Here is a 132,663-nt window from a genome sequence, read left to right as displayed (position 1 = left end):
ACAGTACTATTTGTAAGCAATGTTTCTAGAGATTTACGACATATACCCAAAAAACGTGTCTTTGATGATGGCCTGGTAAATTCCTATTGGTTGCTAGAAAAAAGGGTTCTGAGGCAATCTATGGGTACCTTTTTTCTTTAATTTTGTGTCCTTTGTGAAACCATGCATAGTATGGAAATTACTGAATTCAGAATATAGCAAGGTTAAAGAGGCTGAAAAAAACTTAGAACATTTGATACAAAAAAAAGGAAGCATGCCTAAGAAACCTGGTTTCTTTAAATGAGATTTCGTTCTTATAAAGCAAGTGAATTTCTGTTTTACAAGTTAACCATATACTGTACCTCATCTTTCAAATGAGAAGTTAGCTACCTCACCCAAAAATATATGTGCACATTGCATTTTAGAGAAAGCTCACATTCTGATAGTCCATATTTACTGTATCTTGTTTAACATACCAGGACAAGACTTTTGAATAGGCACTTGGCACCAGAAAAAATAATTTACCTATTATGAAAATGTCATGTTGTTAAAATACCATGCCATGATTTAGCATTACAAGTGCTTTAAACAGCTAAGTAAAACACCCTTTTACTCCTTTTTACTTATGTCCCCTCACCAGTTATATAAAACCATTCTAGAAGAGTTTTAAGTGGCCTTAGTATATTTAAAAGTCTAATTCATTCCTTCATTCATGCCTTTGAATATGCACTCGACAGGCACTATGCTGAATTTGCAAAGATGAAGGAAACTACTGTTTTTAGGAAACTTTATCCCTTAATGGACAAATAAGGCTTAAGGGTCCAACTAAACGTTACAATGGCTCATCACAGAGCTAGAAGAAGCCTATATATAGAACTAGAGGCACAGTGGGTGGCCCTGAATACCTTACAGGAAGCAGACTGATTTTATCATCCAACAGACATGCTACATGATGCAGAACAGTCAGTGGGGCCCCTGCAGTCAGGCCTCTCCCATGGAATCTCTGATCTGCACAATCACTTAGTAAGGAACAGGAAGACTTCTGGGATTCAGAGAGTGACCCCATGTTGCCCATTCCCTAGATGATGGGGATTTCAAGACAAAGCTCTAGAAAGATGAAAGGAAAAAGGAAAAAGTATCTAAGTTCCTAGCTGCTCCAAAAAAAAGGCCTGCAGCTGGCTGTTGACCACTAATCCCTAGAAACGCATCAAGTAGACTGAAGCTAGGTCTGAGAAGAAATCAAGGCAGGTGTATACGGCCTACTGCATCTCTTTTCCCAAATTACATTCAAGAAATACAAAAGTTCTCAGATACTGCTGTTTCCTCATTTTTCTCCTCTTATCTGTTCTTCCTTTGGCCCTTGCACACTTGAGTTACCTGTTGCTCTGTCCAAGTCCTGCTAATTCCACTTCATTTCTTTTATTTTTTTTTGAGACAGAGTCTCACTCTGTCACCAGGCTGGAGTGCAGTGGTGCAATCTCAGCTCACTGCAACCTCTGCCTCCCGGGTTCAAGCGATTCTTCTGGCTCAGCCTCCTGAGTAGCTGGGATTACAGGCGTGCGCCACTAGGCCCAGCTAATTTTGTATATTTAGTAGAGATGGGGTTTCACCATGTTAGCCAGGCTGATCTTGAACTCCCAACCTCAGGTGATCTGCCCGCCTCGGTCTCCCAAAGTGCTGGGATTACAAGTGTAAGCCACCATGCCCAGCCCTAATTCCACTTTCTTACTATTAATATTTCTGGAGTCTGCGTATTTTCACCTTTACTTAATGCAATGCTTTAAAATGGTCTAGGTATATTCCCTACCTAGAAGAACTCATACCTATACACAGTGGGACATATACACAGACTTACATACCACATAAAATTCATTGACAGAACACAGGAATAAACCAATGGTTCATTTATACAATGTAGTATTTTTATACCAAAGGATTTTAAACTTCTTGGTCTTGGGATTCCTTTACACGCTTATTATATTGATCATATCAGAAATTAAAACAATTTTTTTTGAAAATTTAAGTCATTTAGAAAGGATAAATTTATTATGTTAACATTTTTATGGAAACTATATTTTCTAAATAAAAATAATTTAGTGAAAATAATGGCATTGTTTTACATTTTTAAAATATCACATCTACTTTTGCTTATACAGAATCTTTAGTCACAAATCAGTCCATTCCACCTTTGAACTGAAAATAGTATTAATACGATCAGCTGACATTAAGCACTTAGTTTAGTTTATATATCTATCTCATTTAATCCTTGTAATAGCCCAATAAGCTAGCCATTATTATTATTCCCATTATGAAGATGAGGCAAAAGACCTAAGGAAGGATAAATAATTTGCCAAGTGTCACTTAAGCATCTGGTTGGATTGCAAAGATTCTAATGTAGATGCTTTTACCCACCACGCTATGTTAAACTTGATTGCACTGCATCATGCACTTGATAATTCAACAATTAATGATAATAAAGTCAAATTTACATCTACAAATCATGCAAGGTTAAATTGATACTACAAGTTTATTTCAACCTTAATAGCTGGGAAATACTTAGGGGGTGTTATGGGCTGAGTTGTAGTCCCCCCAAAATTCACATGAAGAAATCCTAATCCCAGCACTTCAGAATGTGACTGTATTTGGAGATAGGTTTTTAAAGAGATAATTAAGGAAAAATGTGGTCCTCAGTGTGGGTCCTAATCCAGTATGACTGGTATCCTCCTAAGAAGGAGAAATTTGGGCACAGACAAGTACAGAGGGAAGGCCATTTAAAGACAGGGAGAAGATGGCCATCTACAAATCAAAGAGAAAGGCCTCAAAGGAAACCAAGCCTTCTAACACCTTGATCTTGGACTTTTAGCCTCCAGAACTGTGGGAAAATAAATTTCTTGTTGAAGCCACCCAAGCTGTAGTACTTTGTTATGGCAGCCTAACAAAATAGTACAGTGACGGAATTTGACAAAGTTTCATTGGTTACTGGTACACGGACCTGACACACTGTGTGGACCAACACAAATGAAACCATGAGACAATATTTCCCAAGTATTTTTATTTTGAAATAGATATACTTAATGGCTGATGACCCACTAACTTTGGTGTCCTCTAACCACATTAGCATTGTATAATTTCAAATGAAATCTATACTTTAAAAAACAATTAATGTCAAATTTTGTCATAATATCTGACTTTCAGGCAGACTTTTAATTTTAGTACAATTTAAAATAAAAAGTCATTAACATTTTAATACAATTTTAATATAATACTGAATAATTCTCTGTGGAATTTATCTTTTATATTTTTTTCCTTTTAAATTAGATGAAAATTGCCAAGCAAAGAGAGATTTACAGTTTATAATGGTAAAGACTCTACTACTCTAGAATCAGACAAATCAATATTACTTAATAATTCAGGGAAAATTTAGATAAAATCACTAGACAAAGGTAAACTGATATTCTTATATACTCATAAAATTACTTTTGAATTGCAAACAAACAGCTATGCATGGCTAATTTAGGAAGAAAAACTTTTTTTTTTTTTTTTTTGAGACTGAGTCTCACTTTGTCGCCAGGCTGGAGTGCAGTGGCGTGATCTTGGCTCAACGCAACCTCCATCTCCATCTCCGAGGTTCAAGCGATTCTCTGGCCTCAGCGTCTTGAGTAGCTGGGACTACAGGCACGTGCCACCACACCCAGCTAATTTTTGTATTTTTAGTAGAGATGGGGTTTCACCATGTTGGCCAGGATGGTCTCAACCTCTTGACCTCGTGATCCACCTGCCTTCGTCTCACAAAGTGGTGGGATTAAAGGCGTGAGCCACTGTGCACAGCCAGAAAAGCATTTTTAATAGAATTTTTGATAGCTCTTAACTGAGATCCTAAATCAAGGATTTAGAAATGAGGTATCATAAAGAACAGTAAGATTTTAAAACTCTCAAAATTACATATGATACAAATAAAGATTGTAACAGTATTTAAACATTGTTTCAAACTTTATTACTTAATGAAACAGTTTCTATATACTGCTTCCGATTACTTTTTTAATCCTTTTTTTCTCATTAATTTTTTTGTTGTTGTTGTTCTTCAGTTGAGCTGAGATACTTTTAATTACTTTTTATTAACTGCTTCCAGAAACCGTAACAGGTGCAGGAATAGATTGATGATATCCAAGTAGAGGCTGATGGCAGCTAATACGTACTCTTCAGGTGACAGTTTATGCATCAGTGAGTGTGTGTCATAGATGATGAATCCACAGAAAAGAAGGGCTCCTGCAGCAGCTAAGACCAACTCCATTGTCTCACTATAAAAAAATAACTATAGGGAAGAGATTAAAGAAATATGTTGATATTTGAGAACAGTATTAACAGGACTTAACTTACTTCCTCTAATGATTTACTGCTACATTACACATTTGACAAAGGTGTACAACTTTGAATACAAATGTTAAAAGCAGAAAAAGGCAAGGCAGGTCCAAAGTTGCCTCTGTTGGATGGAAGGATGAATGAGGGGATATATTCCATTAAACTAAATTACCCACTTTGAAAAATAGCATTCCAAATATAAATTATTTAAAAATATATTTCTTTTTTCACAATTAAATGTGCCACTGGAACTTGGCAGTTGTAAGCAAGGGCCTCTTTCTATGTAATTTAATTCATTTATTCATTCATCTTTCTTTCTGTCAATAATAAGGACCAACACAAGACCCTGATTTTCTAAAGGGATAATTCTATAATCATTCTCTATACAAATGTTCTGGATAATTATAACTAAGTGTCCTATCATAAGAGTATCTCTTATAGCTTTTTGAGGTTATTTATATTGACATAGCCAGAATTATATTTCAAGTTAACCATTATAACATAACTTACCTTCAAGAATCCTGACAGGCACAATATCCACAAAAGAGCAAAGAGCCTATAAAAATACAATTTTAGTAATTTACAATATTGTTCCTTACAAAAAAACTTTGTAAACCCATTCAACACTTTCTGAAAAAAAAAGTATCTATCTGGATTTTTTGCTGAAGAATAACTAAAATGTAAGAATTTGTAAACATACAATGAATATAATGCCCATTTTGGATCTTTTTTTAAAAGAAATTGAAAGAACAGCTACTTATTCAACATTTGTCTTTATGGTATACAAACCTAGTTAACAGTATAATTTGTGAAGTTTTGGAACATAAAATATAGATAAAAGCAGAAATATTACAAGTATTTTAATTCAGAGATCTACAAAAAGTTTTAGAAAATATATAAACAAATAAAATATGATTGCACTTTTAAACCAAGTAATAACTTATTCTGTGAACATGTCTATCTATTGAAGTTCACAATGTACTTTCCATTTTATTCTTATGTATTATAGAACTTAATTGATGGACACATCTGACACTGCTATAATTTTATGAGTTACAATTCAATTGTTATATATAGAGAGTATAAAATATATGAGAAAGGACATCTAAAAAGTCAGTCATTTGTTATAAAATATGGGACATATCAGCTGCTTCAGGTCACAGGGAATTACAGAGGCCAAATTTATCCTCGTTCCTTAAATAAAACCAGACAAAATATATGAAACAACAGTTCCTGGACACTGGACAGCAAACAGCACAGGACAGGGATTCCTGAGATAAAGGATACAAAGAAAGTGAAGTCTATATTTGCCCCAGCTACAGAGGGTTTCCAGGCCACCGTGTAGGGATAAGAACCCATACAGACACTTGTGGTCTCCTTGAGTTGAGTAGACAAGAATTCAGAGGTCAGGGAATCCAAGGTAGCTAGAATTTGCAGGGCAGAATACCAGAAAGAAGAGAACTATCCACCGAAAGTGAGCACTCTGGTGTATGCACAGGGTTTCCCTAGAGTCTGTAGCTACGTTCTGATTAATACATGCATGTGAGGAGGTAACCAAGGCTGGAGAAAAAACCACCATAGAGAAGCAGGGAGAACAATCCTCATAGTTCACACAGGACTGGGAACAGTTTGCATTCACACCAGCTGGAGTAGAAAGACCTCTTAAGACATGCACTGAGTAGTATGCTGAAGGATACTGTCTTGGCAGTACCCTTAGGGCCAAATGAGCCCCTAAGCTAAAAGCTGTTCTGGAGCTCCCTAACAGAGCCTCAAAAGGTTTACTTTCCAAGGAACTTAACGGCATCCTAGTCCTAGGAAAACAAAGCCAAATATATTTAAAGTTAATACAACAAAATTCAGCACCCAACCATGTAAAATTTACAGTGACCAACATCCAATAAAAAATTATAAAGGCATGTAAAAGAGTGAAGGAAATATGACCCATAACATGGAGAAGAAACAATCAATAGAAAGAAATCCAGAAATGACACAATGATAGAATGAGTAGACAATGAATGATATTAAAAATATACTCACTCGTTCAAGGAGATCGAGGAAAGAATGATCATGAGGAGGAGAGAAATGGAAGATACTATATTTTTCAAAAGACACAAATTGAACTGAACTTTAACTGATTAAAAATACAATATATGAAATAAAAATACTCTGATTGGAATTCATGGATTAGACACTGAAGAAGATTACTAAATTTGAAAACAGCAATAGAAACTAACCAAAATGAATCACAGAGAGAAAAAGAAAACAAAAAAAAAAAAACCAGGAAAACAGTGAATTAGGGGACAACATCAAGAAGTCTAACATAGATGTAACTGGAATCTCAAGCAAAGGAGAAGGAAGGGGAGACAGATAAATGTTTGAAGAAATAACTGCCAAAAATTTCCCAGATTTGAGCTGGGCAGAAGGAAGGGGAGACAGATAAATGTTTGAAGAAATAACTGCCAAAAATTTCCCAGATTTGAGCTGGGCACAGTGGTGTGTGCCTGTAATCCCAGCTACTCAGGAGGTGGAGGGATCACTTGAGCCCAGGAGTTCAAGTCCAGCCTAGGCAACAGCAAGACCCCATCTCTTAAACAATTTTGTTTTTCCAAATTCAATGAAAACTTTACATTGTCAGATCCAAGAAACAGAATAAAAGTGGAGGGGGAGGGAACCACACCAAGGAATATTGTAATCAAATTACTGCAAACCAGTGATAAAGAAAAAATGATAAAAGTAGCTATGTATGTGTGGGGGAAACATATACAGAGGAATAAATATAAGAAAGATGGTAGACTTCTTGTCAGAAACTACATAAGTCAGAGGACAGTGGAATGACATCTTTAAAATACTGAAAGGAAGAAAAAAAAAACCCAAAACCTAGAATCTTATACCCAGCAAAAATAACTTTCAAAAATAAAGACAAAGGTTTTTTTCAGACACAAAAGATGACCAACAGATGCTAAGAAATTTTAAAAAGAAGTCCCTCAGTCAAATGATATTAGGTGAAAATTTAGATACATGAAGAGATGAAGAAGAGTAGAAATGGCAAATACATTGGTGAACATAAAAGGACTTCTATTTTTAAAATCCCTTTAAAAGATAATATAATTTTTAGTGCAAAAATAATATATTATGGAGTTTATAACATGTAGAACTAAAAGTTATGGCAACAATGGCACAAAGGTAGGGAAAAGGAGATACAAGTATACATGAAATGGTATATTATTTGAGGATAGACTAGTAATTTAAGGTCATATATTATAAAACCTAGAGCAACCTCTAATTAAAAGAACTATAGCTAATAAGCCAATAAACAAGATAAACACAACCACCTTAATAATCACAATAAATGTAAATGGACTAAATACACTAACTAAAAGTAGAGATGGTCAGATTGGATTTTTAAAAACCAAGATCCAACTATGACTTCTAAAAAAAAACCTTTTAAATATAAAGACACAAATACATTAAAAATAACAGGATAGAAAAAGATATATGATGCTAACATGCTAACACAAATTAAGAAGAAAGCTGGGGTTGCTATATTAATAACAAAGTAGACTTTAGGGCAATGATATTACTAGAGCTAAAGAAGGTCACTTCATAATGATAAAGGGGTCAGTTCACCAACAGTACGTAACAATCCTAAATGTAAATAATATGATGCAAAATTATAGAATTTACGTGAGAAAAAGACCAATCCTTACTTGTCACTGGAAATTTCAATATCCCTCTCATTGATAAAACAAGTAGGCAGAAAATTAGTAAGCAAATAGAAGACAACATTATTAACCAACTTTACCTAATTGACATTTATCAAGTCATCCAACAGCAGCAGCAGCAAAATACACATTCTTGTCTAGTGCACAAAGAACATTTACCAAGATACCATTAAAAAATAATAATAATAATAAATGCAAAAGGACTGAACTCATACAAAATAAGTTCTCTCACAATAACAGTTATTTATTGTAATGCTATTTGGTGAACTGAAGGCATGATGAGAATCTAGTCCTCAGCTGTCTCTCTGAAATGGCCCTAAAATTTCTCAAGATACATGTGGCATACCTAAGTGAGAATGAGGTATCATGCTACCTCACAATATAGATCCTTCAGGACTGAAAGGGACTTAGGATTTGCTTTTTCATTCTTAAACCCTAGGGAAACTCCAAAGCTCCTGTACCATGGGGCATGGGGAAGGTGATATTAAGAACTTGAAGCATCCAAGGTATTACCCTACTTGCAGGCTAACAAGTTAGCCTGGCACAGTTTCATGGATGCATCAAGCTCCTAGGTCTGAGATAAAGAACAGTTTACAGTAATAACAGTAGTATCATCATTTTTATGACAGGGCCCAGGTGATACTAAGAGGGCCACGTGACACCTACACACACAGTGGGTTGTGTTACAAGACAGGAGCCTTGAATTTAGGGAAGCAAGTCTTTTTTATAATGGAAAGTAAACATGCTTGCCCTCTGCTCTAGCGAGCACCATCTTCCTAGGCTGTTCACTATTGGAACAAAAAAACCCTTGTCTGGAACAAAGGGCAGTCAGCACATCATTCCCAAGACATTCAGAAACACAAGAGACCCATGAAAAATCCTCTCCCATTCTTGTAGGCTTCTAATAAGACATTAGGATAGGGCTGCCAGAGGTCTTTGGACATTAATTTACTCTTATTCACTAACTGGACAAGATCCTACATTTAAGCCTGATCAGACACTACTGACAATGCATATTAAAACAGATATATTTTCTCCACTGCAACATCCAAGTTGAAATCTGACACACTTAGGCTCCCTGGTTAAGCAGCATGCCCCACCCAGCGACCTAAATGTACACACACTAAAAGGGTTATTTAGGGTCACAGGCTCTATTAAGTTTCTGGTAAGAGATTCAGCCTAAGACTTGTCAGTTTATGACAGCATTCTCTGTAGATACTGTAACAGGTAAAGATTTGAAAGTCATATCCTACAAATATTCTGCCTAAGTTGTTACTTCACTCTACTTTGACTCACATCTCATTAAATATTTAAACATCAGAACAAATTTTCTGAGAATATAGATAAGATATGCCATGGATATAGTACTGATGTTGCTATTCTAACAACTCCATCTAGAGGACTGACGAATCCTACCCTCTTCTCTCTCAACAAGAAGCACAGAATAAAAAATAACTTAAAAACAGTGATGTGCCAGTAAACTTACTTTCTAAGAAAGAAAATGGGCCCTGATTTGTAGTGCTTCTTAATTTCTGTGGTGTACATACATCCTTCATGGCCTATTTTAAGCTTCCAGCAGTTTAACAACTGACTTGCAAGATGCCTCTTACAAGCTGGCACAAGGCAAGTCTAGCACACCAATAACCAGTTGCCATAGTTATCACGTATAGTTCTGAGATTTAATTCCTTTTGTGGCAGAATTACCACAGGAAAATGATGGTGTAAAAACATCACTGCTTTAAGTCAATCTATGAAGTACTGCCACCATTGCCTGATACTACCATACATCCATACATTTAACACATTTCTTCAGTTCCTACAGTGTCCCATAAACAAGTCAGAAGGAACAGCCTATAAACTTTTTGAAGAACATATTTTCTCAGAAAATCTTTTCCCTAAGTCTTTATGGCCATTTTGGCACTTAACTTCCACAACCACTTTGGCTTTGAGGCGTCACAGTAAGTAGTGCCATTAAGTTTTATTTAAAATGCAATAAAGTGCTACTCTTAAGTAGCTGAACCTATGGTATACTGACCAAAGTATAATTATTATTAGGATTTTGCTAGAGAGTCATTACATGGCAGTATCCAGTAACTGATAGCAGTAGATGTGATTCAGTGGAGAACAGGGCTGTATACCAAGAGCAGTAGTGAAGTGTTAAAGTTTTAAATAGGTATACTGTGATCAAGTTTCCATTTTCCTACCACCCAGCTGCTTGGTGGAAAAGAGGCTGGAAACTGGTAAGACTAGAGAATAGAGAAGCTGGTTGTAGTAATATAGGTAGGAGGCAATTTTGAAAGGGTTCTGTTTCCAATATTACAGCAAACAAGAACTATTTCAGACTAATTACTGCCCCTGTCCCACCCCAAAAAACTACTGAAATGATGCATAAAAGAGAAAACAAAGAATACCTTCTTAAAAACATCAAATAACTGTCAAGGTAGAATGGAATTATCAAGTCAAAATCTAGGTAAAAGTGGAAACCCAAAGAAGTAATCATAGTACTGTAGCTGAATTTGCCCAACGACAAGAAAAGTCATCAATGCACTAAGCAGGAGTAAATTGGGGGGTGGGGGCAGAGAAGAACCATCCCTGGGAAATTGTCACCACAAGCTATCCCTTTGCTGATTTTTAGTCTAACTGAATAACACCTGTGTGGTTGGGAAAACATCGTAAGCCATGAATTTAGTTTCAAGTGGACCCAATCCAATAGTTTTCCCAGATGCCAGGGGAAAACCCAAATACTGTATGGAAAAATGCACCTTCAACCAAGGCTTCAAAGAAATTCAACAAACAATTTTTCAAGGACAATTACATAGTCAAAAATAACTGAACACACAAAGAAAGAAAATATAAGAATTATCAGAAACAGCAGACACAGACAGATGCACTTCAGAAATATCTGGTCTCAGATCTATATATGATCATTGTAATATCATTTTTATCAATCAATGTAAATTTATTATGAAGAGGCTGAAATATAAGGCAGGTTTACCAGAAAAGGATTTAGAGAGATGATACTGGAATGAATGAAAGGGAGGGAACCGTTAGAGACTGGGTTGGGAAGAGGAAGTAGAACAAATCTTTCATGATATATGCCACACAAATACATATGAAACATCCTTTCAAAGAAGGAAAAGAAAATAAAAAATGTTACCTCTCCCTAAATCAAACTCCATTCCAATAAAACTATTTAAGCAGCTTGCACAATTGTCAGTGTTGGCTGACCAACTATATTTTATCTCAATAGAGACTTCTGGTGTTCTGGATTACCAGAATAAAAGGGGTGGGGGAGGAAAGAAAGTTTAGCAAGAGCAGACTTTTGTAAATAGTGTTGTAACAGGAAAAAGAAAATGGTTGGGTGACTATGTGCCAACAGGAAGCCACTGTAAGCTTAGAAAAGAGTATGCATTCCTACCAGGTGAGGGCAATGCAGTACCATAATCCTCATATAAAAAGGATCATTCCGTATATTTGTTTGAGGAAGGATACAGGTTAATCTAGATGGATCAAAAGGTTTTAAAGTTCATGCAGACCCTTTCAATACCTGTACTAATTACAGTGCTTTTTCCACAAAGACGTGGATGGTGGTAACATTTATGCTAAGACAAAGACCGAAATAATTTCAGTAAATTCCATAATGTTAATAAAGAAAACAAGCTTAAACTCTCTGGAAAGCTGATTTTTTTTTTTAAATTCACTTCCCTTTCACTATAGGAGAGAAACAAATAAGTCAAAGCAACTTTCCATTTCTTTGTATGTTCTGGGAGTAGGGCCTGGCCCTAGTACTCAAAGAGATGATCTCTTATTACCCTCCATTTTAAAAGACAGTACCCAAAGATAACAGTGTAGCACATTCCTCAAAACCACCTATAATAATTAAAGACATTTATCTATTATATCCAAGAATATATACAACTTACCCAGCGCCAAATTTGCTGAAATCCCTCTTAGATTGTAGAGTATACACAGTCAAACCAAAAAATACTGTAGTAGTCAGTATGAAAGCTTGCAGAATAATATATACATCATAGAAAGTAACTGTAAAATTAAAACACTGATTAACATGCATATAAAAATGCTCAATACAAAACAGCTTTTTCTAGCATTTTACAGAAATGCTTCGTTTTCTCCTGTACTTTATGCCAATAAAAACAATTAGAAAAGATTTCTTATCCATCCTTGACTACAAGGTACAGTGAAACCACACCCATAATGCAATTAACAGTCTCTAAAAAATTCATTCACACAAAATTGGAAGTCACGCTGTTATCAAGTTAATGAAATTACTGGAGAGCTATTACGCCTGTAGCCAGTTTGGAGTTTTAGGGGTATGGCAGAGTGATTCTCACCCATCTCTGTCTCAGTCACAGTTTACCACCATCTGTGGTAATTGTCCATTATAGTTTAAATATCAATAGGGATGATTCTGGGTCTCCTGCCTGGCTGGGAATTCCTGGACAGTAGCAGCAGTTCCAGCAATCATCTGGTTAGTTATACTTGGTTTATCAGCCCAAATCAAGGAAACTGGGAAAGAAAAATACTAGGGCTGGCTGGGGTTGCCTACCATTCACTTACCCTGTAGAGGACAGAAACCAACCACTAACTGCATATCCAAATGTGTATTATCTTGGAGTATGTTATTTTGGGGTTTACTGAATATATTTTAGAATAACCATCCAGTCGATTATGGCTATTGTAATAAAGCTCCTTAACATTTTAATAAATTGCAGTTATAACCTATTGGAGGTTAACTGCTTTGAACCCAAAGCCATTTAAGTAATTTTTAATTTTCGGAGAGTGATTATTCATGTTCTTTCCATCCTTAAATGCTACACAATTGGAATTTCTCTGTTTATGCCGTTACAGGATTAGGAAGGTGAACATGGAAAAGACAAGACATGAAATCCATTTTGCTTCTTGTCAGTAACTTAAGTATACGATTAGGTTGAAAAGACATTGCAATTACTGAGGAAAATAATGTTCTCAGATTACCTCATCTATGTTTTTCTACCCCCAGTTCCAATAATCCTGAAATGAATCTCTCTCCTACATTCTTTATACATAATAGGGGCTGGAGAAGGGAGAGATGGATTTGAATACTTTCTTTCTATGTTAAGAAGCTCAATCCTATTTATTATTTATTACTATTTATATAGATTCTTTTAACAAGAGATTACAGAAACATATAGCTTAAACAAAACTGGCATAGAAAGGTTAAAAAACTAATGACAAAATAGGAAGAGTTAAATACATTAACTATAAGGATAAACAACTTGCTGTCTTGGAGAGTAATAATTAACTCTGACCTTTTTGGTACTCAAGGTTAACCATTTTGAGACACTGAGAATTTCTATTCTTAATTTACTGAAATTTTTTCCTTGAGGCATTATATAGGGTACATCAAGTAATTATAACAGACACGGCCTTCAAACACATATTTAAAATGAAATACAGAGCAGAAATTACCACTGTTTCTTGTAGTGCCACTTGATAAAATATGAGGATATAATATTAAAGCACAGTTCGGCACAGGCCAGTTAAAGGAGTTAAGCTCATACATATGATGAAAGTATGTGGCTCAAAACACATGTTCTCAGTTACTTGAGGATACGTTTAAATTATGGAAAAAATTAGCTATAGTTGTCTTATTTTTCTAAATGGGTAAACGAATGAAATACTGCTCTCCATTCCTTTTATTTTTCTTTTCCACTTCTTCTAAGCTCAGCTGAAATATGTAAAGGATAAATATCTGACTTTTGCTTATACTTTAGGAATTCTTCATCCTATGCTATATTTCTGAAATATGATATTCCATGTTAAACTTTAGCCCCAAATAACTTTTTACCTGAAAGATTTATCTACACTGAAAAGTTATTATAACATATAGAAATGCAATTACAGCTTACCAACAACTGCCACAGTCAGAGCTTCCAACAGCGTCTAATGAAAAGAAACTTAAATTAATGACAGTAAAAGGTATACTATCTCATGTACATTTTCTAATTTCTAGCAGCTTAATGTGTTCCCTTATGAATGATCTCATTTTAGCTTCAAAGCAGCCCTGTGAAGTATATGGGACAGTTAGTAAACCCACCATAATGAAAATGAGACCTCAATATATTGAGTGAGAACATTTACATTCTAATTGTGATACTATGACTCTTTAAGTTCTAATCGCATATTTGTAACAGGAAGACTGTAAATATAGAACATTCTATTTTTCTTACTGTGTAATATAAATAAAAATACAATTGCAAATTATGTGCACATTTATAAAACCTCAATACCTCACACAAACATAGGAAGAATAAAATATTTAGGTAGTACTTTGGTGTGGGAGTCTTGAAAGTGTGTCCCAATATTCATTCTTTCTTCCCTAATAACAGAATTTTTACCTGGACACATGGCAGTTCAGATTAAACTGCATTTTTCCAGTCTCCTTTGCAGTTAGGTCTGACTACATAAGGATACTCTAGCCAATTTAATGTGACTAAGATAGGTATACAACTTCTGGATTGTGCTCTAAAAATAAAGAAAGACTTAAGGGCCGGGCGCGGTGGCTCACGCCTGTAATCCCAGCACTTTGGGAGGCCAAGACGGGCGGATCACGAGGTCAGGAGATCGAGACCATCCTGGCTAACACGGTGAAACCCCGTCTCTACTAAAAAATACAAAAAACTAGCCGGGCGAGGTGGCGGGCGCCTATAGTCCCAGCTACTCGGGAGGCTGAGGCAGGAGAATGGCGTGAACCCGGGGGGCGGAGCTTGCAGTGAGCTGAGATCCGGCCACTGCACTCCAGCCTGGGTGACAGAGCGAGACTCCGTCTCAAAAAAAAAAAAAAAAAAAAAAAAAAAAAAAAAAAAAAAAGAAAGACTTGCTCTCCCCTTCCTCTTCTCATTTGCTTGTATTAATAACTGGATGCTTTGTGGCTATAGGAGTGATCTATCTTATACCATGTGATCTGTCTTATACCACTCTAGGAATGCCTGGACCGTAGCAGAAGCGTGGGCCCTTGTCACCTTCACTAAATTGTCATTCAAATTTTTACATGAAGAGAAATAAACTATCTTGTTTAAGCCATTGTTATTTTGTCACTGTTTAAGCCATGTCAGAAGTAGCTGAACTAATATCCTAAATACAAGACCTGGGGATTCCAAGCCTTGTCCTCTAGCCTCTGTTTTCCCTTAATTACAGTATCTTTATTTTGTCTTATATCCTTACTCTAGATAGATCTTATCAACCATCTGATAGACCATATTACAAAGGCAAAGCTAGAAATAAAGGCAGTGGCTATATAATCATACTCCTGGTAGAAGCATCCACCCTACCTGATATCAAGAAACCATCAGCACCCGAGCAAAAATGGTATTAGAAATTGTACATAGACGTGGAGGCAATGGAACTGCTGTTACGTTTTAATGCTTTTAGTAGTGCCAGCAAAATGGTAGCAAAAGATGATAGAAATTTTTTTCTGGGCTGGGCGTGCTGGCTCACAACTGTAATCCCAGTACTGTGGGAGGCCGAGGCAGGTGGATTGCTTGAGTCCAGGAGTTTGAGACCAGCCTAGGTGACACAGCAAAACCCCGTCTCTACTAAAAGTACAAAAAAAATTAGCCAAGGATGGTGACATGTGCCTGTAGTCCCAGCTACTTAGGAGGCTGGGAGGTGGGAGGATCGCTTAACCCCAGGAGGCTGAGGTTGCAGTGAGCCAAGTTTGCGTCACTGCACTCCAGCCTGTGTGACAGAGAGAGACCTTGTCTCAAAAAAAAAGAAAAGAAATTTTGGGGGGGGGGGGCAACATGATTATACTATATTCTTACTATTTGTGACAAGATTTTAGGAAAGAAATCATCCCATACACATTCAAGTATCTGAAGGAAACAGGATGGTATAAATAGGAGTAAAGATAAGACCTAGGAAAACATGATAACGCCCCTTTAAAACATATACACACGTGCTCCTCAAGTTACAATGGGGTTACATGCCAATACACCCCACTGTGAGTTGAAAATATCGTTAAGTCAAAAATGTAGCTCAGAGTGTCTTTGGTTAAAGAATCACAAATGCTTAAAGTCTGAAACCTCGTGGTTGCATATTGCTTTGACACCATCATAAAACTGAAAAATCTTAAGTTGAATGATTCTAAGTCAAGGACTATCTATCTGTCTGCCTGTCTATCTATCTATGTGCATGCATACACACACACGCACTCCTACTAGGGCAAGATAAGCTTCACCTCCTTTCTTACCTCGGTGGATCAGGACCAAAAAAACCCCTAATGTTAAAGGTCCCTGAGTAATTTGAGGAAATGTATTTTACACACTTATTTGTTAAACCACTTTTAGCTATGGGCATGATGAACAGATTTAATAATCAGTGACTATCTTGCCTATAAGCATTTGGTTGATGCTTTTCTAGTGGGACCTCTCCCTGCTGGGCAAAAGTTGACCCATACCATCTTCCCACATAGAAATCAGTCTTTCTGAGAGGAGGCTACATGTAGATGTGAAGAGGAATTCTACATGGCCTTTTTTTTTTTTTTTTAATACTTCCTCTCTCTTGAGACATAGCTGACTAGGCCAGGAGTTGGCTCTGACCCAAGGCCTGGCAACCCATATACTGACTAACAGCCTACAATGTGACCTGTGCCAACAACCAAGTGTACCAATCAGATTCTTTCTCTCTCCTTTCTTCCTTTTCCTTTCTTCCTCCCTCCCTCCTGACCCCCTTCTTTCTTTTTAAGACAGGGTCTCACTCTGTCACTGAGGTTGGAGGGCAGTGGTGCAATCTCAACACGCTGCAACCTCCACCTCCTGGTTTAAGTGATCCTCCTGCCTCAGCCTCCAGAGTAGTGGGACTACAAGCATGTGCCATAACATCTGGCTTATTTTTCTATTTTTTGCAGAGACAAGGTCTCACTATGTTGCCTGGGCTGGTCTCGAACTACTGGACTCAAGCAATACGCCTGCCCCGGCCTCCCAAAGTGTGGCGATCACACAGGCGTGAGCCACCAGGACCAGATTCTTTCTGACCCAGGAATCTGAACTCAGAGATTAAAGCAATGGCAGTGGGAGCTAAAGTTAAATGACTCTATGGGGGCAAACGATGGGTCATATAAAAATTAAAGACAGAAAAAGGGAAAACAATGTATAAGGACAACTGAGGTAGAGAAGAGATGTAATAAAACGAGGGAGAGGAGAACACAAACTCTTGTCACTGAATTTCCTATGATATCATCATTTCTGGAACCTTCCTCCAGTTCTCCAGTTAATCTTCTTGAAGAGGATTTGGGTTGGTGGGTTCTCAAGTTCTTACATCCTTAAACTCCTTGTTACTTGCGATAACTTGAGTTAGGACTGACAATCTTGCAAACAAAAGAGCTTAAGATTTAAAAGAATAATCTTTCCTATTACTGAAACTTTCAAAGTCATCAGCTTTTCTTTATCATTTTAACACAAACTCACCAGAATTCACAAACGTTTTAGTTTAAAGCATTTTAATCTAATCAATAGCTTTTCCCACTCCTATCTGACTACAAGTATTCTTTGTTTGTTTGAGATGGGGTCTCACTCTGTCACCCAGGCTGGAGTTCAGTCACATGATCTCAGCTCACTGCAGCCTCCACCTCCCCCACCCCGTTCAAGTGATCCTCCCACCTCAGCCTCCTGAGTAGCTGGGACTACAGGTGTACACCATCATGCCCAGCTAATTTTTGTATTTTTTTGTAGACATGGGGTCTCACTACATTGTCCAGGCTGGTCTCAGACTCCTGGACTCCAGCAATCTGCCCACCTCAGCCTTCCAGAGTGCTGGGATTACAGGCATGAGCCACTGCGCCCACCCAAGTATTCTTAGTATTAGTTTGGAATGCTTTGAAGTAAATTTTTAAGGTTAGAATCTAGTCATACTAGATGAGAAGAGGCAAAATAATTTTTTAAACACATAACTTGAGGCTTAGCCCCTTATTCTGGTCATATTCTAAACTGAATTTTCATAAGTGGTAGTTTGGGTTTTAATTTTCACAAATATCTCAACACACATGACTTAAAGTTGGGTTCTCCCAACTATAATTTTGAAAGAAGTTACTAAAGCACATCATTTGAGCAAAATGGTTCCTTAAAAGACCAGAGTGGTAAGATAATAACACAGAAGAGTTAATAATAAAGAACTTAAATTTTATTAAATTAAAACCACAACATAATTTTTTTCCAAGAAAATAACAGAATATTAGCGGTAGAAGGTATCACAGGGATTTATCTACTTTAATATTCTCATTTTACATATGAAAAAAGTTAGGCACAGAAAGGCTAAATGCCTTGCCAAGTGTCACATAATCAGATAGCAGCAAAGCCAGGTCATCTGATTCCAATTCAGCATTTTTTCCACTACATAGTAATATTAACAGAAAAACTTTTGAAACTAATAAACTGTTAAAGGTTTTAAAAGACTATACAATTACAAGTAATTTCCTAAAGTACTCTAAAAAAACTCATTAATTTTGTTCTGCCATTGTTATATATGTATTATAAATGCATTTATTTAAAACTCAGGAATAATTGTTAAGGGAATAGAGAAAGTCAAAGTACTCACAAATCCAAAAAGTAGGTACAGGTTAAGGGGATACTTATGTCTGTTTAAAGTCAATGCAAAAATCAAACCCAGAGATCCGAGGGCAAACAGCAAAATTAAGGCAGGACTGAAAGACATAATATTAAGTGTTTCAACTTAAAAAAAATAGCATGAGCAGTATTATCCAATTTAATAAAATTTATCTATTGTATATGTTTATGAAAGTACAGGTAAAAAAAATCTGGAATGATCCACACCAAACTATCAAATTATTTTATATCTGGAAAATTTGAGGAGTACAAGGTAGAAAGGAGCCTCAGGACAAAGAAAAGAGCCCAAAATGAATGAGGGAAACTTTTCCTTTTTACCATATAAACTTCTATAATATTTGAATAATGTTTGCAATTAGTACACTAATATTATACAATAAAGAAATTAAATAATAACTACTTTTTTAGGGTATTTGCCATATGGCTGTAATTTAAATTTAAGAATTATACCTCAAATAGTAAACTAATAGTTCAAGATCCCCCTTTGGTGGGGAGAAGGGACGACAGAAATTCTCTACTTCTATGAAAATATTCATTAGTTCTCCTTTCCTTTAATATAACGAAACTGTATCATGGAAATAATTATGATTCATCCCTGATTAAAGATTAGGGATGAATCATGCGGAGCTCTTTTGAAAACTTCTTGGTGAAATTATCCTAGTCTTGAGCCAAAAGCAAAATGAATGCACATTTATTTTTCAAATACTGTCTTAGGCTTTGAGCACAGGGAATATAGTCTAATAAAGTTTTTTAAAATTAAGATTTTTAAAAATGGCATGCAGAAAAAATTCTTAATACTATTCCAGGGGATGAGGGTTTAACCCTAAGAAACTGAAGCTAAAAAGTTCAGAGGTAAATACCATGTTGTGGAATATTTTTCTTCATCAAAAAAAAACTAATCAGGCTTATAAGAGTTAATGAACCTTTTTTACATTTTAACCTCAAAAGTTAATACAAAAAAAAGTGGATTTTGTTTATAATATGCCTTTTTGATCATATGCAATGTCTGAAAATGATTCATTATCATCTCATTACATTACCTCTCATGTACAAATGTCCGTATAGACTCAAAGTATAAAAAAACTGTTGAAGTCACTGTAGTTAAGAGAACTTGCAGAGAAAGAATGCTGTAGACTTTTCTTAGAAAGGCTAAAAGAGAAAACAAAATACATTACTATTTTCTTAAGCATTTATCATAGAACAGTAAAATCAAATTTCCTCTTTAAAAAATTGTTTCTTACATGTATTCTTTCCTAATTTTCATCCTAATAATGTAATATATAACTAAAACTAGACAAGAATACAAAGCTTCCAAAATAATTTTAAAATTGTATGAGATATCTAAAGCTCCCTACAAAAAGCATGAGCCTAAAAAAATTAGTGGGCCAGAATGTAAATGATTTCATCAAAATGAAAAATGTATTAAATGCCTAGTTGTACACAGCAGGATACAACATAGCAAAAGACTAAAAGCAGAACATTTTAAAAGAATGATTATATTTTGAATCTAAAAAGGAGAAATAGAAAGCATATAAACCTAAGTTATTTTATGTCTTAATTTCAAAAATAGTAAAAATGTTTCCCCCAAATGAAACTTATCCTGAAAAGGCAAGTAATATATAAACTTACTTTCACTCATCTATTATTATTTCTCATTTATAGCACCCCTGCCTCTAGTTTCTATACAATAGAAAATCCTTACTTTCATAATATTTTGTTATCAATACCCAGAAATCACCTCTAAGGCTTAATGATTAAATGCTTATTATTAAAGTCTTCTGATACACAGTGAAACAAATAAATACAATGAACTTCCAAGAACTCACTACTATCTTCAGAAATAAAACATTAATAACAGTTCCCACCTTCTCTCTTCACACTTCCGGCTAACTACAAATCGTCTTTCAAGATCCAGCCTTTCTCAGTTCCCCATTCTGAATTAGATGTTTCTCCTTCATGTTCCTGGGGAACCCTAAACATACCACTAATCACTTTATAATTGATAAATCTACTTGTCCTTCACCCCCCTTACACTGTAAAGACCGAAAGCTCCCTAATAATTGGGAACAAGCCTAATTCATTTCCTTACTCCCACCACTCAGCCTAGTGGATGGCACTGAATAAACAGTCATTACATTTTATTTGCTTTTAAATAAATTTTTACTAAATTAATGAAGGGTGAATTTTACTAGTCAGGGAAGAGAAAAAGTATTATTCTGAAATGAAACAGAATAATGGTACCACTACTTAGAGAACTATGATTAGGCAGGCAATAAAAATCATGTTGAATGACTTTTACCCAACAAAAGAAAATGTGATGTTGTCTCTTGCCTATCATGGCATTGCTGGGTAGATGAGCATTAGATGGTGGATGTTCCTTTTGAAATACATTCCTACTAAAGACCTGGCTTTCCAAGGAAGGGTGAAGTCCTTTGATGGCATGTCAGCCAAATATCAAGTTAAAAATAAATAAATAAAAATGAATCTTTCACAATAATAAGGGAATTTTCATGAATACTAAGTATTTAATCATCAAAATGCCCAAATATTAAATCTTAATTTTTCCCTCTGGCACTCTTTCCAAAATCTAGAATGAGTTTTCCTAACGTCTTAAACAAATTTTACTGGGCATATAATTTAACCAATGATTCATAAGAACACTGAGTGTCCATTGTATTTTGGCTTAGAGATAAACAGTTCTCAACTCCACAACAGATCTACGACTTACTTTCTTAAAAAGGCCCTCATGTCTGAATGCTTTGGGGCTGAATGCTTTGGGAAGTCATTTCTATCTTTTTCATAAAAGCAGGGTAAAGAATATTCTACTGGCATGGACAATATTATTTGGGCTATCTTTCTTCAAATTTAATTATTAAACCAAAGGTCAAGCCATTACACCTGCAAGGGATTTTTCTGGACTATGAGAAAAAAAAAAATTGTATTCTTTACACTATAGCCTCCATGTCCTGGACTCAAACCATCCTCTAGCCTCAGCCTCCCAAGTAGCTGGGAATACAGGCCCACACCACCACACCAGGATGGGGTGTGTGTGTGTGTGTGTGTGTGTGAGAGAGAGAGAGAGAGAGACAGGGTCTCACTCTGTAGAGAGAGAGAGAGACAGGGTCTCACTGTAGAGAGAGAGAGAGAGACAGGGTCTCACTCTGTCGCCTAGGCTTAAGTGCAGTGGTGTGATGATTCGCTGCAGCTCCAGTCTCCAGGGCTCAAGCAATTCTCCTAAACTCAGCCTGCCCAGTAGCTAGTACTACAGGCGCATGCCACTACGCCCAGCTAATTTTTTTGTATTTTTTGTAGAGATGGGGTTTCACCACGTTCCCAGGGTGGTCTTGAACCCCTGGGCTCAAGTGATCCACCCACTTTGGCCTCCCAAAGTGTTGGGATTATAGGCATGAGCCACCATGACTGGCCCTGGAATGTATTCTTTACTTCTCATACCCTATTAGGTACCTCATGTAACTCAAAGCCAATCCATATGATATGTATTCTCAAGCACTGAAAATCAGTGTTATTTCTTACCATTTTGTAAAACTGTTTTACAGTTCAAAACAATGTGCACATTAAGATCTAATGTTTATTTGTATATCTGTGTATGTACTCAAGTGCATACATAATAAAAGACTAGAATAATATACATCCAAGTGCTCGTATACCCTGCGCAGTATTACTGAGGATAATTTGCATATTCAGTTCTTTACTAATCTGTGTTTTTTAGATACTAGCAATATGTATTACTATTGCAATTCAAAACATTTTAAAGAAACTTGTGCTAAGCCTTTAAGTTCATACTAAAAAATTATCCTTAAGCAGATATTGCAGACCACAACTTTTTCTATACTCTAGTATCATAAGCCAAATCCCAGGCAAAAGCAGTATTGACACCCATTGTGAATAATATAAGTAGCAGCAAAGGACATGCATATACAGCTTTCAGGAAAATATAAAAGATTCAACATGAAAAGAATATTACTCAAATTTTCCAATTTTTGTTGAGTCCTCATTTCTTCCCTTCTATTTGACATCTCAAACTTAACATGGCCAAAATTGGAGCTCTTCATTTATCCATATTTGCTGTTCACCCAGTCTTCTCATCAACAACCAGCACCAACATCCTCAAAGCCAAAAACATAGAAGTCATCTTTGATTACCCCCTCCCTGTTCCCAATCTATCATCAACTACCGCAGTTCTACCTTTGAAAGTGCAATGTATCTGCCTCTTTTGGTCTCCTCTGTTACCTCCCTAGTCAAAGTGTGCCTAATCTCTCACCTGGACCACTGGAGGAACCTTCTAATTGGTCCCCATGCTTTCACTCTTGTCCCACCTATTTCTCCACATACTCTGTCAAACTGGTATCTTTGTAAAGTAAACCATATCATGTGACTCTGCTTAAATACTTAAATAATCGTTTCACTTAAAATAAAATACAAAAGATTTTATAGGACCTACAAGATCCTACATGATGTAGAACCTTTCCAATCTCATCTCAGCACTCTCCCTCTTCCTCACCATGCTTTACCCACATTAGTTACCTTCCTGCTTTGGGGCCTTTGCACTTGCTGTTTCCTCTACTCAGAATGCCCTTATCCTTCTTTACATGAAGTGGTGGTTTAAGATAAGTCACAGTTCTCTGACACTCCCTTCAAGTGAGTCCTAACAAAAAGAATGATGCGAAAGTGGCAGGGTGCTACTTCTAAGACCGAGTCATAAAAGGCATTACGGCTTCCTCCTGCTGTTTCTTAGATCATTACCTCTGGGACAGTGTTTCTCAACCTTGTTTTCATTATTCCCCACGTAAGCAGCCTTCCAGGTATTTTTTCCTAATAGCCCCCTCAATAAAATTTTAATGCCACAAATTTATTATATATCTGTTGTACCATCACCCTTTGGAAGGATATATGCCATTATAAAATCTTAAGTTTTTTTAGATCTTCAGATCCCTCTAAAGAACCAACTCTCACCTAATGGGGTCAATAGCACCCCATTAAGAATCCATACTCAGGGAAGGCCAGCTATGTTGTGAGCAAACTCATGGAGCCCTATGGAAAAACACATGTGAGAGGAAAGTAAGGTCTCCTGCCAACAGCCAGTGAGAAACCAGGGACTCCTATAAATAGCCCTGTGAGTAGCCTGTCTGGAAGCACATCCTTCATCCCCAGTCAAGCCTCCAGACGACCAGCACTAGCCAGTATCTTGACCACAACCTAGGACAAACTCTAAACTAAAACCACCCAGATTATTAACTCTCAGAAACTAAGATGATGTTTATTATTTTAAAGCACTAAGGTTTAGGGTAATTTGTGACACAAACAGAATTTATATCTTGGTACTTGGAAGTGGGGTGCTGCCATACCAAACACCTAAAATATGGGAGACAGCCTTTGGAATCAGGTAATAGATGGAAGCTGGCAGATCGGTGAGATGAAGGCTAAAAGAGCCTTGAAGAAACTGTTTGTAGAAAGTTAATGCGTTTGAGGCTGCTGCAGGTGACGGCTTAAAGGAAAGTGGGTAAAATTTTGTGCAAACTGGAGGAAAGAGAATGCTTATTATATATTCAGGAAAAGTTGAGCAACAGTGTTAGCTATGTTAACATCAAAAGTAGAAAATGTGCTTAATCAAGTGGGTGATCAAACTAAGGAGACTTCTAGAGTGTTGAAGGTACCTGCTGGCTTCTTGTTGCTTATACTAAAATGTAAGAGAAGAAATACACAGCTAAAGGAAGAACTGTTAAAACAAAAAGATGGGCCAGGCGCCGTGGCTCACGCCTCTAATCCCAGCACTTTGGGAGGCCGAGGCGGGCGCAACATGAGGTCAGGAGATCAAGACCATCCTGGCTAACACAGTGAAACCCCATCTCTACTAAAAATACAAAAATTAGCCGAGCGTGGTGGCGGGCGCCTGTAGTCCCAGCTACTCAGGAGGCTGAGGCAGGAAAATGGCATCAACCTGGGAGGCGGAGCTTGCAGTGAGCCAAAGAGATTGCACCACTGCACTCTGCACTCCAGCCTGGGCAACAGAGCAAGACTCCGTCTCAAAAAAAAGATGAAAGCCTTCTGACTCTGGGACATCAAAAAAATACATAAAGAGCATAATTGTAAAATCCTTAGTTAAGACCTCACAAATATCCAAAACTGTGCCTCAAAAAAAAAAAAAAACAACAACAACAACAACAAAAAAAAACATGCAGGCCAGGCGCGGTGGCTCACACCTGTAATCCCAGCACTTTGGGAGGCCAAGGCAGGTGGATCACAAGGTCAGGAGTACAAGACCATCCTGGTCAACATGGTGGAACCCTGTCTCTACTAAAAATACAAAAATTAGCTGGGCGTGGTGGCACGTGCCTGTAATCCCAGCTACTCAGGAGGCTAAGGCAGGAGAATCGCTTGAACCAGGGAGACGGAAGGAGTCGGAGGTTGCAGTGAGCCGAGATCACACCACTGCACTGCAGCCTGGTGACACAGCAAGACTGTCTCAAAAAAAAAAAAAAAAAAAAAAAAAAACCAAAAACAAACAAACAAACAAACACCTTCAAACAATAGGACAATAGGGCTTTTGAGAAACTTAAGGAAGTTTTCACTGAGCAGTCTCAGCCAAAGTTCATGCTAAGACATTTTTGGGTGTGGCTTTTATTATTGAATGGAATGAAACCCAGTTAAGAATCACAAGACACCTACAAAGTTTTCTGAAGAATTACATTGGCAAAAATACCACCTCATATTATCCACCACTGGATGTTGAGTATGGCAGTACAGATCATTTGTCTTTTTAGTTTAAAAATATTTGAGGGGAGCTGTACTTAAGGAACTACACCTAGGGAGCTACACCTAGTGAGCTTCATCAACACCTGGGGTTAATTTAGATGATGAGATTCTGGACTTTGAGATGATGCTATACTGGGGTATTATGCAGGATCTTAATTTGCATATGGAAGACAGATAAGTAATTTGTGACCAGAGGGAAGACTGTGGTAGTTTAAAATATGGCTACAGATTATTTGGCACTAGCTTCAAAAGGTGGAACCTAAATCCCCTCCCCTTGAGAATGGACTGGACTTAGTGACTTGCTTCTGATTAATAGAATAAGGAAGATGTAATGATTTGTATGATTCCATGACTAGGTCATAAAAGTCACTGAGGCTTCCTCCTTGCTCTCCCCTGGATTGCTTGCTCCGGAGGAAGTCAGCTGCCATGTCATGAGGACACTCAAGCAGCCCTGTAGGAGAGGTTCATGTGGCAAGGAACTGACGCCTCCAGTCAATAGCTATGGGAATGAAATTTCCCAAAAGCAGATCCTCTAGCCCAGTCAAGCCTTCATGTGACTGCAGTCCTGGCCAATCATCTTGACTGGAGCCTCATGAGAGACCCTTAGTCAGAACTACCTGGGTAAGACCCTCCCAAATTCTTGACACTCAGAAATTGTGTAATAAATACTTGCTATGTTAAGCTACTAAATTTGGGGGCAATTTGTTACAAAGCAATAGATAGCTAATCTGCCTGGCTAGCTCCTTCTCATATAATCCACCCGCCATCTCCCTTAAGAGTTCTTCCTCTGGCCATTCCTTAACTAAAATAGCTGCCACCCTAAACGCTAGTTTCTACTCACACCTGTTTCTTTTCTTCAGCGCTAGGGGGTTATTTGCTTACCTCTTTAGGGTCTGTCTTTCCTACTGCCTCATCCAAATGACAACTCTGGAGGTCTGAGACACTGTCTGTCTGGTCACCACTAGATCCCTAACATCTAAGACAAAGCCTAGTCAAGTTTTGTAAACAAAGGAAAATGCTCACCTTCACTCACATAGCTAAAAGAAATGGAAATTAACACATGATTACATTTTTACCTACCAGAAGAGTCAGCAAAGTACGGCCCATGGGCCAAAGCCAGCCCATTACCTGGGTTTGTAACTGAAGTTTTACTGGGACACAATCGCACTCACTCACTTATGTATCCTCTACAACTGCTTTTGCACAATGGCAGAGTTGAGCTGGAACAGAGATCTTATGGCCCAGAAAGATGAATATATTTCTTATTTGGCCCTTTGTAGACAATGTTCACCATCCTTGATCTACGAGACTGCCAGAGATGAAAAAGTCTGATGATATTCAGTGTGGGTGAGGGTGCAGAAGGTATCCCCATATATTGTTTGCTGAAGGTACAATCTCTCTAGAGAACTGATCAATCAAATTTAAAATACACATACTCTTTTGCCTCATTTCACTTCCAAAAATTTATAGTAAAGTCATAATGGAGAAATTTACAAAGATATAGAAGGATGTTCCCTGAGGCACTATTTGAAGGAATAAAAAAAAGGGTAACAACCATCAAGTGGGGATGGTTACATAAATTATGGTATATACATACTATGAAACTATGAAAGACTACTGCAGAATAAACTAGCTTAACAGACTATATCATACATATATTACAATACACTATATATACTAGTTTAATCAGCACTGTAAAAGTGCTCGAGACTATACTCAGAAATTCATTCTCACATCATTTTTTTTTTAATTAAAAAGTAAACTTTAATGTCGAAAATGCAAACTTGGGGAGGCAGAAAGATCACACACAAGGCTGTCACCTCACACTTGGGTTGCACAGCAGCCGGGCAGAGGTGCTCATCACTTCCCAGACAGGGTGACAGCCGGGCAGAGGCCCACCTCACATCCCAGTCAATTGGGTGGCCAGGCAGAGGAACTCCTCACTTCCCAGACGGGCGGTGGCCGGGCAGAGGCGCTCATCACTTGCCAGACGGGGCGGCAGCCAAGCAGAGGCAGCACCTCACTTCCCAGACGGGCGGTGGCCGGGCAGAGGCGCTCATCACTTCCCAGACAAGGCAGTGGCCGGGCAGAGGCACTCATCACTTTCCAGACGGGGCGGTGGCTGGGGCAGAGGCGCTCATCACTTCCCAGACCGGTGGCAGCCGGGTAGAGGCGCTCATCACTTCCCAGACCGGTGGCAGCCGGGCAGAGGCGCTCGTCACTTCCCAGACGGGGCAGTGGCTGGGGCAGAGGCGCTCCTCACTTCCCAGACAGGGCGGTGGCCGGGCAGAGGCGCTCATCACTTCCCATACCGGTGGCAGCCGGGTAGAGGCGCTCCTCGCTTCCCAGACAGGGCGGTGGCCGGGCAGAGGCGCTCATCACTTCCCAGACCGGTGGCAGTCGGGTAGAGGCGCTCCTCGCTTCCCAGACAGGGCGGTGGCCGGGCAGAGGGGGCAGCAGCTAGGCAGAGGCGCTCCTCACATCCCAGTCAGCTGGGCGGCCAGGCAGAGGAACTCCTCACTTCCCAGACAGGGCCGCCGCCGGAGGGAGGGACTCCTCACTTCCCAGACAAGGCGGCGGCCGGGCAGAGGCGCTCATCACTTCCCAGATGATGCCGGGGCTGGGCAAAGGCGCTCACTTCCCAGACAGGCCGGCGACCGGGCAGAGGCGCTCCTCACATCCCAGTCAGTTGGGCGGCCAGGCAGAGGAACTCTTCACTTCCCAGACAGGGCAGCAGCCAGGCAGATGGGCGCCGCACTTCCCAGAGAGGTCGGCGGCCAGGCAGAGGCCTCCTCACTTCCCAGAGGGGTCTTCTCATAAAATTTTTTTGTAGCCTCATAATTTGTTGTTTTCCACCAGTGAACCTTGACATTTTAGATGTATATTATTCAAAAAGTATCTTTCAGAAAATATACACATTATTATGGGTGCAGCACAGCAACATGGCACAAGTATACATATGTAACAAACCTGCACGTTATGCACATGTACCCTACAACTTAAAGTATAATAATAATAAATAAATTAAAAAAAAAAAAAGAAAATATACACATTACAAGCAGCTAGTTTTTGTTTGTTTGTTTTTTGTTTTTTTGAGTCAGGGACTCGCTCTGTCGCCCAGGGTGGAGTACAGTGGTGTGATCTGGGCTCACTGCAACCTCCGCCTCCCAGGTTCAAGTGATTCTCCTGTCTCAGCCTTCTGAGTAGCTGGGATGACAGGCACACGCCACCACACTTGGCTAATTTTTTGTATTTTAGTAGAGACAGGGTTTCACCGTGTTGCGTAGGCTAGTCTCGAACTCCTGAGCTCAGGCAATCTGCTAGCCTTAGCCTCCCAAAGTGCTAGAATTATAGGCGTGAGCCACTGCACCGAGCCGCTTTATTTATTTATTTATTTATTTTGGCAGAGCATTTTTAACCTTTTAAGTAGTAACGCACCAAAGACAAATGAGAACCACTTATTTAGTACCGGTGTAGTCAGCTTAAGTTACCAACCTAGTGATAAGAACTCCTAAATAAAATGCTCCTGCATAATTTAAATATTTATGGTGAACAAATGCTGAGTATCTGGTATTGCAATCAGCTCTGTTATAGTGACGTGAGGGATGCAGAAGCAAATCAAGAATAAAATTAATTCTTTCCTTAAAACAGTCTATAGGCCAGGTGCATTAGCTCATGCCTGTAATCACAGCACTTTGGGAGGCCAACACAGGAGGAGTATTTAAAATGAAATAATTGCCTGACCCTTAAAACCACTTGGTATAGTTGGAAGAGCAGCAATTATGCCTCTTTTACAGATAAGGAATCTAAGAATCAGAAAGGCAAAGTAACCTGCCTCTCTACATTGCTGTCAACCAGGACTGTGTTTAATTTTCAGACCCTTAAATCCAGGGCTCTTTCTACCACACTGTACTATTCCCCAACATCACTAAAAAAAGGCCATTCTTCTCACTATACCATATGGTATGTCATTCTCACCTTTCCATGCCTCATCACAAATTCTGTCTCCCCCATCTCCACCCCGTGAATTCCCTGCACAAACAGTAGATCTCTCTCATCTGCAGTTTTGCTTTTCAAGGTTTCAGTTACCCATGGTCAACTACAGTCTGGAAATATCACCTACAATAAGATATCTTGAGAGAGAGAGAGACACCACTTCATATAACTTTTATTACAGTATATTGTTATATTTGTTCTATCTTATTAATAGCTATTGTATTAACACAATATGGAATGTATCTGCCACACATAAAGAGGGACTACTGTATGCAAACTCAGTCCTCCACTGGGATTTCACTTCCTCTTATAGCTCTCCTAGATTATTCCAGTTCACACTGTAAAAGTGATTATATGTCATACCCAACTAAATCAGAGCTGAGGAGCTGAGGGAAAACTCATTCAGGGTGAATAGCACAGTTTTACCTAGCAGCTGCTGAAACAACCTGCTGTGACTATCAAAATAGTTGTTTGCCAATTCCCAAATGCTTCTCTAGTGCCAATGAAGGTTCTTGCAAAGCAATACGTAATATTGTTCTTTCTAATAAAATCCCCAACCTTCTCTTTGTTCCTCAGACCACCCCGATCTGTATGTATACCCCAAGTGGCAATTTTGTTATTCCCAAACAAAGTGTTTAATTTATCTCTTTATTTTATTTTGTCTTCAACAACACACTCTTGATTCCTTCCCCAAACACCCTCCAAACTTGGTACTTTAGAATTTAATTAAGCTGCTAGCATAGATTAGTTTGGCTAGTGGCCAACCTAACTAATGCCTTAAGAACAGTAACTGTGACTTCCAAAACTTTTATTTACCTCACTGTCTTTACATACATTAGAAAGGAGTTGTCCAAAAAATATTTTTATTTATTAAATGTTATGTTAATGGTTCAAATGTTTCCTTAATGGCAGTCCCTTGAGTCACCAAGGCCTCTCTAATGAATGCCTTCTATTCACACACCTGATACCACCTCTAGTCATTTAATTTGCTGCAGTGGCTGCCATATTCTATCCCTGTCCTACCCTGAAGTAACCTACTTTGGGTAGATTTAATGCAATCCTTATCAAAATCCCAATGGCATCTTTCACAGAAATAGAAAGTCCATTCTAAAATTTATATGGAATGTCCCAAATTGCCAAAACAATATTTAAAAAGAACAACAAAGCTGGAGATCTCACATTCCTGATTTCAAAACTTATTATTACATAAGCCACAGTAATCAAAACAGTGTGGTAATAGCATAAAGACAGAGACATATAGACCAATGGAATACAACACAGCTCCAAGAATAAATCCTGGTATATATGATCCTTTTTTTTTTTTTTTTTTTGGAGACACGGTCTCACTCTGTTGCCTAGGCTGGAGTGCAGTGGCACAATCACAGCTTGCTGCAGCCTCAACCTCCCACGCTCAGGTGATTCTCCCATCTTGGCCTCCCAAGGTGTTAGGATTACAGGTGTGAGCCACTGCACCCAACCTTGTGAATCTTCTTTAGTAGGGTATGTGTTCAAGTCTTTTGCCTGTATTTTAATCACGCTATTTGTCTTCTTATTGTTGAGTTTTAAGAGTTATTTTGTATATTTTGGGTAACAGTCCTTTATTAGATATTTCTTTTGCAAATATTTTCTCCCAGTATGTAGTCTATCTTATTCTCTTGACTTTCTTCACTTTAAAATCAGGTTGTTTTTTGTTATTGAATGGTAGGATTTCCTTATGTATTCTGGATATTCCCTTATAGGATATATGATTTGCAAATATTTTCACCCATTTTATAGGCCTTTTCACTCTGTTGTGTTCTTTGATAAACAGAAGTCTTAAATTTCAAACGTACCACTCTGGTACAGAATGTTATTAGTGCAGGAGGCTTGGGGAAAAGCAGAAAGGGTACATAAGAACTCTGTTCCTTCTGCTAAATTTTGCTATGAACCTAAAATTGCTTTAAAAAAATTTATTGGGCAAAGGACTTGAATAACATTTCTCTAAGGAAAATGCATAAATGCCCCACAAGCATATTTTTAAAATGTGCAACATCATTACATCATTAGAGAAATGCAAATCAAAACCAAAGGGACATATCACCTCACACTCATCTGATGGCTACTTTCATTTTAAAAAAGAAAGAAAAGAACAGAATGTGTTGGCAAAGATGTAGAAAAAGGTGAACCCTTGTGCACTGTTGCTGAGAATGTAAAATTATGTAGCCCCCATCAAAAACAGTATGGCAGTTCCTTAAATAATTAAAAATAGAACTACCACACAATCCAGCGATTCCACTTCTGGGTATATATTCAAAAGAATTAAAGCAGAGTCTTGAAGAGGTATGTGCACACCTATATTCACGACAACACTATTCAAAACAGTCAAGAGGTAGAAGCAACACAAATATCCATCAATGGATGAATAAACAAACTTTGGTATATACATACAAAGTAATATTATTGTCTTAAAAAGAAAATTGTGCAGCCAGGTGCAGTGGCTCACACAAAGTAATCCCAGCACTTTGTGAGGCTGAGGTGGGAGGATTGCTTGAGTCCAGGAGTTCAAGATTGGCCTGGGCAACATGGAGAAACCTGCCTCTACCAAAAATACAAAACAATTAGCCAGGCATGGTGACCTGCGTTAGTAATGCCAACTACTTGGGAGATTGAAGTGGGAGGATCACCTGAGCCCAGAAGGTAGAGGCTGCAGTGAGCAGTGATCTCGCCACTGCACTCCAGCCTGGGTGGCAAAGTGAGACCCTGTCTCAAAAAAAAAAAAAAGGAAATTCTAACATATGCCACAACATGGATGTATTTGAAGACATTATGATAACTGAAATAAGCCAATCACAAAAAAACAAATACTGATCGTATCAGAGAAGCCAAATTTACAAAGGGAGAAAGTGAAATGGTGGTTCCAGGGACTAGGGGAAGGAAGCAATGGAGAGTTAATAGGTACAGAGTTTCAGTTTTGCAAGATTAAAAAGTTCTGGATATTCGATGGTGTATAAGTTTAGTCTAAAGTTATCCCTTTAAGTTCGGCCTAGGGGTTCTCGGTATATAGTGAACTATAACCTAACTGAATGTGTAAACAAGCTGTAACCTACGCTTGAACCAATCACTGAGTTTCAGCCAACCAAAGACGGCCAAGTGTTCAAACCATGTTCAAATAGGGCAAAAGCCAGGCTGTAACCAATCAACTGTTTCTGTACCTCACTTCCATTTTCTGTACATCACTTTACTTTCTCTCTCCATAAATTTTCTCCCACCAAGGGGCAGCACTGGTCACTCTGAACCTTTTCTGGTTCCGGGACCTGCCCAATTCACAAATCATTCTGTGCTTAAACTCCGTTAGATTTAATGTGTCTAAAGCTTTTCTTTTAACAGTGCACAACCATGTGAATAACTTAACACTACTGAACTGTACACTTAAAAATAGTTAAGATGGTAAATTTTATGTTACCTGTATTTTACCACAATTTTTTTTTAAAAAAGCTGAATTCACTTGCCAAAATAATTTCAAAATTCAATTCCAAAAATATAAATGCTAGGCACCAAGATTCTTGGTGCATCAGAACTATCTTCATCCTTCCTTTTCCAGAACAAGTTCTAGGCACCAAGATTCTTAGCACATCAGAACTATCTTCATCTTTCCTTTTCCAGAACAAGTTCCAGCTGCCTAGACAGGCTGAAAGTCTGGGGCAGTTTCGGTGATCAAATGGCCAAACTAGAGCAGATAATGGCTTCCACGTAGATGAAGCTAAGGATTTTAAATTCAAAAATTTCTGCCCATTGGCTACTACGTAATAACTTAAAACATTGATACTGACTTAGGAAGCTTCTGTGTTCAGCAACTTCCTCAATAATACTCAGAAAGACCTGTTGCATTCTGGGCCCTGCGGACAGGAAATAGTGCCGTCAGGGAGCTTACAGCCTAGCATAGGACGGTAAATATAAACATGTAACGCGGCACCCCACAGAACAAAAGCATTAGGCCGCTGATTCCACTCGTGTGTACGTCACAGTGATCAACTGACTCATTTCCATCACGTTTCTTTTCACTTCAAGATGCCAAATTAAGGCTGCGGCGGTTTCCATCCGTCCCTTCCTACACCGCGGCGCCCGCTGGGGATCCGAGGCGCACAGAGGGGAGCTGCAAGTCTTCTGGGCCTGGGCCCTCCTACACCCGCTAGGAGGGGAGGGAGCGCCTCTCCCGACTCCCGGAGGAGGGCGCCAGTCCTCCGGTTCCCGGAGAAAGAGGGCAGGGAGCTCAGCCCTCTTTCTCCTGAGTCCCGGGAGACGGCCGCTGTCCCTCTGAAGCCGGAAGTCGGCTTCTAAAGACCGAGCATTGCGGACAAGCGGCTGGGAGGCACTGGAGAGGGGACAACGTACCCATTCGGATGTGCACGCTGGCGGAGGCCACGCTGCTGCCATAGTTGAAGTCGTCCTCGATCGAGGAGCAAGGGTACCGGGAGTCGGGGTCAGCCATGACTGCAACAGCACCCCTACCCGCCCTGGCCGAGCAACCGCAACCGCCTCCTATCCTCTTCCGCGAAGAAGAGCCCAGCCCCAACAAGTCGAGCGGCGTCGGCGGGCGAATCCCGAGCGAGTCGATTTTCTCGCCTCAAAAATTCCAGCTGGGCGGAGAAAGCGGGGATGGCTCCGAGTTAGGATGGAAGAGAAAATGGTTTACATTCCCGGCGTCATCTGAAGTGAAACTTTTCTCAGATTGTTCTCAACAAACTTTTTAAGTCCTCTCACCTGGAGAGTTGCTAGTGATAGAACCCATGTCCCAGTCACCCATCCACTCAACAAATACCCATCTCATTCATCCACTCTTTCAATAATCACACCGAGGATGCGTTTTTACCATTATTTTAAAATAATAATATATATTTATTGGGCACTTTCTATAAACTAGGCTTTCTGAATGAAGTAATATTTAATCCTGAAAGGCAAGTAGGGGCCAACCAGAGAAAGAGCAGTAATGTAGGCTGGTCCTCAAGCGACCAACCTCTGCAAAGAGGGAGATGGTGAAGCTCAGCTGGTGTAGGGGACAAGTGGCAAAGAATGAGGCTGGAGAGATAGAGATAAGCAAAGGCCAGATCATCCTATGCCAGAAGTAGAATACATTGAAGAGGGCCGTGACCAAAGGCAGAGAAAAGGGGATAAAGTTTTATTACTCTTAAGAGAGAGATGATGGTGGCAAATACAATGAATTAGAGTGAGTATTCATGATATTGTTGTCATTCCAATATAAATAGGTGTAGACATACCCAGAGTAGTGTCATCCTAGGGTCCCTTGGAATTGTTTTGGTGAGTTTACTTTGAGCTACCCAAATTGCCCAGTCCTCACCTTAACCACAACACCCGAACACTTAGCAAGTGGAATTCAGAACAGTTGTGGAACAGTGTATTCTGAAACTAAATCCTTAAACTTGAAGTCCTCAGAAGGCTTTGCCAAAATAACTAACCTCACTTCCATAATGACAAGAAAAATAAAACAAAAATAAAACTTTATCTTTTATGATTTTACATTTTACAAGCACATCATTTTAATTTGTTTTTGTTGGTTTGTTTTGAGATAGAGTCTCAGTCTGTCACCCAGGCTGGAGTGCAGTGGCGCTATCTAGGCTCACAGCAGCCTGGACCTCCTGAGGTCAGGTGACCACACCCGAGTAATTTTTTGTGTTTTTTGTAGTGACGGAATTTCGCCATGTTGCCCATACTGGTCTCGAACTTGGGATCAGGTGATCCCCCCACCTCGGCCTCCCAAAGTGCTGAGATTATAGGTATGAGCCACTGTGTCCAGCCCCTCATTTTAGTTTGTTGAATGGATAGGTGAGTGGGATATGGCCTCTATCACTTTAGTCACTCTCCAGGTGAGAGGACTTAAAACGCTTGTTGAGAAAAATCTGAGATAAGTTTCACTTCAGATGACACTGGGAATGTAATCCGTTTTCTCTCCCATCCTAACCTGAAGCCATCCCCTCTTTCTCTGCCCTGCCATAATAATGGAATTTTTTTTATAGAAGACAAACTGGAGCTACATTGGGAACTCACCTTTGTATTGACTAAAAACAGCATCAGCAAAGTTTGATCCTCTACCTCTTACCAATTACAAAAAAAATAAATTCCAGATAGATTGTGGATCTAAATGTGAAAGGCAAAACAATAAAACTTAAAGAAAATGATACAGGAGAATATGATTTGGAGGAAGGCAAAGGTTTCTGAAACCAGATACAAAATAGCACTTAACTTCAAAGGAAAAGATTGACAAATTAAATTATATTAAAATTAGGAATTTCTAGTAATCAAAATATACCATAAGAGAGTGAAAAGGAAGCCATAGAGTAGTGGAAGATATCTGCTATACATATAACCTACATAAGGCTTCTTTTCAGAATATGAAAACAATTGTTACAAATCCAGACCAAAAAAAGAGTCAATAGAAAAATAGACAAAAGATTGGAACAGGAACCTAACACACACACACACGCACACACACACATAGCCAAGTGGCTAATAAATATATGAAAGGTTGATCAGAGAAATGTAAATAAATGCCAAAATGAGATATCTCTAAGCACCCACCAAATGATTAAAATTAAGAGGTTGATAATATCAAGCGTTGGCAAGACTGGATTATCTAGAACTCAAATAAGAGCTGACTTAAAAGGTGTGGCAACCTATGCTATTGCACAGAGCCCTGGACTCAGAAGGACCCTGCACTTGGTTTAATGCTCAGCTGTCACCATTTTGAAATACTTAATAATTTTGCCTTCGAACATGTGTTTTGTAAGTGAAGTCTGAAAGTACAATGGAATATGAACATGAATAGAAGAGGTATGCACAATGTGGATGTCCACTGTTTCCTGCCAATCATTTGCATTTAATCATTTATCATGCCCCATGAGCACAGAATTCTGTTAGACCTGCAATGCATGGGAGTTAAGCTAGACTCAAAGCTAGTAAAAGATAAGCATGTCACACCTGCAACTTAGTAAAGGGAAGAGAAGAGAAGGCACTGACAGCCCCAAGAGGCCTAGCTTTCCTTACTGACAAGAACTTACTTTGAATGCAGAAAGAAAGCAATGCCTTTTTTTTTTTTTTTTTTTTTTTTTTTTTTTTTTTTTTTTTTTTGAGACGGAGTCTTGCTCTGTCACCGAGGCCGGAGTGCAGTGGCCAGATCTCAGCTCACTGCAAGCTCCGCCTCCCGGGTTGCCATTCTCCTGCCTCAGCCTCCCCAGTAGCTGGGACTACAGGCGCCCACCACCTCCCCCGGCTAGTTTTTTGTATTTTGTTAGTAGAGACGGGGTTTCACCGCGTTAGCCAGGATGGTCTCGATCTCCTGGCCTAGTGATCCACCCATCTCGGCCTCCCAAAGTGCTGGGATTACAGGCTTGAGCCACCGTGCCCAGCCAGCAATGACGTTTTAAGAAACATGAATGACCAAAGAATCTTTGCACACCTTTTTTTTTCTTTTTCTTTTTTTTTTCTGTAATACGGTCTTGTTCTGTCACCCAAGTTGGAGGGCAGTGGTGCAATCATAGCTCACTGCAGCCTCAAACTCCTGGGCTCAATGGCTCCCCCCATCTTAGCCTCCTACTACAGATGCATGCCACCATGCCCAACTCATTTTTTTTTTTTTTTTTTTTTGAAACGGAGTTTCCCTCTTGTTGCCCAGACTGGAGTGGAATGACGCAGGTCTCAGCTCACTGCGACCTCTGCCTCCTGGGTTCAAGTGATTCTACTACCTCTGCCTCCCGAGTAGCTGGGATTACAGGCATCAACCACTATGCCCAGCTAACTTTTTTGTATTTTTTGTAGAGATGGGGTTTCACCATGTTGGCCAGGCTGGTCTCAAGTTCCTGACCACAGGTGATCCGCCCACCTCGGCCTCCCAAATGCTGGGATTAAAGACGTGAGCGACCGTGCCCTAATTTTTTAAATTTTTTGAGACAGTGTCTTTCTGTGTTTCCCAGGCTGGTCTTGAGCTCCTGGCCTCAAGCAATCCTCCAGCCTTGGCCTCCCAAAGCGCTGGGATTACAGGCTGTCACATTCTTTTTTTATCTTTTTTTTTTTTTTGAGACAGAATCTCACTCTGTTGCCAGGCTGGAGTGCAGTGGCGCGATCTCAGCTCACTGCAACCTCCGCCTCCTGGGTTCAAGCGATTCCTCTGCCTCAGCCTCCCGAATAGCTGGGACTACAGGCACCCGCTACCATGCCCGGCTAATTTTTTTGTATTTTAGTAGAGACGGGGTTTTACCATATTGGCCAGGATGGTCTCAATCTCCTGACCTCGTTATCCACCCGCCTCGGCTCCCAAAGTGCTGGGATTACAGGCGTGAGCCACCGCACCCGGCCCACATCACTTTTTACTTGTGTGCTTTCCCTGTAAATGTCAACCGCTTACACTCAAAATGAAGACACAGAAGGAAAAGGAAAAATATGGCAATCATAGTTCCTTTTCTTTTCAGGCTATCCTTTGCAATAAGCTAAAGTTAGAGAGTGTTGCTATAGTTTGCATGTATCAGGAAGTGAAATAAAAATAATTGATTTAGTTTTGTGTGACTTTTCCACAGTTCTTATAAGAATGAAATAAATACGTACAAGCCATGAAACACAAATTGTGTCATTTTGGTGATTCCACATATGCATTAACCCCCCTTTTAAATTTGTATTTAAAACTAGCATTGCAAAATATAAAGATCAATGGCAAAATTTGTGCTAATAATTTTAAATGATTTTTTATTTACTACATTAAATAGAAAGTAAAAAGCATCATGGCAAGTCAAGAGATTGCAAAAGAAATGAAAAAGCTTTATATTTAAGTATCTTTAATAGGGCTTTTTCCTGCTTTTTAAACAAGAGGTCCAACATTTTTACTTCTTGCTGAGCCCCACAAATTATGCAGATGAAGCAATTCCTTTGGAAAATTGGCAGTATCTACCAAAGTTGAACATACACTGCAAGTTCTATGACTTGGCAGTTCTACTCCTAAATAAAGTATATGTTCAACAGAAATGCATGCACATGTTTACAAAAGACATAACCAAGAATATACATAGCCAAGTTATTCTTAATAGCCAAAAACTAGAAACAACTCAAATTGTCCACTATTGGAAAAAATGAATAAATTATAGTATATTCATATAATCACATACCCTATATAATTAAAATGAACAAATTGACATGTTCATAGGATGTAGCTTACAAACATAGTGCTAAGCAAAAGAAATCAAATGTAAAGAATATGTAGAATAACATAAAGAATAATGTAAAGCTGAAAAGCAAACAAAAGTAATCTGTGGTCTTACACATCAGGAAATTGTTTATCTTTGGGGAGGAGGAAGGGATAATCATAGGGAGAAGGAACTTAGAAGGAATTCCAGGATTCCAGTAATGTTCTGTTTCCTGGCTGATTACATATGTTCACTTATTGATAATGAGGCAAGCTATTTATACTTAGGATTTGTGTGTATTTTATACTTAAATTTGTATATTATACTTAAATTATAAAAATTGTCATAGAAAAGTGAAAAATTATTTGCTCCCTCTCAGTTTAGATAAGAAAGCTATCTTATGACAATAAAGCATTTACTTATAGACATGAAATCCAATAACTCAGTAATCTAATGCTTCTCTATTTATTTTAAAGCTACAATTTCAAGGAAAGTGCTTTGTAAATAAAATCACTAATCTAAAGGAAATTTTATTGATTTTTAAAGACCTATCTGCATGCTTCCTCTTCCCTCTAACCATCTCTTCATCATTCTCACCTCCTTTTCACCTGTGTTTGCTCTACAAACCCCAAGCTAAAACATCTTCTGGACTATTCTCAAACTACAATTCTGTCCTTATTTCTGGATTGCCTAGAAAACACAAAACATTTTTGTTTTTGGCTTTTGGATAATAACCTACATTCAACATTAAAGGTCGTGGAGATATAAGTTGCAATTATCTTTAAAATTGTTTTATCTTTAAAATTGTATTTACAGCTCAACTTTAGTGGCCAGAATAGTGGAGATTTATAAGGCTCTAGGTTACTTAAAAAGAGCAAGGGCTTTTACAGCCAAATAAACTAGAATCTGAATCTTAGCTCACTCACCCATTTTCGGGCATCTAAGTAATATCTCCAGGCCTAGGTTTTCTCTACTATAAACTTAAAATTGGAATACCTAAACTGCAGGGTTGTTGGAATATTAAATGAGTCAGTATGTAAAGCACATACTGATAGTAAGTGCTCAATAAAGTTTACTTTTCTCTTTCACTGAACCTTAAAGGATAGGCAAGATTTGACAGCTATTAAGGAATGAGGAATGATTTAGTTTTGCGTGACTTTTCCCTTTTTCTTTTCTTTTTTCTTTCTTTTCTTTTCTTTTCTTTTTTTTTTTTTTTTTTTTTTTTTTTTGAGATAGGATCTGTCTATATTGCCTAGGCTGGTCTCAAACTCCTGGGCTCAGGCAATCCTCCTGTCTCAGCCTCCCAGAGTGTGCTGGGATTACAGGCATGAGCTACCATGCCCAGCCTCCCACAGTGCTTATAAGAATGAAATAAATATGTTCCTCCCTTAGAAGAAGGGAGGAAAATAATGGAATAGGAATGGCCAGAGGTAGGAATGAACACAACCACCTTGACCTGGACTTTAGAGAGCCTTCAATGATAGGACTCGATTGTGTAATGGAGAGCCACCAAAGATTTTTTTGAGGAAGTAGTATGTTGAAAACTCTGTTTAATGTAGACGAATTTGAAGATAAAATGAATTGAGAGAAAGCTGGGCTAGTGAGATAGCATTATTTTGTGGTTAGGTAGGCCTCAGTTTTCTTATCTGTAAAATGCAGATAGCATTGATACCTACTTCCAGCTGGTGTGTGTGTGGTGTGTGGGTGGTATAATAAAAAATCTATCTGGCCATTGTTCAGGCACAAAGACCAAATACATTTCCTGGCACAGAACTTCAAAAACCTTTGGAATTTCTAGAGCCACAAGAATGTCTTCTATTATTCATAATGAGCCCCTTTCATATTTGAATCTATGCTAACTCAGGAGGTGACCCATGGTGGGCCCTTACATAATTTCAAGGAAGGGGATGGCCATATCAGAAAGACCAAGCACATGACCAGGGGACTGGAGTAACAGCCACTCCATCCTGGAGATTGAGTTTAATCACAATGGTCAATAATTTATTCAATCATGCTTATGTAATGAAACCCCAGATAAAAACTGAAATAATGAGGCTCTGGGAGCTTCGTGGTTGTTGAACACATTGATATTCTGGGAGGGTGGAGCATCTGGAGAGGGAATGGAAGCTGTGTCCTGGGTGCCCTTTCAGACCTTGCCGCCCTATGTATCTCTTTACCTTGCTGTTCATTGGTGTCCTTTATAATAAAATGGTAATAAAAAGCATAGCACTTTCCGGAATCCCGTGAGTTGTTCTGGCAAGTTATCCAACTTGGAGGGAATCATGGGGACTCTCAAATTTGTATTTAGCTAGGCAGAGATGCAGATAGCTTGGAGGTACCTGAGTCTGGCAGCTGGCGTCTGAAGTGGGGGCTGTTTCATGGGACTGAGACCTTGTGGGGACTGCATTAACTCTGGGTAGTTAGTGTTAGAAATTATGGACCTTGTCCTTAACTTGTGGAATCTGTACTAAGTCAGTAGTTAGTGTTAGAATTGGGATGAATTGCAGGACACTCAGTTGGTGTTGGAGAATTGTTGTCAGAACATAGCATGTAAAGTAATAACACTGTGCCTAGCAAACGGTGAGTGCTCGCTAAATGGTAGTTGTAATTATTATTGTCTGAAGGCAAGGTCATCACTTCTTTCATTGATTAGACATTTATTGGGAAGTTACTCTCTGCCAAGCAGCATGCCAGGTACACAAAGATGACTGACTCCTTTGCTACACACCAATCCTTCACAAGCCCACGGGAAAACAATACCCAAAAATGAGTTCCGATGGAAAGGAGTACTGAATGTTACAGAACCTAGAAAGAAATGGTTAACTCTGGGGAGATTATAAATGGTTTCATGGAGATTATAAAGTGTTTCAGTTTTCTAGGGTTGCTGTAACCAGTTACCACAAAGAGTGACTTGAAACAACAGAAGTTTCTTCTCTCACAGTTCTGGAAGCCAGATTTTGAAATCAAGATGTCTGTGTATAGTTTGTTCCTTCTAAAGGCTCTGAGGAAGAATCTATTCCACACCTCTCCCAGCTTCTGGTGGTTGCCAGCAATCTTTGGAGTTCCTTGGCTGTGGCTGCATCATTGCCATCTCTGCCTCAGTTGTTACATGGCCTTTTCCTCCTCTGTGTCTCCAAGTCCAAATTTCTCTCTTCTTATAAAGTCACTAGTCATTGAATTAGGGGCTACCCTAATCCAATATGAGCTTGTCTTAACTTGATTGCATTTGCAACATCCCTATTTCCAATTAAGGTTACAGTCAGAGGTAGTCAGGGTTAGGACTTAAAGATACATTTTGGGGGTACACAATTCAACCTGCAACACAGAAATGGTGACTTTTCAATTGAGTATTAAAGAATAAGTAGGGGTTCACCAAGTAAGAGATATTGCAAAATCTCAAACATGAAGTAATAGACAAATTAGAAAAGACCCAGACACATATCAAAAATACTATAGAAGAACAAGATTTGGTGACTTATTAGATATAGGTACCTAGCACAAGGTGCCCAGTAAATCTTTCTGAATATAGTGTAAATCAGTCAGTAAAAATTACTCAGAGTTACCTTGGCCCATGTGATCAGAAACAAGGAAGTTTATTTTCTAGGAAATAATCAGTTTGGGACATGCTGATTTGATGGAGGCAAGAAATCCAAATGGAATTGTTCAATAAATACAGGAGGTGAGACGAGAATCTTCAGGGCAGGTTAGGGCTGATGACACAAATATCAAAGTAGTCGACTTACAGATTGATAGATGAAGAATGAGAGAGATTATATGAAACCTGTAAGACCCAGAATAAGAGGATCAATAAATTCAGCCTATGGGTACATTATACAGGTCAGAAGAAGAGCTAGTTAAGGAAACAGAAGAAACAGTGTGTAGGAAAAAAATATATTGAGTGTAATCATGGAGGACAAAAAAGGCAAAATTTCAAGAAAGATGGTATGTAATGAGAGGGTAAATGCTATGGAATTGTCAAAATGAGTCTTGAGGACATTTGATCTGAACAATTACTAAGATTTTTAAACCTAAATATGCCGAGTATTTGCACATACGGACCTTTGTTACTGTCTTCTTTATAAAGGCACCAGATTACATCCAAGCTTTACTCTGCTATAAAATTTCAGAACAATGTAATAAATTCTGTACAAGAACAGAAAGAGGAACCATAACTTCTGTGAAAGACCAGAAGATGTGGATAATGTATGACCAAGTGTTGTTAGGATGTATACTCTGAAACTTGATGATGTAACATTATTTCTTGAAATTACGTACAGTTTGTTACCAGCTGAATGTTTCTGACACCCTGCAAGCCCTATCACCTGACCCAAATTCTTATGTGGAAGCCCAAACCCCTGAAGTGGCTGTGTTTGGAGATGGGACACCTATGGAAGTAATTAAGGTTAAATAAGGTCATAAGGATAGGGCCCTGATCCTATAGGATTAGTGTCTTTATATGAAATGTCTTCATAAGAAGAGACATCAGAGTTAGTTCACACTTGCCACATGCATGCATCAAGGAAAGACCTTGTGAGGGTGTAGCAAGAAGGGGGCCATCTACAAGTCAGAAGGAGAGCCCTCCCCAGAAATTGGACCCTGCCAACACCTTGATTTTAGACTTTCAGTCTCCAGAACCATGAGAAAATAAATTTGTATTTTTTAGGCCATGCAGTCTGTGGGATTTTGTTATGGCAGCCTGAGACTAAGATAGGGTTTATTTGGCGGATTTATTCAGTGACAAGGAAAAGAAAGTCAAATACTGTTTTTTTGTTGTTGTTGTTGTTGTTGCTGTTGTTTGTTTGTTTTTGTTTTTGTTTTTTCAGAGGGACTCTGGCTCTGTTCCCCAGGCTGGAGTGCAGTGGCACAAACTTGGCTCACTGCAACCTCCACCTCCCGGGTTCAAGTGATTCTCCTGTCTCAGCCTCCCAAGTAGCTGGGATTACAGGTGCACGCCATCATGCCTGGCCAATGTTTGTATTTTTAGTAGAGACAGGGTTTCACCATATTGGTCAGGCTGGTCTCAAACTCCTGACCTCAGGTGATCCACCTGCCTCAACCTCCCAAAGTGCTGGGATTACAGGTGTGAGCCACCATGCCTGGACAGAAAGTTGGATCCTTCAGAGGAAAAATACACAAGATTTATGTTCATTATATGCCAAAGAAATTTTGGATATCTTAAACAATATTTTTATTGTGTAAACATTTTTGTAAGTCTTTTTCCAATAAATATTGCACCCAGAGTTCTTATGGCCAGCAGCAGTTGTGTCATTTGTAAACTGTAGGAGTTGGACAAGGACCTCTAAGCCCTTTTCCAGTCTCAAATTGTAAGCAATCCGAGTAAATATCTTAACGAAAGAGAAAATGTTTAGCCATAATCTCAGATTTTTTTTTCCCACATGTCTGGGGTTCTTCTAGGGGTAAATAAATGTTTGCTTCAAAAACAAAACTTTAGCTGATATTGAAATTATCATAAAAAGCCCTTGGCTGAAAGTTATTCAAACATGAAAATCAGACTTTTAAAAGTCAGTGGTGACTAGGCAAAAGTTATCACAGCAACATACCTAAACTGAAAAATGCCATGAAAATGGTTTAGAAAGAAAACAATCAAATGGGATTAATCACAAAGTGTTGGAAGAAATTATTTTTTTTAGGCCGGGCGCGGTGGCTCACGCCTGTAATCCCAGCACCTTGGGAGGCCGAGGCGGGCGGATCACAAGGTCAAGAGATCGAGACCACGGTGAAACCCCGTCTCTACTAAAAATACAAAAAATTAGCCGGGCGCGGTTGTGGGCGCCTGTAGTCCCAGCTACTCGGGACGCGCCACTGCACTCCAGCCCGGGCGACAGAGCGAGACTCCGTCTCAAAAAAAAAAAAAAAAAAATTATTTTTTATAGTTGAGGATTTTCTAATCACAGAGATGATACATAATAATTGTAGAAAGTTTTGAAAACACAAAAATCTCAAGTAAGAAAATGAAGTACTGAATACTCCTTTCCACCATCAATCCTAAGAGGATAATTGTTAAAATCTTGGTATATATCATGTTGTGACATAATTGAGTTTTAGAAAAAATGTTTTTTACTTATTAAATGGGAAAAAAATGAGTTATAAGCGAACACAAACCTAATGTTATTTTAAAATATTATATATTTTCTGTGATATACTATGTAAATACATATATACACACACGCATATAGAACTGGAGGAATAACAAGCACATGTTCTTTTCTTTTCTTCCTTTTTTTTAAAACAAGGTCTCTCTCTGTTACCCAAGCTGGAGTGCAGTGGCTTGATCACGGCTCACTGCAGCCTCAAAGTCCTGGGCTCAAGCAATCCTCCCATCTTAACCTCTGAGGTAGTTGGGACTGCAGGCACACATCATCATGCCTGGCCAATTTTTGTATTTTTTTTGGAGAGGCGGGGTTTCGCCATGTGGCCCAGGCTGGTCACGAACTCCTGTGTTCAAGCGATCCTCCCACCTCAGCCTCCCAAATTGCTGGGATTAGAGATGTGAGCCATGGCTCCTGGCTACATGTTATTTTCATGAGGTCATTTTGATGAAAGCCTAAGAAACATTCAATCTTCATTTTTTTTTAATTACTAAGTAGCCAGGTGCAGTGGTTTATGCCTATAATCCCAGCACTTTGTGAGGCTAAGGTAGAAGGATCGCTTGAGCCCAGGAGTTTGAGACCAGCTTGAGCAACATAGCAAGACTCCCATCTCTACCAAAACAATTTTTTAAATAAAATAAAATAACCAAGCAATGTACCACAAATGTCTTCACCCCGTTCCTGATCTTTACTCTATTCCTGAACCCCAACGTGTATATAACTCTCTAGGGTAAGGTCGTAGGTTATAGGTAAGGGATGAAGCTCAAATATGGGATAGGTTCTTGATCTTTGTTTTGAAATTACTTCCCAAACCACAAAATATCATCGGTCCCACAAACTTGAGAGTCTTTTGAACATCCATCTCTAGGGGTGCCTGTATAAATAGCTACTACCAAGATACTTGTCTCATATATATTAAGAGCTGTTGTCTGCCTCACCTCTTTTCTCCCTCACCTGTTTCTAGATTTCTGAGGATTTGTGCCTGTGCTTAGCTGGGGCTTGGTCACTGATATTACTCTGTATCTGTGCCATTGTCACCATGGCCTTCAGGGTTTCCTTGGCATCTCCATTTGTTCGTCTTTGCAGTTCACTGTTATCTTCTTTCCAGCTGGGATAAAAATACTTTATTCTTCTGGTATCCAAAACTTGGGGGCAGGGGGATGTTGGAGAGGATCCCACAGCAAAGAGCTATGTCACACAGTTTTGTGACTTAACCATAGTCCTCTTTTTTCCAGATAATACGTATACTGGCAGTGGGAAGGTAGGATGGGGTTGAAGTGTCTGGGTCTACATGGGTTCTAGTCCAGTTTCATGCACTTCTAGAACTTCAGACTGCTTCTGCCCATGCTGCCAGAATCATTCTTTCCCAACGTTTATTTTGTCTCAGGGTCTCAGCTGCCTCTCTCTGCAATTTGGTTTTCATACACATCTCACATCCCACCAGATACAGTGTACACATTTGAACTCCAGGTTTAGACAGGGATTAGTTTTCTTCCCATAGGTTTTATAGGTGCTCAACAAACCAGAGAGTATTACCAAGTGCCTGCTTAGTGCGTCAGCTAGGATGCGTTTGGCTTCAAATAACAAGATTCCTGGCTTAAAAAGGAAATTTATCTCATATAGTTATAAGACCACAAGTAGGACACGCTCCAGGCCTAGAATGAATGAACTGTTCAATGACATTAGCAAGGACTTGGTTTTTCCTCTCACTAGGTTTTTCCTCTCATTATTCCCAGGACTTGTTTCATTCTAATATTGATGTCTATGTGGTTGCAAGATGGTTCCCGTCCATGACCAGAGCTGCTACATGTTCTTATTCTGATCCAGAAGAGATATAGCTGAATGAAATATGATTCCCCAAGTCATACATTATTGGACCAATTTCAGTCATATCTCAGCCCCAATCTGAGTGCACGAACCATGGCAATTTTAATTATGGGGGTCTGAGTAGACTTTAGCCATGTGGGAAGAGCATACCAGGCAAGGGAGTGGCAAGTGCAAAGCCTCCAATGTGGGGCTCTCCCTTTTGTGTTCAAAGACCAGCAACGAGATATTGTGGCTAAAGCAGAATGAACAATGAACAAGGAAACAAAATCAGAGGGCAAAGCAGCAGAATGGGAAGGGGAGAAAGAATGCAGATTATATAAAGAGTTTGACTTTTATTGACTGAAATTAGGAGCCATTGCTGGCTTCTGAACAAAGGGGAGACACAGTTAGATAGGATTTAAAAGAATCAATCTCACTGCAGTGTTGGAAGCAAGAGTGGAAGCTATCCTTAGTTCAGAGGCTACTATAACAATCCAGACAATATGTGATGGTGGCTCAAACCAGAATGGCAGCAGTGGAGGTGAGGAAAATTGATTAGATTCTAGATTTTGAATAGCCTTGACAGGATTTGCTGGTAGATTGAACATGGGATTACACTGGTAGCTGGGAACTGGTAGAGGAGTCAAGGATGACTCTATAGATTTTAGTTTAAGCAACTGTAAGGATGGAGTTGCCGGGGGAGCGTTGTTTGGGGTGTGTGTGTGTGTGTGTGTGTGTGTGTGTGTGTGTGTGTGTGTTTTGAGACAGGGTCTTACTCTGTCACTTAGGCTGGAGTGCAGCAGCACAATCATGGTTCACTGCAGCTTTGGCTTCCTGGGATCAAGTGATCCTCCCACCTCAGCTTCTCAGGTAGCTGGGACTACGGGTGTGCACCACCACACCCAACTACTAATAATTTTTTATTATTATTATTATTTTGTAGAGACAAGGTTTTGCCATGTTACCCAGGCTGGTCTTGAGCCCCTGGGCTCAAGCAGCTTGCCTGCCTCAGTCTCCCAAAGTGCTGGTATTACAGGCCTGAGCCATTGTGCCCAGCTGGTGGAGTTGCTGTTAATCTAGACATGGAGGAATGCAGGAAGAGTAGGTTTAAGAGGCATAATCAAGAATTCAATTTTGGCCCGGGCGCGGTGGCTGGCCGGGCGCGGTGGCTCAAGCCTGTAATCCCAGCACTTTGGGAGGCCGAGGCGGGCGGATCACAAGGTCAGGAGATCGAGACCACAGTGAAACCCCGTCTCTACTAAAAATACAAAAAATTAGCCGGGCGCGGTGGCGGGCGCCTGTAGTCCTAGCTACTCAGGAGGCTGAGGCAGGAGAATGGCGTGAACCCAGGAGGCGGAGCTTGCAGTGAGCCGAGATCGCGCCACTGCACTCCAGCCTGGGCAACAGCGTGAGACTCCGTCTCAAAAAAAAAAAAAGAATTCAATTTTGGATATGACTCTAGAATTTAAGAGAGACGTCTGGACTAAAAATAAATTTGGTAGTCTGTGGTATATAGATGGTACCTAAAGCCTTGAAACTGATTAAGATCAGCAAGGCAGTGGGTGTAGATAGAGAAGAGCCATGGATTGAGTCATGGGTTGCTCCAACATTTAGAATTTAGGGAGAAGAGGAGGAACAGCAAAGGAAGCTGAGGGGTGACCAATGAGGTAAGTGAAAAATATAAGAGAATGTGGTATCCTAAAAATCAAATGAAGAAAGTTTCCAAGAAGGAGGGGGTGATCAACTGTATCAAAAATACCGATGGGTCAAGTAAGTGAGGACTGAAAATTAATTATTTTACTTAGCAATGATGTGGACATGTGTGACCCTGAAGGCAGTAGTTTTAGTGGAGTAAGGTGGGAGGGGTGTCTCTAATTAGAGTTGGTTTAAGAGAAGATAGGAAGAGGACATCGGACACAATGAGAATATTCGGCTCTACACTGCAAAGGGGAGCAAAGAATTGGGACCAAAGACAGAAGGGGGAAGTGGCATCAAAAATTTTGGTTTAAGTTGATAGAAACAACATCCTATTTGTATGCTGATGGAATTGAGGTGGTAAAGAGTGAAAAACTCACAATGTAACAGGGACCAGGGAAAGCAGGTGCCCTTGATGCCTTTGAATTGGTACTAGAGATAAGATCCAGTGCACAAATGAAGTCTAATGATTTACATAGGCGCCTAGATAATTCATCCATGGAAAACAAGAAGAAAGAGTATGTTGGCACAGATGCTAGTAGATAGTTCGATGTTGTGGTGAGATTCCATGGAAGTTTTTTTTCCTGATGCATCGGTATTCTCAATAAATATTCTCAAGATCATTTGTGGAGGACAGGATGATGGGAGTTGAGAAAAAAGAAAGCATAGCATAGCTTTCAAGGAGACCAGAAGACTGCATTGGCTAAAGGTGCATAGTATGCTTGCCCAGTGACATAAAGGACCCACTTGAGAGTCTTGGCCTTGATTTTAAATTGAGTTCAATTAACAGGATTTTGGTTTTCCACCCTGTTCCCCAGCTACACTCAGGTGCATGGGTGCAGAGCCAACTTAGAAAATTGGATTTAATCAGGATTTTAGACTTGCCAAGAGAGCTCAACAAAGTGGGAGAGGAACAAGGGAATGTAGAGCATATGCAAAGGAGTGAATATATTAATTGACCACAGACCTAATGGAGAAGCAGAAAAGTGAGGACGTCAAGAGGGTGGAGCCAGAAAAGAGGCAGCAAGATTTTGGATTGGATATCTGGTGAAGGGAAAGGATTGTTGGGGTCAGAGTACTAGAGGGAATGCGCTAGAAGGACAGGAGGTATGATCAGAGAGTGGATTCATGAAAGAAAGTATAGATGGGATGCAGCTATTGATAATGACAAATTCTAGGGTAGCTCATGGGATTGAGTGGCTGAAATGGAGCATTGGGTGGAGTACAATGTCACTGGAGGAGAGCAGTCAAGGAAATGAGAGGCCAGGCATTGGAAAGATCACCATCTATTCTACATATATATCTGTGTGTGTGTGTGTGTGTGTGTGTGTGTGTGTGTGTGTGTGTGTATTTAATTTTGTTCCATCAGCTTTTAAGTTCCGGGGTACATGTGCAGGATGTGCAGTTTGTTACATAGGTAAACATGTGCCATTGTGGTTTGCTCCACAGATGATCCCACCACCTAGGTATTAAGCCCAGCATCTATCAGCTATTCCTTCTGATTCACTGCCTCCCCTACCCCTTCGCCTGACAGGCCCCAGTGTGCATTGTTCCCCCTCCATGTGTCCATGTGTTCTCATGGTTCAGCTCCCACTTATAAGTGAGAACATGCAGTGTTTGATTTTCTGTTCCTGTGTTAGTTTGCTGAGGATAACGGCCTCCAGCTCCATTCATGTCCCTGGAAAGGACATGATCTCATTCCTTTTTATGATTGCATAGTATTCCACGGTATATATGTACCACGTTTTCTTTATCCAGTCTGTCGTTGATGGGCATTTGGCTTGATTCCATATCTTTGCTATTGTGAATAGTTATTCTACATATATTTTAAATCACTGAGAACTAAGACAGGATTAGTACTGGAGAGAGCAACAATGGGCCAGGAGCTAGAGAGTCTAAAAATGAGGAGAAGGAATTGGAGTCGGGGAGATCAGCAGTTGACAGCAACCATGATGATATAACCTGATGATATAAAAATCAAAACTCAAAGACAGTTTTAGGAATAGGGAGGGAACATGGTCTGAGAACAACTGCCAACCCTGAAAATACAGGAAATTTCACATACTTTAGCTTTCACATAGGATCCTTGCTTCTTGGTAAATTACAAGATCTGGCAAAGCAGGCTGTTCTGATTGCTTCCCTCATCTGCAGTGATTTCCTGGTTCCTCTGAGTGAGTTTGCCTCCCCTGTAGTAGCAACTCAAGAGCTACCAAATAATTAATGACCTCTTGCCTCTGTTGCTCAGAGTGTTCAGGTAGTCCCTTTAAGAGGTGTAGAGTGGGCTGGGTGCGGTGGCTCATGCCTGTAATCCCAGCACCTTGGGAGGCCAAGGTGGGTGGAACACTTGAGCCCAGGAGTTTGAGACCAGATTGAGCAACATGACAAAACCCCATCTCTACAAAAAATACAAAGGTTAGCTGGGCATAGTGGCATGCACCTGTAGTCCCAGCTGCGCTGGAGGATGAAGTGGCAGGATCACTTGAGCCCAGGGGTTGGAGGTTGCAGTGAGCCAAGATCACACCACTGCATCCCAACCTGGGCGACAGAGCGACTAAAACAAAATAGAAAGAAAGAGAGAAAGAGAGAGAGAGAGAGAAAGAGAGAAAGAAAGAAAGAAAGAAAGAAAGAAAGAAAGAAAGAAAGAAAGAAAGAAAGAAAGAAAGAAAGGAAGGAAGGAAGGAAGGAAGGAAGGAAGGAAGGAAGGAAGGAAGGAAGGAAGGAAGGGGTGTACAGCGTGTACAGATTGACAATAAAACCTTGAACAACGGCATATCGAAATTCCTGCCCACACAGTATGGGCTTTGCCAGTTTTTAGGTGTATTGTTATGGAGTATTTTCGCTGACAAGGACCATTCAGGTAGGGCCATGAAATGCTAGTGTTTCATAACTCCTGATCTCTAGGGGAAAATATTTCTAAGACTACAATCTGAGAGGTTTAAAAACACCTCTGGTGTTTTCACTTGATGGTCACTGCCCACTCTTCCAGTCATTAAGGCTAAGCTTTTTCTCACCACTTTGAAAACAACTTTTTGTCACTGGTAACATGCCTTGTGTGACCTAGAGGATTTCGAAACAACAATTTTACTTAAACTCCGTGAAGATTTCAAAACAATAATTTTACTTAAACTCCATGTTGAAGGCAAAAAGGAAGATTATGTGAAGCACTTTGAGGAAGGAAAAAATGATGGAACGATATTTCATCAGGGAAGCCCATGAGGAAGAGAATTTCTTAAAACCAAGTAGGTGTATGGAGGAGGGGCCGCCTCGTGAAGAAAACGAGCATAATTTTACTCTGATTTGGTGTCTCTTCTCTTTTTCTGTTGTTGATATCTACATTCATCTTTTCCAGTAATAATCCCATATATGCACATTTTTATCTGTTTAAATTCAGTAAAAGTTGGGAGGAAAATGTGTCAAAACTTTTAGAGAGTAATGGGCTGAGTGGGGTTGTGAGTGATTATCTTCTTTTTTCAGTTTTTTTTTTTTTGTGGGTTTTCCAAGTGTTCCTCGATGAACATGGATAGCTATTCTGACAGGATAAAAAATAAATAGTCCGGGGACAGTGGCTAATACCCCCAGTCCCAGCACTTTGGAAAGTCGGAAGTGGGAGGATCGCTTGAGGCCAGGAGTTTGAAGCCAGTCTGGGCAACATAGCGAGACTCCCTCTCTACGAAGAAAGAAAAAATAATAATTAACTGGGGGTGGTGGCGCGCGCCTGTGGTTCCAGCTACTCAGGAGGCTGAGGTGGGAGGATCCCTTAAGCCCAGGAGGTGGAGGCTCCGGTGAGCTGAGATACAGCCACTGCCCTCCAGCCTGGGCGACACAGTGAGAACCTGACTCAAAACAAAGAAAAAAAGGAAGAAAAGAAAGGAAGGAAAGAAGGAAGGGAGAAACTTTCAGAAACAAACTTTTTAAAGAAGTAATGACATCTCTAGCTATCCACACCAGGAGACCGCCTAGCCATGGGGCACGGTGGGCCGCTGGTAGCTCTGAGCTCTGGGCTTTCTCCAGTTCTCACTCTGCTTGTTTCAGCAGCTCCATCCCCACCGCAGAGGTGTGAAGGGGCGCAAAGCCAGCGAAGGGAGAACCCGGGTTGGGTAACCCCCCAGGCCAGGCCAAGCGGCCGCACGGGCATCTCGGGCTAGGCGCGCCTTGCGTCACGTGGGCACCGCCCCTGCCGGGGCCGGGGAACGGCGTGTTCCTAGGGCTCTGCCGCCGTCGTGGAAGCAGGATTTCCGCGGTTGTGTAACGGCCTGTCGCGGGCCTGCAGGGGCCTGGGCTCCGCCTCGTTCCCGGGGCTCGGGCCACCGAGCCATGGCGGGGAACTGCGGGGCCCGCGGCGCGCTGTCGGCGCACACCCTGCTGTTCGACCTGCCGCCCGCGCTGCTGGGGGAGCTGTGCGCGGTGCTGGACAGCTGCGACGGCGCGCTGGGCTGGCGCGGCCTGGGTGAGTCGGCCAGGACCGGCCGGGGGCGGCGGGGGAGCGGAGCGCGCCGCAGGGCCAGCTCGGCGTAGGCTCCGCGTCGCCCTGCACGGCTGGGGTCGCTCGCGGGGCTGGCGCGGCCTCCGGGAAGTTCCCGCCGGGGAACCGGCCCCTTCCTTTCCCGGGGAGGACGCAGAGACTCCTTGGGACCCAGAAGCCAGCCCTGCCTTCTCTGTTTCAAAGAATTTTGGGTATCGCAGCAATGTCAAGGGAGCCGAGGCCTGGGAAAGACGGATAACCCGCGTGAAAGCATCTTCTGTTCGTCCGCAATGCCACCCTCACTGGGTTCGCAATGTGTGATGTCTTCTGGCCCTTGCGAAATCATCCCAGAATATCATTTTCGTATTAGGACATTTTTAGAACTTTGAGATATTTATCCTTTGGTGTTTTCAATGCATGCCTAAGCCCCTAACTTAATTCCAAGTGAAATGCTAAAGTAAAATACGATTTGCAATGAACGTGGCTCCTAGTTTTCTTAATTAATTCTTATTTAACCAGTTTCGTTGAATGAAGGTTTATGCTCGAGTGGCTTTTTATTTTAGTCTAAAAAAATTGGCTTCAGAACTGTATTTTATGCAGACATTGGAAAGTTGAGCAACTGCCTGTTGGAAGTGTTGAGTGTAGCCAGAGATAATTCAGACAAAAAATCTTTGTTTTGTTAAGTATAGGCATTTTTGGTTAGATTTGATATTCCACAATGTCATGTTTAATGTTTATTGAAAAGAATCATGATTATGTCAAAATAACTTAGCTTTAATGGTCTGAAGTAGGATTTTTCTTACCAGGACTAGCAGAAGACCTAAATGGAGAGTTTTCTTTGTTACTGATGAACAGTATGGTCACAGTCTTTGAATTGTAGCAATGGGCTTCTAGTTATACAAAAAATGTTTATATATTTTAAGCTCTGTAATTTTAAGTTATGCGCCCCCCAAAAAAAAGTCTGATTTCTAGAAAACAGAGACTTCCAGTGTGCATATGAGGGATTTTGAGGGATAAGGTCACTTCCCCATCAGATCTTTTTGAGATGGATTTTGGCGTCGGCAGTATTTATACCCCTGGATTTCCTAGAGTTACTGACTGTGAAAGAAAAGTGTTTTTAGTCCAGTTTAATGTTGGTGAATGGGGCCAGGTGGGTATCATAAATTAGTGAGGCAGATTATTCTCTCTGTTGATAGCACTGAAATCCAGATATTCATGCTTTACATGGCTTGTCTCATATAACCCCTCCAGTTACTCTGTGAGCCATTATCATTGCCAGTGTTTTTTAACAGGTCAGGAAACTGTGGTACAAATTGGTTAAGTAACTTGTTCAGGTTCACCAGCTGGTAGTGGAAGAGCCAGGATCTGAACCATGGCAGTCTGGATCCAAGGCTTATGTCCTTAACCCCAGCCACTCTACACTTCTTCCCTTACTGCTGTGCTCTTTTTGGCCACATCTAACAGCCTCCCTAAAGTACAGACATTTCTGGCATCAAAGAACAATTCAGTGATCCATTTCAAGCATGCAGCCCCATTTCCCTAGTGGTGAAAATAAATGAGGACCACCCAAATGAGAACAAACAAAAGCTAATTTTTCAAAGCAAGGGAGCCAGCCACCATTACTTGTGTTTGGCAGAAACTCAAAAGCAGGCAGTGGACAGAGGAGGGTGGGAGAAGGCTGCGGTTATGTCCTGATTGGAAGCTATTGATACAGGGAAGCTGTAGCTGAGCTACCTAAAAGGGGGGTATGCTGTGTGTTTGTTTAGGGGTATATAATTGACTTTCTCTGATTGGCCCTAAGTTGGAAGTAGGAGCAAAAATTGAGGAAGCTGTCAGTAATTATTCAAGTCCTGGCCATTTGGGGCAGGTTGCTACAGGATTTCTTGTTTGGCTGCCTGGGCTGGTTGCTACAGTTTAACCCAGTTGCTGATAGTTTAACTTGTTAGATACTGTAGATGGTAGGTTGGTTTCTTGGACTGGTTGATGCACATTGTCTGCAGAATTCTGTTTTTATATATAAGCTGGCCATTGTCCGTTTGTGTATTCATTCTCTCATAGGGCAAGGGTCTAAAATGTTTACTCCATGATACTTCAGCCGTAATTCATTGTGCAGGTGGTCATGCCTACTGACTGCCTGGACTACTGAGCTGGCCCTGACCAGGTGCTGCACAAGCTGTTGGCTCAGCAAGAAGGCAAGGCCAGCTCAGTTCAGGGTGTTGAGGCAACTGCCTGTACTAAACATGCTGAGTTGTCCTGTGGGCACAGTGAAGGGAGAAAGAGGGGAAGAGATGCAGGGAGGGAAAACTTAACCTTCGAGAGGGGAAGGAGAGTGATGGAGGACTGAATCAAAGAGGCAGTCCCTTGTATGCTCAGGACAGCTGACAGCCCAAGCTTAAGTATAGAAAACAACCGTAATATACTAAGTAAAGCTCTCTCGAGCTGATCATGATTCTTGATGACGGTGAGTATCAGTCTATGTTTACCAAGGCAGCTCATATAGCAGCCTATATGATATGATCAGTGTGTGCAGGATAAGGTAAGCCAATCATTCACAAACCAAAATCATCTATGCAGTCTTTTAAATACACAGATGCAGGTCTCACTCCTAGAGCTGCTGATTCAGTAAGTCTGGGTTGAGGGTCCAGCTTCTTTCATTTTTTGTCAAACCCCAAGAGTGAGTCTGATGCACAACCTGATTGGGAAGCCATTGCTTAGGCCAAATTCTCTTCTTTAATAGTGTCTTCATATAACAGATATTTTACTACATTCTTTCATTACTTCATTTAATTACTTTTATTTTTAAACATATTCTACATATTACTCTTCAAATCACTTTTGTCAAGTATTATTATTACAAATAATGTAATAACAAGATAATATATTCTCTGGTTATCATTGATGACTTTATGGCTTTTAGTGAAAGCAAGAGCCCAAAAGCCCAAATGAAAAATGTTGTTTACATTACAGACATGATAACGTAGTACATATAGAACCTCTGGAGACAACTCATCTGATTACATTACCATAGATTGGTATTTAAATTAAATTGTTTGCAGCAGCTGACACCATAAGACCTCTCAACAATTATGATGCACTGAGAAATGCTTTTTGCAGATGATTTATAATAGGCTGTATTCAATTTTTTTCCTCTCAAGAAAGGAAAGAGAAATTATTATATAAATTATTAATAATTAATTTAAAAATTAAATGTAAAATCACACTAAGTGTGTGTTTGTATATTCAATAAAGATTCAAAATAATAGTAGTAATAATAATAAAGCTACCTCCTATCAAGGCTTACTATTGGCCATTGTGATAAGCATTTTACATGGATTATCTCATTTGCTTATCACAACAATTCTATGAGGTAGATACTCTTCCTATTTCCATTTTATAGATAGGGGAACTGATTCTCAGAGAATTTAAGTAACTTGCCTTGAGTCACAGTCTTCTAAATGGCACACTAAGATTCTAACCAGATGATCAGACATCATAGTCTATGTTTTTTTTTTTCCTTTTCTTTCGAAATTTTAAATAGATGTGGTTTTTTAATGCTATTATTATTATTTTTTGAGATGGAGTTTCGCTCTTGTTGCCCAGGCTGGAGTGCAATGGCGCAGTCTCAGCTTACCACAACCTCCACCTCCCGGGTTCAAATGATTCTCCTATCTCAGCCTCCCGAGTAGCTGGGATTAAAGACATGCACCATCATGCCTGGCTTAATTTAAAAAAAATTTTTTTTGGTATTTTTAGTAGAGACAGGGTTTCTTCATGTTGGTCAGGCTGGTCTAGAACTCCCGACCTTAGATAATCCGCCTGCCTCGGCCTCCTAAATTGCTGGGATTACAGGCGTGAGCCACTGCGCCTGGCCTAGATGTGTTTTTTTATGAACAGTTTTAAATTTATGGAAAAGTTTAGAAGATAGTAGGAAGAGTTCCCGGATACTCTGCGTCCTTCGCATACTCCGCACCCAGTTTCCCGTTATTAACATCTTGCATGAGTGTGCTGCATTCATTACAATACAATATTGACACATTATTATTAACTAAAGTCCATGCTTTATTCAGACTTCCTTCGCTTTTACTTGATGTCCTTTCTCTGTTCCAGGATCCCATTCAGGATACCATATTACATTTAGTTATTGTGTCTTCTGGCTCCTCTTGGCTGTGATGGTTTCTCAGACTTTCCTTGTTTTTGATGACTTTGACAGTTCTGAGGAATATTGGTTGGAACTTATCCACTATTTTGTAGACTGTTTGTCAATTGCGATTTGTCTGATGTTTTTCTCATGATCAGACTGAGGTTTTGGATTTGGGGGAGGAAAACCATAGAGTACCAACCTGTATCCAGGGTCAGTACTATTTACAGGAGTTATCACTGCTTATGTTAACCATGGCTGAGGTGGCGTCTGTCAGATATCTGCCCTGTAAAATTACTTCACTTCCTTCTCTTTCTGTTTCTTACTTTTTGGAAGGAAGTCACCATATGCAGTAGAGCCTGCTTTTTTTGTGTTGCTGTTGTTGTTTTGGAAACGGGATCTCACTCTGTCATCCAGGGTGAAGTGCAGTGGCACAGTCACAACTCACTGCAGCCTCGACCTCCCAGGCTCAAGTGATCCTTCCCACTTCAGACTCCCAAATAGCTGGGACTGCAGGCATGTGCCACCACACCTGGCAAATCTTTTTGTACAGATGGGGTCAGGCTGGTCTCAAACTCCTAGGCTCTAGCAATCCTCCTGCTTCAGCCTCCCAGAGTGCTGGGATTACCGATGTGAGCCACCGCTCCCGGGTAAGCCTGGTCTTTTGACCACTGTGTTATTTCTCTCACATGTTAGCTAGACAATGCTATGTCTAGCTCTCACTTCTCCTCTAAGCTAACACCTCACTGCTCTGTTCCTCTTTATGGTAAAATTCCTCAAAAGGGCTATTTATACTCCAGGTCCTCCATTCTTCCTTGAACTCCTCCAATCAGGGCTTCACCTCCCACTGCTCCATTGAAATTCCTCTCATCCCAAGTCACCATAGCTAAATTCAATGGTTGGTTCAAAGTTTTGATCTTATTTGATATAGTTGATCACTCCTTTCTCCTTTCTTCTTGAAGCACTTTTTTCCTTTTCTTTCTAAATTTTAAATAGATGTATTTTTTTATGTTATTATTTTTTGAGATGGAGTTTTGCTCTTGTTGCCCAGGCTGAGTGTGGTGGTTCACGCCTGTAATCATGCCCCTGCTGGGTGCGGTGGTTCACACCTGTAATTCCAGCACTTTGGGAGGCCAAGGCGGGAGGATTGCTTGAGGTCAGGAGTTCAAGACCAGCCTGGACAGCATGGTGAAACCCTGTCTCTACTAAAAATGCAAAAAATTAGCCAGGCATGGTGGCAGGCGCCTGTAATCCCAGCTACTTGGGAGGCTGAGGCAGGAGAATCCCTTGAACCTGGGAGGCCAAGGTTTCAGTGAGCCGGGATCACACCACCATACTCCAGCCTAGGCGACAGAGCGAGACTCCTGTCAGAAAAAAATAATAATAATAATAAAAATTTTATGCTCCTTAATTTCTTCTCTTCTTATAGATTTATCTTGATGTCTTAGAGTGCCCCTGGGCTTAGTCCATGGACCTCGTCTCTTCTGTTTATCTGCTAAATTTACATAAATTCCATCTATATATTAACTCCCAAATTTCTAGCTGGCCCAAGTCTCCCTCTAGAATGTCATCTTCACTTATCTATTTACCTATTTGACAGACATCTCCAACTTAACAGCTCAGAAATGCTCCCCCTAGCCCTCCCAAAGTTTTCCCATTTCAGTAATGGCTGCTCCATTCTTCATTTGTTCAGGCCAGAAATATTAGCCTTTTGTGACTTGTCACTTTCTGTCACAAACCACATCCTATCTCTCAGTAAATGATGCTGCTGACTGTGCCTTCAGGATCTATCTAATAATCTGACCGCTTCTTACCACTGCCACCACAGCCATCTTGGCACCAACCACCATCAGTTCCCACCTCTACTATTTTCGCAGTTGGCTGACTGGGCTCGGACTCCCTGCTACTGCCCTTGACTTCCTCGAGTGTCTTTGCAGCCCAGCAGTCAGCGAGCCTGTGATGCATGTAAAGCATATGCTATCATTGGCCTATTCAGAACCCTCCAGTGGCTTCCCAGGCCACTCAGAGCAAACCCCGAAGTTCTGCATGGCTTTTCTCACTTTCTTCTCCCTCTTGTTTGCTTGACTCCAACCACATTAGCTTTCTTGTTCCTTGAACACGCAATGAACATTCTTCCTGCCAGTAACCTTGTAGGCTTGCGTCTTCACTTCCTTCATGTTTTTGTTTAACTATTACCTACTCTGACCACTTTTTTTGTTTTGTTTTGTTTTTTGAGATGGAGTTTTGCTTTTGTTGCACAGCCTGGAGTGCAATGGTGCAATCTTGGCTCACTGCAACCTCCACCTCCCGGGTTCAAGCGATTCTCCTGCCTTAGCCTCTCAAGCGGGATTACAGGTGCCTACCACCACACCTGGCTAATTTTTTGTATTTTTAGCAGAGACAGGTTTAACCATATGGGCCAGGCTGGTCTCAAACTTCTGGCCTTAGGTGGTGCTGGGATTACAGGTGTGAGTCACCATGCCTGGCCGTGACCACTTTTTTAAAATTGATTACCCCCTCTAACACTCCCTTATGCCTCTTCTCCAGTTTATTTTTCTCTATATTATTTATCACCTCTTACATACTTCATGTATGTAAGTATCTCTATGTATATATAAAATAAACTATATACATATGTAACCATATATATGTTTATTTGTTTATTCTTCATCTAGAAATAAGCTTCAAGGGGGCAGGGATATTTCCTTCCTTTGTTTCCTGCTGACTCTCTTAGCATTGAAAATTGTACTTGGCACAGAGCAGGCACTCACTAAATATATGTGTTTTGAATAAATTAATGAATCAACAAATGTCTATTAAACATCCAAAACCTTGTTGAGCAGAATCTTTGGCAAAGCACTGTAAATACAATGTCCTAGTCCCTGCTTGTAAGAATTTTCCAATTTAGTGTAGGCAACAGACCTATAAAAGTTTAACAATGGAAGAATGTGTGGGGAAATAGTATTGATATTCACCTGGGAATGAAATTACATAGCTTCTGACTGAAACCTTGGTGTTGAGGGTGAATTCTCTCCCAGAGGTAGTTAATGTTAGGTTCCTACCTGTGTCTAGGATTAAGAGAGCAGGACAGACAGAGGGGCATCTGAGAAATCGCACACAGCCCTCCCCAGTTATGAGTCCTACTCAGGCATGGGGTAAAACATACACATGAGCTTAAGTATGAATAAGAACTATTTCTTCTAAAATATATTAACTAGTGAGTGTTAATGCTCACAGTCTGGTATGAAGAACAGATCTAACTTATAATTTTGACTTTTGTTTTACTTTTTTGGAATTAAAATATCTTTAACCTTAATAGTTCTTTTAAAAAATTGTCTAATTTTTTGCATGCTTTGTAGAAAGAAAGAAACATCTTTCCTTTTTCCATTACAGTATCTAAAAACAAGCTCTGTGAGAATGGAGTCTTAATTTTACAGGGGTTTTGGCATGTGGTTGTATGCAAATACAAAGATTCCAAATACGGATGTGTTGCGTTATTTGAAAAAACCCCTTCAGAGACATATTTGCATATGGAGACGTGATTTCTGCAACTGAAAACCCCAAAGGTTAACACTACTTAGACAGTCCTGCACTCTTAAAACAGCCTTCAAGGACCTTTGAGCATGTGATTTCTGAACTTCTTAGGTTGACTTTTTGGCTTATGTGACTCCAATATGACTTTCAACAAAAGATTTGTGTTCCGAAAAATGGTTTTCAACAATGCTTACCTAACAGCATGTTTTTCTTAATTTGTATTTTCAGTTTAGAATGCTTTTAACTTTATCAACACAATTAATCATTGAGAACTTTTCTCTATATTTTTATTTGATATGTACTGTGAGTAAACAAAGTCCTATATTCTGAAAGGGGACAAGTAAGGGAGAGTTGGAGAAAATGATGAATATTGAAGAATGTAATTAACATGTTGATAGTTTGCATTCCTGTTGTATCAGATTGAAACTGTTTTATAGAATTGGATCTAAATGAAGTATGCATTTTATGGATGCTAATAATACTCTTTAGCGATGTTTCTATTCAGAATGCATCATCGTTAGAGAAAAGCTATTAAGGTGGCAGTGTGAATCACCAGTTGGAAAAAGAGAAAACATATTTCACTTCCAGTCCAGAAGCAATCCATACATGCAGGCAGTCTGGATCAGTTTTTCACCATGAACTTCTGCTATTAGAAAAAAATGCCTTTGACTAATCTAGCTTTCCTTAGATTTGGTGCAAACTCAGAACTATAAGCCCCTGGTCAATTTAGAGAACTTAAAACCCCAGCTCATTTGACATCTGTTCATTCATATTCCAGCTGAATCTCAGAAATGTGCTTAAGGGAGAGCATCTGATATTAGCAGTTTCTCAGCCAAGTCACAGGACAGGACAGCACAGAGTCATGGCCTGCTGCACTTTTAAAAGGGTAATCGAGGAATTAAAAACAAAACAAAACAAAAAACAAAGAATGGAATTTATGGAAAGTATGGAATGAAAAGCTGACATTCCCTGGGACTTGAAATGTTAACTGTGGATTTCCTTTACAGCTATCAACTGTGCCTTTCCTTCTGTGGCAATTGTTGTGAGCAATTGAAGGTAGCTTCAACCTCCTGGGCTCAAGCTATCCTCCCACCTCAGCCACCTGAGTAGTTAGGATTACAGATGCATGCACACCACCAAGCCTGGCTAATTTTTAAATTTTTTGTAGAGATGGGTTTTTGCCATGTTGCCCAGTCCTGTCTTAAACTCCTGGGCTCAAGCGATTCTCTTGCCTTGGCCTCCCAAAGTGCTGGGTTTACAGGCGTGAGCCACTGCACCCAGCCTTGATTAATTTTCTAATAGAAAACATAGAAACCTAAACTTTCCCTTTGCTGAAATTTGATATTTAGAGTTCTCTTGTTGGAATGTTCATTTTGAGAGTGGGAAGTGTTTTACAGATTAGAGGTGCTATAATTAATTAACAGGCCAGGGAAGAGCAAGAAGATTTATTATATGTTTTAGGTGGGACTACAAGGACATTTGTGAAGAAGTTTGAGATTGTTCAGTGAGGCTATGTTTTGCCTGGAGTTGTGTCATAGGTCGATGGCAGTGCCACCACTAAATACATACGTTCCTGTACTCTCCCAGAGGCCCACGGGAATGCTTTGTTTTGACTAAGAACCTTTTTTCTTGGAAAGCAGGATAGTCTGTGGGGCTCAGACTCATTCATTTGTCTTGTTTTCAATCTGAAACTCTAGTGATTATTTTTTTCCTCCCTAGGATAGTGTACCCTATCCAATACTTCAAGAATTGGCCTCTCTTTAGAAGTACTCAGTTTTAGACATGGCATGGCTCAGGCTTCAGAAACCACCCCTCCAGAAAGGCTTCCCTGCTGTTCTCATCTTTAGGTAGAGGCCTGTCTTCATAGTCAACCCACGCTTGGTGCATGCAATTACTGTATTGCTGACACATAACAGATACTCAACAAGTGTTTGAACTACACTGATTTGCAGTATTTCTCTTAAGAGCTTTTAGAAATAGCTAAATAAAGTGTTTATTAAAAATGTGCCTCAATGAAATAGGCAGATTACCTCATCAGAAAGAAATACATTAAAATAACATTACAACATTTGGCTAATATTTTTGCTTTTTAAGGCTTCCTTTTAAAAATGATAAGCTATCTAAAACATATATTGGCATGTGGATAGTCTTTGCCTCTTTGTGAAACGTCATCTCTTCAAGGAGATGAGGAATGAATATATTCTTCCCAGAACTTGAAATATGGAGGAAGGGCAAAGACATTCTAACTCAATTATGTCAGACATTTTATTCTAGCTAGTTTTCTTTCCTTACAGCCTAAACATGCATTCAAATAGAATGTCTCAACTTTATCTTCCCTTGTTTAATATGTAATTTGCAAAGGCTGCCACTCTGTTTAACTCTGTTCTGGTACAGGTTGTAACAGAGTAACAAAATTCAAGATATGACCTTGTGTATATCAGTCAGGATAGACCAAGTTATGCTGCAGTAACAAGCAGCACCAAAATCTCAGTGGTTTAACATAGCAGAGGTTTACTTTTTGCTCCCAGGAAGAGCTCTGAGAGTCCAGCAAACTCTCCTCCATGTGGTGGCTCAGCATTTCAGGCTGCTTTGGTCTTGAGGCAGCCCCCTGTCAACACGTGGTGAATTGTACCCTGGTTCTTCAGTGTTTCTGGCTGGAAGAGACATAAAGGCGTGCCTAATCTGAAAGGGCAGGGAAATGGAATCCTCTATGATGGGATAGAGGGTTGGAAGTTATTAGCGGCACTAGTAATGTCTACCATGTCAATTTTTAGCTCATAAAAAGAGGGCCAGTAATGGTTTCATATTGTGGAAACTTTCAACTTTCAGGATTTACTCATCGCCTCAGTGGGAGCATAAAGTTGAGGTAAATTGAATATTCCAGCAAAGGCTTGTAGAACCAAAAATTGGGCAGGGGGGAATGCGATATAAAGGCAGAAGATATCTGCCTTTCTGCTGGCTTGATTTCAAATATAACTGGTGTAGCAACTCCCTAAGAAATGAATGACCTTTGGACTCTAAAACAGACTTGTGTGTGTGTGTGTGTGTGTGTGTGTGTAAACGGAGTTTCACTCTGTTGCCTAGGCTGGAGTGCAATGGTCTCAGCTCAGCTCACTGCAACCTCCACCTCCTGGATTCAAGTGATTCTCCCACCTCACCCTCCTGTGTAGCTGGGACTACAGGTGCACACCATCACACCTGGCTAATTTTTGTATTTTTTTAGTCAAGATGGGGTTTCACCATGTTGGCCAGGCTGGTCTCAAACTCCTGACCTCAAGTGATCCTCCTGCCTCAGCCTCCCAAAGTGCTGGAATTACAGGTGTGAGCCACCACGCCTGGTCCCAAAACAGACTTTTAACAGAAGAAAGTTTCACAAGACTTATCATTCTTCTGATATCTGAACAACCATTGCCTTTTAAAAGCACATCTGCCTTTGAAGTATCTCCTTGGTGGAAAGGGGAGTCCTGTCTCCTATGAGATCACATTGGTTCCTGCTGGAGGGCAGCTTCCACATATTGGTATGTGGCAGGATGAAAGGGTGCTGAGCTCCTAAAGCCAGTTATGGTGGCATGTCAGGGGTCCCCCATGACCACCCTCAGATAACAGTAGGATTTGATCCACAGACTTGCATCCAGGATCCTAAATTTTTTAGCTTCTCTGGAAGGTAAAGTTATGAAAGGATGCTGCCATCACCACCAATAACCCAAAAACACTGTTAATTTTAGTGCTCAATATTCCAGGTTGTAAATATTATCATAGGAACGAGACCACCTTTTCTGTCATTTGCTTTCTTTCTCTCCACTTTGCCTCAAAGTACACTTTAAAATTTGGAAGTTGTGCAGAAAGGCAACATAAATTTTCACTTGAAGAAACCTGTTAAATCAGGGCACCACAAAAACTCATATGCTTTCTGCACAGTTTTAAGATGTTTATGCCAAACTTTAATTGAATTATTTAAAGCCTAGTATCCTAGTAAAACATTTCCCTGATTTTACCCAGATACTAGCTTTTAAAATTGCTCAAAAGTGTTCAAGGAGAAGACAGGGGGAACAAAACACCATTTCTCAAACCTTCAACAATTGAATCTAACTGTATTACAAATGAATAATAACCACACTGAAGGGGTGAGGAAGAAAAGAATGAATCTAAGTAAGTTTGGAACACAACATCTTAACTGGATGTGCTTATGCTAAGGACAGAAAGAATTATGTATTCTGATTTTGCTAATGTGTTTCTCACAAGGTTATAGGTTGGCAATTCTGAAAGTACTTTATGTGCATTGTAGAATTAAACAAACAAGTAAATATATTATCAATAATATTATTGTTCAAGAATAAAGTTACAAATGAAGAAGGACTGAAATATACCCTGTGATGCTGGATTAAAATCCGAAGCATCAGAATAAATTCTTGGTATTTAATATATGCGCATACAGGTAGAGGAATAGAGATCCACGGATGAGTGTTCATACCTATATTTCCTTGCTCTGTGTTCTTAGAGGGCCTAGAAGCAATGGAACCTTGGCCACAATGAACAATTCTGGCACCGGGATTGAGCTTCTATACACCATTGTCCAATAAAGAGACCAGAGATCATTAGACAAATAATTGCAGTCCAGGAAAGGGGGAAATACAAAATAAGCCTGGATCACCTTGTAGAGCCATAAAATAAGGAGATACTCACAAAAAGATAGGACTTGTCAAAAGAACATACGAGGCCTGCTGTGGTAGTTCATACATGTAATCCCAGCACTTTGGAAGGCCAAGGCGGGCAGATTGCTTGAGCTTGATCCTAGGAGTTTGAGACCACCTGGGGCAATGTGTCAAAACCCCATCTCTACCAAAAAGGAAAAAACAACCCACACAAATACAAAAATTTGCTGGGCATGGTGGTGCGGTGCACACCTGAAGTTGCAGCTACTTGGGAGGTTGAGGTGGGAGGATGGCTTGAGCCTGGGAGATGGAGGCTGCAGTGAGCTGAGATTGCCCCACTGCACTCCAACCTGGGTGACAGAGTGAGATCTTGTCTCAAAAAAAATAATAATAATAATAAAATTTTAAAAACCAGAAAAAAAGAACACAAGAGTCAACCTACATGGACAAAGCTAGAATAATTTTAGCAACAAAATTATTAATGATAGTACTGGATTTTAACCCGTGGGATAAAATAAATATCTATGAGCCCATAGATATAAATAAACAACTGGATAAATAAATAAATAAACATAGGAGAAAGGACAGCTGTTTCTTACCAAAGAGTTCATGAAGGAAAAAGGGAAAATAGAAAAATCACCATTAAGCGAATACTGTAGTAATAATTGTGATAAATAAGATCCACTGGTGGATGCAAAATATTAGTGGCCCAAATCTGAGGAGAAGCAGAGTATTTTCATAATCTCAAAGTATCTCCCCCTAAATATTTATTAATTACAAAGGGAAAGATAATTTTATAGTAGAGAAACTCTGCAGACACTCCCTTCACTAAGTGATCAGAATAAACATTATTATTGATAAGACATCACTATCGTAAACCTCTTGATATGATGCACTGAGAAGGACAATATCATTTCACTGTCCTGAAAGACAGGAAAGATTGAGGGACCATCATAGATTGGAGGAGATTAAGGAGAAGGAACAATTAAACATAATATGGAAAACTGGATAGGATCTTAGAACAGATAATGGGCATTAGTGGAAAAGCTAGTGAAATTAGAATAAGGTTTGCAGTTATCACTGATTCTGATCTTTGTATTGTGGTTAGTAAGATGTCAACATTAGCAGAAGGCAGGTGAGTATATGCCAAATTAGTTCAAAATAAAAGTTATAAATAAGAGGGAAGTTAAAGTTATAAATAAGAGGAAATAAACATAAGGTACACAAAAACAAGTATTTCAATGAAAGTACAGTAAACAATTCTTTGTTTATATTGCAATTTCCACAGCAGAGAGACTTTCAAGCAGCTGGCTGGATGTTCGTCATATTGAAAAGTATGTAGACCAAGGTAAAAGTGGAACAAGAGAATTACTTTGGTCCTGGGCACAGAAAAACAAGACCATCGGTGACCTTTTACAGGTCCTCCAGGAGATGGGGCATCGTCGAGCTATTCATTTAATTACAAACCATGGTAAATGCTGATTCTTATAATGTGGCTCTTAATCTGTAATAGGAACTGTAGTTTGTAAATTCGAATATTGCATTTTATCCAAGACATTGACTCATGCTGTGTGTCAGTGTTTCCTTACCTGTGGCTTTTATCTGGAAGGGACTTTCCAGCTTCACATTTTCTTGTGACACTTTCTTCCCTTATCACCTAACTTATACAACATATTTCTTTCTACCACTTTATAGTTTTGTTTTGTTTTTTTAATTTACTTTTACTTACAAACTACACTTTTTAAAATGTTTCATTTTTCGCAGTTAATAGAATGAGCTTGCTATCAAAAACTCCGAAACTCTTTGAGTCATAAACGTAATTGGAATCATAGTATTTGAGAAACAGATCATGCTATTCTTTGTTTTACTATATATTACAAGTTGAAAACATAATTGTATTTTCCCCCTATATTTAGTATTTTATATTGCACCTACCTCCAGAATAATCTTGGGATGTTTCTTTTATCTTCACTGCTATTTTTACGCCACAGCGTTTAACCCTGCCTTACTTGTTACTACCCATTCCACAGTAGCCTAATTCTTCCCTTTGTTTATCTTCTCTATTTCTGATGCTGTGTCATGCCTTATATTTAGAACAACCTGATCAATAAAGCTCGTGAAGTTTTCTCCATGTATTCTTTGTCAGTGAAATAATCTAACGTTACCTGTTCTGTTTGTTCCACTCAGATGTATTCATTTCAACAATAATGATCTTGGGGCTTATGTTATAGACCCAAGGCTCTTAGATTGGAAACTCTTTTGAATCAACATCTTTGTTCTTTGGCTCTTTTCATAGATCACATTTTTAGGTTTGTGTATTTGCTCACATGTTCTTTGGTAATATATTTAGTGCACATGAGCCCTTGCACACACACACACAAGGAATCCTGAGAGGTTTGTACAAGAAAACTGTAGCTTCACATTGACTTTTATCTTGATCTTTCCTATTAATGGGGTATTAGTTCCTAATAGACTTCCACCATGGTATTATTCATATAACTTGGCTAATTCCCTTTGTCTTTTGCACATGGTTTCTTCACTTAGTTTAGTGCAGCAGAATATTTCACTGTGAAGTTGACTGAGCAAGTGAAATTCAGTGAGTCCCTGGGAACTGTAAATGCAATGCCTTTTCCATTATCTGAGCCTTTCTCAGCCTCTGAAACCACCCACATGGCTTGCTGTTCATAATACAAACTTATGCCACTTTAATAGGACACCCAGGTATGTTTTATACGGCAGCGTTCAGTGTTCTGGAATAAATTTTAGAGTATATTTTCACTCTCTATGTTGTTTATTTATGCAACAGAGAATAAGTTGGACTGTAAGTAGACAAAAATTCCACATTCTTGGTTGACTCTTAGTCTGTTGCACATACAACATTTATTTTTCTTTTTTGGATGTGAGATTAGCTGATTGGTAAAAAGACTTTACTACCCTAGTACAAAGAGATAGGCAAATCTGAAGTGAAGAGGAGGATAGCACCTTACTTCTTTACTAAAGAAAATAGCATTATTTAATTGTAATTGATTGAGTTGGTGTTTCAAATTAAGTAACAATTTTGAAAAAGTTAATTATGTAGTTGTTATAAGTGAGATGTGATGATTTGTTGGAAGCATAAGTGTATCTTGCTCAACAGGGGTTTCCTATCATGGCTACTCACTAAATTAGGAGTTGGAGCTCCTAACTGAAGATGGATAAAACGATTTAGTCTTTCTGTGTTGCTACCATGGACAGATTTATCAGTTATCTAAATAATCAGCTATTGCCCACCTTTCCTTGCAATTTTCTTCTGTTTTGTGGAACTGATTTTATTTTAGAGGAATTTGGGCCTTTTATATTCCAACTTCCAGGCATCACTTTGTAGATTTGGATTTTCCCAGTCTTATAAAAATGGGCCTTTGATTTCCTCCCAGGTACTGTGCCTACAATTCAAGTTGCTGCTGCTCGGTGGTTTCTTCACATCAGTAAAGCATTCTGTCAGATCTCAGGACATACCAAAATTGCTCAAGAAACTAGAATCTGTATTTTTTGTTATTATATTTCTGACATGCATGTCCTTATATATCACTTTTTGCATTTATATTTCAATGATCAGCAGTTGTTTTCCAGTTTTGACACAAAATTCACAGCTTTCTACTGGCTTCTTAAGAGAGCCATTTTCAATTTTCCATTTTATATGCCAATGAAGTATTATCTCTCTTTTCACAAACAGCAAAAGAATAATGACTTTTAGTGCCCCTACAGCCCCCAGATTTCACATTTTTTTTCTACACAAATTCAGTATGTTTGTTATTTTTTCTTCTTGCCTAGTTGCCCTGGCTAGAACCTTTAGCATGTTGAGTAGAAGCGGCAAGACCGGACATCCTTACCTTGTTCCTGATCTTAAGGGGAAAACATTCAGTCTTTCACGGTTAGTGATGATAACTGTCAGTTTTTTATAGATGGCCCTTATCATATTGAGGACATTTTCTTCTGTTGGTAGGGCTTTTATCATGATAGGGTGTTGGATTTTGTCAGCTGCTTTTTTGTCATCTATTGAAATGAACATGTGTTTTTTGTCCTTCATTCTGCTAATGTGGTGTATTACATTGATTGATTTTCAGACATTAAACAAATATTGGATTCCTGGGATACATCCCATTTGGTCATTGTATCTAATCCTTACATGCTTCTGGATTCAGTTTGCCAGTATTTTGTTGAGGATTTTTGCATCTATGTTTGTAATAGGTATTGGTCTGTTGTTTTCTTGTAATGTCTTTATTTGGCATTGGTATCAGAATAATACTGATCTCATAGAATTATTTGGGAATTGTTCTGTCCTTTTCTATTCTGGAAGAATTTGTGAAGGACTGGTGTTAATCTTCTTTAAATGTTTGGTAGAATTCACCTGTGAAGCTATCTAAGCCTCAGCTTTTCTTTGTGGGAAGTTTTAAAGTACCAGCTCAAACTCTTGTTATGAGTCCATGTATATTGTTTATTTTTACTTGAGTTAGTTTCAATAGTTGTGTCTTCCTAGAAATCTGTCCATGTGATCTAAGTTATCTAATTTTTGGCATATCATTGTTCATAATATTCCTTTATAATTCTATTTATTTCTGTGAGGTCAGTGTTGACGTCCCCTCTTTTTTTTCTTGATTTCAGTAATTTGAGTGTCTTTCTTGGTCAGTTAAGCTAAAAGATTGTCAATTTTATTGATCTTTTCGAAGAAATGATTTTGGTTCTATTGATTTTTCTTTTTAAAAAATCCTCTATTTTGGCCAGGCGAGGTAGCTCCCGCCTGTAATCCTAGCACTTTGGGAGGCTGAGGCAGGCAGATTGCCTGAGCTGAGGAGTTCGAGACCAGCTTGGGCAAAACAGTGAAACCCCGTCTCTACTAAAATATAAAAAAATTAGCCGGCATGGCAGCGTGCACCTGTAGTCCCAGCTATTCAGGAGGCTGAGGCAGGAGAATTGCTTGAACCCGGGAGGTGGAGATTGCAGTGAGCCAAGATCGCGCCACTTCACTCCTCACTCCAGCCTGGTTGACAGAGTGAGACTCCATCTCAAACAAACAAACAAACAAACAAATCATCTGTTTCATATATTTCTAATCTAAAGTATTTCCTTCCTTTTGCTTGCTTCAGTTTAGGTTGTGCTTCTTTTTCTAGTTCCTTAATGTGAAAGTTTAGTTTACTGATTTGATGCATTTCTTCTTTTTTTAAGGTAGGCACTTGCAGCTATAAATTTCCCTCTAAGCATGGCTTTTGCTGCATCTCATAATTTTTGATATGTTGTGTTTTCATTTTCATTTATCTCAAGGTATTTTCTAATTTCTGTCATGACTTCTTTTGTAACTCATTTGTTATTTACGATTTTGTTGTTTAATTTCCAGATACTTGTGAATTTCCCAAATTTCCTTCTGCTGCTGATTTCTGCTTGCATTTCAATGTGATCAGAAAATAGACTTTGTATGATTTTAATCCTTACACATGTATTTGAAGTTCATTTAATTGCCTAAGGTCAGGTCTGTTCTGGAAAATGTTCAATGTACACTTGAGAAATATGTGTATATTTTGGTTTTGGATGGAATGTTCTATAGATGTCTCTTAAGTCTGGTTTATAGTGTTATCAAGGAAATTTGTTATTAATTGGTTATGCTTTCTTGCTAGTTTTCTAAGCAAAATAATTTAAGAAACACTAGAAGATAATCTAGAAAGAAGAAAGCTAGAATATAAAATGAAAGTTTTCTAGTCTGAGACAAAATGTTAGAAATGACAGCAAAATATGGCAGGGTTTTAATCTGTTGTAGGAAGCTACATAAATTACCTCAGTCCAGACAGCACTCTACCAAAGAGAAGTTATAGTCGACATTTGGGGTGGTAAGTATTTGTGATTGATACACACACACACACGCACACACGCACATGCCACTTCCAATACTTTATGGCACAAGATGATATGAAAAAAAAAACGAACCCAGGAAGATATAATATCATAAATGTAACATTTAAAAATATATGTGCAAAAATGCTGATGACACAGCTGGGCACTGTGGCTCATGCCTGTAATCCCAGCTACTCAGGATGCTGAGGCAGGAGAATCACTTGAACCCAGGAGGCGGAGGTTGCAGTGAGCCAAGATTGTACCACTGCACTCCAGCCTGGGTGACAGAGCAAGACTCTGTCTCAAAAAAAAAGGCCTGGTGTGGTGGTTGGCTCATACCTGTAATCCCAGCATTTTGGGAGGTCGAGGCAGGTGGATCTCTTGAGGCCAGGAGTTCGAGACTAGCCTGGCCAACATGGTGAAGCCCCATCTCTATTAAAAATACAAAAAAAAATTAGCCAGGCATGCTGACGGGTGCCTGTAATCCCGGCTATTTGGGAGGCTGAGGCAGAAGAATCGCTTGAACCTAGGAGGCAGAGATTGCAATGAGCCGAGATCATGCCACTGCCCACCAGCCTGGGCAAGAGTGAGACTCCATCTCAAAAAAACAAAAACAAAAACAAAACCTGATAACAATTTTTTAAAAAAATTTTCTTCTGTGTACTTTAATATTTTTAATGTCTAACAATAATTTATCTTATTTATTACTTATTTATTATTTAATTATTTAAATTATTTAAAGTTATATTAATAATAGATTAAGGCAGCTACTTATGTTTTAAGTGAACAAAAGTATGTTTGTATAACATTTGTTAATTAGAAAACTGTTTCACAACTTCACAAATAATACTTCCACAAATTTATTGTAAGTGTTCGATGGGAATGAAACTTTAGAAATCAACAATGACTAGCAAGACATTTATTTTCAGAGTCTCAGAAAGAAAAAAATCATTAGGGACATAGAATTGTTTTGTATCTACCTTCCCGTATTTCTCTTTCAGGAGCAGTCTTGAGTCCTTCAGAGAAGAGTTATCAGGAAGGTGGATTTCCAAACATATTACTCAAGGTAGAGTATGTGTGCATGGAAAATGAGCCTTGAACTTTGTTGTATGTATAATTGAGCAAAAGGAATGAAATTAGCAGGCAGAAAAATGCTGGATTTGCCAGCACTTTTAAAAAATCAGAAATGCCCTGGCTCTCTCATTATTCTCTATTTAGTTGAGGATTCAGGAAAGTAGAGATTTATAAATATTTGAGAAATTAAGAGCTTTCTCTTCTCAGTGATCTGTCAGAGATGAGACTGAGAACTACTAAGGATGCTGTGATTTATATATCTGTCTTAACTCAGCTTTTAATTTTCCTTTTTTAGTTGGTGCTTTGCATATCACTGTTAGTTTTTATTACAGCAAACTAGCAGTGATCATTTTTATAGCATTAGAAGTAATTTAAAATTGACTTTAACTGACTGTGGCATTGAAACTTGAGTTTTTACCGTTGGTATGAAAGCCTTAAATATGGCAATGAATGCTATTAAATAAAGTGAAATAACTTTGATTTCTGCTAACTTTATTTTAAATTAGGTTGCACTCTGTTGCACTGCAGAGTCCCCAGGGAGCTTTAGATTTCTGTTGAAGTTCTGTTCTTTCTAGACTTATGAAATGGAATTACTTTAGTATGTATTTTCTTCTCTTAGGAAACAGCCAGTGTCACAGTGGATAATGTTCTTATTCCTGAACATAATGGAAAAGGTAAGAAAAAACAACTTTTTCCAACAAGTTTTTTAAAATCATACTTTCATTTAAGTGAATTAAGAAGGAGAAATACCCAATAAACACAATAACCATATAAATTCAGATTCAGTATAAAATGTCATAGATACTAAAATAATTTCAATTTGATTGACACTTATAGTTCTAATAGATGACACATTATTATGTTAAGGCTCCATTGGCAAATGAAGAATGCAATTGTGGTCTCTTCACACAGGGGTATGTTTTCGTTTTTTGTTAGTAAAATTTGCTATGTTTGTGTGTCATGGGAAAACATTTTTAAAATTATGTTGAGATTATACAGTTTTAGAAATGCTCACAGCAATTACAGAAATCTTTCAAGATGATTGTAGAGCAATGCTGAAGGTCAGTATGAAAATCTGGTTATTTTCCATATCAACTTTCCTAGTTCATTAGTAGGAAGAATAATTTAGTTCTGCCTGGAGTCATTCTGATAAATTTTAAAGACTATTTAAGGCTGTGTTGACTAGTCTTTGCCACTAGATCTGATACTTCTTTCATTGAAAAAAGAATTAGAAAAGTTAGATAAGGCTTTGGTTCTTTAGCAATAAGGTCTAAATCAAACATTAAGTGTCTTCAGAGAGGATTTTGTATTAGCTATGGAAATATAGCCAAAATTGAGTTCTGAAGGACATAGCCAAACTTTTCCTTTTCAATTTGTATTTGATTAATCTTTGCATGTTTTCTCCCAATCTCCACTTTGGGTGAGTTTTTAAAAGGCTGAATCATCTTTCTAATTTACTCTGAGGAAGTAAATTAGGCAGTTAGAGGGTTTGGCACATGAAAAGTGTTTCTATCAGTCATGCTTGGAGAATATTGCTTACTCATGTCAATATTTCCACTTCCATAATTTTTTAGTAGTTTTAGGTTCACAGTGGGTCAACAGCAACACATTGACCTAATGACCAGGAAATTGAATCTTGGAAGAATTTCTTCCGCTAAGCTCTTTGGCTGATCTCTTTTGAGAGGAGGTAAAATCACAATGCTGCTGTTCTAACCCTTTGCTCTGTGGAATGGTGGGAACTAGATCCAAGTCAATGTGCAGAGAGCACATGATGGGCTTCGGCTTTGGTTCCTGGACCTTTCTCTACTGACCTTCCACTGGACTCTGAATTGTTTCTAATATAGAAGTTTTGGTTATAATGGTGATGTTCATTCTTAGATAACTTATCTTCCCCCTACTTTCCTTCCTAAGGAATACTGCCTAAATCTTCAATCAGCTTTCAAAACATCATAGAAGGAACTAGAAATTTCCACAAAGACTTCCTAATTGGAGAAGGAGAGATTTTTGAGGTATACAGAGTGGAGATTCAAAACCTAACATATGCTGTCAAATTATTTAAACAGGTATGGAAAGAATTATTGTCACAGGACATCAATTCCATTTATTTGCTCATCTTTCATATTTAAAAAAGTCATTTTTCATCGATGTTGAAAGGGGTATTTGAACATAAAATTTTATAAGTGGAAATAAGAGATATGATTTCAGGTGCCTGAAGAAATAAAGACCTGTCTTGCAAGAATGTGGAAGTTAAATGCTTTCCATCCCCAGATGTATAGCATGAAAGACTTTTCCGGGCTGGGCGTGGTGGTTCACGCCTGTAACCCCAGCACTTTGGGAGCCCAAGGTGGGTGGATCACTTGAGGTCAGGAGTTTGAGACCAGCCTGATCAACAGGGTGAAACCCCATCTCTACTAAAAACACACAACTTAGCTGGACATGGTTGTATGCTCCTGTAGTCCCAGCTACTCGGGAGGCTGAGGCAGGAGAATTCCTTGAGCCCAAAAAGAAGAGGCTGCAGTGAGCCAAGATCACGCCACTGCACTCCTGCCTGAGTGATAAAGTGAGACACCACCTCAAAAAAAAAAAAAAAAAAGGAATTCTGAAAAGTGTCCTGGGACTTTACTAAAGAGGATCAGATTGTGCTAGCCTGCCACGATTTTCCTGAATTTTTTGGATGAGCTGGGTCCTCTCCAGGCAGCTTCACAGGCTAAGCCACAGTTTGGCATTTGGTACTGCTTTATAAGTTGTCTTCTATCACAACTCAGAAGGGTGGAAGGAGGAGGCTTTCAAGTAGGAGCAACAAACCAACATAACAGGATAGGAGGTCAGAAGACAATTGAGTGACTGCAGCCAGTGAAGCAGAAAGGGAATTCCAGGATCAAGCTCAGGAGTCAGTCAGAGACAGGTCCACACACAAACACAGAAGAGCTGCTCTTCATTTTCTTCATAGTTGGTCAACAATAAGTAAACATTTACTAAACTCTTATATGGACTGGGTGCTGAGCATGTAGAGATGAATAAGGCATAGTTCTGTCCTCAAAGAGCTCACAGTCTCTCTGGGGAAATAGCCAGGTAAACAAAACATTAAACTGTTGTGAAAGAAGTACTTTAGCAGAGAATTGTACAAAAGATCACAGGAACACATAAAAGATAGCAACTCTTGCTGCCATAAAAAAAAAAAAATGAGTTCATGTCCTTTGCAGGGACACAGATGAAGCTGGAAACCATCATCCTTAGCAAACTAACACAAGAACAGAAAACCAAACGCTGCATGTTCTCACTTATAAGTGGGAGTTGAACAATAAGAACACATGAACACAGAGGGGAGAGGAACATCACACACCCGGGGGGCTGGGGAAAATGGGAGAAAGAGCATTAGGACAAATACCTAATGCATGCAGGGCTTAAAACTGAGATGATGGGTTGATGGGTGCAGCAAACCACCATGGCACATGTATACATATGTCACAAACCTGCATGTTCAGCACATGTATCCAGAACTTAAAGTAAAATTAAAAAAGAAAAAAAAAAAGGAGAAGAGGTTTAATGGACTCATAGTTTCACGTGGCTGGGGAGGCCTCAGTATCATGGCAGAAGGTGAAAGTCATGTCTTACGATGGCAGACAAGAGAGAACTTGTGCAGGGAAGCTCCTGTTTTAAAAACCATCAGATCTCGTGAGACTTATTCACTGTCACGAGAACAGCACTGGGAAGGCCCACCCCCATGATTCATTTAACTCCCACTGAGCCCCTCCCACAACATGTGAGAATTGTGGGAGCTACAATTCAAGATGAATTTGGGTGGGGACACAGCAAGACCATATCAGAAGTCTATCTGAAAAAGTTACATACCATATGATTCCAAATATATGACACTTTGGAAAAGGAAGAACAATTGAGACAGTACAAAAATGATTTCTGGGTGTTTGGTAAGGGGTAGATAAATAGGCAGAGCACAGATGATTTTTAGGGCAGTGAAACTGATACTATACTCTGATTTTAGGGCAGTGAAACTGATACTATACTCTGATACTATAATGGTGGATACATATTATCATGTATTTGTCAAAACCCATAGAATATACCACACTAAGAGTGAACCCTAGTGTAAACTATGGTGATAATATGTCAACATAGGTTCATTAATTTTAACAAATGTACCTCACTGGTGTGAGATGTTAATAATTGGGAAGCTGTGTGCGTGTGTGTAGGAACGCCTTACTTTCCTCTCAATTTTTTCTAAATCTAAATCTGCTCTAAAAAATAAAATCTACTAATTAAAAAAAAAAAAAAATAGCAACAACTCTTTCTACCCAGAGAGGGGATGTATCTGGCACCCAGAAGAGTATCTGGCCAAAGTAACCACTCAATAAACAGTTCTCAAAAACAAATGGAAAAACCTTCCAGCTAGATTTTGAAGGATGAGTAGAATTTTGGCAGGCAGTGAAGGAGGGGAAGTACATTCTGAGTGGAACAAATAGCAGTTGCAGAGGCCTGGAGACGTATGTATGAAAACGTAGGTCTTACTCATGAATTCATTCAGCGCAGTGGACTGGCCGTAGGGAAGATAGTGAGAAGAGGATGCTGGAAAGATATTAAGTCTGTGGGGTCTGTGTCCCCACCCAAATTCATCTTGAATTGTAGCTCCCACAATTCCCACATATTGTGGGAGGGGCTCAGTGGGAGGTAATTGAATCTTGGGGGTGGGTCTTTCCAGTGCTGTTCTTGTGACAGTGAATAAGTCTCACAAGATCTGATTTTTAAGTAGGAGAGTGAAAGACTTAGATTTGTGTTGTTAAAATATGACTTTGTTTCTAGGTTAGATAGTAGATTGGAAGTTGTCAGAAGAATTGGGGGAAAGATGGCAAGAGCTAGACTGGAGGCAGGCCGGGCATGGTGACTCACGCCTGTAATCCCAGCACTTTGGGAGGCTGAGGTGGGTAGATCACTTGAGGTCAGGAGTTTGAGACCAGACTGGCCAACATGGTGAAACCCTGTCTCTACCAAGAAATCAAAAAAAAAAAAAAAATTGCTGGGTGTGGTGGTGCCTGCCTGTAGTTCCAGCTACTCGGGAGGCTGAGGTAAGAGGATTGTTTGAACGCAGAAGACGGAGGTTGCAGTGAGCCGAGATCACACCACTGCATTTCAGTCTGGGCAACAGAATAAGACTTTGTCAAAAAGAAAACAAAACAAAAAACAAAACAAAACCCACAGACTGGAGGCAGAAAGACCTGGTGGAGGGATATTTCAGATGTGCAAACCAAGAAATGGACAGGGTGTAAACCAGTGTTCCCAACCCTGACTATATATTAGAATTATCTAGGGAGCTTTTTTTTAAAATGAGCCTTTAAAAAAATGGGCTTTTAAGAAAATGAGCCTTTAAAAAATGAGCTTTTAAAAAAATGGTAGGCACCAGTGTTTTTTAAAAGATCCCAAGGTGGTTCACATGTGTTGCCACTGTTGAGAGCTAATGCTGTTAGTCTGGGCAAAGTCAGTGAGGATGCAGAGGAGAAAGTATGTCTAAGAGATGAGGTGAAGTGGACCACATCTGATTATCTGTTATAGGACTGGGGAAGTGGGAAGAAGGAGGGTTCCACAGTGATTCCTAGTTTGCAACGTGCATTACAGAACCTTTTAAAAAATTATTTCCCTAATTTCTCCATTTCTCCAAATTGCAGTTAGTACTACTTAATTGTACATAGACATCTCAGAATTCCTGAGAAGATGCTAAAGAAACAACCAACTGGCACAACCATTCAACAAATAGAATGTGGTCGCTCTAGAGGTGGCCAAGCTAAAGCCTGTTTCTTAGTGCCAATGTGTCCCTGGCCCCAATTCGTACACTCTCTTATAGTTGAGCCTCAGGACCCCATCCCCAAAGGGTCTGTCCAGTCTACTTTCCTGTTCTTTCTGCAGCTGCCACCAAATCACACTCCCTTTTGGGAGTTTTCTTTCCATGAGTCTGAATGGGACATCATTGCCTCTAGAACCCCTTCCCTTTCTTTCTTAAAGACAGGTGTTATTTCCTGGATTGTCTCTGACCCCTCCAGTGTGGTTTGGGTGACACTCCTATGTTTAGCAACAGCATCAAAGCATTACATTATTCACCCACCTCTCTCAAAGGACTAGGCAGCTTTCTTTGAAGAGCTCTTATTTGTCTTTGTATCTTAGTGCCTTATTACAGGGCCTGGCCCATAGCAGTTGCTCAGTAAATGTTTGCTGGATAAATTGAATGAAGCATACATACCTTTTCCAAGAATTTAGTTGCTAGTTGTTAGGAGTAAAAATACCTGAGATTACCAAGGTGTATACAAAGTCTTACTGTCTCTACATACATTTTAACTTTCTCTTAAGGTGGTACGTGGAAGTATGGCCAGACTTCACCCTTCTGCTTTTATCTCTGCCCCCTATTTTAACCGAACACACGCGTGCGCGCACACACACACACACACACACACACACTTATCAGGAAAAAATGAGAACATTTAATGAAGCCTTAGCCACAGAACTTTGTTAAAGAAATGCAGTTTTGTAACATTGTTTATTACCAATTACTTTTCTTAGAGGGACTGAGGTGGGAAATTGTGCTAGGTGTGTTAGATCTGTGCTTCTCTAACTTTAATTACCTGGGAATCATCTTACAATGCAGATTCTGATTCAGCAGATCTGACAGGAGCCCTGGATTTGCCATTTCTCAGCAGCTCCTAGCGAAGCTGAGGTTTTTTTGGTCATAGACCACATTTCAAGCAACAGGGTGTTAGAGTGTTACATTAGCATAAACAAAAAAACCAACTTCTTCATTTTTCAAACTAGAAAACTATGACCTTAGGGAGGTTGAGTGACTGACAAAGAGTCACAAATAGCAAGTGTTAGAGATAGGCGGAAAATCCAACCCATCTGGCTCCCAGGACAATGGTCTCGTAAAATGTAAATTCTGATAAAATGGTCCTTGAAAATGATTTTTTAGTCTGATTTATTGTTTCTGACTTCCTAGTTCAACTTGGAAAATAGTTTCCAAAATTCCTGTTGAATTTCTCTCCCTTTATTCCTGAAGGCAGAGCTCCAAAACTCTACCTTCTCTAGCAATTTGCAAATGATAGAACGTTACAACTGGTGAGACCTAGGAGCAGACTTAATTTAACTCTTTTTTTGGTAGAAGTTGGAAACCTGAGATCCAGAGACATGCAATGACCTAAGATGTATGAAGGCATCAAGAACAGTGCCAGGGACAGAGTAGGTGCTCAGTACATTATTAAACTCATTAAAATATTCATGTGTCAGCCTCTGTGCTATCTTCTAAAGCTTCTTGGAAGTAAAGAGTTATATTTTTATTTGCTTGGTAAGCCCATCTTTTCAAAATGCAAAGGTAAACTTAAACTGACATATCCAAATAACCCAAGTCATAAATACCAAATTAGTGAAATTTTGCAGCAGAATGGAAATAACACAAACTGGATTCTTTGTAAGATCAAGTGGGGGAGGTTCTAGCTGTCATGGGATTGTCTTTGAATACATAGAATGTTTTTGAATTTATGTAAATGTGTACAAAATATGATGAAAGAGTTTAGCAAGGCAATACATTGCATGAAAAACTTTTCATTTAAGAACACTCATTCCAGATCTCTTTTGGGGCTAATGGATTTTTGAAAATCTGGTAAAAGCTAAAGATTATTTCCCCAGAAAAGTGTTCATACGCATTTACACCAAAAAGTTCATCTAATTTAAGGAGACTATAGACCCTGGGTTAAGAATCCTAGAAACAAATCCTTTTCTTAATTTTGTTCTTGTCTTTCTGTCTATGTAGGAGAAAAAAATGCAATGTAAGAAGCATTGGAAGAGTTTTTTATCTGAGCTTGAAGTCTTACTACTGTGAGTATGTTTTCTCTGGAATTTCCTCCTCTTTGTGCCTGGGTTTCATCTCTGTTCATTTTTTATTTTACAGCACAGAGCTTGGCGTGATATGTAATACATTTGATTTGGATGTTAGAACTTTGGATAAATTTTGACACGTGCTTTAGTATATTCCTTAGAGTACATTTTAAAATAGATCATTTACATAATTCCCTTGAACATATTTTAACAGGAAACTGTCACAAGGAAGTGGGTTAAATCATATGTGACTAACATGGCTGAATAGTAACTCTTAGAACATTAGGTCTATATTTCACCATTTCCTCTCTTCCTTAGAGACGTTCCAGTCTATAAGCTGTTTCATCAGTATAACTCTATTCAGGAAGAGAGTTTTAGACAAAGAAATCAAGCGATTTTGATGTACATATTATTTTTCGGGAATTCACTCCTGAGTCTGAGAGTCCTTGGAGACAAATTGAAATGACTTCATTTTCATATATATATTCGTATCTGCAGCTGTGCAGCCCTCCTCACTGAAAGCCTCTAACCCTGTAGAGTTCACTTGCCACTCTTTACAAATAGGAAACTTTCTTTTCGATATTTTTTTAACCAAGATGTGAAGTCGGGAGGCAGAGAGGAAGGTGAAGAGAGAAGGCATTATACTGAATCCATTTTCTTTTAGACTGAAGACCAGAAATCAGAATAGTAGAGGCTAATCATCAAAGCTTACACATCACTTAGTCAATAAAAAATGAAATCCAAAATTGTAATAGTAAAAAGTTTTTACATGTGATTGTTTTATTTATTTGCTTATGAAAGTAAGGTTCAAACATTGCAAAATTTCAAAAGTGCAAAAGGATAGACCAAGAAAAGATTTTCTCCCACCATTATCATCCAGTCACCCAGCTGATCTTTCCAAGGCAACAGTATTACCAGTTCCTTGTATATCTTTCCAGAGATATTTTGTGTGTAGGCAAATATGTATTTTGTTTTCTTATTTTTCTCCTTTAACACAAGCGGTGACATGAACACATTGTTCACATTGCTTATTTTCATATTCTATTATATTCTGTACTGTAGTTTACGTAACCATTCCCCTGTTGATGGTTTCTTAGATTTGTTCTAATATTTTATTATATGAAAATAATGCTGCAACAAGAAAACCTTGTATTTATGTTATTTCGTACTTATTTGAGTATATCTGTAAAATAAATTCTCATCAAATGGTGGTGTTAAATGGTTATGTGCATTTTATCATAACAAATTGTCCTCCAATATAAGTTATAACAATTTACTTTCAAAGAAGTCATATATGAGTGCCTGGTTTTCCATTGTTGCCAACCTGGTATTTATTCTTACCTCTTAATTTTTGCCAATCTGTTAGGTGAAAATAGTTTATCAGTGTAGCTTTTGAAAAAATATTTATTGACAAATAAAAATTGTATATATTAATGTGTACAGTGTGATGATTTTATATACAGTATGTACACACTGTCTAATGATTACCACAATCAAATTAATTAATACATCTATCACCACCCATGCTGTACTTTAGATCCCCAGAATGTATTCATTGTACAATGGAAAGGTTGTCTGCTTTGACCAACATCTCTCTATTTTTCCCAACCCCCAGCCCTTGGTAACTATTTTTCTGCTCTGTGCTTCTCTATGTTTGACTTTTTTAGCTTCCACATGTAAGTGAGATCATGCAGTATTTGTCTTCTGTGTCTGGCTTATTTCACTTAGCATAATGTCTTCCAGGTTCATCTATGTTGTTGAAAATGGCAGGATTTTCTTCTTTTTATGGCTGAATAATATTCCATTTTTTTGTGTGTGTATGTGTGTTGTGTGTATCACACTTTCTTTATTGTTTATCCATTCATCTGTCAATGGACATTTAAGTTGTGTCTATGTCTTGGTTACTGTAAATAATGCTGCATTAAACATGAGAGCACAGATATCTCTTTGAGATACTGATTTTATTTCTTTTACATACATACCCTGATATGGTTTGGCTCTGTGTCACCACCCAAATCTCATCGTGAATATACTCCCATAATTCCCATGTGTTGTGGGAGGGACCTAGTGGGAGATAATTGAGTCAGGGGGGCAGTTTCTCCCATACTGTTTTTGTGATAGTGAATAAGTCTCACAAGACCTGATGGTTTTAAAAAGGGGAGTTTCCCTGCACATGCTCTGTTCTTTTGTCTGCCACCGTGTGAGATGTGCTTTTTACCTTCCACCATGATTGTGGGGCATCCTCAACCATATGGAACTGTAAGCCCATTCAGCCTCTTTCTTTTGTAAATTGCCAGGTCTCGGGTATGTCTTTATCAGCAGCATGAAAACGGACTAATACATACGCAGAAGTGAGATTGTTGGATCTCATGGCAGTTGTATTTTTAGTTTTTTAAGGAACCTCCATTATGGCTGTACCACTTTATATTCCAACCAACAGCATACAAGGACTTCTTTTTCTCCATACCCTCAGCAACTCTCGTATCTTTTTCTCCATACCCTTGGCAACTTTTTGATAATAGCCATCCTAACAAGTGTGAGGTGATATCTCATTGTGGTTTTGATTTGCATTTTTCTGATGATTAGTGATGTTGAGCATCTTTTCATATACCTGTTAGTCATTGGTATGTCTTCTTTGAAAAACCATCTCTTTGGGTCATTTACCCATTTTTATCAGGTTATTTGTTTTTTTGCTATTGAGTTGTATGAATTCCTCACTATTTTGTATCTTAACACCTTATTAGATATATGGTTTGCAAATATTTGCTGCCATTCCATAGGTTTCCTTTTCATTTTGTTGATTGCTTCCTTTGCTGTGAAGAAGCTTTTTAGTTTGATATAGTTCTACTTGCTTATTTTTGCTTTTGTCACCTACGCTTTTGGTGTCATAGCCAAAAAATCATTGCCAAGACCAATCTTAAGGAAAATTTTCCCTATGTTTTCTTCCAGATTTGTATGGTTTCAGATCTTACATTTAAATATTTAATCCATTTTGAGATAATTTTTGTATATGGTGTATAAGACAAAGTTCTAGTTTTATTATTTTGTATGTGGGTATTCAGTTTTCCCAACACCATTTATTGAAGATAATTTTCTTTTTCTGTTGTATATACTTGGTGCCCTTTTCAAAGATTAGTTGATGATGTATATGTAGGTTTATTTCTGTTTTGTTTTTTTTTTAAATTCTATTCCATTGGTCAATGAGTCTGTTTTTATGCCAGTGCTATATTGTTTTTATTACTATAGCTCTGTAATATAGTTTAAAATCAGGAAGTGAATGCCTCTGGCTTTGTTCTTCTTTCTTAAACTCACTTAGACTGTTTGGGGTCTTTTGTGGTTCTATATAAATTTTAGCATTCTTCTATTTTTTGAAAAATGTCATTGGAATTTTGATAGAAATTGCATTGAATGTGTAGCTCACTTTTATGGACATTTTAACAATATTAATTATTTCAATTCATGTATGTAATGCATCTTTCCATTTATTTGTGTCTTCTTCAGTTTCTTTCATCAGTGTCTTATAGTTGTTAATGCACAGAATTTTCACCTCCTTGGTTAAATTTATTCCTAAGAGTTTTATTCTTTTTAATGCTGTTGTAAATAGGATCAATTTCTTTAATTTCCTTTTCAGATTGTTCATTGTTAGCATATACACACATAGTTAGTTTTTATACATTGATTTTGTATTCTGCAACTTTTCTGAATTTGTTTATTAGTTTTAACAGTTTTTTTGGTGGAGTCTTTTGGGTTTTCATCATGTCATCTGCAGACAGAGCCCATTAACTTCCACCTTTCCAATTAGGATGCCTTTTATTTCTTTTTCTTACCTAATTGCTCTGGCTAGGACTTCCAGCTTTATGTTGAATAGAAATGGAAAGTATGAGCACCCTTATCTTTTTCCTGAACTTAGAGGAAAAGCATTCAGCTTTTCACTGTTAGGTATGATGTTAACTGTGGGTTTGTCATATATGGCATTTATTATGTTGAGATACATTCCTTCTACACCTAATTTGTTGAGAGGTTCCATCATGAAAGGATGTTGAATTTTATCAAATGCCTTTGCATTTGTTGAGATGGTTTTGTGATTTTTGCAGTGTGTTAATATGGTGTATAATTTATAGATCTGCACATGTTAAACCATTCTTGCTTCTCGGGGCTAAGTCCTGTTTGACTATGGTATTTCATCCTATTAATGTTCTGTTGAAGACTGGGAACAATGGCTCACACCTGTAATCTCAGCACTTTGGGAGGCCAGGGAAGGTGGGTCACCTGAGGTCAGGAGTTCAAGACTAGCCTGGCCAACATGATGAAACCCCATCTGTACTAAAAATATAAAAATTAGCCAGGTGTAGTGGCGCACACTTGCAATCCCAGCTACACAGGAGGCTGAGGCACAAGATTTGCTTGAACCTGGGAGGCAGAGGTTGCAGTGAGCTGAGATCATGCCACTACACTCTAGCCTGGGCAACAAAGCAAGACTCGATATCCAAAAACAAACAAACAAACAAACAAACAATGTTCTGTTGAATTTAGCTTGCTAGTATTTTGTTGAAGATTTTTGTATCTATGGCCATCAGGGATATTGGCCTACAACTTTTTCTCATTATGTTCTTATCTGGCTTTGATATGAGGGTAATGCTGTCCTAATAAAATAAGATTTACAGTGTTCCCTCCTCTTTAATTTTTTAAAAGAGTTTGACAAGGATTAGTATTAATTCTTTTTTAAATGCTTGTTAAAATTTTGCCAGAAGCTCTATGGTCCTGGACTTTTCTTTGTTGGAGGTTTTTGATTATTGAATCAATCTCCTTAGTTGTTATTGGTCTGTTTAGGTTTTCTATTTCTTCATGATACAGTCTTGGTGGATGGTATGTTTCTAGGAATCCATCTATTTCTTTTACGTTTTCCAGATTGTTGGCATACGATAGTTCATAATAGTCTCTTACGATCCTTTGTGTTTCTGTGGCATCAGTTGTAATGTCTCCTCTTTCATTTATATTTTATTTATTTGAGGCCTCTCAGAAAAAGAAGTCTCATAGTATCAATTTTTCTGAGTGATATTAATAATCCTTTTTTATTAAGAGATATATTTTATTTTCTATGAAGTAGCTTATAATATTCCTTACCTATTATTATAGATTAGACTGTTGGTCTTTTCTTAATGATTTGAAGGAATATTTTATAATTCCTATTAGAAAATCAGCCTATTTTTATGTTATGAGATGCAAATAATTTTTTACTGTACTGTCATTTCATCTTTGCTTATTATAGTGTTGACATGTAGAAATAGTTTTAATACAGTTAAATTTATCAAGGTTTTCTTTTAGGGATTCTAGATTTTATGTTATAGTTTAAAAGGCCTTTTCCATTAAGAAGTTATATTTAGGTTGGTGTAAAAGTTATTGCAGTTTTGCCATTAAAAGTTATCACTTTTTTTGCCATTAAAAGTAAACATTACTTTTTTTTTTTTTTTTTTTGAGACAGAGTCTTGCTCTGTCACCCAGGCTGGAGTGCAGTGGTTCCATTTCAGCTCACTGCAAGCTCTGCCTCCTGGGTTCACACCATTCTTCTGCCTCAGCCTCCCTAGTAGCTGGGCAAAAACCGCAATAATTTTTGCACCAACCTAATAAAATAGTTCTCCTATTTTTTCCAGTACTTTCATGGCTTCATTTTTTACATTTATTTACCTGATCCATTTGTTTATCTGGTGAGATATTTTCTGTGAACTACAACAACAGCTTGTCTAGGCTTCAAAAATTCTGTTGGCATTTTTAATGGAATTTTAATAACTTTATAGATTAATCTGGAGACATTTACAATTTTATAAGGTTGACTATTCCTGGGGTACCATTTTTATTTTGCTAATATTTATTTTGTGTTAGGCCCTATTTCAAGTGCTTTACATGTGTTAATTCATTAATCCTCATGACCATCCAATGAGATAAATTCTCCTGTTATCCCCATTTTGCAGATGAGGAAACTGAGGTACATCCTACCTTTTCTATAAGATCCAAGTTATTTCCTAAATCATCTTCTCAGATGTGACTAAGGCAGATGCAGCTTTCTCCTCTTAGAATGTACTATCAAAAATGGGATTGGGAGAGAAATTCCTAAGTAAACAGACAATTTCAATAAACTAAGTGGTAAGATGAGGAAATACGAGCACAGAGGAGGGAATGATAACTTGGGGGATGAGCAGCAGAATGGGTTTCTTGATAGAAATAATATCTAAGCTGAGACCTGAAGGATGAGGTTTCTTTAGTTTAATATTAAGGGAATTACCTTAAACAGAATTGTAAACTCCATAGAATGTGACTTCTGATTCCTTTTTTCCCTCCTTTCTCAAGGGAAGGGGAAAAAGCTAATAATTTTTGAGGACCTGGCTTTTGGCTTAACCTTTTATTTAATTTTCATAAGAACCTTGGAAATAGATGTTTTAATTACTGATTACAGTTAAAGGAACAGGCTCAGAGCAATTAAATAACTTGCCCAAGTTAACACAGTCGTTAAAAAGACCGGAGATTCAATCCCAGGTTAGTCGTTCAAGTCTGTTTACCACACCATGGGGCTTGCATAATTTTGTCTGAACAAGGCACTCAGAATGTTTGCTGAAGTGATTTTAGAAGGTATCAGATCTGCTAACCTTCTGATGTATATAATCTAAAACCCTACTGATTTAAAAATTTGTAGCAAAAAGTTGGGTGGCATGGGTCCACAGGTACAAAACCAGCAAACTTTCTCCAAGGTATCTCCACGTTCCATACCTTGGTAACCTCTAAAGTATCTGTTTTTCTGTTTGATCAGTAATACTTAAAAATAAGCACATGGTCTTTTCTCCTCTCTGAGCAAGAGAGTAGAGCACCAGGCCATGGCCGTGTCTATCTGATGTCCACTATCTACTGCCTTCCAGAAGATTCGTCTCTCTGAATTATTTTAAGTTGCAGAAGAACCAACCAGGTATACACGGACTGTTAAATACACTACCTCAATTTCCTTTCAATCCATTGCTTTTCATTTTATAGGTATAGTTGGAATCATAATAGGTGTGGGGATCTTGTATCACAGAAGACTTTGATATATTTAAAAATAAAAACTTCTCTGTGTGTGTACATGTATACACACACATACACACACACACACACACACATACACACACATGCTTCCTTCCTTGAAGTAAGAAGAAGAAAAGGAATCAGAACCCCCCTCCCCCACCACATATGCACAATATATATAGGGATGTGTGTGTTTATAGGAAAATTTTGCTACTGCAGAAATGAATAATAGGCTTTTATAAATAGAATATTTTTTACAGATTTATTTTAATATCCCCAAGCCCGCCCAGAACATAGTAGGTATCCCATAAGTAATTTTTGAATTAAACTGAGCTCACAGTATGTGTGAATTTCACATTTTATGTTTCATAGTTGTTACCTGGGCTCATAGTGATAGCACACACTATTGAGGAATATAGTTTTTGTTAATAAGCTAATAAATGATTATTAGGGGAAGAAAAGTCTGAGAAATGTAGGCTACACTGACATAGAAATCTGTGATTTAAAATCAGGGATATACTCTCAACATCAAACATTACTAGTCATAGGGATTTAGACAATACTGCAAGCTTTGTGAAGACACTGACATCTCTCTTCAGCTGTGTAACTGGTATTTAGCACAGTCCCTGACATAGTAGTGCTCAACAAGTGGATGAATGAAAATGGTATTTATTCTTATGTTTTGGTGGCTTAAACTTATATTCTTAAATAAATCAAACTAACAATTTTAGTTGTACTGTTTTTACTTAATGAGTCATGTTGTCTTTCATATTGATAAAAATAAGTTAATATTGAATAGTGCTACCTTTTGTAAAGTTTCCAATATTACAAATCTTTAAAACTCTTTATTTTTTGAAAATGTGTGCCTTATATTTGGATGTTTTATTTATATTTACATGATTACAGTCAATCAAAAACAGTAACTAGTATTTGCTAGAATTTTTTTTTTTTTTTTTTTTTTTGAGGTGGAGTCTCACTCTTGTCACCCAGGCTGGAGTGCAGTGACATGATCTAGGTTCACTGCAACCTCTGCCTCCCAGTTCAAGCAATTCTCCTGCCTCAGCCTTCTGAGTAGCTGGAATAACCAGGTGCTCACCACCAGGCCCGGCTAATTTTTGTGTTTTTAGTAGAAATAGGATTTCACCATGTTGGCCAGGCAGGTCTCAAACTCCTGACCTCAAGTGATCTGCCCACCTCGGCCTCCCAAATTGCTGGGATTACAGGTGTGAGCCACCGCGCCCTGCCGTTAGAACTCTTTAGACCAGTTTGGAAAGCAAATCTGTGTCCTGTGCCCAATGTGTCCAGCCAAATTTATATTCTGCTTTAAGCCTATTCTCCATCCCACCTTACTACTCCCACACCGGAGTGTTGTTCATTTCCTGTCTGAATACGCAATTTGATGGCTTTAAAACATCTTTTGTTTCAAGGTTTCACCATCCAAACATACTCGAGTTGACTGCATATTTTACAGAGACTGAGAAGTTCTGTCTGGTTTATCCATACATGAGAAATGGAACACTTTTTGACAGATTGCAGTGTGTAGTAAGTTCTTTCTATTATTCTGTCTGATCCTCTGACCCCCTGAAGTCCTGGGAGAGCTGCTGAAACCATCTGGGAGAGCTGGGAGGCAAGACGTGTTTGCATGAGGGGAAAGCGAAGGATGGGTTTCCCAAGGAAGCAGTACTTCTTGGATTAATTTCTTACTTTTAGGAGGCTGAGCAAATACCTGAGTTAATGTGTTTTGTGCAACATTTTGGCAACCATATTGGGTTCTTACTCATTATGTAGTAAGAACCCAGCAAATCTTTTGGCAACCATGTTATATTATATTTGATTCTGTACCTCCAGTGAGTTGCCATCAACTACTCTTATTCCTTAGATAATTTTAATTTGTATAACTTTATATAAAGTATCCTTCAATACAAAGGATTGCCATAACAGTGACACAGACTCTAAAGAGAAAGAGGCAGCCTGGACAACAACATAGCCAGATCTCGCCTCTACTAAAAAAATGAATAGGCTGGGCACGGTGGCTCATGCCTGTAATACCAGCACTTTGGGAGGGCAAGGTGGGTGGATCATGAGGTCAGGAATTCGGGACTAGCCTGACCAACATGGTGAAACCCCATCTCCACTAAAAATACAGAAATTAGCTGGGCGTGGTAGTGCGCACCTGTAATCCCAGCTACTCAGGAGGCTGAGGCAGGAGAATCACTTGAACCCAGGAGGCAGAGGTTGCAGCAAGCCGAGATTGTGCCATTGCACTCCAGCCTGGAGATTGTACCATAGCACTCCAGCCTGGGCGACAAAGCAAGACTCTGCCTCAAATAAGTAAGTAAATAAATTGCTGGCCATGGTGGCACATGCCTGTCCCATCTACTTGAGAGGCAGAGGCAGGACAATTGCTTGAGCCCAGGGACATGGAGACTGTAGTGAGCTATGATTGTGCCACTGTACTCCAGCCTGGGTGACATGGAGTGAGACCTTGTCTCAAAAAAAAAAAAGAAAGAAAAGAGAGAGAGAGAGACAGAGAGAGGGAGAGAGAGAGAAGGAGGTTGAATAAATGCCATGATCCCTCATTAGATGTTTTTGGAGGTTAAGTTTAAAAATTGATTCCAAATAGGTTAAGTTTCAGTGAGGATGAAAATAAAAGCAGATTGTCTCAATTACTCATACTATTATACCACAAGTAACTTAAAAATCTTATTTAATGAACTTTTAAGTAGTGTTACCTTACTAGCTATGTTTTGATTAAGCTAATATTAAGAAGTATGGAGTATTTTCACTGTCTATAAAGAGGCCTAGAACTGTCATCAGTAGCAGAAGGAAACCCATCTGGAATTAAAAATAAGTTCTGGAAAACCAAAACGTTGATTCACCCACCTCACCCCACCTTGCTATCTGCTTCTATTCTGGTGTATGTCTGCATAAGGAATACATAGGTAGTTTTTACTCAGAAAGTGCAACCAAACCAATTGCTGTTGTCGTTTTAGGGTGACACGGCCCCACTCCCTTGGCACGTTCGAATCAGTATATTAATAGGAATATCTAAAGCCATTCACTACCTGCACAACGTTCAACCATGCTCGGTCATCTGTGGCAGTATATCAAGGTAAATGATTCCAGAGCTTTTGGTTATTCCTGAAAGCTTCTTTTATCCTCACACGTGAGTCATACTTCACACTATTCTCTGCTGTAGTTCTCCTGGTATGTGTGTGTGTGTGTGTGTGAAGAACTGTCATCTAGGTATTTAAAAATCCTATATTTTTATTAATGCAAATGTGTCTACCAAATTTAAAAAGCTATATGTATGTTGCCAAAAAGAGGGTTTGCATTATCTTTGGGAATTATTAATGAACAATGTAGGATAGACAATTCTGTGTACAGATGGTCCCAATTTATGATGATTCAATGAAATGATTTTTTTGGACTTTACAATGGCACAAAAGTGATACGTGTTAAGTAGAAATCATACTTTGAGTATCCCCATACAGTCATTCTGTTTTTCAGTTTCAGTACAGTATTCAATTTATTCTATGAGGTAGTTAACACTTTATTATAAAAAGCCTTTGCACTAGATGATTTTGCCCAACTGTAGGCTAATATAATTGTTCTGAGCACATTTAACATAGACTAGGCTAAGCTAGGATGTTCGGTAGGTTAGGTGTATTAAATGCATTTTCGACTTACCATGAGTTTGTCAGGATGTAACCTCATAAGTTGAGAAGCATCTGTATTTTAGTAATTATTAATGGCACTTTGTGAAATGAACCTGTCTTTATCTACTTTTTTTAAAAACTGAAGCTTAAAGAAAAATTAAGCAACTTAAATGGGGATTCCTAGCAAGCTGGCAGTAGTAAATAGTGATACAAATTGTTTGTCCTTGAGTCTCCAGTGTCTTGCTCATCCTACTGAGCCTGCTGTCTCGTAACTTTATGTATTAACCTACGACAAGCTGAGCAGCAACCCCAGTGTTCATTTTTTGAGACATGAGAAAATTAGAAGCAACATCTCCCACATTTCTTCTTCTAGGCATAAAGAATCATTCGCACAGACTAGATACCCCCTGCCGGTGAATTTTTTTCTATTTGCCCTTTATCTTGAACCTGTCCAAAAGTACATGAATACACGTTTGCTGAATATCAAGGAAGACTGAATTTAAAAGACTGCTGCTGCTTCTGAACCATTTCCCAGTATCTTGAAAAAAAATTTGTAGGATGCTTTTGACTTGGGCAGAAGAGGAGCTGATTACTTACTTGTTTTTTGGATGAAATGAACTCCATAGGAAAAGACTTTAGGTTTTACTTAGTTCTAGAGGGGTGGGATGACCTACTGATAGATGTCTGTGCTTGTTGCAGTGTGGCAATCCAGCAAATGCTAGTGGCTTTGTAGAAACCGCATAAAATTAATGCACAATCAAGGGACCTGAATATAGAAGGACCGTGAGGGTCTTGAGTCAGTGGAGTTATCTATTGAATTGCTTTCAAAGGGCTGAGGTGGCCGCCCACAACCTAAAACAATCCCTTCTCCACTCAGCTTGCAACCAACACTGAGCACACTAAGTGCTCAAGTATATGTTTTACTGAGTAAATACATATCTGGAATGTTGCTAAACATATTCTTCCTTTGGTCTAAACTTTAAGTATTAGCTTATTTTAAATCCCCAAGAAGTAATAGATTAATTTTATTAAGTTTCCTTTTGTGTGGCTGAGTTCATCAAATCCTTTCCTGAATGCAGAGTTTGAAGGAGAAAGAAAAGAGAAGGTGTTGGGGTTTTGGCTCTTGATGGGAGACGGGGACAGAGTCACTAACTGAAGCAAAGGGAGCATCAGGGCAGGGAGGGAGGCAGAGGCAAGCTCTGCCCATGTCCGGTTATTTTTCACAGCTGAAATTGGGCAAGGTGATTTGGATGTGACAGCGTCTCTCTCCTGGTATTTGGTGAGAGCACAGGCTTTGGGCCCTCATTTCCACTTTCTCGCTGTTGGTCCGTGTCTTCAGGCAGGTTCCCAGGAAGTGGGCTCAGAAGCACAGATTTACCTGCAGGAGATTTTTAAGAGAGGGCTCTCAGGCACAGCAAATGAAGCGAGGAAAGGAAAAAGGCAGGATTGGGCAGCTGGAGAGGTTGAGTTGGGATATTGTTGTCCTAGAGGCCTCAGTCCATGCTATGGGGAAGCACTGAAGCTGGGATGGTCCTTCAAAGACATCCCAGAGGCAGGTAGGATACTCTGGACTTTGCAGCCCTGCATCTGACCAGCCCTCTTGTGGAGCAGTAATGTGGCTGCGTGAGGCAACTCGCTTCTACCAAGACAGTTCCCAGACTGTGGCTCAGCTGTGAGCCATCTTTAGCCAACTCTTCCTGCTGGGGAACCAGAGCCTCCCTGGGACCCAAGGAGGGAGCCAAGTGGGGTGGTAAAGGACGGGGTGGGAAAGGGTGGGGCTGGGGGTGCGTGGAGTCATGTTGGGAGATGGCAGCCACCATAGTTATAAAGGAAGATTTGACAGGACAGAGTTCTGAAAAATGTGACCCAAAGATTTTTGTTTTTCACGTACTTTGCTCCCCACCCTCCTCCCATCCTTTTCTCTTAGCTCATTGTCCCCATAATGTTTAAATCAGAGAGACTTTCCACTTAAAATGCGATTCTGAGCAAATTGCTTAATGTCTGCAAGCCTCAATCTTTCCCTCTGCAAAATGCTAGTAGTAGAATAATAGCTTCTATCTCCTAGGGTTAAATGACATAAGGTCCTTGGCACAGAGCATACACATCTTCAGTGGTAACTCCTGTCCTAACTGGTCTAGAAGTGGTGGGAGTGGCACAATGGCAGAGACCAAGTACTGTGGTGGCCAATCAGTCTTTTTACTTAACACTCTTCCCTCTATCGTCAGTTTATAGTGTTTGAAAAGTGGACCCACCGACTAAGCTCTAGTTTAAGAAAAATTACTTCTCTGTTAATATGTTTACTGACCAGGTGTGGTGGCTTACGCTCGTAGTCCCAGCACTTTGGGAGGCCAAAGTGGGTCAATTACGTGAGGCCAGGAGTTTGAGACCAGCCTGGCCAACGTGGTGAAACCCCATTCTCCACTTAAAAAAAAAGTGTTTATTAAATATCTTGAGAATCCCATTCATCTTATTTCACAAATGTTTATAGAACATCTGTTGTGTACAGATCATTGTGTTAGACCACAGTGGGAGAGACATTGCTGATGATAGTCTTGTCCTTGAAGGTTCAACCTGGTAATCAGAAAGATAACATAAACACAAAATGTGTAGTGCAACGGTAACTATGCCCGCTGAGTGGCTGGTCTGACAAGGCTTCCTCTCGTTAGAGAGTTCCAAGCCAGGTCTTGGAAAAAGTGGGATTGGTTGAAAGAAGGGGAGAGAATATTCCTGGTGGAGGCAATAATTTGTTCAAAGGAACAGAGTAAAGAATTGTCACGTATATGGTAAAAGCAAGAGAAATCAGTTGGTTGGAAAAGAAAGCACAAGGTTGGAGAATAAGGTAAAGTGAGACTAGAGAAGAATAAGGACTGTGGTGAGCAGGGGATGGAATGAGGCTTTAGATGCTGACTAGGCTGAGGAACTAGGTTTGACAAGCTGGGCTCTAGTGAGAGTCTGCAGCTCGTCTAGGATATAGGTGAAAACCAAAAGGTTCTCACAACTTAAAAGGAGCCCAGTTCTTCCAGGTCACTATCCCAGGAACTCGTCTGGATGTACAGAACTCTAAAAATCATTTAAGCAACACTGCTAGACAGAATGCCCAACAGGTAACAAAGATACAGAGTACCCAGAGAGATCTGATCAGAAACAAGAATATTATGGAAGAGACAGGGCTTGAAATGCATCTAGCAATGTATTTTATATTTTACTTGGTGGTGGGGCTGCTGACAATTGTTGCCTTTCTGAGTGTTCCAAAGAGTTCAAGGATTTCAATGTAACCCATTCATAAAATGTGCACACCCAGGCACGTGTCAGGGTATGGAGATCCATGGCTGTGGGCATTTGTTAGAGAACTGTGGTTTCACAAGGGCTCATCAGTGTATCCCTGCCTGTTCCAAAGCAAATCAGTCCCTTCCAGAGTCATTGAACTCTTGGCCCTTCTGCTGAGCCTGCCAGCAAAGATGTTAATTAGTGCCAACTGTAACAGTGGATTTTCCCCTAGTGTTTGGTGGTGTGCACACCTGTTCTCTAGAAGCTGGAATGAGACCAACTCAGTTCATTTGGGACACTGAACACCTGTCAGATGGTAATGACAGTCAGACCCCAGCAGCCTCGGCCAGATGTGATTGGCTGACCTAGATTACCCTCCTGAATCTCTTTTAAATGAATCCTCTGCTGTGCTCTAAACCTGGGCCTCTCTGAGTCTTGATCCCTCTGTGTGTAGGTCAGTGCTTTTAGGACTGAGCTGTCTGAAATCCCTGCCTCTTCTGCCTTTGTCGTATTAATTTTCTAAATCTGTGTAAGGGAGACAGCTTCTAGGAGGGATGCTGTTTTATTGTACAGCTCCAATGATTGGCTCAGAAAAGGACATCTCAAAATCTGTGTTAAACAGTGGCCTTTTCCCTGAGTAATTCGGGGCTCTGTTTTTATTGGAGGAGTGAACAATGGAAGATGCTGTTACCTTTATTTTCTTTTCTGTATTTGGGCTTCAGAGTGATGAGTCACAGAACACTTTATCCTAAATCTTTGATATTATTATGTTTTTAACAGTATGAAATAACATGGAACAATGTATATATGGTGCGATTAAGTGGAAAAGACCAAATTAAAGTAACATATAGTATATAATTATAACTTCGTATAACTACAAATTCATGCATTAAAAAAAATATTAAAAGTAAAACATACCAAAATATCAACAACACTTTATTTGGTTGGAGAAACTATAGCTTATTTTTCAATGGTTTATTTTTTTACTTCTTTATGTTCTTTAGATTGTATTTAAAGAAGTATGTTCTAGTCTAACAATAACATAAAATTTATTAGACAAAAATAACTTGGCGTCAGACCTTACTATCTCAAGCCAAATAATTGGAAAAAGTTCCAAAAGACAGTCTCAAGTTACTAAATGAAATCCTTAAGTTATCAGTTCAATCATTCTGTGTAATTAATTTTATCAGTAAAGAAGCTGGATAATCTGTCATTTTTATGGTTTTAAAATAGTTTTTAAAATGAAAGCTAGAAAGTCATTATTCAGCAGCCTGGTGCCCAAAGTGTGAATAACATCTTTTGTCTAAAGCAAAGTGAAATGGTACTCATGTCTTCAGCAGGGAGGAGGGAGGATGAAGATGTGGATGTGGGAAGATCACCAGAAATCTGTGTTCAGGCCAGGTGCGGTGGCTCACACCTATAATCCCAGCACTTTGGGAGACCGAGGTAGGCAGATCACTTGAGGTCAGGAGTTTGAGACCAGCCTGGCCAACATGCTGAAACTCCATCTCTACTAAAAATACACACACACACACACAAATAAATAAATAAAAATTAACCAGGCATGGTGGCGTGCGCTTGTAGTCCCAGCTACTCTGGAGGCTGAGGCAGGAGAATTGCTTGAACCCAGGAGGTGGAGGTTGCAGTGAGCTGAAATTGCATCACTGCACTACAGCCTGGGTGACAGAGCGAGACTCCGTCTAAAACAAACAAACAAACAAACAAAATAAAAACAAAAACAAAAAGAAGAAAAAGAAATCAGAGTTCAGACCCAGGGCTTGTCTGTCTTTCTGTGGCCAGAGAGCGGCCAAAAGTTTTCACACTTGCACATTCGGAGCCAACCAAGACAGTCTTAAGGTGACCTCTTGTTGCTGTCAATTCTTTGACATTACACCTGCCTATTTTTGTCCTGGGCTCTATACTCACGAGTCTAGGACTGTTACAGGAGAATGTGACCCTGTTATAGACTCAACATTATGCTTAAGTAAACAACATCAGGTGGTCTCCCTGTAAGTGTCAAATGATGTCGTTGGGGCTGTACAGTAGGAATTTTGGAGAAAGGAGGAGCACTGGAATTCAGAGCGGTCAAGTGAAAAGCGCATGGAGGAAGTGAATCTTATGGCTGTGGAGAGGATTCGGATAAAAATAAAGCAGGGGAGAGTGTTTTCAAGATGAGGGGAACAGAATGGAGAGAGGCCAAGACAGCAGAAAGCACAATTTGTCCTGACTGCATAGTAAGTACTAATACCTTACGGGTAGCGGATAGACTGCCATCAGATGAGGGAGCTCAATGAGACCAGAGACTTTTCACCTGACATCAGCACCTGTTGAATAACTTGTTAGCAATCCTCCCAGCAAGCCTGAGTTCAGGTGTTATAGTTATTATCTCCATTTGATAGAGGAGAAAGCTGAGGCTTACAGAGATTAGTGACTGGCCTCTGTCTCATGGCTGTGGAAGGAAAAAGGGAGGTTGCATTCCATGTTTGTGTGAGTCCAATCATCATACACTTTTTAAGAAATTAAAGGTCTGGGATTACTGGAAACATGCTGGTGTCATCGGCAGAGACAGGGCAATTGGGAAGGAGAGGAGAGCATAATTAGTGTGCAGAAATTTGGAAATGCTGACATTGGACTCCTGGGGAAATTGGCAGTAGCAACAGGCATTGAAGGGGACATCGGGCCTGGAAAGCAGTGAGAGTAGATAGCTTTCTAAGGAAGAAGCTGTCAAAGACACAGCTCAGAAACACCCACAGGAGAAGCAATGCCCATGTTTCCAAGGTGCTTTCAACAAGTCTGGGGTTTTATTTAGCTAAAAAATGTCTCAGTAATTTGAACTCTTCAAAGAGAATGTTATAAAAACAAAATCTGCTTCCAGGTGGTGGAATTTGAGAAGGAAAGGATTTAAAGAAAAGAATCTTGAAAAGTTGCAGCCTGTATTCTTGGCAAAGACCCTCACATTTTTATTGGAGAAACGAAGATGTTTTTGACTTACAGGATCACTTAAAAGCATCTGAAAGCAGTAAACTTCCTTGTTATTTCCCTCCTATCCCTTAGTGAGCTTAATTGTTTTCACATTTATGAACTATTTTAAATGGAAATGCATTTTGTCCTCAGCATTTTCCATCCCAGACATTTCATTCCTGCTAATGTTTCCAAAGCAAAGAGATAATATTGGTGAACATTTCTAATGTTTCCTATAAAATCATGTTCTTTAATCAGTATTGCCATTTGTCTCTTGCCAAGTGAAACAGTCTTTCATACAAGGGAAGTGGTCTAGGAAAGAAAGGAAGGAAGAAGCTATTTGCCTCTAAATGGACTTTTTTTTTTTTTAATGGAACTTGATCAGAGATGTAAGGTCAGAGTGAGTGAGTGCATGGATAATTTCCTTTCAGAAAGACTAGAAAAACTGAGTGGTTGGGAAGAGGGCATAGGGGGCCACAGGTTGGCCCTTCCCTGCGACCAGGACACCCTTTCCTGAAGACCCAGGCTCCTCCTGCCTTTATCCCCAGACGGGAAAGTTGGAGCCTAGCTCATTGTTTAACAGGCATGTCAAAGCCTACAGGGAATCCAAAGTCTCTTTCTTTGTTTGACTGATAGATTCTTTAATCAGTCTCCTCCCTCTCCCTCTTAACCCCCTCAAAAAGCCTATTTTTATCTTCAGAAAAATTTTAGATATATACAATTCTTTTTCCTCAGATTTTCCTATTTTCCCCTAGTGCCTCCCTTCTTCTAAAATATCCAAATTTGATTTTTTCTAAGGGATGGCAAAACAATTAAGTATGACATAAATTAAAATTTCCCCTATTAATTCTATTTGCCACCACTCTAAGCCCCAACATTCATTTACTTATACACATAGATACATACACGTATGCACAGTACTTGCCAGTTTTTTCTGTCTCTCCATTGTCTTAAAATGTCTGGAAATATGACTTTAGTTATGTTGGCCCAGAACTTCTCTGGAACTATTTGAAACTCAGCCAGTTTATTGACATTAACTAACTGAAGGGTCCTCAGATCTCCAGGGACATCCTACAACCCCCTGTATTTTTGTTCCTTGAGTTGCTGTCTTTGGACTTCTTCTAGAGACATGCAACCAAGCCTTTTGGGATTTTAAGGTAAGGTAATGGACGTAGGATGGACAATGGCCAGCCTATATGCTTTAAAGCATACTTTGAGCCTTCTGTGAGTGTCACTGTCCTTACGTTTTCTCATTTAACACTGTCCTTACGTTTTCTCATTTAATACCAACAAAGCAAAAACAAGCTTGAATACTGTGTCTCTCAGACCTGCCTAGGTTCAATGGGGATGAAAGAGAAAGCTCCGCAGTCCCACGGGAATAAAGGGTTTCAGTTTTGTAGCATTCCAGGCAAGATGCAGTGTACACTTAAGTTGGGGTGGGGTGCACAACTTTTTAGTAGCCTGCAGGTTCTAGGAGAAACTGAGTCTTGCCTCATCTAGTTAGGGGAGGCAGGGCATTTGGTGAGGGGTGTCTAGGTGTTGCAACAGCCATAATACAGATAGCACATGTGTGCTATTGCCTCAGGCTGTCCCAGAGGGGCCGTTGGGTCCTCTTTATATCTGGAGCCAATCTGTGGCTCCCTGCCCCCTCTTCCCTAGATCCTTCTTTGGAGTCCTGGTCTTTCCTGAGAGTTTCCAGGCATCCAGGAGCTGGACTGCTGGGCCCATACATATATATACACACACACACTATATACTCTGTATATGTATATATATTATATCGGTATATATATTATATATATGTGGGTGTGTGTATGTGTGTGTATATATATATATATCTTTAAAAACCAATCATGCTCTTTCATGCCAAATATGATATTTGCACTTGAATTCAAATCCTGCCTTATAATTTAGGTGGAGCATCTTGTCTTATGTTTAAGGTCCAAGGGATTGAACTTAATTAGGAGATAAACTAGTGAGCAAAGAAAGCAATTCTCATTACAAAGTAGCATTTGTTTGGGGAATTCAGGTCCCCCAAAACTTGTCCTAGAGACCTCTACTAATAGAGAAATTAAGTAACATCCTAGAGTCAGGTTACAAACTCATCATCTGTATAGGATTCTCCATACTTCCTCAGTGTACAACCAATGATCATTCTGCTAAAGGAATTATCTGGAGATGGGATGGCATCTCTGTTAAGGTAAATAGCCTTGTGATAAAGAGTAGAAAAAATAAGATTGTAGAAACATGAAATTGAGGATATGGACCATGGATATGGGTCAAAGGTATCTTTTATCTATCTCTTTCGTGGCCACAGTTGCTTGCAGGCTGCCCTTTTGCATGATATTGCCATGATTCTAGTTATTTTAGGTTCTTAATTTTGTTAGTTTATTTTCACCCACAGGATAAACTTATTCAGCTGATCTGCATGGAAGCCGAAGGCACTTTGTGTTTGAACATTCTATTTAAGGTTGAAGCAGGGGAAAAGAATTAAGGTAGAAATTGATTGTTGAAGGGCCTTTTGCAATTTCCGCTTTCCTAAAACAGAACATCCTTCTTCCTCAGCTACTGCTAACCTTTATTTAGAACAGAATAAATCACTGGACTAAAAATTTATGTTATACACTAAAGTCAGCTGGAAAACGACTTATCTTTTCACGGATTGTCATTATTCAAACTGTAAATTCAGTACACTAGAATAATTTCACATCTTGTTGATGGCCTTTCACTGACCCAAAGTCCTCTCTGGGTTTTATGATGTAAGCATTGTTTGTGGTTACTCAACTCCCTTCTGCCCAACTTTCACAGAAGCTGACTCACCATTTGCTGAAAGCATCCCACCAGCTTTGCTATTGGTCAAATAAGTGAATTAGATTGAAGGTTTTGTTGTTGTTATTGTGTCTTTTTTCTCCCTTTTTGTACTTAAAAAAAGATTCAGAGTTTTTTTTTTTTTTTTTTTTTTTTTTTTTGGTGTTTCAAAAATTCAGCTTTTGCATTCTCATGATTCTGGCATTGTCAATTGTAATTCTATGCCTTCTTTTAGAACTGTGGTAGAGGAAGATGTTTAGGTGTTTGACACTGCATATCTGCCATTCAGAACATTCCTGCCCTCCCCCTGTGCTGAAATGAAATGGAGCATGCAGAAGTGACTCCAAAGTTGAAGGGCAGAAGGAGGGGTCCTGGCAATGAAGGCTGAAGAACCTTTTATTCCCACCTTGCCTCCTGGCCCACCGGCAAACTCCTGCATTCAAATGTCCCCAGCACTCTGAAACCCTCAGGGCATCTCCAGGAGCCTCAGACTTGATCTGATCCGTTGAAGAGTCAACCTAGGGAAGAAGTGATTATGAACTGACAGTCTCCTTATCTAGAGCTGGACAGAAGTCAGATCTGATTGTAGTCTGTTCCTCATCTGAGGTATGTCAGGCTAGTCAACAGTTCTCCAAGTGAGAAAGTAAAAGAGTGGGTGAGGAGTGACAGATGGGGGTGTGTGACACTGTGACATTGATGAAATGACAACTGTGCTCATTGATATGAGCCTTGGGAACCAGGCCTCTCTGACTTTCCTTCCATAACTGCTGAGAGCACACAGCTGATAAGAGGCCCTAGAGCTCAGAAGGTGAGCACTTTGGATTTTACAATTCCCTTGCCACCCTTAGCAGAAGGAGGAGTGAAATAAAGTTTAAAATGTGTCTCTTTATCCTTAAAAGACCACGGAGTCTGGGCGCGGTGGCTCACGCCTGTAATCCCAGCACTTTGGGAGGCCGAGGCGGGTGGATCACCTGAAGTCAGAAATTCAAGACCAGCCTGGTCAACATGGTGAAATTCCGTCTCTACTAAATTACCCGGGTATAGTGGCAGGCGCCTCTAATCCCAGCTACTCGGGAGGCTGAGGCAGGAGAATCACTTGAACCTGGGAGGCAGAGATTGCAGTGAGCTGTGATCGCACCAATGCGCTCCAGCCTGGGGGACAAGAGCCAAACTTTGTCTCAAAAAAAAAAAAGACCACTGGAAGTCCCTTTGTTTTTTCTATTGTCAACTCAGCCCTAAACAAAGTCTGGACTAGAATCTTTGAGGCCTTAGCTTCATACATTGAACTGTTTCCCCCAAACTGTCTAAATAGAAGTAGGACTCTGAGTCCTCTGAACAGTAAGAACACCTGCAGTTCAGACCTATGGAACTGAGGTCTGCCCATTAACCTACCTATATAAGGATAGCAAAGACTTCTGGAGCTTTTGTAAGATTCAAAATTTGTTCAGAATTAAGAACTTCTTGATATCCCATGGCTGTTGCTATAGCACCTTTAGTAACAGCCTGTCGTACTACAAATATACCTCTGGGCATTTTGGATGGGCAGGTCTACTATTAGATGCTTTGGTTTCAGGGGATAAAGAGCAAGCTCTGAAGAGCCCTAAGTAAAGCCGGGAAGTGCATGACTTTCTGTTGGCTGCCCCACCTCCTTCTCAATATCCATCTGTTCTCTTAGAATTGATTGCTAATCTTCCTCCTAGCTGCCATTTTTTGAGCATTACCAAGTGCTGCGGAGGACGCTATGCATTTCGTTTTCCCCCTGCCAGAGTTCTGTTCTCCTCATTTCATATGAGAGGAGAGAGGGCACTGAGGCTTACATGGTGAAGGAAACTGTGGGTGGTCAAGGAGCCAGGGAAAGGCAGAACTCCTGGCTGTATGCAGTGGGAAATGGATCTGTCTCTTGGCTTTGCTTTCCCGTTCCTGCTTTGACAGCCCTTTGAAGGTAAAAGTAAGCCAATGCCTACCCTCAGCCAAAATGTCAGATGATTCTTAAGGTTTTAATGTGACAACTGCTTAACTTGACTATAAGCACTTTGCCTTTGTCTCTGTAAACATTTGTAGTTTAAATAAAACTCAAAGACCGTAAAACCACAGAGATGAAACCATGGGATAGGGCTGCCATGAGGGCAGGGACTACCAAAGAGTCCTCAAATCATTCCAAGTTAGTGGCTCTGTGCTCGTAAGCCAAGCATTTCACAGCACAGCTCTTGCACATAACAGACACATAACCAGCTGATTAAAACTCAGTTCACATTCTCTGTAAGTGTAAGAGAAGCACAAGGAAAGCTGTTTTGGTTAACTTCAGTTTCTCTGAGAAAGCATCAGCTTTATACAGCAACTTCACATATGTATCTTTAAGTTTGAAATGCCCACTGTTCCTCGGTCAGCTTTTTGTTCTAGGTTGCAGATAACACTTGGATTTACACATTAAGAAAAATGAAAGAATGTTCTCTAGTTCATGAAAATTTGTTTGGCTTTATTTTACAGTGTTGTGAATTAACCAGATGTGAAGAAGGTGAGTTTAGTATGTTTGTTTACACTGAAGTGCCCTTATGATATTTTGTCTTGTTTGTCCCTGATCGCAATTTTAGTGCAAACATCCTTTTGGATGATCAGTTTCAACCCAAACTAACTGATTTTGCCATGGCACACTTCCGGTCCCACGTAGAACATCAGAGTTGTACCATAAATATGACCAGCAGCAGCAGTAAACATCTGTGGTACATGCCAGAAGAGTACATCAGACAGGGGAAACTTTCCATTAAAACAGACGTCTACAGCTTTGGAATTGTGAGTACCAACTGCCAGTTAACAAAGGAGGAGAGTTTATTGCCAAGAATGTTCTAGATTCTAAGAATTTTTCAAAGAGTTTTAATGTTTGACTCATTGATTTTCTGTTAGCCCATCTTATATATTAATTTTTTGTAATCAAGCAATTAATAAAATATAAAGTTATTAATTAGAATGAACGGTATTCATAGTCATGGTTAATAGTTGCAACAAATTGTGTGTATATGTTTAAGATAGCTGACTTTCTATATATCCCTTGTAGGTCATAATGGAAGTTCTGACAGGATGTAGAGTAGTGTTAGATGATCCAAAACATATCCAGCTGGTAAGAATTGTTTTCATCCTGGCACCTATCTCTTGGTCATTTTCCAATCAAGTTCTCTGTGATAAAATTGTCTCCCTCTCTTCCAAGCGGGATCTCCTTATAGAATTGATGGAGAAGAGAGGCCTGGATTCATGTCTCTCATTTCTAGATAAGAAGGTGCCTCCCTGCCCTCGGAATTTCTCCATCAAGCTCTTCTGTTTGGCAGGCCAGTGTGCTGCAACGCGGGCAAAGTTAAGACCATCAATGGATGAAGTGAGTATATACATGGTTTTATTCAAAACTGAGTCCACAGAACCATGGAAAATCTAAACTAGATAAATTGTGTATCTAAGTGAATTATTTGTTAATGAGACAAATCGAGCCTCCAACAGAGAATTCCAGCATAGTAGTTAGTGTTTCCAGGTCAAAAAGCCACATCATTTGGTACTCTGGTAGAGGTCATTTCTAGGTGGAACCAAGACCCCACAAAAAATTTAATGTAAAGACATAAATGAGCAGTTTTCAGGGAATATTTTATTCAATTTTTTTTTTTTTTGAGACAGAGTCTCACTCTGTTGCCCAGGCTGGAGTGCAGTGGCACCGTCTCGGCCCACTGCAACCTCCACCTCCGTGATTCTACTGCCTCAGCCTCTCAACTAGCTGGGATTATAGGCACAAGCCACCACGCCTGGCTAATTTTTGTATTTTTAGTAGAGCCAGGGTTTCACATGTTGGCCAGGCTGGTCTCGAACTCCTGATCTCAAGTGATCCACCCTCCTCGGCCTCCTAAAGTGTTTAATCTTCATTAAGAGATCTGGCTCATTATAAATGCAGCATATATTTTCCTTATCCATTTTTAAAAAGTTATTAATCTATCCATAGGCTTAATCACCCATTCACTTATTTATTTGCACAAATAAACAAATAATTGTTTATTTGTTTCACCAACATGGGGAAACCACCATCTCTACTAAAAACACAAAAATTAGCTGGGCATGGTGGCACGTGCCTGTAATACCAGCTACTTGGGAGGCTAAGGCAGGAGGATTGCCTGAACCTGGGAGGTCGGGGTTGCAGTGAGCCGAGATTATGCCACTGCACTGCAGCCTGGGCAACAGAGTGAGACTCCGTCTCAAACAAAACAAAACAAAACAAAAACCCAACAACAACAACAAAACAAACTGGCATTTAAGAATTACAGGTTTATTTCCTCATTCCCTTCCAATCCTCCACATATTATGGTTGAAGTAAAAAATGTAGAGACTTGCCCAAGTTCACAAATCTAGTTGGTGGCAAATCTGAGGCTTAAGTCAGGTCTCTTGGTATTTACTTTATTGTGGTTTCTTTTATACCTTGTTTTAAGTCACTTAATTTACTCCACAAAATAAAGGGGTTTAGCTAATTTTTAAGATCCCTTCTAATTCAAAACTCTATAGTTGAACTAATTTCATGAAAATGAAACAATATTCTTTATAGGTAGAGAGATAAAGGGTAAAAGGAAAGATTATTCAAACTTAGTTTAATGTCTATTTGCTTCTTTGTTAATTAGGTTCTAAATACTCTTGAAAGTACTCAAGCCAGCTTGTATTTTGCTGAAGATCCTCCCACGTCACTAAAGTCCTTCAGGTGTCCTTCTCCTCTATTCCTGGAGAATGTACCAAGTATTCCAGTGGAAGATGATGAAAGCCAGAATAACCATTTACTGCCTTCTGATGAAGGCTTGAGGATAGACAGAATGACTCAGAAAACTCCTTTTGAATGCAGCCAGTCTGAGGTTATGTTTCTGAGCTTGGACAAAAAGCCAGAGAGCAAGAGAAATGAGGAAGCTTGCAACATGCCCAGTTCTTCTCGTGAAGAAAGTTGGTTCCCAAAGTATATAGTTCCATCCCAGGACTTAAGGCCTTTTAAGGTAAATATGGATCCTTCTTCAGAAGCTCCAGGCCATTCTTGCAGGAGCAGACCAGTGGAGGGCAGCTGTTCCTCCAAATTTTCCTGGGACGAATATGAACAACACAAAAAAGAATAAATTCCTCCAGAAGATAAAGAAAAGAGCAAGTATTGCCTAGGCACCTGAGTATAGGTATGACCTTGGGAAGACATTGGCTCCATAAGCAATGCCAAGATAATGATCAATAGTGAGTTTGGGTGATGCAGATAAACAATCTGGACAATTCCATTCCTTTTTTCCCAAACCCTCAGAGTGACTTAAAAAATCGTTTTATCAGGATAATTGTCTCATGACCAAATCCACGCTCAATTAGAGCCATTCAAGATTCCTTAAGATCATGGGTTCTGACTTCAGACAAACAAAACAATCAAAACTTACCAAAAAGGGACTGGATTCTAATGTCTTCTCTATTATCCTCAGTGTGAGTCCCCAGAGCCTCCATCTGCCGAGAACATTCAGTTGGATTCCATCGTTTGGTTTAGCTTGCTTGCAAGGGTTGTAGGAAATGTCTGATTTGTAAATGTTAATAGATACCTTTGGAAAGAATCACCTGGTTATTCTGATTGACCCCTCTTGTTTTGCGGTTAATCCCTGACTAGCCTGCTTGTCTGAAAATGAGCCAGGTTCACCCTTGGCTATGGCATGCTCTGTGTTGAAAGGGGATTTCTTCCCAAGATCTATCCTAAACTCTTAGGACAATTTATCCTGTATTGACTAATATTACAGCTTTTTAAAAACATACTTAGTGACCTATTGTATCCTAAGGAGACTATATGAAATGTCCATCAGGTAATTTTTATTCCTGAGAAAATGGCTGATCAAGGGCCTAGGTCAGCTTTTGGTTTAATCTACACCTTCCAACTCTGGGCCTTCACTCCTGCTGTTTCTTGGATCTCCCTCTTTTGAAATCCTACCAATCATCAGAGCTCTACAAAACTGCCATCCTCCTGAAAGCTTCCCTAATCTCTACAACCAGAAGTACTCCCTTTATCAGTATTGCCATAGCAATTTCTTTGTATTTCTATTTTATACTTATCACTTTTTGAATTATATCAAAGCTGCTTGTCTCATCTCTTTTACTAGGTTGTAAACTCCCTATATTAGTTTTCTATTGTTTTTGTAACACATTACCACAAATTTAGTGATCTAAAGTAACACAAATTAATTATTTTGCAGTTCTGGAGGTCAGAATTCCTTAGCATTCCTTCTGGAGGCTGTCGGAGAGAACTCACTGCCTTTCCTTTTCCAGCTTCTAGAGGCCACCTGCCTTCTTTGGCTCATGGTCTCTTCCTCCATCTTCAAAGCCAGCAATGTAACATTTCAGATCTCCCTCTCTCTCTGTCTCACTGCATCTTCACTAACCTCTTCCTCTCATTCTGGCCCTTCTGCCTGTCTTTTGTAAAGACCTTTGTGATTTCACTGGGCCCACTCATAAGCCAGGAAAATCTCTGTGTCTCAGATCCTTAATTTAATTACACCTGCAAAGTCCGTTTTCTCATGTAAAGTAACATATTCACAGGTTCTGGAATTGGGACATGGACAGCTTTGGGGGACCATTACTCTGCCTGTCATACTCCCTGAGTATGTAAGGGCCATCTCTTCAGAACCTAACGTGTCATCCTACACAGAGCAGGTGTTTCCTTATAAATTAAGTTGAATTAAATTACCCCGATGAACCCACATAGTCGATAATTCAGCTATAAGAAACATTGCTGAGTAAATAATGACTCTTTATGATGATGGGTAGACACACTGAAGAAAACCATTTTCAGAGGATTTACTGAATCTTCCTCTCCAAGAAGCTTGTAACAGAAGGGTAAACCTCTAGTTTCTTGTCCAGCAGAGGAATAGGCGCATGTCTTTTGTTTTATTTTATTTTATTTTTTTGGTGAGTCAGTATAGTTGGGTTAATCGTACTCACATTAGATTCCATGTTGAAGAACAACTAATCAAAGAAGAAAATCATCAGGAATCAGGGTGAGATTAACAGACCAAGGTCAGAAACATGGAGTTACAATTCTCCAAAAAGGCACAAAGTGAGATTAAAAACACAGTGAGTCTTAGTCTGATTGACAGGCTTTATGCAGGCCCTGGGTAAGCAGTTAGGAGAGCCCATGCCCACCACTGCTCTGTGGGGTACCTGGCTGCCCAGAGCTCTCTGCTCCATCTGATCACCACACATATGAAAGGGTTGGACTAAACTTCATATGACTTTTATTCCTGTGACCTGTCCTAGTTTGGCAACTCTTGATTACACATGTTAATGAAAGGAAGCAGCAAAAGTCTTTGACATTTGGTTTACATATTGCAAACCATTCTGAGGCCCATTTAGCTTATTTTAGAGATGTAATCTGAGATTATATTGGCTGAATTGGGAAAATTAGCCTGGAATCATTTGAAGTTGCCACTAATAATTCACAAAAAAAGATCATCAAGAATTGACTCTGTGTTAAACTGTTTTTCACTTAGAATATAGACTCCCACCAGTACATTCAATGAAGGGTCGTTAAGGAAGGTCTGATTAACACCAGGCCCATACAATTACTCAGCACATATAATCTGTTGGTATTATGTTGATTTGAACTTGCTTAGCCGACTTAAAGCAGGGTTTCTCAAACTGTAGTATGCATCAGAATGACTTAGAAAGTTGGTTAAAAACACGGATTGCTGGGTCTACCCAGCTTCTGATGCAATAGTTCTGAGGTTAGAAATTTTGCTTTCTAATAAGTTCCCAGGTGATACAGATGCCAATGATGTGAAGCCCACTCTTCGCATCAGTGAAAACCACTGCCTTAAAGTGCTCTTAAATTGTTATAGATTGGTAGATCTTACCTTTCCATCACTGGTATGTTTTTTGAGAAAAGGATCCTTTCTTTTCATTCCATTAGATTCATCCTATTACCTAGAATGTTGGTTAGCACAGAGTGGGAGCTCTAGAAAGATTGTTGACCAATGATCTTATTGACTAGATCATCTTTCTAGAGTATGACTATTTTGGACACCTCAAAGATGAAGTCAGATAAGCTGGAAGTGACCTGATTAATGTTGTGGTAAGCAGATGCCACTGTGGCTGGGAAGTGCCAAATCTTCTGTTGAGTGATTCAGTCTTCCTGACTAGATTTGCCTTCTAGTGGGCTTACTAATAAGCGTTAGTTGATATGAATTAAATGTTGCACCTTTCTATGGGTAGTAAGAGGATACCTTTATGGTTTCATGGTGTGGAGACCAAGATACATAAGAAAGCAAGAGTGAGCCTCCAGGTGTTCCCTCTGATCAGTAAACATGAATTCATAATTTCACTTACTCTCATTTTTGCAATGCACTGTGAGCAATCCTCCAGGCAGGTCCTATTTACTAAGCTTCTTCAGGCTTTTGTCCCATTTTATAATGCCCAAACACATGGAGAAAACATTCTGTTGTTTTTGAAAATAGGTATGGGATTTCTGACATAATCAATTTTTATTGACTTCTTGAGAGTTATAATGATCTGTGACTCTCTGCATAATATTGTAGTTTTATAGGGTGGCACATCACCCTGTGTAAAACAACTTTTATGACCTGAGGACTGATGAGTACAGGAAGTGAGGTTTATCATGAGTAGCATTTATTAAGCATCTGCTAGAATCAAAGCACTGCATTTGCTACTAGGGTACCAAATAAGACACAAACAGTTTAGTAAGGAAGATAGGGCATCTACCCAAGTCAACAGTTCAGTGACATCTGTTATTTGAACCACACATCAATGGAACTGAAAGTAATTGCTGAAAGGGTGAGAAGAAGGAATAGATTACTATGCATTTTTGAGAAGGTGAAGAAGGCTTCTTGGGGAAGGTGTCTAAAAAGAGATAAGGAATTAAGAGAAATAGAAAAGAGCACTGATGAAGCATTCAGGATGGTTATTCAGGGAATTGGGGGTCCACAGCAGCTGTGCACAACCATCCCTGACACCATAAAAATGGGGTAAGGATAAAAGGAACTGGGTCTAGAGCTTTGCATGTTTTTTTCTGGTTAACCCTCAGAGTCACCATGAAGATGTGAATCCCATCTTATAGGTGAGGACACTGAGTCACGAAACTAACTTGCTGAAATCAAGTCCTCCCAGTCTTCCCATCAGGTCCTCCCAGATCTGGAGGAGCCAGGGTTTGAATTCACATTTGTCTGACTTCAAAATCCATGCTTTTTCTTGTGTTCCACATTGCACAATGGAGCCACTGCCAGTTCAAGCTCCTACGAAGAGGGATGGATGTGAAAAGTCATTTGCTGATTCCACAGACTTTTAGTAGGTACCATGTCTCCTGCCTTTTTCACTATCCTACTCCTCTGCTACAACTTCTCTGCTACAGGCACCCACTCTGCAGTTACTTGATATAAGTTAAATGAATCCATCCATCCAAATGTCCTTTCACTGAATAAGTACTTATCAATGGCTTCCTTTGTATCAGGCACTATTCTAGGAGCTGGGGCTACAGTGCAGATGGAAACCAGCAAATCTCGCTGCCCTCATGGAGCTTACATGTGAGTGAATAAATCTCACAGAGTTCTCCTGTCATAAGTTCTGGCTCCTCTGCCAGCTCTTCCAAATAGGTTCAGAGAGGTTTTCTCCTTGTCCTGTTGTGTGACTGATAATCCCATGGTGGCCCTCACTTTGCTATTCATATGCACTAAGTAGTTTATAGTGTGCTTTGTGGTTGGCAATTGTGACAGATTCTATTCTTCTATTGGTATGTGGTTTCTTTGGGGCATTTGTTTGGATACTGATGGCATCTTCTAGGGAGTCTGAGGCACCTACACAAACCTCAGGTCACTATCACGTGATACTGGAGTTGCCTGTTAAATTATATTTCTTCTTCCACAAAACTGCAGCAAGGTCTACATCCTGCTCATTTTTGGATCCCTAATAGTTGGCACAGTACCTGGTGCATAATATGGTTCAACAAATATTTGTAAAATGAATGAATCAAATAGTCCTTCAAAGCATCTTCAAAAGCATTAATAAATCTGGATTGCACCTGAAGTTTATCTTTCTAGTATTCAGAATATAAGCAAATCCTTGCTTAAATTATTCCATTTTACCATTCTTGAATAAAAGCTATTAATTTTAAATACTAATATCTGAGATATCTTTGAAAAGAAGATTAGTCATTGTATATGTTGCTTGTAAATTTTCTCTATTGTGGAAAATATTCCAAAACCATGTCTAAGCAATGATAAACCAGTGTTCTGGCAGGGAAAAAACTGATGTTTGTTGTGTTTTGTATCTGTCTTCCTGTTCCAAATCATTTATATATACTTGATGGTCTATGGAATTGACTTGCAAGTATTTTCCTGGGAGGCATTTTTATTCCAAAGACCTGTATTGCCTGCCAAACCTTCATTTAAGAAACTCATTATGGATGTCATCTGCATCATTGCAAACTGTTTCTGGTCATCTCTTTAAATAGCAAGATAATATTTACAGAGGTTTACATTGGCTCTTGAATATTACAATATTCTCATAGACAAACATTAATTGGAATGGAGGTAAGGTGGTAGGAATTGCTTACTTGCGGAAATGCAGGCTCATTGTTGTGTCTAGCAGGTGCTAGGTGCATTCACACATCTCTTAAGCTTTAAACAACCTATTGAGCCGGTTCCCACTTCCTTGATCTATTAGATCAAAGAAAATGAGGCTTAAAGGAGTTGGCTCTTGCCATAAGTCACACTACTGATGGAATGAGAATACAAACCAAAAACACTTTATTCAAGTCCAGGAAATATCTGCCTTGAAAAAGGGTAACTTAAAAATTCAAAGTATCCCCAATTTGAATATGAAAACAGTTAATAAAGATACATGTGTTTTTATTTTATTATTATTTATCTTGTCCTCCCATATTGGCAAAGATTGAAGCAATTGAAAGAAATGACATTCTTGTTCACTACTGGCAGGAGTGAAAATTGGTAGAACCTTTGTAGAAGGCAATTTGGCAACATATATCAAAAACCTAAATGTTGATACACTTTTACCAAGCAGTTTGTTTAGGAATTTATCCTAATGAATAAAAGTTGTCCAAGTCTTTAAACATGAGCCTGAACATATACTTCATGATGTTTATGATATTAAAACATTGGAAACAACTGAAATATCCTTCAGTAGAAGATGGATTAAATAAATTCCATGCAGTTGTCATTTAAAAATATTTAGATGTATGTTTATTGCTATGGATATATGTTCCCAAAATATTATTGAATCAAAAAGCAGAGTACAGAATATACATTTAATATGAGCTCATTTATAACATTGAATGTTTTAAGATAATACATGTTTCATAGAGAAATCTTTCACCAAATGTTAACGATGGTTTTTTTCCGGGTGGTGGTATTTGGGTGATCTTTACATTCTTCAGACTCTTATGTATTTGAAACTTTTATAATGAACATATATCATTTTTATTAGAAAAGAATAAAGTTTTTGTAAAAAAAAACAGTCATTTTCTACATTTCTACATTTACTTGGCTCTTTGCTTGGTTGTGCCCTTGGTGGCCACTAGCAACTAGTAATAATGCTTCTATTCCACTGCTCTTTATTATTTTTATCTTCCTACCTTAGTAACCGAAGCTACGAAATAGATTTATCTGGTATCCTTTGAGTAACGAGTTTTGAGAGGGCATGTGACAAAGCAATGCAAGAGGCAAAAACCAGATAAGCTGAAATACAGAAAAGCAGAGTACAGATCACAGGACACAACTGAGAGTCTTTTGTAATTACATATTAGTTGATTTTGCTAAAATCTTTTAAAAATTACCCGTAAGATTTATACTTACAAATTCCTACTTCAAGGAGTTATCTACAGTTAAATGAGAAGATCTTCGTGGAGATAAATTTTCCACCACGAAGTATGCGTTCTCTAGACTTGTACTCCACTGTCCATTTTTAGTTTACATAAAATTTTTACCTTGCTGTAGTTTTAGTTGGAAATAAAACTTGCAGCAGTGCAGAGGAAATGTGACTGAATACGGTGTTTTTCTATAGTAGGTAGAGATGGAACCTATATAACGATGCTAATGGGATTCACAATGCATTAATTATAAAGGGAAATAGCAAAGGATACTACAGGGTAAAATAGCAACTCTAATGAGTTCTAGCTGGGAGGACTGTTTTGTGCACATAACTAAGTTACAAAAGTGTGTAAGTATGATTTAAAAACATACTTCCTAGGCAGATCCATCTAAAAGATAAATGAGTGCTGGTTTTTAAGAGCATAAAAGAGGCACAATTTTTTTTTATGATACCAAATTAATGTTTCCATGCTACTTTGTGTTTTCTAGAAGGAAAATGCCAACTGATACAACTGTACCCTCACTGCAAAGAGTTCAGCAAAAGAGAATTTAGGAAATCTAGTACACATAGTGTAAAATGGGATCATTTCTAAATAGCACATTAGAGTGAGGTTACTCTAGTGATCTTCTTAATGTTCTTAATAACATTATTCACTAATTATAATTTCATGTCGTTCTAAATGTGTATAGGCTAATTACAGTGCAGTTGCTGGACCATTAAACACTCGGTCTTATGATATTACTTTTTCTTTTGATTATAACCCAGGATTTTATAAAAGACCTACAATGACTTCAGCCAAGAGTAAATATGAATATATGACTTTTTATTGTTTTTATTTTGTATGTCTTAGAGGAAAATTTAAGATTCTAGCATGCTTACATAGTCAAAAATGCATGTTTATATTAACTCACTGCTGGCAGCTCTAAGGCTATTACTTGAGACAGCAGGCAGAGCAATCTCTGACATTTTCATTATGCATTTGTCTAGCAGCTTGAAGAGGGGAAATAATTCATGTGATTATGAATAGCCTATCTTGGTCATTAAAATGTATTTCCCTAATAAAAAAATGATCACTGTATTTTACAAGAAATATTCTGACATGTCCCCATCTTTCTTTCTATCTCATATCCTAGCATTATCATTCCTAATTTCAAAAGCAGCTGAACAAACCAAGTAGCATCACTGCCTCCTGTTTAAAAGGTCTCATCAATTACAGTGAAACTACACCTTCATTTCACTTTAGTCTCTATTTCCAAGGACACACTCTAGACCCTATCACCACCTGCAACTGCTACATATCAGGAATCATAATATTTTTCCATAAACAAAAATGGTATGTTTTGTGACCTCATGAAGATCCTATTATCTGATCTGTCAGTGTTCTCCAAAGAAACAGAGTCAATAGGATATATGTAGATGGGTAAGAGGAGACTTATTATGGGAATTGGCTCCCATGATTATAGAGGCTAAGAAGTTTCATAATCTGCCATCTGCACACTGAAGAGCCAGGAAAGTCAGTGGGGTAATTCTGTCCAAGTCCAAAGGTCTGAGAAGGGGGTATTGGGGCACTGGTTTCAGAGTCCAGAGGCCTGAGATCAAGATCTCTGATGTCCAAGGGCAGGAGAAGATGGATGCTCCAGCTTAAGATAGAAAGTGAATTATCCCTTCCTCTGTCTTTTTGTTCTATCTGGGCCCTCAAGAGCTGGGGTGACGGCCACCTGCATGATGAGGGCTTCTTTACTCAGTGCACCAATTCAAATGCTAATCTCTTCCAGGGGTGCCCTCATGGAAACACCCAGAAATGATGGTTTACCTACTACCCAAGTCAAGTTGATATATAAAATTAACCATCACAGTTGTTTAGGCTTCCTTCCCTGATGGCAGGCACCACACCTCCATTCCTGAAGGGTCTAAGTCCTTAGTGATCCTGCCTTTTTTGGAGTATTATGATTTTACATCAACATTCACTCCTGGATGCGGAACCATTAGCACCCAGAAGTCCCTGGATTCCAGACTTAAGCCTCCCTGCTCTCATTGTGTTCATGAATCTGATTTCCTCTTGATAACTGCAATCAATACCCAGGGCCATAGAATGACATCTTTCTTTCTTGGTTCAGTGGCATGAAGAACACAAAATGACAGTGTCTCCACTCCCTGGTGCGTAAGCCCTGTTGTGTCCACATGGAATCATTTCTCACTTGAGCTCCAAGACCTTTCAATCAGCAGAACTCAGAGTTGAAGAGATAGAAAGCCAAAAACAGAAAACAAAAACAAAACATGAGTGGGTACCTAGAAGTAAAAGTGAGAAGAGCCATTTCGACTTCACCCTTTGGTTGCCAGACCTCTGTATTCTGGCTGTGAATGAAATAGCACCATGGATCAGTCTTTGATTTAAAGCCTGTGGTCATCCAGCCTCACAGAGTGTTGTCCTCCAGCTGACAGCATAGCTGAGCTCTCAGTAGGCCATTTCAAAGTTCTGTAAAGCCAACTGCTTTATGAAGTACACAGTAAGACCAGCAGAATTCCACGAGTGCAAGCCCCATTGCCTTATTATTTTACTTTATAATTTAATTTTTTATTTTTTTCTGAGACAGGGTCTCACTCTGTCACCCAGGCTAGAGTGCAGTGATGTGATCTCAGCTCACTGCAACCTCTGCCTCCTTGGTTCACGTGATCCTCCCACCTTAGCCTCCTGGGTAGCTGGGACTACAGGCACATGCCACCATGCCCAGCTAATTTTTCATTTTTTCGTTTTTTACTTTTTTGCAGAGACAGGAGTCTCACTCTTGCCCAGGCTGGTCTCAAACTCCTGGGCTCAAGCAATTCACCTGCTTTGGCCTCTCAAAATGCTGGGATTACAAGGGTGAGCCACCAAGCCCAGCTGCCTCACTTATTTTACTAAAAAATGAGTTCTGCATCAGAGCTGTGTTTAAAGAGATACTATAAACCTACCAACCAAGGTCCTGACAGAGGCCCTGTGGGCAGGAAAGGCAAATCCATATCCAGACTAAGCATCAAATCTGGTGAGGACAAATCACTGCTCCTTCCATGCTAGAAGGGCCCACTGCAGTCAACCTGTCACCAAATAACTAGTAGGCCAGTTCCCCTGAGGAATGATGCCAAGTTAAAGCTCAGCATTGACTTCTGCTGTTGGCAGTTCAGGCACTTGGCTGCAGTGATAACCACATCAGCTTCAATGCAGAGAAACCCACACATAACTTTCATTCCTGTTGCCATGGCCACATAATACCCCCTACACCAGACTTAATGCTTCTGGCACTGAATCTGGAACCAAGTTGTTTTGAAAAATATTGTCTTGTACGCCTTCGTATTTCTTACGGCTCTTGGGAGGGGTCTATGAACACAAAGCAATCAATAGGTATTACATTGCTGGCATAAAGGATGGAAAGAAAGGCAAGGGAAATTCCAAGTAGACTGTGGCAGAATGGAACAGCATAGAAACCACAGACGAGCATGTAAATGAGCCTGAACTGATGGAGAGCAGTTAGAAAATAGTACAGAATAATTTGAAGAAGTAAAATCTGGTATTTCACAGAGCCCTTTGAATAACAGGTTGAATAATTTGCACTTTATCTGAGAGGAAGGCCTTAAGCATTTTAATCAATTAAATAAAATATTAGGAATTGATAGGCACATAAAAGTAACCTTGCACACCTTTTGATGAAAGCAGATATCCTCTCTAGAAGGCCTTTTGATGAATTCTCATCCAGGGTGCACTGTAAAAAGTCCCAGGGAGAGCATTATTTTGAGAAGAGAGGAAGAAATCATTTTTCCGCTTTCCTGCAGTTTCTTTCCTACTTTTATAAGGAGGGGTGGCGTGACCTCTTGGTGAGAAGGTGAAGACCTGCCATTTCAGGGACTGGGTTAGTACCAGGATACTGATGAGGCAGGGCCAGGGCACAGGTAGGCTCTGAGACTCTCTCCAGGGGATCACTTGCCCCTCACTTCCTGCTGCCTCCTCGCCTGCGTAGAAAGCGTAGAAAGCGCAGCCTGGACAGGAGGGGAGGTTGTTGGAAGCTCCCCTCCTGTCTAGGTATGGGTCCCTGCTGAGCTCATTGCTCTCCTTTATCAGCAGTGTGGTAGACTTTCTTCCTGGCTCTCCCAATTATCTTTTGCTTTGAAATCTAAGCAGGTGGATGAGATGTGATTACCTTTCCCAGTCAGCCCACTGCATTAACAGCTATTTCTACCTGGCTGAGAGTTCTCTCAGACTGGACTTAATCTGCTTCCACTCCTAGGCATTCAGAATAAGCCTAATTTTACTCCTGTGTATATTCCTACAATGATTTTAAAAGGTTGTTATTTCTATTTTTCTCTATCCTGAGAAAATAGCGGGAAAATTTTTAATTTTAATTCATCAGTAACCCTCTTAACATTTGTCATCCTAAATCCAATGTAAAACCTTAAATATGCCAGATGAAAAAAATCCTCATTTATTATGTTATTTAATTTGGGTAGGGCTCTGTTAATTTAGTCTAAGGTTGTGTAAGTGTAGATGCATGCACGCATGTACATGTGTGTATATGTGTGTTGAAGTCATCATTCCATACTAGTTCTGACCTTGTGGATCTACCAAGGCCTTGGGGTCCTTTTCACATAAACTGCCAGTTTATGTGAAAACATCTCCTTCAACCATTCCTTGTGCAATTGATTTTTATACACTAAAACAGAGCTCTTACGTTTTTATTGTTTTAATACTACTCAATTATTTTTAAGCGATTTTATCTGCATCATAGTTCAGTTCTATCTTGTTTGTTTTCACTCATTGATCCAACTCGAGTTGGATAACTCTCCATTTCCTACCACTTTCCTCTTGACCAGTCAGCTCCATCCACACTCACCTTCTCGCAGGCCAAGCTTGTTCCCATCTCAGGACGTTTGTGCTTGCTGGTCCCCTGCCTGGAATTCTCTTCCCACAGAATGTCTCCCTCTGCTATTACTCTCTATTGTCTTTTTCATTATGGCGATTTCCTTCACTTCTTTTGTCACGACATAACATTATATTAGATATTTATTTGCTTATTTTTCATCAGCCTTCTTCCTTAGAATATAAAACCTGTGAAGTCAAGGACTTTAACTTTTCACCACTGGATCTCCAGAACTTGGAAAGTTTCCTGAAACATAATAGATGCTTAATAATCATTGTTTGAGTACATGAATTAAATAGTCGTTTAAATTCTTAATTTGATCAGCCAAACTTTTTTTTGGCTCCTTCTTCCAGATTGTATCATTGACCACTAGGGAAAAGCTGCTTTCACCATCCACAAAATTGCTGATTAAAAAGTGCTGTACAGGATAAAGGTAATTTCAGAACCACATGGTCCTCTACCAAATAGTCTCTATTAGGTTTACATCTTTTCAATTATTAGAAAATCTTTGGAAATAAATTCAAGCAACTCTGATTTCATCTCATTTTCCAACATATATTTCTCTATCCTTAATATAAAACATGATCAAAATTCCTTTAAATCACATAAAGGACCTTCAAAAACTGGTCCCAAACAATCTTTCCAACATTTATATTTCATCACTACCTCCTTTCTACTTCCTTCCCACAGACTTCGTGTCTTTTGTTCTAGTCTCACTAAATGTGTTATGATTCTTAAAGCATGCCATGGTCCTCATCTCCATGCCTTATATAGGAGCCGCCAGCAGCACCTGGGCTGTGGACCAGTACCAGTCCATGGCCTGTAGGAACTGGGCTGTATTTATTACCCAGTCTGTGTCATTTTGTTACAGCAGGAAGTAAGCAGATAGTGAGCGAGCATGACCGCCTAAGCTCTGCCTCCTATCAGATCAGTGGCTTCATTAGATTCTCATAGGAGTGCAAACCCTATTGTGAGCTGCACACACGAGGAACCTAGGCTGTGTGCTGATGAGAATCTAATGCCTGATGACCTGGGGTGGAACAGTTTCATCCCGAAACCACACCACTCACTTCTTGGTCTGTGGAAGGATTGTCTTCCACGAAACTGTTTCCTGGTGTGAAAAAGTTTGGGGACCACTGCCTTAGCATACCTGTTCCAGTTACCTAGAATGCCTCCTCTCCCCACCCTCACCTCCAGACAGATGGATCTATCCTTGATGTAGCAAAAATGCCACTTCCTCCATGAATCCTTCCCAAACTTCCCCAAGTGATTAATCATGCCCTCTCTTGTTCTCGCTTAGTAATTTTGATGATTCTTCAGTATTTAGCCTGTAGTTTCATTATTGCTACCATATTATTTATGGGTCTCTTTCCAGGGATAAAAGTTTTATCTCTTCCAGGCTATGGACTTAGATACCCATTAATATCCATTGAATAAAGTGGAAAACATGATGAAATATTTTGTTCATTGTTTGCTATAGTTTCATGAAAGCAGACCACACCCAATGGTACTGACTGACATCCCAGACTGGCTTCTATCAAGGTGGCATTCACCTAGATGAGTTTCGTGGGGTCCATCTTACACTTGCTATCTCAGAAGCCAGAATTCCTGTTTCACTGGAATGAGATCACCTCTCAATGGTAGATTTGCATTGACCAGATTCACGTAGATGGGTAAAAACCAGAATACCTGTTGTCTACTGCTATGGTTTGAATGTTTGTGTCGCCCCTAAAATTCACATTGAAACCCTACTACAATAGTATTAAGAGGTGGGGTCTTTAGGATGTGATTAAGTATGATGGCTCCAACCTCATGAATGGGATGAGGTGCCCTTATCAAAGGGCTCCAGGAAGCTAGCTAGCCTTTTTGCTCTTCCACCTTTCACCATGTGAGGACAGAGCAACAAGATGCCATCTTGGAAGCACAGAGTAGTCTGCACCAGACACTGAATCTGCTGGTGCCTTGGCTGTGGACTTTGCAGGCTCTAGAACTGTGAGAAATTAATTTTTATTATTTATATATTACCCAGTATGTGGTATTTTGTTATAGCAGCACAAATGGACTAACACTTCTGCTTTCCAATGATAAATATAACTATTCAGACAACTGAAATTCTCAAGTCAATCTACTAGTGCATTATTTCCCTGTAGGCAAGCTATTATATCAAGTGATATGCTATGAGACAGAAGAATTACTTGATCCTAAGTATTTCTCAATAAAGGGAGCATGAGACCACCTCCTGCATTAGAGAAATAAGCCCTCCAAGGAAACCATAATGTTTGAGGTTGCTTAGCCAAGACTACCATTCCGTGGACAGGTCCTAGAGGATCAGCTTCAACTTGGTTGCTCACACTCCATTTCCTGTGCAGTTGTGGTCAACCAACATCTCTCTGCCCAACCAGGATCCAAAGAAATGTCACTAAATATCTAGTGATTGTTATATTCATATTTAAATTCCCATTATTCCCATTCATATATTCATGGACACTCTCCTGGTTTGTTTCTAGTCACATTTATTGTGTAAGAATTTGACTAATTTAACTCCAAAAACAATTACATTTACACCTCATTGTCAACCTTAATTAATGACAAGGCTGAAAGGGGCTGAGTGACTAATCAACTTGTCCTGGTCTTATGTCCATTACACTGTTCTACATGGAAATGCTTAATAATTATTCAAACTAGTTCTTCACTTTTTCTATCTGTTTAAAATTATTTTTTTCAAAAGGCTTAAAAACTTTGATACCCTAATGACATTTCTATGAATCTATCCCGTGAAAGTTATCATAGAGGTATAAAAGTTTATAGCTAGATAGATGTCCATTGCTGCATTATGATAGTAAATAGTTTTTTTTTTAAACCTAAAGGTCTAACAACAGGAAATTTGTTAAATAAATTATAACTAAAATCAGTCACTGACATGATGTTACACAACATTGTTTATCATACATTGTTAAGTGGTAAAAGGCAGATTAATCAACACTGTAAAATAGGATTCTACTTTTTGCAGACAGAAAGTTTATGGGTACATAATCACAGAAAAAAGACTAGAAAAAAATAAAAATATCTAAAAGAAAGTGGTGTTAGGATTATAGAGATGTCTTCCTTTTTTTCTTTTTCTTCTTTCTTTCTCTTTCTTTCTTTTCTTTCTTTCTTTCCTTCCTTCCTTCTTTCCTTCCTTCCTTCCTTTCTTCCTTCCTTCCTTCCTTTTTTCTTCTTTCTTCTTTTCTTTCTTTCTTTCTTTCTTTCTTTCTTTCTTTCTTTCTTTCTTTCTTTCTTTCTCTCTCTCTCTCTCTTTCTCTCTTTCTCTCTTTCTCTCTTTCTTTCTTTCTTTCTTGAGACTAGGTCTTTCTCTGTCACCCAGGCTGGAGTGCAGTAATGTGATCATGGCTCACTGCAGCCACGACATGCTGGACTCAAGGGATCCTCTCACCTCAGCCTCTCAAGTAGCTGGGACTACAGGCATGCACCGCCATGCCAGGCTATTTTTTTTTTTCTGAAGTTTCTGCAATGAACATGTATTTATTTAATCGTTTAATGGTTACTATTATTAGTATGATGAAAAATTAATTTTGTAATCTTATTTAATGGTATTTTAATAGGAAACAAAAACTATATGCAACAATATATCAGTATTTTCATTATGTAGCTCTGTATAAGAAAGTTGTTTTATCTCTACTTTACATGTTATCAATTTCCTGTAGTAATATTCTACTGCTGGAGTTCTTTAAACTTATAAATCACCTGTATTTCTATTCATATAAAGGCAGACAAGCCTTTTGTTGTTGTTTTTTGGGAGAGATGATTACAAGATATTGAAGATAATGACCACCATGCAAATATTCAAGGGACTAAGCTTAATTTGTACTACTGTAATGTGATATCAATTATAATTTTGTTTCCCATGTGGAAGAACAGGCAGTGTGCTAAAGCTACAGAAGCTACCTCTTCATAGTCCATCCTCTCCTAATGTTGCATTGATTGGAACAGAGACCACAGGAGAACAAGGGTAGATTAGCATGAAATGTCCTTCTCCTGGTCAATCAGTAACCCTGTGCTTGTATGTGAAGTGCAGGAACAGTTAGATCAAGGAATGTTAACATTTAATTAAAGTTCAATTAATTGTTAATTTAATTTCTAAGTTCAAGGAATTTAAAGCCACTGTGATTAAAAGTAATGAAATATAAAGTTCACTGGTTCTGTGTATGATCTCCTATTCTTATCCTCATGTACATCTCTTCCCTTTGGAGTTCATTCATTCACTGCTGACCTCCCTCCCAGACCCTTTTACTCTGTCCAGTGGAATGTTCTCTTGCTTGTAAAGAAACTCCACATCATTCTCAAGCTGTTTAAAGGCAATTTTATGGCCGAGCACAATGACTCATGCCTGTAATCCCAGCACTTTGGGAGGCCGAGGCAGGCAGATCACCTGAGGTCAGGAGTTCGAGACCAGCCTGGCCAACATGGCTAAACTCCATCTCTAGTAAAAATATAAAAATTGACCAGTTCATGTTGGTGCCTGCCTGTAATCCCAGCTACTTGGGAGAATGAGGCAGGAGAATCACTTGAACCTGAGAGGCCGAGGTTGCAGTAAGCAGAGATCACACCACTGTACTCCACCCTTGGCAATAGAGCCAGACTCCATTTCAAAACAAACAAACAAACAAAAAGAACAACAGCATTTACACTTTCTGTTGTCTTAACAAAACCTGACTTTTATCCAAGGATACCGCCTGGCTTCCTTTACCACCCTGCCCAGCAAAGGGTGCTCATTCTTCCATGAGCCCAACACCTCTAGGTCTGGGAGGAGTGGGCCAGATCCTCCTAGTTCCACACTGTTGCTCCTGCATCACTGATCTCACAGTGCCGGCCTCATGGGCATGCGTCCAGTGCAGTTACACAGGGCCTCATGCACAGATGCCCCATGCTTGGGGTTTCATACTTTGCAGTTGCCATCTTGAAACTCTTAACAATTGTTATAGGCTGATTCATGTCTCCTTCAAAATTCTTATAAGGTCCTAACCCTCAGTACCTCAGAATACAGTGACTTAACTTGAAGAGTGGGCCTTTAGAGAGGCAATTAAGGTTAAATAAGGTCATTGGGGTGGGTCCTGATCCAATAGGATTGATATCCTTATAAGAAAAGATTAAGACACAGACAAACACAGTTAAGACCATGTAAAGACAGATGGAGATGGCCATTTACAAACCAAGGATAGAGGCCTCAGGAGAAACAAAACCTTGATCTCGGACGTCTAGCCTCCGGAAATAGATTTCTGCTGTTTAAGTCACCCATCCTGTGGTACTTTGTTATGATGGCCCTAGAATATGAATACAACAATTTTACCTTTTATTTTGTGTTTTATCAGTGAAGTCTGATGGGACTCTGGAGCATTCACCAGGGGCTCGAAGCCTTGGCTCATGTGGCGTTCTGCCCCTTGCTGCCTTCCCACCTCTCCAGGTCAGGTTCTTGGCCTCCTGTTCCCTGTCCCCTGGGTCCTGTCCAGCCTGCCTCTTTCTGTCAGATCCTCAGGCATTGACCAGGTCATGTCGGTGTTCCACCATTGCCCTCTGTGTTCCACCATTGCCCTCTGTGTTCCACCATTGCCCTCTGCTCCTGGTGGAGCAGAGGTTAAGTGAGCATCTTTGGTGGTATCTTCGGGTGGGGCATGGCAGCACCATCTCCCCTCCAGGATGGCAGTACCACAGTGCGTTTGTGGGCTACTTGTCAGGGCTAAGTGTAGTGAGTGCTTGTAACTTTATGTTGCCTCAGCATCCATTATTAAATTCAAGTTTAACTTTTTCATTCCAGAAGTAGGGCTCAGTCATGCTTGACACAGTTTCCAATACTATTTCTCACCCAAATGGCTCCAGCTGGTGGCCAGAGATAAGAACTTGGAAGAATCTCTCACCCAGCAAGCTAGGCTCCTAGCTTTCCCACTGCTTTCTTTAAACAAAACATTCATTCTGTTTTTTGTTGATACATAATATTTTACATTTTATGGAATACATGTAATATTTTAATACATGTATACAATGTGTGATGATTCATTGTATATATATAGTTCAAATATTCACACATTGTATACATGTATTTCAAATATTCTCTATTGAATATTTCAAATATTCCACATTCTCTATTTTCTTGCTATTTTGAAATATACAATATATTGTTGTTACCCTACTGTGATATTGAACACCAGAACTCATTCCTTCCATCTAACTCTATGTTTGTACCCATTAACCAATTTTTCTTTATTCCTCTACTCTGTTCCCCACATGCATCCCCTTCCCAGACTCTGGGAACCATCATTCTACTCTCTACCTCCATGAGATCAACTATTTTAGCTCCCACATATAAGTGAGAACATGCAATATTTGTCATTCTGTGCCTGGCTTATTTCGCTTAACGTAATGATTTCCAGTTCTATTCATGTTCCTGCAAATGACAGACCATTCAGACATTGGCCCTCAAACTCAAAGTGATCACCTTTCAATCACAGTGTGACTTCCTGGAACTGGTACCTGCTTGCTTTAAACCCACCAATTAAAACTCCCTGCAGGAAATCTGTTTGGATAACACCCTGGACCCAGTAAAGGTGTTGGCCGCTGGGTCCCTTCTCTCTCTGCCTGAGCTTGCTGACCGCATGTGTGTGTGTGTGTGTGTGTGTGTGTGCGCGTGTGTGTGTTTGTGTCTGTGTGCGTCCTCCAGGCATGCTGTGTACGCCCCAGGGTCTGTATGCACTAAAAACTCTTAACTTTTCATGTGGTGGTTGTGTCATTGAAACTTGCCTGCAACCCTTGATGGTGAGCCCGAGGAGATACATGCAGGTGGATCCCCTACTGATGTGCTGCTGTCTGGTCCGCTGATGGCTGCTAAAAACAGTATCTACCAACCAAGTTGCTAGAAAAACTCAAAAACACTTCATTCAAAACAGACAGACTCTTGCCATCCCTGATCCAGGTCCTAAGGGCATCCTGATGTGGAGGTTGCCATTCCTTGGTTCTTCCCCTTCTGCTGTGGTGGACTGTGGGAATGGGGAGGTGGATCTCCCTGTCTCCAGTCACGGTGCAGCCCTTCAGGGGAGGTAGAACTCAGAAGCCAGTGGGCCATGCACTGAGTTGGGGGACAGAGCCCCCACTGGGTGTCTCTAGGGGGTCTGCACTCCCTCTGCAAGTATCCCCATGTCTGAGCGAACAAGAAATGAAATATCAAATAAAAACACCATGACAGGTCAAGAGAGAGAAAGACTGCAGAAACATTTTCATATTTCAGTACCTTTAATGACACTATATTTAGACCCCCATTTTCGTTTTGCACTGTGCCCATCAAATGACATAGGCAGTCCTGCCCAGCCCCATACAAAACGGTCACCACTTTTAGGGCTCATACAATTTGGCGATTTCACCCTCTGTATCTCTGCTCAGTACCCTTGCTTCTGGACATACAATCTACTCTCTTGGCTAGTGTCTTTATACCCACTCACAGCTGCCATAGTTTACTCATCCATTATCAGCGTGCCAGCACATGTACAAAACTAGTTCTCTAAAAACAAAACAAAGCAAAACAAGCAAAAAAAAAAAAAAAAAAAAAACACCAAAAAACAACAAACAAACAAACAAAAAAAAACAAGCAAACAAACAAACAAACTAGCTCTCTGTTTCACTGACCTTGAAATCTACTCTGGAAGAACAATTCTCTCTCGTAAGCCACCCTTATCCTTTTCATCACCCAACAGCTCCACCTCTCACCCTTAGCGCTGGAAGGAAATGTGAAGGTTTTGGGAAAATCAACCAGCTGTGTGATACCACACAAGTTAGCTGCTGTATTGGAGCTTCAGTTTCTTCATCTGTAAAGTAAGGAGAATAATACTAACTTCATAGGTTTTCTGTAAGGATTAAATAAAATTCTATGGATGATGTGCTTAGCATGGTGCCAGGCACATAAGATGTTCTCAACAGATGGCTAGTGCTTTCCTCTTCAATCACAAACTCCTGTCTCTGGGCTCTCAGTCTCTTGCCCTCATCGGAAGTGACCTCCAACACCAAGACCCCCAGCCCTTTCATGTCTCCATTTTCTGTTAGTTTATCATTACACCATCCTCACCTCCACCCTCAGGCTTTATGTCCCTAAATTTTTAGTTTATTTTTTAATTTTAGCAGCATCGTATTTCTTTTCTGCCTTATCTGATCTGCAAAATGCTGGCCCTGGGATCTGCTTTTTGTGTTTCTGTGCCTGAGCGCTGTTAAAGTCACTGCAGCACTCAGCAGATGCATGCCACTACATATTCATGGGTTCCCCTTGGGTTCGTTTCTTTCTGCTGCTTAGGGGTCTTTTTGCTTGTCCCAGGCCATCCATCACCCCTTACTCCACAGCAGTTGTTAGAAGGCTTCTCTTCAATCCTCCTTGCCTTTTCTATCCCTCTGGCTCTCAGACACTGCCTCTGCTTTCAACTGCAGAGAAACAAAATAGCAAGTATTGGGCTTAACTCTTCACTCCTGCTTTTGCTTATAGACAGATCAACAGAACACGCATTCCTCCCTCCTGCCTCCCGTCCTTATCTTCTTGCCTAATCCAAATGTTTTCTTCTATGCTCTTGATCCCTTTTCTGTCCTTTATTCAATCAATCATCTTTCCTACTTAATTTTCAGCCACTTATTTTTCATGTCTGCTTCTCCTGAACACATAAACATAGCTTTTTCAATATTTAGGAGGAAACCCCCTTCTTTCATCATACATCTTCATCTAACTTCTGCTTCTTCTTAGCCAGGTTCTTTGATAAAGCAAGCGCTGGCTTGCTCCTTCTTTCACTTCCTGTTTGTTCCTCAGTTCCTACATAAAGGGTTTGCCCTCCACCCCATTACCATTTCTCTCTCTCAGAAAATCCATGGCCTCCTGGCTGCCAATCATAATGATCAAAATTTAGGCTTCGCCTCACCTGATTTCTCTGTGGCATCTGATATTGTTGAATACTTTCTGGAAAGTCTCTCTCTCTCCCTCTCCTTCCAGGAGGTGGCTCTCCCTTGGTTCTATTTCTACCACTTTGTCCCTTCCCCCTCTACCTTCTTCATTTCTTCCTCCTCTGTTTTGTCAGAGGCTGCCGTTCTCTGGGCTTCTATTAGGTTGGTGCAGAAGTAATTGTGATTTTTTGCCGTTCAGGTAATGGGTTTTACCACATTACCTAAAAGATAAGGTAATAACAAAAACCGCAATTACTTTTACACCAACCGAATAGCTCCGCTCCCTCCTCTTCTCATCTTCACGGCCTCCCTTGATGAACTCACTCACTCTGGTGCCTTTAACCACCCTCTGTTTTCTTATGACTCCCAAAAGGCTGGGCTCCTGGCCCACTGAACTGGAGTCACAGGGTGGGTTCAGCGTGGATCAGCCACACCACCTGCCAACAGAGTGAACTTTGGAAACTCAGTGAAACCTCGTTAAGTCTCAGTTTCCTCTCCTGTCTAGTGGGACTAATATTGATGGGCTTTGGGGGAAGATGAAAATAGTACAGAGAAAGCACACTCCTGGCACATACAGATGACTCAATAAATGGCAGGGATGCTGCCGCTGCTGCCAACAGAGGTGCTATTTAAAGGTAACTGCCACTCCAGCCCTGCTGGGTATTCGTAAGATCTCAACCACACATGCTACGTCCCATCAGCTGGGAGTATTTGCTGTAAAGATGTTTGGGCCCACTGGCTCTTCTTTCTATCCATAATCACAACATTTTAAACTGTTGCTTATTCTCTAGTTCCTCTCATGTCTAAGCCACTTCCCAGTTCTATCTTTGTTCCCTGACTTAAAAAATCTTCTAGTCTATCTGACGTGATCTTTCAGAGGACTGCAAATAGTTAAAGAAGTCCATTTTTAAACAGTCTCTTGGATCTATGTGAGGCCTGGTTCATACTAGCATTCTGAATGTGGTTTGGGCAGTATTTGTTACCTCCATTAATATCCAAGGAACAGTGTTTGGGGGACAATATCCAATAGATTAAAGGCCAGACCCTGTCACGTGTCATGGCTTGGTCCTTGCCTACTTTTCTAACCCTATCCATTCTCCTGGAAGTGCTCATTCCTCACCAAATGAAACCACTGGCAGTTTCCAGGAGGCACCAAGCTGCTCGAGTTCTCTGTGTGAATGGCCTTTCTCACTTCTAGCCTCCTCTGTCCACTGCCCTAACTACCTCTCCTTCAGCCCATTGCCAAGTTAACTACTTCCACTCTCTCACTCGCAGCTCTGATCAATCTTTTCTACAAATGCTTGCTTCTCAACTACCACCCTAAACTTCACTTTCAATCATATCTTTGTCCCCAGAGCCCAGTCAGGCAGCATCTCTCGATTGGCTAAATAAGTGAACAATGCTGGAGAAATGCTTCATCAGAATTCCACTAGGGGTCACTTTCTCTACATTCCAGGAAGAAATAGCGCAGGCACTTAGCAAATCAACGCTCTGAAAAATTCAGCTTTGTTTAATTTTTAAAGTAATTTGTTGTTTATTTAATGGAAACTGAAATTCTCCATGTTGTACAAGCCTCGAAGCACCATGTGATTGCAAGGTCTTTCTGGTTTTATGGATAATGTCAATATTCATGTTGGCGTAAAAAACTGAAATTGAACATAGCATTTAATTTTGCATATTAATAATTCAGATCACTGAATTTATATGAAAGGTACTTTTCTATTTTTAGCTTAATAGCTTTAGATAAGGTTAATATTTAATTAGTTCATTTCAAACATGGTTCTAAATTATCCCAAATATCTGTTCTAAACTTTTATTTCTTCTCTACTTATTCTCATTTAATTTCAGTTGCAAAATTAATGATGTATTCTTACTGATCATCTTGATCTGCCTTATATCACAGAGATTTTAATAAGGGGAGCTGAAGAGAGGGAAAGTGATTTTACTGGTAATTAATAGCCACTAAAATGCAATACAAAGACATTTAGCACAGACATAATGCTCTGATATTTTGGTTACTTCCTTAAATGCAAGATTCTTCTTGACTGGCCTCCAAAGCAGCCAAGGTATTAAGTTTCTGTTTTTAAGGAAAAACATTGTTCTTAGCAACATTGAACATAGTAAATGGTTAAACACTAAGCTATATTTCCTGTCAAACTTTTAAGACACACAGAGATATCAACAAATGATGAACTACCATGAGATAAGTGTATGGACAGAACATGCAACAGGTGCCGTTGGAGCACAGGGAGGAATTACGTAAGGATGGTTTCCTGGCAGAATGGGCTGCAAGGGATATTTCCTATAAACTTTGGGCAAACATAACAGAAGCCTCCGTTTCTAATGACTGTGTATAGGCATGGGCCATTTCTCCAGAGTATGTCAGGGAAACTCCATCTACATTAAGTGAACCCAATGTGTGTGAGCATACTGCATAGAGATTCTGGTATTAGAGATACTCTTACTACTTTGGCACAACCTCAACATTCACTAAACTGGAGGAGGGCCTTCCTTCTTAACCTTGGTTTTATTTTATTTTATTATTTTTCCTGAGATGGAGTTTCACTCTGTCACCCAGGCTGGAATGCAGTGGCTTGATCTCCACTCACTGCAACCTCCGCCTCCCAAGTTCAAGCGATTCTCCTGCCTCAGCCTCTCAAGTAGCTGGGATTACAGGCGCCTGCCACCACACCCAGCTAAGTTTTGCATTTTTAGCAGAGAGGAGGTTTCACCATGTTGGCCAGGCTGGTCTCGAACTCCTGACCTCAGGTGATGGGCCCACCTTGGCCTCCCGGAGTGCTGGGATTACAGGTGTGAGCCACCATGCTCAGCATTTACCTTGGTTTTCTGCCCATATCTGTGCCAATTCTGGAAAGAATTCTTGGAACAATCATGGTCTGCATGAGTTGTACGATGAATCCCTAAAGCATGGATTTTCTCACGTAGTTGGAAGCCATTTCTGTGTCCTCTATCTGGAATGCTCTACCTGCCCACAATGCACCGAACTCTTCCTCTTTTCTGGACATTAACAGAAGGGTGACTACAGGTTTGGGCTCTAGCCTTTCCTCCGAGAAAACTTTCTTTGACCTCCCAGATTAGGTTAAAGCTCTGTTTTAGGTGCTCTTTTAGCTCTAGACACTTCCCCTTTGTAGCGTTTATCACTGTTGGACTTTGCATTGCGTTTCTGGTTATCATTGAATAAAAAGCTCCAAGAGAGCTCCAGGTGTGTCTCTACTCACCTGTACCTAGCAGAGTGTCAGGCATGAAATAAGCATTCAATAAAGATTTGTTGAATAAATAAATGAAGATATGATATGAATGTCCTAAAGGATGAATAAATAATTTTTTGAGCTGCCACACCAATGGGTTGTTATGGCAAAAGAGAGAACAAACGTATGCCAGCCTTTCTTCCCAATGAGACTTATGGCGAAGGTGAGCAGAGCTCCACTGACTTTGAGTTCTGCTTTGAGAAAAAACTCTATCTTCAGTTTCTATTAAATCTTTTTTTTTTTTTTTTTTTTTGAAGTGGAGTTTTGCTCTTATTGCCCAGGCTAGAGTGCAATGACATGATCTCAGCTCACTGCAACCTCTGCCTCCTGGGTTCAAGCGATTCTCCTGCCTCAGCCTCCTGAGTAGCTGGGATTACATGTGTGCATCACCAGACCCAGCTAATTTTTTGTGTATTTTTAGTAGAGGAAGGGTTTCACCATGTTGGCCAGGCTGGTCTTGAACTCCTGAACTCAGATGATCCACCTGCCTTGGCCTCCCAAAGTGCTGGGATTACAGGCACGAGTCACTGTGCTCAGCCAGTTTCTATTAAATCTTTCAAGGCAGAGCTCTAGGGTCTAGAGTCTAGGGTTTTTTGTTTGTTTTTTTAGACAGAGTCTCACTCCTATTGCAAAGGCTGGAGTGCAGTGGCATGATTTTGGCTCACTGCAGCCTTGACCTCCCAGGCTCAGGTGATCCTCCTACCTCAGCCTCCCAAGTAGGTGGGATTACAGGTACATGCCACCATGCCTGGCTAATTTTCTGTATTTTTAGTAGAGACAGGGTTTTTCCATGTTGCCCAGGCTGGTCTGGAACTCCTGAGCTCAAGTGATCCACCTGCCTTGGACTCCCAAGGTTCTGGGATTACAGGTGTGAGTCACTGTGCCTGGCCCAGGGTTCTGTATTTAGGAAAGTTTTGGAACGGTAAGAGAAGGTCCTGGATTATGCTGGATTGATGGGATTGAGCAAAGGGTAGCCAAAATGTTCTGCATAATAAAGAAACAGGAATGTTAGCTATTTTCCTTTGCAGGCCAAGAAACTTGTGATTTAGAATTCTAGATGCAGGGAAGAGAATAGATGAGAAAATGGACTCCATGGGAAGGAATGGGCCTCTAGAATATATCACCAAGTGAGAGATCTAATGCTATTACTCATTTTCCTTCTTCTACTACTACTGGCATCATTTACTACATCAACAGGCATTCTGTATTCAAATACACTATTTATGTGATCCTCAGAGGAAACCCAGGAAGCACATTTAGGATTATCACCATTTTACAGAAGAGGAAACCAAGACTAATCAGTCAAGTAACTCACTCAAGGAGGCACATCCAGTAAGGGGCTACTCATATGCTATCCTGCATTGAGGAAGGAAAAGGCATTTTAATGGTAGTGTTCCCTGATGGTAATTTAAATAGTTTCTTGTTTTGAGCTTCTTTGACCCATTATCCCCAAGTCTTTGATAAAGCCTTAGGTACCATCAGATGGAGCAGGTTTACATTATCAGTGCTTTGAGAAAGAGGGTGAGCTGTGCCTTAGCTTAGGGTCAAGAGAAAGGACAGTAGCAGACAAGAAGCAAGACAGCTGCGGGGATGGAGAATTGAGCACAGTAGGAGGTGATGAGCACTAAAGACAAAGCTTCCCCCTCTCCCTGTACCCTGATAAACATTGTAGAGATACTGGACTTTCTGCAATTGTACGAGAGGGAGGACTGAGTTATTTTATTTGGATCTTACCAGATAGGTCAATCCCCAAAGGCCCAAGGATTTGGGAACACCTATTTCTCCTGTTGTCTCAGAGGTAGATGCATGCCCATTGGTGCTTGACTGCCGGCCCTAATCTGGTCTCTCTTTGGTCTCAGCTGAAAAGGCTCTACACCTATACCCACCAGAGACAGTTCTTCCTCGTCCCCATTTTGCTGCCTTCCTGACAGTGTCCAAGCTTACCTGAACTTGATTTTTCTAACATTCCTCCATGTTACTGAGCCTTTCTTTGTGCCACCCTGACCGGGGAGGTTCACCTCGTGCCCAGAAAATGGAGATTTTCTGAGATAACTTTTTACATTTTTAGATCATGTCAAAAGCCTATAATGTTCTGGGCAAAAAGGAAGTTGGTTTCTAACAATTATAGGTTCAGCCTATTACACAGACATAATAGGGTCCCTGTTTAATGGGAGAAGAAACTGAGGCTTTCAGAGGTTGGTTGCCTTGCCCAGTTCACGCCACCGGTAAATGGCAGACACGTAATGACAAAATAAAATCATTAACCCATTCCTTTAGATTTGTTTTAAATTTAAATTTTTTTAAAGTTAGTATTTTTGGTATACTTTTATAAATTTTTTCTTGTGAAATAAACATATATACAGAAGCTGCATTAAGCATGAAGGTACAGCTTAAATTATCACATACAAAAAACCACCCATGTAACTACCATTCAGATCCCAAAATAACATGTTGTTAACATCTGAGAAGTCCCACAAGTCCCTTTCTAATCAAAATCTCCAGATTCACCCCAAAGGAAAACATTACATGACTCTTATTATAACCAATTTCTTTTTTAAAAAAGAAAAAACTCAATTTTTAGCAGCTTTATTGAGATACAATTCATACACTAGACAATTCACTAAAGTTTACAATTCAATGCTTTCTAGTATAAATATTAAGCTCTTTTAAAAAGAGCTTAAATAATATTCATCTGTGCTAGGTGTTGTGGCTATGAGGGTGCGCAAGACAGAGAGTCCCTGTCTTCTCTACACTATAATAATGGCATTAGATAATCAAGAGAGCAATTTAAATGAAATGTTATGAGAACTTTGATAGAAAAACTATATAGGAGCATTTATCTGTTATTACATGTGAAGAGCTCAGAGTAGTGCCTGGCTTGCAGTGGGCACTATAATTTTTATCATCATTATTCTTATTAAGAGAAGTTTCTCTACAGAACGTAAAACTTTTCCTCTCAAAGGATTAGGGAAGGGTCCTTAGAGAAATTTGTACCTGTAAAAGACCCGAAGGCAAGAAGGAACCCAACATATGAGGTAAACCACACCAGGTCAGTAGAGCTGGAACTTAGCATGATGTGAAAGAGGGCAGTGGCCAGAGAGAAGAGAAACTCAGGAGTTAGGCACAAGCCAGCTCAGAAAGGACCTTTTCATAATGTTTTCTGCTACGGGCCATGAGAAACCATTGATGGGATTAATTTTTAGGATGACTCTTGGCTGCACTGTGAAGAATGGGTCGGAAAAGCACAAGAAGGGAATCGGCAAGACCTTTTAGGAGGCTGTTCGGGAAGTAGCCATGGCAGCCTAAACTGGGATAGTCCAGGAGATGGAGGGAAGTGCACAGAACAAGCATATTTTTCATACGTAGAATTTGTAGAAGTATAAATCCTGTAAAGGAATCGAAGGGGCAGGTGGGGAAGAGAGAGGTAGGAATTGAGGTTGCCTCTAAGTTTCTAGCCTGAGCAATCAGGTGGAGGAGAGTATGATTCAAGGGGCTAATGAACTCTGTTGGAGGGACTGGTGCCACACATAGGTCATAAGGTTTCTTCATGACTCCAGCAGTTGACATGGATCATGCCTTTCTCTGGTCTCAATTAGTATGTCATTTATATTTCTGTCATAATACATAGTAGGGCCGTGGACTGTTGGAGTTGCATGGGATCTCAAAGATTAGCAACAACTTCACTTCATAGGATCTTCAAGAGTCATGAAATTCTCCAGCCTTCTGTGGTCCCCCTAAACAAAATATCTCGGGAACATACAGTGTGTAATTACAGGAAATACAATCAAGTCCCAGCTATTTTTGAGTGTTGCAAGGAGGATGTTTTCACAGCCAGTTGTCACCTATAAACCACCAGCACTCCTGTTACTTAACCCTCTGCCCATTACCTCCTTGCCTCTCCATGACTTTGGGAATACTTTCATAACTTCGGGAGCTCTCTCTGGGCTATTTCACTCTTCCCAAAAGCTACCTCTCCAAGATAAATTCTGCTGCATTTTTCTAATAGTATTTTTTTCTTCCTGACATCTATCCTTTATTTTGATGAGAGGCTAGAAATCCCCAAAACTTAAGTGACTTCAACGTTGTATAGCTTGTTTGTGAAAGATTTTAGACCAGAATGTT

At 39.5% G+C, this 132,663-nt stretch overlaps 2 protein-coding genes across 3 annotated transcripts; one reads left to right on the top strand and one right to left on the bottom strand.

Moving 5' to 3' along the window:
- Nucleotides 1–3,013: 3,013 nt before the first annotated feature.
- Nucleotides 3,014–33,994, bottom strand: LOC105473433 (transmembrane BAX inhibitor motif containing 4). Its single transcript, XM_011727260.2, has 7 exons — nt 33,824–33,994; nt 19,723–19,831; nt 18,654–18,759; nt 13,970–14,003; nt 11,984–12,101; nt 4,849–4,894; nt 3,014–4,291 (listed from the first exon to the last, which is right to left on the bottom strand). Exons 1-7 carry the CDS (start codon nt 33,918–33,920, stop codon nt 4,085–4,087), a joined length of 717 nt encoding a protein of 238 aa, XP_011725562.1. The 5' UTR covers nt 33,921–33,994; the 3' UTR covers nt 3,014–4,084.
- Nucleotides 33,995–52,445: 18,451 nt separating this feature from the next.
- Nucleotides 52,446–106,109, top strand: LOC105473432 (interleukin 1 receptor associated kinase 3). 2 transcript variants are annotated; one of them, XM_011727257.3, is made up of 12 exons: nt 52,446–52,674; nt 66,302–66,484; nt 71,877–71,941; nt 72,569–72,623; nt 73,861–74,012; nt 79,754–79,818; nt 88,296–88,410; nt 89,862–89,980; nt 102,155–102,353; nt 102,616–102,678; nt 102,766–102,930; nt 104,207–106,109. In XM_011727257.3, the coding sequence occupies exons 1-12, from the start codon at nt 52,542–52,544 to the stop codon at nt 104,681–104,683; spliced, it is 1,791 nt and encodes a 596-aa protein (XP_011725559.2). In that variant the 5' UTR covers nt 52,446–52,541; the 3' UTR covers nt 104,684–106,109. The 2 variants fall into 2 exon arrangements, with proteins under 2 accessions (XP_011725559.2, XP_011725561.2); XM_011727259.3 differs by lacking the exon at nt 66,302–66,484.
- Nucleotides 106,110–132,663: the final 26,554 nt, after the last annotated feature.

This window comes from Macaca nemestrina, chromosome 10 (genome assembly GCF_043159975.1).
Source record: "Macaca nemestrina isolate mMacNem1 chromosome 10, mMacNem.hap1, whole genome shotgun sequence".
In the NCBI taxonomy this organism is placed as follows: Eukaryota; Metazoa; Chordata; class Mammalia; order Primates; family Cercopithecidae; genus Macaca; species Macaca nemestrina.
This window is presented reverse-complemented; position numbering and strand designations above follow the sequence as displayed.

Excerpts from the sequence above, each read along its gene's own strand:
- LOC105473433 (XM_011727260.2), bottom strand. The coding sequence starts at position 33,920 with ATGGCTGACCCCGACTCCCGGTACCCTTGCTCCTCGATCGAGGACGAC. Across the intron at positions 4,895-11,983 it reads TTCAGCAAATTTGGCGCTGG|GCTCTTTGCTCTTTTGTGGA; the intron begins GTAAGTTGTATA and ends GTATTTTTATAG. Across the intron at positions 4,292-4,848 it reads GCCTGTCAGGATTCTTGAAG|TTATTTTTTTATAGTGAGAC; the intron begins GTAAGTTATGTT and ends TCTTCCCTATAG.
- LOC105473432 (XM_011727257.3), top strand. The coding sequence starts at position 52,542 with ATGGCGGGGAACTGCGGGGCCCGCGGCGCGCTGTCGGCGCACACCCTG. Across the intron at positions 66,485-71,876 it reads TCATTTAATTACAAACCATG|GAGCAGTCTTGAGTCCTTCA; the intron begins GTAAATGCTGAT and ends TTTCTCTTTCAG. Across the intron at positions 102,354-102,615 it reads ACGTCTACAGCTTTGGAATT|GTCATAATGGAAGTTCTGAC; the intron begins GTGAGTACCAAC and ends TATCCCTTGTAG.